General features: G+C 37.5%; 2 protein-coding genes across 3 annotated transcripts; one reads left to right on the top strand and one right to left on the bottom strand.

The window, feature by feature from the left end:
• Positions 1-13500: 13500 nt before the first annotated feature.
• On the bottom strand, positions 13501-85121 carry LOC145992161 (uncharacterized). Its single transcript, XM_083128441.1, has 4 exons — positions 84963-85121; positions 54377-54491; positions 35477-35600; positions 13501-15950 (listed from the first exon to the last, which is right to left on the bottom strand). The coding sequence occupies exons 1-4, from the start codon at positions 85000-85002 to the stop codon at positions 15156-15158; spliced, it is 1074 nt and encodes a 357-aa protein (XP_082984567.1). The 5' UTR covers positions 85003-85121; the 3' UTR covers positions 13501-15155.
• An 11181-nt stretch (positions 85122-96302) lies between these two features.
• Positions 96303-125548, top strand: LOC145992748 (uncharacterized). 2 transcript variants are annotated; one of them, XM_083129135.1, is made up of 8 exons: positions 96303-96410; positions 101903-102128; positions 109807-109907; positions 112068-112480; positions 115895-116021; positions 119132-119336; positions 121897-122086; positions 124257-125548. In XM_083129135.1, the coding sequence occupies exons 2-8, from the start codon at positions 101918-101920 to the stop codon at positions 125410-125412; spliced, it is 2403 nt and encodes an 800-aa protein (XP_082985261.1). In that variant the 5' UTR covers positions 96303-96410; positions 101903-101917; the 3' UTR covers positions 125413-125548. The 2 variants fall into 2 exon arrangements, with proteins under 2 accessions (XP_082985261.1, XP_082985262.1); XM_083129136.1 differs by lacking the exon at positions 96303-96410 and adding an exon at positions 96562-96700.
• Positions 125549-133201: the final 7653 nt, after the last annotated feature.

Here is a 133201-nt window from a genome sequence, read left to right as displayed (position 1 = left end):
GCATCCCCCCATCTAACCCCAAAGCTTGACCAAACATCCGCCAACTGACATTTTCTACGTGAAGCTGTAATTACACCATAGATTACACCTGTAAAGTGTTCCCCTGTGCTTTGCACCACGACATGAAGGTCTAATAATCGATCAGATTATATTATATATATTCGATTATAGATGGGAAAGAACTTCCGTTTTGGGCAATTTTCTAATGTATACAAGTGGAATACAGATCGTCACCGAGCTTATTTTCTTATAAAAGATCGGATACAAAATGAATCACTTGGAATTTTTGAGTGATATAGAGAAACAAAGGTACCTAGAAAAGATTGGCACTTTCCCGGATCCTTTGGATGAAGATTTACGGAAAAATCATACTATTTTCCAAGACAATGTTGATCTTTTACCAACAGTTCCATGTTAAGACTTGTTCAGGTTGAAATAAAGCTTGCATAAATTATAAACATTGAAACACTTCAATTTTATTACAACAGTAAAATGTATAATTTTAGACATTGTGTAGTCAAAACCACAGCCCCTTTAATTTTATCATATGGCTTAGAGATCAGAATTTTTTTTCAGAAATTTTTGTAGAGGGTAAAGGCCAGTAATAAATGTAGAATAGTAGAAATAATAATTATAATAATAATAATAATTACAACTGTTATACTGTTATAATTATTAATTACTAATTACTAAACTAATGAAATAAACAAATTTTATTCTAAATTTATTATTATTATTTATTTATTTATTTTATTCGAGTGCATATCCAGCACAACAGTTACAATACTTAAATGCACAGTTATTGTATTTCATTATTAACTTTTTCAAGTGTCGTTCAAGAAAAGACTTTAGAAGTTAGTAAAAAAATTACTAATAAAGTTTACATAGATTACATTAAATTATAAAATTATAATTTTTGGAATTCTGGATGATTATAAACAGTTTCAATTTTTTTATATATAGTCAACACATGTGCGACACGTAAAATATTTTCGGGCCTCCCCCATGGCGCAGTGGTAGCGTCGTCGCCTTGTAATCAAGGGGTCCCGGGTTTGATACCCGGTGGAGGCACATAGTGGTTAGGATTCCACTTTAAACTGTAGGTCCAGTCCCAATTAGCCTTACTGTGCATAAAGTGGACTTAAAACACCAAATCAATCAACGTAAAATATTTTCATTTGAATTTCTCCAGTGATGTAATGTCGACTATAGAGTCTACTCCCTCGTGTCTGTGTCCAGTCTTTTCGCTTTACTGCCTGAATTCACTGATTTCTCCGTATCGGATCTGTCTGAAAACTATTCATAGATACCCGAGAAAGTAATATTTGTTCCCAATCTCGTGTTGTAACAAAGTGCCACACAATGATTGTCGCCTCTTCTTAAGAACCGCCCCTACACCTTTGAACTCCATGTTATTCCAAATAATAAGAATTATAGAAATAATAATTTTTATTATTTACAAGCTCTCTACTGTGGAACACAAAATTTGTTTAGTTTGAATAGCTTTGATTGTTCAGAAACTGACTGCAGCAATTAAATCGTCAACCGGAAAACATACATAACACATATCTGAATCATCTGGGATGTGGATTGCTCTTCCTTAGGGATTCATTTTTCATGGTACAACTTGTTGCAAGGAATCTTTTCTGTTGATATCCCACAGTATGAACGCACTTAAAATTCCATTTGTGGGGCCCCTTCTGCTAGTGGAAGGTTCAGAAATATGAGTTGAAGTTGAAGTCTCCATTTCCCAGTTGAGCAAAAGTCTCAAAGACCTCCTTGCTTCCTTTGTGCCGTTGAACATGTTTGTAGCTGTCTTCTTAGTGCAAATTCCTACTTTACAATTCTGCTACTCTGCTTTCATGATTTTTTCTCTTCTCTTTCTTCTTCTCCTCTGTTACCTTCTTCCTTCAGTTTTTGTCATGTGCTTCGTTAAATATTCCTGAAGTTAAAAAAATGAAACCCTGCTAATAACTCGTATACACCGATAATTTGATTGCAATAATTGGCATTCAGACTACATCCAGGTTGGAGTTACGAACTTCACGTTTTAACCCATTAATGCCGAAACAGCATTTCAAGTATTTTTTTTCAAATTATTTTTTTGAAATGTCAGAGTTGAGGTCCAAATAAGATGAAAAAAGCATTTTTTTTTTTTGTTGAAACATTGTTTATTTGCCTTCATTACAGCCTGGCAGATTTCTCTGCCACCAGTCATTTAAGATACCAATTTCAACTACTTCTTAATTTTCTTTGTGATTATTTTGTTTTTATACTCGTACTTCACAACATTTTTATATGTATATTGTTACCTACAGCATAGCTTATTTTTAGGTAATGCATACAAACACTAAAACATACAATAGCTCCAAAAATGATCTTTATATAAATTTCTAAAAAAATTACATATTTTAGGGTGGGGGTGGGGGGCAACTGGAAGCGAAACGCGTGCTTTAAACAATGTCTTTGCTTAGTGCAGCTTGGTAAAAATAAACTGCCCTTGTGGCGCTGTAGTCGAATTTATCAACCCGCGCAGGGGAACCTTGGATCAGTCAGCTGTGCCTGCTCGTGCGTTGCAAAATTGTTGCGCTGTCAAAAGCTCGTTCTTGTTTCAGTGGAAAATGTTGGCTTTCATAATGAAAGCAAAAACTGTACATAGCGAAAGCAGAGACGAAATATTTAACGTTGTTGAATTTTTGGAAGGAAGTTAGCCACAAAGCGTGCAGCGACTACAGTAATAATACGGATACAGCGGAAGGGAAAGGGAAAGTTTGAAGTACGAAGAGGGCAGTGTGGAGTGGACTGAGTAAGTTCTGTTATTCTCTTTAATATTTATAATTATCTTGATTTCGCTTGCATCTGTCGGTCATTAGAAGTAAACAACTGCTAGATAGATTACAACTGATTTTCTGCATGTGGTCGTTGGATCTGTTAACTTGTTTGCAAGAGTGGCTCGAGATAAAATTTTGGTAAAAATTTACTGTCCTTCGGACACCTATATTTTTTTCGTTTCGTCAATTTTTGACATTCGTACTTACGTATCTGCTTCGCGGAACATTCCTGAAGGTGTAATAACGTTGTTTTGATGAAATTAATTGCAATTTTTTACATTACCAGTACTTCTTTCTCGTAGTCTTTCCGCTTGTCTCAGACCAGGCGCGGTTGGCCTTATAGCGCACAGGATCAGTGAACCCCCAGTAATATACGGCATTTACCTCGAGAATGGACAATAAACAATGCCTTTACCTTTTGACAATTTTTCGCTAAAATTTCTCCACAAGAAGTCATGTATTTGTGTCCGTAACACGGCAAATTCTTTTGCTGAGAAAGAGAAACCGCGAATCGGCCGCCCTCGTGCAGACCCTCAGCTGAACCCCCACAGGAGAGCTCTTGCCATAGGGAAGGTTCGGGCGGCAGGCAGAAGCTCGGGGTAGCTATATGGACAAAATATATGGCAAAGGATACTGAGGAACCTCGATCTCCAACCAACGGTCATGCGCAGTTCGTGCTCTCTCAGAAGCCGCCAAGGAAAGAAGCCGCAGCAGAAGCCAGAAGGCACCGTCCTCGCTGCGAGTGAGACCCAGCTGGTTCTACCTTCCAGTGTTGCCCTGTGAGGTTCAAGTTTGAAGCGCATTCGTTACATATTCAATCTTCTCTGTTGAATCATTTTTGTACCGAACTTCTTGGCATAATTGCAAAATTGTGGCAGAGAAGGATGAGTAGAAATGAATGAAAGCTGGAATTAGACACGATGAATTAAAATAAAAGAAATACATTACTAAAATAACTCGTGCATGCATTCAGACATTTTCCTTAAAGATGGAAACACTTCGGATATGTGAAAGTAAAAGAATGGTGCGATCTTAGACAAGAAAGAAAGACGTGACAAACCCTGTCGGTGTCAATGTTTCAAGTTTGTAAGTTTTCGAAGTGCTTGGATAGTTGTTGCAAAATATTGATGCTCCAAAGGATGTTACGCCATTTGATGCAGTGTGTTGCTGTCTGCGCAGGTAAGAAATGACCGCTAAAATGCATTCAATTAACGGAAACATACCCTCTCGTCTGTCGAAAGAAAATTAGAGATAAAGCGTGTGCTGGTCGACCAACTCCAAATTTGAAGATAGAAAAAAAAAAGCTGTAACATTCCAATGAAAGGTTCTCAGGTTTCTAGTACACATATGCCATTGGTTGCCATTTCCCTTTAATAATTGTAGGACCATTGTGATTAGTCGTTTTATAATTGCAGGCATGGACGTCCGGAAGGGGGAAAAGGGACCACACCCGCCTGGAAAATTAATGTCAACCTAAAACTATTTATTACACACATATAATATCATTTCAGTCACAGTAATTTATGATGATTATTATAAAGACGTTGCAGGGACTGAAGGAATGTTTTTTGAGAGAACAGTACTATTACAAGGAAAAATGTGCCTCGTTTGTCCCCCCTAGAAAAAATTATCTTGCTTCCCATCCCTGGAACAAATCCTGAGGACGTCCATGATGCTCATAAATCCCGAAATTTCTTTCATAGATACACAATTTATTGTACTTAGTTTTAGTCCTAAATTTAAACGCACACCTCTACTATGAAACCTCATTCTATGAAAAAATTATGTACCAATCTTTTAAGCCCCCCCCCCCATCCCTTTGTTTCCCGAAGAAAGTATATTTGCGGAAAATGAATGTGTGTCATATGACTTCGGTGAACCCCCAGGAAAATAATGCACGAGACGCGCCTGTCTCAGACACAATATGGCGCGTACATCTTCCTACATAATCGCGCGTCGTGCTTGTCTTCTGTGGATTTTCAATCATTATGCAGTGTTTCAACCTTCGGAACCCAAGAAATGCCCGTGAACAAAGCTCATCCGATCTATTTTTTTTTTTTTTTGAAAACTTTTTCGCGTTGTTTTACGAAGAAAATTATAATCTTTCGTGGCGCTATCCGTCCCGGAATAACTGGGAAATGTAAACTTAAAAAAAAAAAAAATCGTTTGAAATTTCCCACCTATTCCGGGCTCCGCCCCTAGGGTAACTGACCTACCGGCCCCAACCGCTAACGCGGCTATAGAGTCCCTGTTAAAGGCATGTTAGAAATTGACCAGGGTTATCTGGCCCCAACTTTTAAATTTGAAGAAATCCGTTTCCAGAAAACTTACCTGAATTTCACCACGCATCCACGACACGTCATATTAGGCATATACGCACAGCCCATTCCTTCTAACGAGTAGCTTACATTCACTGCCACATTTTTGACATTCCTTTCCTTTCTTCACGATCCCGTGTTCAATTAAATTAAAAAATCCACTGGATCTTCCACACCCGGTACGAACTTTACCACGCATCCACGACACGTCATGTTTCTAACTTTCGTTGCAGGAAATGATATTTTTACAGTACAGTTGCCGTTGTGCAAAATGAATATTTACTGTAATAGGAAAATGTGGCAGATTTGCTTAAGAAAATGTATTTTAATAATAATAAGAAGAAAAATAATGAAATATATGGAGATGTAGAGACACTTAGATGTTAGAATCTGCAAATATAAAAGGAAATCACTACATTGACTAGTTGTTAGGTATTTGAAGTTCGTTTCATGGTGGTTGTAGTCCGAAAACGCATTTTATTGTCCCTATAAATGCCTATTTTTAAGGTTAGCTGAATCGTACCTAAAAATGACTATTCTGCAATTTTTGCTACTTCAGCTTTTCTCGCTACCGATTTTATTCGAATTTATTTCCCTTTTCCTTTTCCATTCCTTAGATATATCTCACATTATTTCCTTTCCCCTGTTACTCCCAAACTTTCTTTCGTTCCATTCTTCAGACATAGGCGTAGCTAGAACTTTATATTTGGGTGTGCACAAAGAAACAAAATGAGGTCTTATACCTTGTTAATAGCATATTTTGCAACACAATCACTTGGCTCTTTAACTGCACTGATGTTTGTAAAGGAATATAAATTCACTAAATGACAGTGTTGAAAATATCTGAATATATGTAGTAGAAAAAATCAAATTGCATAGAAATTACACACACACAAAATGTTCATAAATGTTACAAACAAATACATCAAAATACACGTCATTTATAACAGAGACGTCTGTCTAAAGGTGCAATGTTCTTAAACTCATCAATAACTTCATTTATATCAATAGTCTAAGCTTTTTCCTGTTCCACAAATAGCAAGAGCAGGGCTTCCAATCTATCCTGCTTCTGAGTTGCTCTTAATTTAGTTTTAACTTGGGTAAGTTTGGAGAAAGCTCTCTCTCACACGTGCAGCTTGTGACAGGTATAGAAGAAGGGCGCTGCAGTACAGAGTAGAATGCAGTAAATATCTTCTTTCTCCAATGACATCAAAAAATCGAAAAACTATAGACACTCGTTTCACCAGCGATAATGCACACGTTTGTACCAAGTAATGACATTTTCAACTTCTTACAAACTGCCGATTATTTTCTCTCTTATTGAAATATCTGTTTTTAATTCTGTTTGATAAAGCAGCTCATTAGGGTGTGCCTACGCCTATGTCTTCAGATCAACCTCTTCATTGATTGAGTTCGTGTTTGAAGTCTATTTTATGCACAGTAAGGCTAATTGAGACTGGACCTACAGTTTACACTGGGATTCGACCCACCATGTGCCTCCACCGGGTATCGAACCCGGACCCCTTGATTACAAGGCGACGACGCTACCACTTCGCCATACGAGAGGCCCATTCAAATCAACCTCATAATTTATTTTCCAAACCACATTTTCTATGTTTCTCCATATTTCGTCTAATCTCTAATCTAACACGAAAGTGTTTGTGCCAACCCCGTGTCAGAGTGGTTGGCACAGCGCTCTATAATGTCAGAGATCCCGGGTTCGAATTCAGGCCTGGGCATATATATTCTTTGTGAGTGTCTCTCCATCAATTTCATCGTTGCGATTAGCCATAAATGAATGGCAGAAAAGCGTCGTTAGATTACAAAAATCAATCAATCAACCAATAAAAGTGCTATTTATATTTTATTAGGTGAATGAAACAGTATAAGTGTTTCATATTTTTGCTCTTTTACGTCCTTTTCTATTTTTTATCCACGTTTGGTTAATCGCGACGATGAGATGAGTGATAAATAGATGAAATCGACAAAGGGAAACTCACAAAGAACACCATGCCCTGACCATCAGTACTCGGAACTCGGGAACTTCGGTTGTGAGATCAATAGTATACCACTTAAGGCGCTCGTCAACCTGGCTGGTAGAAACTGTTTTATATATATTCGATTACGGTGCAAATATGGAACACGTCATTTACTAATACCGAAACGTTTTAATAATTACTAGTTTGCATCAAGAAACAGTTTATGCAATGTGCAGGTCAACATCGCAAAATAAAAGTAAACTTTACTTAAGTTTATAAATGAATACACACTTTGAACAGGATTTATAAGGACACAGTCAATTTTCAATATTTAAATATAATCTACAGACATGAATATTTTTTGTAGACAGCGTCTGTTTTAAAACTGATGACAGTTCTGGTGCATACACTATAAATTTGCAAAGAAATTAAAGTAGTACTGATAACGGTTGAGGACATTTTTTTTTCGGTTCTTTTCGGTGATGAAAAGAGGTGAGTTTGAGAATATGGCATGTTATATTGTTGTCAGCAATAACGAAGAAATAGACGACACACGTTCTTAGTTCGAGACATGGACGTTCTCAGGATGTTTTCCAGGGAGGGGTAAGGAAGGTATTCTTTCCAGGGGGTTGGCAAATAAGGCACATTTTCCCCAGTAATAGTTTTGTTCCCTCAAAAAACATTGCTTAAATTTGAATTTACCATGTTCGTGCAATAATTAACACATATTATTGTGGCTGAAATGAAATTATATGTGTGAAATATATAATTTTTGGTTGAATCTAATTTTCCAGGGGGGAGCCACGCATTCAGAAATAAATGTACAAATAAATATTACGGTACACCCGGTCTCCGGTCCTCGGACAAATTGCCACAGATTATGCGTATTTCGAGGCTTGAAATCGTTATATAAATATTTTATTTCTTGTGGGCTTTGGTTTTGTTGTCATAGTATCTTTCTTTACTATCTTTCACTCATTTTTCTGTATATCATTCTCAGGCCGTTGACTCTCTTCTACTTATATATTCTCTTTCCCTCTACATCTTCACTTGTTTGTTTAGCTCATTCTCTCCAGAGTTTTACGGTATCATTTCTTCTTCCTTCCTTTACCGTCCTCTCTTTTATTTTTGTAACTTCCTTATTCGATATCACTTCTTTTCTGTCACATTCTTTCTCTTTATGAATTATCACCCTCTTTCATACATTCTTTCTTCTCTGTCACTCACGTATTACTCTACACCATTTCTCTCTTTTCTTTATCCCTCTAACTTTTCTTCCTCAGTCAAACATCCTCTTTTCGCTTTTCTTTGTACTCCAACATTGACCTTTTCCATTCATTTATCTCTCTCTCTCTCTCTCTCTCTTTCATTCACTGTCTTTCTTTCCCATGTCTTTTCCCTCTCGATCTCCTTCCTCCTTTAAAGCTCACTCTTTGAGTATTTTGAATCCTATGTATGTCCTGTATATACTATGTTAAAATAATTGAAAATATTGAATGAAAAGAGCAGCCAATGTAGATGCAATGATGGAAATTATTTCGTGCGAATCACTCAGTACGAAGTAAGAAATGGTATTTAACATTGTAACAATACGTAGAAAAACCGGGTTTATAACAAATTATTCTTTACAATAATGTTCTCGTTGCTGATTCTATCATTGGAAATGTGTTTCACTGGATTGTTAATCCTATTAGTATTGCTTACCAATGGACCAATGACCAATCACGGCCATATTTACCAAGGGAGGTAAATGTGTTTGCTTCTCCAGATATGAACAGAAGATTGGCATAACGAGGTAAGTGGAAAACATACAATAACATAGGCTATATAAATCAAAATTTGTCGATATACCTTTAGGTAAGCAGAAAACACAAAGTCAACTTTAAAAATCATATGCAGCATGAAAATTTCCAATAATGTTATTTTAATTTTATTTGCTAGCATTTTGGAATGACATTCGAACTAAATATTTTAAGGAAGGAAGAAGTATCACGCAGTTCTAAAAGTAACACGTAGACCTTTTCACTTTCATTTTTCGCTCTTTTTCACTGCTATTTTAAAATTTCTTATTTTCTCTTTCTTCTTTTTCACCTTTGTTTTTATTTCTTCCTCTCTCTCTTCTTGCGGTTTAACATTATCTTTTTTCGTTCTCTTTCTCTCTCTCTCTCTCTCTCTCTATCTCTCTCTCTCATTCACTCTTTCTTTCCCTTCTCTCGTTCTCTTTCCTCCTTTAAAGCTAACTCTTTATTTGACTGCTGTGAATGTTGTCCTATGGAAGAAATTAATCGGCACATTCGCATGCTTATGGAAATCATCGAAACAGGCAGTTTCAGAGTAATAATTACATAATCGAGATCTATACTATATTGCTCGTGACAATAGTTGGACTATATTTAAGTATACTTACAACGATATACAAATATCGAAACTTAACATGTAGACTGTACACAAATAAGTAAAGTAGAAAGGGCGAGAAGGGAAGGGTTGAGGTGTGCTGGGGAGGGGGTAGGTATGTTCATATACTCGTGTCGAAGGGGGTAGACTATATGGACATTAAGTACCTACCAGGTCATTATATGATAGCTAGGATGGTGGGCGGCGTGGCGGGCGGGGGGGCCTGTATAAAGGTTAAAATTATTGAAAATGTTGAACAAATATTGTAGCCTATGTGGATGCAATGGTGGAGAATCATTACTTATATGTGATTGAATCAGTTCAATGGAAGAGTAGAGAAAAGTCTGAACAGAGTAAGAACTCGTACCACACAATGTCACAACACATGAAGGAAACCGAATATAACTGTGATAGTTGTTTACAAAAATATCTTCATGGCTGATTGATATTGTTTCCAACTTTGTTTTAAAAGGTGTGAAGTTTGGACAGGTGAGTTTAACTTCTTATTAAATTTAGTTTTGAATTCATGGAATCTACGACCTAATAATGATGACATTGTGTGCTTACAGTGACTAGATATTTTCATAATGCATTCATTGTCTTTAGTAATCGGTTTCAGACTGATTATGTCATAAGCGATTACTATTATCCTACATTGTCCATGACAATAGGTGATCAATATTTAAGTATAATACGTTTAATGATAAAGGTGGAAACCTAAACGTAGAACATACAAAACTGGGTAGAGTACACAGACGAGAATGAACTTTAGTAAACGTAAATCCGGGTGGGCAGGGAAGGGTTGAGGTGTGCCGGGGAGGGTATAGGTATGTTCATACACTCGTGTTGAGGGGGACAGACTGTATGGACATTAAGTACCTACCAGGTCATTATATGATAGTTAGGATGGTGCACGGCGTAGTGGCGGGCTGGGGGGGGGGGGCGCTGTAAAAATGTTAAAATTATTGAAAATGTTGAACAAATAGGGTAGCCTATATGGATGCAATGATGGAGAATTCTTTCATGTGATTCATGGAGATTCGAAAAGTCTGACGAAGTAAGAAATTTTATTTCATATTATGACAATACATAGAAAGAACCGGATTTATCCCTAATTCTTATTTAGAATATATATATATATATATATATATATATATATATATATATATATATATATATATATATATATATATCTTCATGGTTGACTTTTTCATTGGAATGTGTTTCACTGGATTGTTACTCTTATGAGTATTGCTTAGCAATTAAATAAATACATTGCCATGACAAAAATTGTTAAGAAGAGTGACGTTACTGCTCGTTTGTGCTATATTTTAGAATTATTTCATGTACGAAGTTCGGGCAGGTGATATTTGGTTTTATTGGGCCAGAATGAAACTTTCTTCGTATGAAGCAGCAAAAGGATAGTTTATCGTGTCGTCTTTCCACCGGACACGATACCTGGAAATCAAATTTAATGAATAGTCACCTCTGCTAGAGGTTGGAGGAATCCATTAACTCCCATGAACAAGAGATGTTTTTGCTCCTCTTTACGTCATGCGCATCCATTAGTGTTATTGATCATAAGTTATTGAATTAAATGTACATATTCTCAATACTTTTGTGTTAACAATACTTATTAAAAAGATAATTTGTACAGTGGGATCCTTGAGTATTACCGTACAAATTTCCCATCACCATGTTCGTGCACTTTATTTGACCCAACAAGAGCTTCAAGAATTAAAAGAAAAGTCAAAACAAGCTGTTGACAACTTCTGCATCAGCATACATAAAAATCTATCGCTTAAAACCACATAGGATGTAAAACAAAAAATAATGAGAATAGTCATGGACAATTTGCCGAGCAATACTAGTGGATCCCACTGTACAAGATATTTATTTCAGTGTTATATTGCGTGGGGTTTAAATTGGATTTTTTGTTTGAGTTGACATACCAGAGAAAATGTCATTTTCTTTAAATATATATATATAATGTGTAAATTAAGTTTTTTAAAAACAAAGTAGTTTTTGTTTAAGATTAAAACTTAAAGATTAATTTATTTGTAAAGCCCTATCCTTCTGAACGGGATTATTTTTTCTGTGAACCTCATTTGCGTTCTCTGGTAAAAGATCAACTTCTCGTACCATTGAAATTATTAAAAAGCAATCATAAGAGCCAAACTGGATTTCCCAGAAACCCATCAAATCCTCAGTATACTATAGATCTAGTCACTTGTTACAATTATTACACAAAAGTAAAAGAAATAAATATTACAATTGTGTCTTGTGTGTTTATTTGAATCTCCTCTTAACAACGAACTCGTATACTTAATTGTTCAAGACTACCCTTGTTTAAAATACAACGACAACAGTTCTCGCTGCACGATTCTTGAAAAGTAACGAATTACTTTTACAGTTAATTTCTGCTCTAAACTTTCTTGCAAACATATCAAAAGTGTTTACAAAACCAGTGTTAGTGTGCAATTTGAAGTTTTGGAATTTTGTACTCAAGAGTTCATTAAAAATTCATTATTTTTTAACTGATAAGAGTCAATTTCACAGTCTACTGCAAGACACAGTAAGCTTTGTTGTCATTAATGCGTCTAGTGTGAACAAAACGCAAATGTGAAAACTTATCTACAGCAGGGTTTATGCTCAATTACGGACATCTTTATGGACCAAAATAAAAATATTGCATCTTCCAGGATAGACAAAATTGTCGTCCAGTACCGACCAGTCGCTTCTTTATCAGATTGTACGGGTTAAATTATTAGCAACTAGTGGTGAAACGTTTTATATGACTATATGTCTGAAAAAAGAGATAAAATGGGCCTAAACTTAGCTACCCTTTCATATTTTGTACGCCATTCACTTTGGTTGGTACTGGACGAACGTCACATAATGACGATGCTGCATTGAGCACGGAAATTATTGCTGTTGCTATATATATCGGAACCTTATAGTCTATAGATAAAGCATACGTTGCATCAAAATCAACAATTCGATTAAAAAACGAGAAGCACGATCTTATATCTTTAGGCAACAATCAATAACAATGAACATCTTCACGGCCTTGTGGTGACAGGTAGACTAGTTGAACATTAGCGTAGTTCACGGCTGTAGCATTTTTCCGTGAGCGTGTGTAAAGTGATGTTAATCTAACGCTGGGTGCGAGAACTGGTGATGGTCGGTGCTGTTTGACCTCACCCTATATGCGAACATGTATTTAATGTGAATAATTACGTTCTGTTTTGAGTTTGGTTTTACTGTCACTGGCACTTCTGGGTTGTAACAATACCATTGGCTCTAAATTTAATCGTTACAAGCCAGAAGTGTCCGTGACTGTATATTTAGAGGTAGTTTCTCCGATTTCGTGCATTACCCAGGATTCGAGCTTAGGACCTCTTGGTTTGTTGTGCGTTACACTAACCACTCCTCTACTGTGGTTGGCCAATAAGAAAATCGATTTAACGAATATGGAATTTACATATGCAACAACGATTTAGATGACGTCGCGGGGAGATGCATTGGTTTCTAAAGAATAAAAGTCAAGGTATCTTAACATAGTGGCGTATTGAGAACTTAATTTCGAGAAGTATTTTTCATTAACAGTAGCAGAAGTTTGCAAGTTTCTCAGTATTAAATTAGTTAGAAGGAGGAGTCAGTCCAAACATAGAAATCTTGTTAAAGTAATTGTAATAGTTTTATACAATTTATTCCTCATATATTTTATATTTATTCCTAGATAGTTTTAATTGGAAAATACTATCCAGAACTGTTATTTCGTGCAAATTTACGAAGAAGAATTACAAGGATTTATCCGGAATTTACCATCTGGAAGGGTGTAAAACCGTATTTAGGGATGCAAGGGTAAATTTAGAGCTAAAATGACCATAAACTGGACATTTGTGGAAAAAATTAGGGGGATGTTGAGGTGTGTAGTGAATTATTGTATAATTATATAAACAAAAAAACACAAACTTGAAAAAACAAACAATTCCTTTATTAATACTTGAATCCAAATTGTTCACATTCACATAGTAACTTATATCTAAAAATATATTTGTTTCAATGATCAGATTTGATTCGAGGCAACACAAGGCATGAAATAAATAACATGGTATTATCTACTGTATTTAAATGATCACAACATTGTCATTAAGTTGCTGAAGAATGAAGAAATTCTGAGCACAATTGTCTCCTATGCCAACATAAACTATTTTGATTACCTTCAGTAAGACAGTTTAAATGCAAATAAAATCGCACTCGGGGTAAGCTTCCCGCATATCCAAACTAAAATCTATGTCCATTTCAATATTTATTTGTCATATTTCCATAATGCTGGCTGTATATTTCGTACGCAATGAGACAATAACTTTTCTTGAACAAAATACGGACTATCTAAATATAGCTATGCTAACCCAATTTTATATACTCGTAGATGTTATAGTAAACATTTTTATGTAAACATATATTAACTTTTTGGTACAAGATATAAAATATTTGTTGCGTAATGTTTAAAAAACATTACTTTCGAAGTCAGGTAAATTCTATTATCCCATTTGCAGAAATCATAAAGGTGGAAATAATTTTAATTTAACTTGTGATCTTCCCTTTTATGAACAATTTGTTTTACGACGTATGAAATGTGCGCTCTCCATATTTATGAATTAAAGCATGCTACTGTACATACAAACTGATTATTTGTTGGTACCCATATTCACATCAAAGATTTGATTCACAGTTCAATCAACATCGAATCCAGTCTTGAACAATTATGCACCAAATGTGTAAGGCACATCACAAGCATGTACACATTTGCACTGAGCATAAAATATGTTTCCCTTTCTCTATCAGTATATATAAGTATTAAAATAAATCTGGACACTTTTATGTAATGAACCTGTCAATAAATATTTCTAAAAATTTCGAGCCTGAGGTGGTGAAACTTGCAAAAACATTCAAACGTAGAAGCAACATGTTAAAGAAGTTACAAAGTTAGTCACTTCGGCGCTAGTTAACGTCTATAATTTCACCTTCAAATGTATCTGGCATTGTGACTTTAAAAACTGGCTTGATATCTACATAGAACATGGAAAGATTCAAACTTCCGTAACCTTAATATGGTAACGAAGGGACTTTACTCTCACTTAAGGTGGAAAACGGTGGTTTACTTTCTCTTGTGAGAAGGTCATCCTCTAAAAATAGGACTTTGGAACAACAAATTCAGCAACATTACACATGTAAAAGGTGTAATGCTCAGTTAAGGAAGCAAACAGAAAAGACAGGGACAATACTATCAAGTTAATTACATATTCATTTAGCAGGTAGATAAATGCATTGTCTTCCAGATGACTCATTAACAACATTCGATACATACTCTCATTCTTAAAAGGAAAATGCATCACTTAGGTACAACACAAGTATAAAGACTGACGCTTTGCAGTCATAATCTAAAAAGTGATCACAGAATTGCTCAATAGGAATACTTGTAACAGATCTTCCTTAGCAGTACACACTATTCAGTTGATCATAACTTCAAGTATATTCACACACATCTTTCTGGTCTATCAATGATGGCACAGCGCAAGATGTTAACATACTCATCACAATCTCTTTTTAAGAAATCGAGTCACCTAGGGCGCTATTGCTACACCATTCACCGTGACAGACGTTGGGCTCGAAATGGAGTTGACGGAAATGGGAGCTTGGGGAGGGGAGAGCTTTTTGCTCCTGAGAGGGGGAATAGGGTGGGGCTGTTTCTCCTCTTCTTTGTTGTTGTTGTTAGAATGTTTCAAAATGCCCTTGATAGCTTCTTTGGCATAATAATAATACAAATAAATAACAGCAAGAACAACTGAAGCAAAAACCAGGGCGCACGTCGCGATGATAAGGCCAAGGTAATAAAATACTTGGGCTTCCTCTTCTTGTAAGCTCTCTTCCTTGTTGTAAACGTCCTCGTCCGGTATTTCGTTGTCGCTCTCGTCGATGAACTCTGTCTCGTCGGAGAAGCCTTGTTCGTCAACGATCGACACGTCTGCGCATGCGCGGAACTCTTCCTGAGGTCCACAGCCTACCATCCCTGTGCCGTTTGGGCACATCCCCCAGTTGTTCCCAGCGATGTAACGCCACTGCAGAACACACTGGGAGCATGTTAGGTCCTTCGGCAGCCGGTATTTTATTTCAAAGATTCTGTTGCCCTCTCCTGGATAATATCTTGCTCCTTTGCTGTCTGCTCGTTCAAGTGTGTGAAGATCTAGGCATGCCTGGGTAGTTACTCTCTTCGGACTGTTGTTCGGACACAACCGGAACTCGAAGTAGCCCCTGTGGTTGGCTGTTAGTTCGATCCTTATATTGATTGCCGAGTTTCTCTTGTATCGACGGACAACTACTCCTAAACCGTATTTTCCACCAGCTTCATGTGGCCTGGGCTGCAAAAAGAGAAAAAATGTATTAATACAACTAATTTTTACTTAAAAAACCAGTGCCCAATGTTGAAATTCAAAGATGAGGGAGCGCTTGGTCGAGTTTGAGGATTAGTGGAGGGATGCTTTTGTAGTTCAACATTGAGACATTGAAGCAGCCGAGGGGTAGGGGGAATGCTTACGGTAATTATCGTAGTTGGTGAGTTGCTTTACATAAATACATTTCCTTTACTTTGGGCACTGATTAAAACATAACGCTGAAGCGTAGTAGTGTAATATTCAAACAACATTTAAGAATTCAAGATGCATAGCAAATAATACTTAAAATAGTAAATTTATACCATGTAAAATGTACCACCGGAAATCAAACGTGAGTCTCTCGCACAACAGAGGACGATCTTCTGATTGAATCCTTCATCTCAGTTCCTACAGGTAGTTACAGAATTCTGTATGAAGAAATTCCTTATCAAATGATCACACTGTATAAATTGATCCTTCAATATGCAGAAACGCACACATTCTACTACTTTCAACGGAATTACCTTGAAAGCAAAGGGTTTGTTTGGCCTTTTAAAATTATTCTCATCATGTGTGTTCGCTTGGGGGCAGGCGAGTATTTAAGAAACACAAAACAAGAAACCGAAAATGTATACATTTCGTGACCGGTAATCTAATATTTAAATGTCATGCCTTACAAACAAAGAAATGAAAGCGTTAGGCGTGCATGGACATATGTGAAGCGAAACGTGCTCTCATATCTATTCTGCATATATTATGCCGGCCTCTGTGGCGGAGCGGTTAGTACATCGCGCTACAACACCAGGGGTCCCGGGTTCGAATCTCCGCCTGGTCATGGATCTTTGTGGGTGTCTATTCATCAATTGCATCACGTCATCACTCATCCCCATCTTCGCAAATTAGCCAAAAGTGGCACAGAAAGCAAAGTAAAATAAAGCGAATCAGTCAATCTTCTGCGTATATATAACGTCCACCACTCTTTCAGGGAACCATCCAAAGGTTTTGTCCAGAATTTTCCATCTGGGGGTGTAAGTTCGTATTTAAGAGCGTAAGGATAAATTCAGAGCCTGGCCACAAATTGGGCCTTTGTGAAAAATTTTAGGTGGATGTTGAGAAAATTTGGGGAAGTTGGGGATATATATATCGTATATGCATAACTAAACTGACACCATGTAAATTTAACTCTTCATTTTGCTTCATTTGGCAACCATGGTTCACCCCAATTTCCACACCCAAACGGGTAGCTTGAAGTTAAAATTTTGGGTGAGTCAACCCTTGGCTATTTGCACTCGTCTCGTTGGTAAGGATAAGTTATAGGACAGGAACCATAAATTACCTATAAGAAATTAAAATGTATCTGATATATACTTTTAATAAAAACTGAAGCTGTAAAGTGGTAACGGAACGCGCGAGGAGTAATCGGCACTGGGTGACAAAATACAAAAACCCAGAAATTGCATGAGCGTCCGTAGCAATTTCATTTGTCACTGCAATTTGCATCAATTGTTATAAAAGGCTACAATTGCAAGTAAGACAGATCGTTGCACGAACGTGAAAACCTCAAACTGAAGCAGTTTTTCTCTCTCTCTCTCTCTCCTTTTTTAATATGCGAATACTCATGCAGATAGGATTGTCGTGGTTAGCGGGCTTCGATAGCTTGCATGTATCTTGTGTGTATGTGTGCGCGCTATGGGTATTCTTCGTAATTAGCCTATACGTCGAATCATCAGTCATCCCCTATCGTCGCGAATTGACAGAACAACGACGTAAAATAACGAAAATACAAATACAATGCAATATTGGCCATGCACGATTCTGATGTTTTCAATTGAGAAACCAAAATTTCCCATTTTAGAGACTCCTTGAATTCATTTTAATAACTTCGGTTATAAAACCATGGCATTTTACATTCCCCAGGCAGTGTGCCAATCTATTCTATTTCATCATATCACCAACACTGTTACTCTAACCCAGGGTTCGAATCCCGGTCAGGTCATGCGTGTTCTTTATAGTGTCCCTTCATGAATGCCATCGTATCGTCACTCATCCTCTTCGCAATTGGCCAAAAGTAGCAGAAATGTTAAGTAAAATAACCCAATCAAAGTCACTCTAACAAAGTTCATTCGCAGTTTATTCACAGTGAGGAAACAATGTCTGTCCCTCTGCCCACGAGCAAAATCAAAAACGAAAATTGTATTGTTTTAATTCTATTGAAGAAATAGATGTAAATCTGCAGTCACGCTACTTGCATCCAGTGAAGAACAAAGCCATCACATTTTACGGCCATTAAACATGAAAGCATTTAATAATGCATACAACAATGTACACATAACTTCATTGTAATATTTAAACCTTTCACAATGTGGGGAAAATAAGTAGGCTATAAACATTATGAAGATTCATGCTTCGGTCTATTTGCCAGCAATCACGGAAAAGTTTTTATCTCGTGGAATAACCTGTGTCGGTGGTACACTAGTGCCAGGTCCATACTGTTTTGTGGAACCATATTCTGTGTGATTTTTAAAATTTTCAAATAGACTTTCAGATATTCACAATTTGAAGAAAGTGAAAAATGAACATACTTTGCTAAATATAAAATCTTTTTAATCTAGCTTCCCGGATAGTGTATTAACAACGCTGTCAATTCCAGGTGGGGACAGAGTGTATAGTTTGAAATCCACTTCAATCTGTTGGTCAAATTCCGATTACCCTATCTGAACTTGACTCACACTTTCGTATCTCAATCTAGGAAAATCATATCCCTTAAAACATTTCCTCTTATGACGACATGTAAACATTATGTCAATGTATCTAATTTATGGATGCATATTTGTATTAGATTTTGACACCCCCCTGGAAAATTTTCTGCTGGCGTAGCGTTCATGTAAGAACCACTCAAAATATTGTGGTATGTTCATAAATGATCATGCATTCATGTAGTTAGTAACATACGCACACATTTCATTTCTTAAAATAAAACGTTATTAGTTTTTATTCTCACCTATAAAAAGGTGGTAGTATGGCGTACCGTTAGAAAAAAAAAGCACTGACAAGAACCATACAAAAACTTAATTCGACATTGTAAATTTGTGTACAGCAGAAAAAGTGTCATATTCGACACAGTTCAAGAGTGTGCCACTTATCTAAATAGATGTAAAATCGCATCGATATGAAAATATCACATTGAAATAGGCTACGTACAATTAATTCCGTTCACTGAGTGATAACCTCTGTATACTGTATGACAATTTTTACTGTCATTGTGATTGTCTGTAAGCAAGTATAAATCCCAGGAACTTTTGTGTGTTTTAAGTTTAACGATTCCACAAGAACGTTAATTTCCCTCGACTGTTCTTCATTCTGAGTTTTAAATTCCGACTAAATCGACGAGTTTCTCTATCCCACTTTCTAGCGCGCTATCTGTCGGTGCGATCGCAAACCAATTGCTTCAGACAATGCACGTAGCTGCACAGAGGCGCTGCGAACGCCTTGCATGCAATCAGCAATTCAATTGCCCAATCTCTCATTACCTCGAAGTCCCTCTTCCTGTTATTGTCTTCCTCGCTTGTCTACATGCATGCAAGTCTCCGGACAACACCCGCACCCATGGCTGCATCGTAAAGAGTCACGAACCACTTTTATTGCGCCCTAAATACATGAAATATACGGACAACGCTTAGAAAAACTCCTTTGCAAGTGTGTTGACTGCCAATACACATTGCCCAACAGGGGGAGGCTTCACCAATATCGTTTTAAACTTAACACGCTTCCCACATGGATTTCTTAAATAAAGGCCCGAATTTAGGGGCACACGGAACTCAATGCGTCAAATCAAGCTTGATGGACTTTTAATACATCAATTGACACACTCAGTGGCGTGGCGTCACTTTTTCAAAAGTGTTACCGGTCATCAGACGTACCATCACACCGTACCCCCCCCCAAAAAAAAAACAAAAAAAAAACATGCCTTTGATCTGGATTTTTGTTCATTTAGTTTTGTTTTTTCAATCCGCTCAATGCTTTATTTAGCCACAATCACTCCTAGAAAGAACTACCACTCATGAGAGAGTTACCGCGAAAATGCAGTGATATGTAGTCGAGCCTTGTCAACCATCTCTTGTTTCTTTGCAAAGAGGTGGAAAGGGGAAGAAGAACCACTCATTCGGGTCAGTTTGACGTTTCTGCGGTGAGCAGGCGACAGAATTCCCCTCCTCCAGCCGTGGAAGGGAGGTCCAGATGTTCGTTCTACTGTTGCCAACTTAGTTTTTTGGAGCAAGATTTGTCCAAATCACGAATCGCATCAAGTACTTATCTTTTCGTCTATTTCTTAAACGGTTTCAGTTGTAGTTAAGTCCAGCTTTGGCTTTGCAGTCTAGCTCTTGTTGCTTCAGAGAAATAGTATCCCCGTTTTAGGCGGGATTTGGCTCTTTTCTGGAAATCCAATGTGACAACACTTGCTGATCCAGTAGGCCGCAGCGGCAACAGGGCCCGTAAACAGGCATATGAATAACCCCGTAGCACACTTGCCTCCAAGTCTTTCCCAGCTGGTCCCTTGCTTTGGCGCCCTTTCCTCCTGTTGCCTCTTGAGGGTAGCGGAACGGCCTGCCTCTTCTCTTCGTCGGCTGCAGAAAAAATGTCCTCTGCAATATACACTCGACTGCAACGCTGTCGGTTAACTTATTTAACAATGGTGTTATTTTATTGAAAAAAAAACTTTAATTTCTTCACATTTTGCTGTTACCTGCGGTAACACCGGTTACATGCACGCCACGCCTCTGGATACACTTAAGTGTGCAATTTTGTTGTCTTTATCTTATCTTTTGTTCTTCCCAATTGATGCATGTTAGTGCATCACGCGAAACAGAATCTGATAAAAGTACCCTTTTATGCATTTCTGTGTGCATTTTGACACACCAAAAAGTGAATCATTTGCAGTTTATACACGTTAATGTGTTATTAGAGTCAACATGTGTGTTTCAATTGACGTTTTGAGTTCTGTTGCGGGCTGCAAAAACGCTGCTACTGGCGAAAATACTCTGAAAAGGGTCACAAAATAGATAATTGAGATATTTAAAATGTACGCTGCGCACATTGTCGATCTCGACCATAGTACACATGGAAAAGTATTAACTCTCTGACTGCATTTTCCTCCCAGTTCTGCCCCACCCCCGGTTACCCAATGATGAGGGACTTATGCAGGGACATCGACAGGAAAGTTTTTAACCTCACATTACCAACCCCGAGAGAGCGGGGTCTCGAAGTAGGACTTGGGATTTACTTTCATGCCTACCCAGCTATTGCAGGCCACCAATTTCAGAACGAGCTGTGTCAATGCTTGCATTATAGAAAACTAAGTATTCTTATTCCAAATTTTGTTCATGACGGATTTTCTAATAAACATTAGGTCGAAGTTCGTTCCTCGTCGAAAACATTCACTTTGAATTCTGCAGGATGAAGTTCCGATTTAGAAGGATCAGTCTACAGATTTTCATCATCTGCACATCACATATTTTAATTTTCCACTTTGACCTTGCACATTTTCAATAAATCCACGTCCGGACAAGCACGTTACTAATCTACTATGACCATTAAAATTGAAAAAGTGAAGTGCAGAGCAGGACTGCTAACTGATTTGATTACAAAATCGAGCCAATAAAAGTTGCAGCAGAGTGCGTTCAGATAGAAAAGTGAAAACTCAAGGACATTCTGGTGGTGAACTTTCCTGCGAAGTTCACCTCTACTGGTCGTGCACGCGGTACATGCTCTCGAAGGGTTCTCGTTGATTAGAAAGCTTTCGTGTGTTCACAGCTTTCGCCAAACAAGCCTAAACTTGTCACGTCTTCTCATTTCTACAAAGTCCCATGTCTGTCAGGTTAATTTCAGCTTTCGTTACCCATTGAAGGGAATTAGCCGACTAAATTAATGTGATGACATTTTTCTCTGAAAAGAAAGGAAGACTATCTTTCTGGTCTCCAAGTGATGGGATGGGCCACGCAATGGCTGGAAAACATTTATCCACATACCCATTCCACCCCGCCCTCCCACAAAATTCCAATTTATCAACCTGAATATACTATTAAACTTGTCTTACCCTTACCCCGCACCGCCGATGAAAAATTCTGGATAATTTCTTCTGCAAATATAGCTTCAACAGCCATTACAACAACCAGGGTATTTGATGGAGGAACAAAGGGAATTCTGTTTGTACCCCACCCTCCTTTCTGGATAATTCATGTCCCCTGTGGTTGAAAATCGTAATCCTTGGAGAATGCTACCTACATACATACATACATAATGTATACAATATTCCGATGATTCAAAAGTTACTTACCCACCATACCAGACTGACAAAAATATAATTTAATATTCACTTGATTACTGTGTCGTGTTGAGAAATAGTAACAAATATAGCTATAAGTAAACAGATACACACCTTAAAACTTATGTTTGCAATTCTATAATTGTATATTTGAACTTAATGTCGTTATAATTTAATAACATTGTTTTTAAAAGTAACAATGATTTATCTCTATGCTACTGAAAGCCACCCATGTCTCAACAACACTGGAGGTAACTTTTTACTGACATTTTCCTTAAAAATGAAAAACAGTAAATATCAAAGTATGAAAAATTAGAATACAACTGAGAATCAATAACACGTTAAGACTTATTAATACCCTTGTTAATAATTAATATAGCAGTGTTATATTTGTTGTTACCAAACTGTGCAACAATTTTTCTTCGTATTATTATTAAATTAAAACTCTTGTACAGGTCTGTAAATTTAATTGACAACTAGCCTTAAAGGCTCTAAGTTCATAGAATGGTTGTTTCATTTTGGATCGCTGCGCATGTGTGATATTTTCCATATAATTTCAACGGAAAATTAATTTCTAGGATTCTCGAATTTTTATTTGCACAAGTGTTCAAGCCCAGCATATCCAACGGAGAATGAGGTTTCCACTTGCTCTCGAGTTTCATTTTCAAATTAGGAGTTCTACTGTACATTTTAATAAAATATTTTGTATTGACAAATGTTGCAGTTGGAAGATCTGAGAAGATCAACATAAATTGGAGGGTTAGATTTGAAGCTCATCAACGACTGACTTGCTTTGGAACTACGTGAACACCTCTTCAAAGTTCATTACTCCACGTTCTTGCAGACAGGCTCTGAAGAAAAATGAATGCTCCCAGCTAGATGCTTCACGGTCGAGTACGTTCAAAGAAGAGATGAAAAGAGATAAGTCTGTGCGTTCCTAATTTCAAGCTTCATAGTGCACAAGGTGGAATTTAAATAGTTGAGCCACCTGGACATTCTTGTCTTAGAGAATTTTCATGGGGCGCAAATATTAGGCTCAACACATTGAATAAATTATTGAAAAAGATTTCCACGCTTCTAAACAATCCCGTTAATTAAATCCGAAACCCCACGATCACAAGGCGATATGCTATAAACAAGACCAACTGAAAGTGTCATCCTCTTAAAAATCAGAGGCCTACCCGGTGGAGGCACATAGTGGTTCGGATTCCACTTTAAACTGTAGGTCCAGTCCCGATTAACCTTACTGTTCATAAAGTAGACTTAAAACACCAACTCAAACCAAACCAAACTCTTAAAAATCATGAATAACAATAAGATGAGTTGAAGATATTAATGATTGATTGATTGAATTGCTTTATTTTACTTCGCTTTTTGTGCCACTTTTGGCTAATTTGCGAAGATGGAGATGAATGATGAAATTGATGAATGGACACTCACAAACATCCATGCCCAGGCCAAGATTCGAACCCGGGACCACTGGCGTCGTAGCGCGAGAAGATATTAATGAGAGGGAACTAAAAGCTATACCCCTGTATCGCACAAAGTCATAAATGCACATAGGGAGTGTGGAAGCACGGCTCCACACATTCAAGATCTCAGCCACACTGGAGGTGGTGTGATCAGCAGTTAGGTAATTTGTGATCCATTACATTATATGGGACCATGGCCCTTACCATGACTAAATTGAACACTTGTTCCTGAGAACTAAAACCTCCTTACCTAGGTTAAAAGTTGGTGTAAAGTGGCAGTCAACATATATAAGGACAAATTACAGAACACACAGCCCTACAGAGAGGATTATACTGGCTGTAGTCCAGACGCCAGAGCCTCGATAGCCTGCAACATTGTTGCACCACGTGGAAGTGAGGCTAACTTTTGCGTGCCTTCTACGGTTACCCCTTACACTCATCATCTCTAATGTAATTATATAGTGTAGGCCAGTGCCTAAGGGGGTTGATGGGTGTAATAACCACCCCGTTGGCCCAGTATTCCTTAAAGAAGAACAGGGCCTCCCCCATGGCGCAGTGGTAGCGTCTTTGCCTTGTAATCAAGGGGTCCCGGGTTCGATACCAGGTGGAGGCACAAGTGGTTCGGATCCCACTTTAAACTGTAGGTCCAGTCCCGATTAGCCTTACTGTGCATAAAGTGGACTTAAAACAGCAACTCAAACCAAACCTTAAAGAAGAACATCAAAATCAGGAAAAGATGGCAAAATGAGGGCTGACTACTAAAAAAAATATACACGTACAACCCTTTCGAAAATCCTGGGCACGCCATTGGAACGATGGAGCAGTATTCGTGATAGACATTAGTGGTAGCTTTTCCAAGATAGCGTATGCTTAGAAAGAGACTGCTCATATCTATCTCGAATGCTATCGATGGATTTAGTTCTTATTGGCCCTGCACATAAAAAGTTTGGAATTCCCTGGATTTAAAGCTGGTCGAGCCACTTTAGTCAGGAGTATTGTCGACAAAATTCCCACCATCACCCACTAAGTCATCCAACTCAACGTACAGTTTCACTAACAGTTGACCTGCCCAGCCTAAAACTGGATTAATGTGATAACGTGGGAGTGTAATTGAAAAGACAGACTACCATTTAATGAGGCGCGAGGTGAATAACAAAACACAATCGAGTGGCGAAACCATTTCATGTTTTCTCTCTCCCGTCACGTGGCGCTCTATTAGAGAAAGTTCTACATAGTCTCGTGCCACGATTATATAACATAGCTGAGCTACACTTTGGCCACATGTACGCGTAACACCTTATCAGCATCAGATTGGCAGTGATAATTAGTTTAGTTGTATAAGGTATCTTATTTTTATTATCAGTTACATCGCATCGATGGAAATGATAAGTGAAACAAACGAAGTTAAACAAAATCGCACATTTCTCGACTTGGATTCGCAGTAGAGATCAAATAAGAGGGGTCGCGCGCACACACACACACACACGCACGTACACACACACACACACAGAGAGAGAGAAAGATATTAATAGACATTTTATGCTCCCCACGGTAATATCAGAAAATAATACTCTGGTACGCTCCAATCCATCCTGATTTTCGTTGACTTCCATGGGCATTCATACATATATGAAAAATGTAATTTCCCTATAGGGGAAAAATAACGATATTTTACAATAAGTTCATTAGTATTTAGAGACCTCTAAAATGTTATTTTCCTACATCTAACTATTTCTGACTTATCGACAATTAACACGAACCACTAGGGACGTATAAAGTGGGTACCTGGAGGAAACTCTGGGGGGTAAAGGCGGCCAGGGGCGTGGTGCTGATCACATCACCCTCTGCTCGGCCGAAATCAAGAAAGTGTGGGGTCCTAATCCCACACCCCCTATACGCCTTCATGGCGTGGTGTAAAGCACAGGGGAGCACTTTACTTTTTTACTAGGGATGATAATTAAATAAAGGCTTAACATTGCTGTGAAATTAAGCACTAATTATGATGGTTTAAAATATTAAACCAGAAACCTTTCGAAACTCATAACATTTTAAATAAATGGTTATTTGTAAAACTTCTTCCTCAAATGTTCAATCAAAATTTTGTTATACAGATACGTGAGCGCTAAAATTGCAGGTCTTAAGTTTCACGTGCGTCGTGTGGTCGACTCACGATCTGGCGTCCAAAGCTTCTGGGCTCGAGACAGGGAAAGAGCATGAGTGTATGTGCGTCATCAATTTATTCTAACCCTCATCGTCGTGGGTAAGTAGAAAATCAGTGTTAAGTAAACAAATTCTTGATATTTTGAAAGAAATTGACGTTATCAATGATTATCGAAACTTTCTGCAGAAGTGTGTGTGTATGTAGAAGGTGGGTGAGAAGTAACCAGGCATTGAAAATTTGCTGTAGTTTTTGTAATATTTAAGCAATCTGAATGAAACTTTCTGTACATGTACAATGTACATCATGGAAATCAGTCATTGCTAATCAACCGAGCCTGTGGTCATATGACAGATCTTGTCTGTGGTCGGATAGTTGCATTTCTATACCCTTCACTGTACGCCCCCACCCGTGCACAGCAATCACTGAATACCATATCTCGTAGCGTTCCATAATCTGCGCTCGCTCCTGGACTGTCAAGTGGTTGTCCATCTTATTGAAAATATAGCAAAATATCAGCGTATTGTGAAATTCGTATGTTCAGATGTAATCCTATTTCATAATGTACATGTACAGAAGTTTCATTCAGATTGCTTAAATATTACAAAAACTACAGCAAATTTTAAATGTCTAGTTACTTTCCACCCACTCTGTATATGTCTGCATATATCACATATTTAATGTAAAGTTGGGGCATGACACTAACCAGAGGCGAAGATATAGTACAAGCAATGCAAGCACTGCTTGCATAATTCGAATATCATTTAATGTACTTAATGTTCTAACCGTATTTAGTTTCCATCGCACTCGATTTCGCGAAAAAATGCGGCCGCAAACTCCCCCAGCAGCTCTGTAGCAAGCACCAGCCTCAATGCTTGCAGCCGTTCTGCGGGAAAATAAGGCCTCCGAAGGAGTCACATGGCGAAGCGTGAAATTCTGGTGGAACCCGTCCACAAAGCTTCTACAAAAAGCTGTGCTTTCCGAGCTTGCGTGATTCCCGAAAATAGCCGAGTTCAACCGAAAGCAGAAGGATTCATCTATGGGTACGTTGCCAGCAAAAACTAGTAACGAATATTTGTCTTCATGAACACGTAAACAAGATCGCAAATATAATAATAATTGTTAGTCATAAAATAACTAAAAGAAGTTATTATCACTGTTCTAAATTCCATATATATCATATTATATTACAAATTATTTTAGATTTCGCGAAATGTAAAACGCGTAAAAAAAGTTGACATTGGGAGTTGGGGCAGTGGAATTTCTGCACCTCCGTGAAGAGTTTTCTCAGGGAGGGAGGGAAGATTGGACGGACCTTGGTCCTGCACCCTGCTTCCTGGTCGGTCCAGCTCAAATTACGCCAGAAGTGTTGACCGCTACCAGTGTTTGCAACTGCCAAATTATTTACGCAGTAATTCAAGTGAGCTCTTTCACAAATTTTACAATCAATAAATTGACTGCTTTTGAATAAAACTTGGGGTGAAAATAAAGCTATCTGAGAAAGAACTATCTACTGATATCTGTACATGGCATAGAAGTAAATCGTATACATTCTGCATATTATGAGCACAAGAATATGTTTTAATGATTGATTGATTGATTTGTTGTTTTAAGTCCACTTTATGCACAGTAAGGCTAATCGGGACTGGACCTACAGTTTAAAATGGGATCTGAAACACTTGTGCCTCCACCGGGTATCGAACCCGGAACCCCTTGATTACAAGGCGACGACACTACCACTGCGCCATCGGGGAGGCCCGAATATGTTTTAAGTTCTATTATTATGACGCAAGTGGTGTTCCCAGGGTCTTTTTACGGTCCCCATTTTGTCATCTTTTCCTTCCTTTGACGTTTTTTCTTAGATATACTGGGCCAAAAGGGGGTTATGTCTACCATCCACCCCCCCCCCTTCGCCCCGGGCACGCCATTGAATGACACTTTATTACTTAAATATTAATGTACATACTCGTTCTGCTGAAATGATTCTGATTCCTCCGCGTAATTTTTATCTCCAAACTGATATATCTTTCCTTTGTGACGGATAAAATTAAGGAAATAGGTTGGTATCACTTTCTGTTGTTTCAGAGATTTTCAAAGTGATCTTGTGTGGATGCTTGCATTTGCAGTTGTGGAAAGCGCGTGGGATAGTGTGAGTGTTTGTTGCTTCGTGTTTTGTGCTGTGAATTTATCGGAATGAACGCGTATTTAGGAACGGTTGATGTGAAGTGCGGGTGTATTATTGAGCAATTGAAAATTGCTTCGTTTAGCTCGAGAGAGATAAGTGTTAAAATGAAAATCGTGGAAGGGGGTCGACCAACACCAAGAGTTTGAAATTTATTGTGGTGAGTACATCGTCTATGCATGTGTTTCTTTGCTTTGAAATGAATTTTTTATTGTTTGTGTTTAACTTTTTATTTAGTGTTTAAGTTACTCCAATGCGGTTTTTAGGGTGCCCAAAAATACTAAATTACATCATGTAGCGTAAAATAAACAAATGATTCCCATTTTTTTTTTATCTAAATCGGTTTGGTCACCGTTTGACCATATTAAATAATAATGAACAAATAAAGGTACTAATAAGTAAGTAAGAAATTCCGTCTCCCTTTAGTCGTATGCGGAAAGTTCGCATATGCAAAACGTTTAATATCATATGAATAACGTTACCTGGATTTTTTTTAAAAAGTAAATGTGACGTTTGCAGATCATATGGTTTATTTTTAGTACAGTCACTTTATTACGATATTTTGACAAATCCAGCGACTGGGTAAATGAGGCTATAAACCTTGAATCTTTCCCCTCGGCATGTCGTTGTACTACATGTTTTGTTGTACTGAAACATTGCTTGCCTCCTTCGTAAGACTACGCTTCGCTACTGACACTAACACTTAAAAGCATTGCTTTTAGGTTGGTGTAGTTCGTTGTTTCAAATCAGTGACAGAACTTTTATACATATTTGATCCACCCTAACATAAACCGTAAACTTTCTTCCTTCTCATATTAATTGTTGCAGTAAATCTTGAAGCACAATCACCTTTCCAAGTGAGACAAAAAATTACAATGAGCTGTAAAATCACGAGCAACTCGTAACTAGTTCAGAACAGTACAGCACGATGTAGAGATTAAACAATTCGATTCACTGCCTAAAAAAATCAGATGAATGCCACATGCACGAACCATTTTTTCCGTGAGGTTCTCATGTTCTACAGACTGTTTGCAGTTCTCATAGATATCAACAAGGGGGAAAACGAGAAAAATGTAGTTCCTTTTCCACGAGTGCCAGAACAAAAATGTGCGCGGAGGGAACGCTTCTTCCCCCCCTGCATGCTGTCACGCGAGCGAGCTCAACACTGACCTACTCCCCGCCTCTTCAACGCACTACTTAACATTGGCCTCCTTCACCTCCGCCGGTTCTTGCAGCGTGTTTCGAAATCGGATGTAGTTTCCTACCATTGTCTACTCTTCTGACGGTACTTGTCTTGCATTTACTAAGGAGAATTTTCAAGATTCGTCATACATGTTATTCGTGTATAACACGAATAATGAAAAGCAACAGAACAGTATCGTCAGGGGAAGCTCAAAAGAAAAGTTTCACCGGGGCGAGGTGGATTTTTAGCGCCCCCTACTTCCCACCACACCTCAATAATAATAATAATGATAATAAAACATGGGCCCTCATATATTTTTGGTTTTAACGAGAAAAATGAATAGCCTTATTTTTAAATATCTTAAGTCAGTGGTTCCCAAAGTGTGTGTGCCTCGAATTGTTCCAATATTTATACTGAAATGACACTTACTTCCAAGTATGTGCTTATTTAGTACTTTTTTGCACATAAAATGCTTCTGAATTTGAAATATTCGTTTATTTCTTTAACTTAAGGCAAGCACCCTAACCGCACTGAGCGTTGCAAGTGTTAGATACGAGGCCTACATTCCGACTTCGGCGAAGCGGAAAAATCTTGAGGGACCGTGAAATTGAAAAGTTTGGGAACCTGAAGTGTTACCGTTAAAGAACACGTTTATTGTAGGTATTTGTTTATTTAATACCTGCATAATGATATCAAAATAACAGTCCCTTAACTTAAATTGCTTGATGATTTTGCAGCAGCAGTAACATACAATTATTTTTTTGTCTACTAAAGGTTGACGTCTCGGTTGGGGGGAGAAAGAAAGGAGAGAGAAAGTGAAGGAGAGCGAAAAAGCAAAGAGGAGAAAGAAAGATAAAGTGAAGGGGTGGGAAAGAAAGGAGAGAGAGAGAGAAAGCAAAGGGAGAGAAAGAAATGAGAGAGAAATAGCAAAGAGGGAGGAAGAAAGGAGAGAGAAAGTGAAGAAGGGGAGATGAAAAGCAAAGAGGACAAAAAGAGAAAGTGAAGAGGTGAGAAAAAAAGGAGAGAGAGAAAGTAAAGCTGGAGAAAGGCGACAGAGAGAGAAAAAGCAATGGGTGAGAAAAGGATATAAAAGAAAAGGGGAAGAAAGAAAAATAAAAGAGAGAGAGATAGCAAACGAGGAGAAAGAATAATGGAGAGAGAAGGCGATAGGGAAGAAAGAAAGAGAGAAGGAGATATTAGGTTCGAAATTTTTACTGTGCCACACACGTAAATTTGCCGTTGCGTAGAAACGAATTTTCGTTTCGTCTCCCTCTCTCTTAGCATAATGTGTTCTACCCTGCTCGAAAACCTTCGCTATTGTTGCCACATTGTCATTCCATTCCTGGACACACTCGCGCAAACATCACTGAAAACAATTGAATAGCGCTCCAGCTAGTGGTTCCCACCGTTCGGTAGGGACGCTAATGTGGCAATATAGCACGGCGTAGTGCTTGCTTCTTTTATGCAGTGCATGTTCATTGGCTAGCTAGTAACTAGTGTTGCCAACTGTAATAATGAAGCACTATTTCTGTCACGGAAGGGGAAAAGGCAGGTAAAGTGACGGTGAGTTTTGTTGGATTGGAAGCACCATATTTTTATTTTATACTAAGTATTTGACCGGTTTGACGTTGTGTGCGTGTATTGCGTGTGTGTATGTAAAAGTGTGTGTTTGCTAATGAACGTTAAATTCCATAATGCCTCCAGTTCTGTCGAAGTTGAAATCAAAAACCTTGCATAGCCAAGCTCGGGAAATTCTAAGCAACGTGCAGGAGTTCATGAAGGAGGAAGCCAGTCATGGTGTTAGCATCCCAATAAAGCATTTTGGCAAGAGAGCAGCGAACAGCAGCAACAAATTGTTCATATTTCATAATTTTGGAATTATTCAAAATAAATAAATTATGTCCAACATCATTTCAACTCTGGCTCCGGCACGTGTTCTTGTAGAAATTGCATAGAGGAGGCTGTCATTTTTGCTGCTTAATGCGATACATATTGTTTTCTGTGTTAAAATTGCCATGCTTTGATGGGTGACCAAGTTCATAGCAGGGCCGGCGGAAGGGGAGGGATAACCGTCCCATCGCCCAGAGCGGCAAAATTTGAAGAGAAGAAAAAAATAAGCCTATTGAAAACTGTGATCGAGCGAGATATTCTTTTGCGCTGAATAGTATTGAAATAGCATAAGAAGTCTCATTATTTATTTTATATTTTGATGTTTTAGTTAGGAATATATTGATTTTCAATTTTCCGTTGCTGCGTAATGACCGGGGGGGGGGGTCGAAATAGAGCGGCATCTGCCGCCACCTCCCAGGGAGGCAAAATGACTAGCGCCGGCCCTGGTTCATAACAAAAGAAAAATCCGCGCAGCTTATCGTCTAGTGGCAGTATATGTACTTGTTATTGTTGTGGAAGCCGGCATCCTTTGTAAATGTACAACAAAGGCAACCGACTGTCGCCGATATCAGAGAGGAAATAATAATACTGCTTCAGGAGGAGTGTTATGGTGCAATTGTAGCGGTTTAACACGTTGGCATGTTATTATCTGCCGTTGCAATTCCATACCAGTGTATACGGGTTTTGGGAGTGAAAAGTTAGAACGCCACCAGTGCATTAATGCAATGAAAAATAATATATATATTTTTTTATTTTGTTTGAAATCACTCAAATAAGGAATCGTATGAAGAAGTCTTCTTTGCAGCATTTTTGGTAATTTTACTTATGTGTTAGTTCATATTTTGCGAATTTTTAGTCCATATGTATGTAGCTACATACATAGTCACTTGTTAGTACATATTAATCCTAGTCCTGGTATAATGCATGACGTTTAAAACTCAACGTTAGATAGACCTGAATTCTCTAATTTTATTGTTGTACGTAACAGCTGTGCATCGGCGCACCGCAGCGATTTTTCTATCTGCTCCATTAGCAACACTGCTTCTTTAGTTCTGTCGCGCATTGCACGGCAGAATTATCTGCGCTGGACTCTACTTTAAGAATTCTACTAGACTTCAATTCGAGTTGAAAAGGTATCCCTCATATTCAATTAATTGTTTTGTAGTTAGCCGTCGTGGCTCCTCATCAGTTCTTTCTACAGTTTGGAATTATCACCACCACCAATTTCTGACCACTCTTTGATTCGAATTTTCCAGCCAGAGTTCTTGATGTCTGTGGTGCAACTAAAGACACCCAACAGAGCGTCAACCATACTTACAATACAACACCAGGAAAAGAAGAAATAATGTCGGGCGTTTCTTTTCCTTCTACGATTCCAATCTGCAACTAATTATCTTCTTCTGATGTTAAGATATTTTTAATTTGTAGCTTTCTTACAAATTCCAACACGCAAGGGGAAAAATGCTGTGGAACTGGAAGCTCTTTTTTAACGCTACACCGACGCAAAGCTCACGATACGAGAGGCACAGGAACACCTTGTTCATCATTGGCTTTTCCATGAACCGCATCAGCGTGTTGAGTGGTTGTCACCGAATGTTCTAGGTTCGATACAAGCTGAATGATGCCCTGATATTCGTTGTCGCAACATACAAGGGCGTCCGCAGGATTTTCTCTCGGGGCTGGGGCAGAGTAAGATTTCATATATTGCCCTTCAGTCAGAAATTTTATTATTATTGTTAGGCTATAAGTTATAAATCATAATATTCAAATTGAATTCAAAATACTTTGGCACTGCATACAAGTTCAGACTCCAGTCTACTATTTAGATAGAAACTTGATTCGCCTTGCTTCCTTTCCATCAACATCTATCAGTTTGTTGAAAAACAGTTCTTTGTCTTCTTGTACTTTTTCACAAAGCACGGGACCATTTAATCTACTGTCCTTCATGATACCTGTGATTCATGTTTTTAAAATTTGTTGTCCCGCACACCCCTAGTTACGACAGTCAACATGATTCTAATGTCTCTTGTGAAAACATTCTTTCGTTATTTTGTTGGACATGCCAGTTAATTGCTGTAAATTACAGAAAAAATATGATTTGCAATAAAATATAGCTACGAACCACCATTCGAATTACATGAACTTTTCCAGATATCTCGGGGGGGGGGGGGGTAAGTGAGAAGCGATTGTAAAATTCTATTCAGGATACACATCTCGTTGTTAGGGTTCGTGAGTACAGTGGCATCCCCAACGGGAGGGTTGGTGGGGGTTATACCACCTTTTGGTCCAGTATTTCTAAAATAATGTGAAAGGCAGGAAAATATGACATAATGAGGACTGACTACTTAAAAATGTTCACAAAATCCATCCCTTTCGAAAATCCTGGGCACGCCACTGTGCGAGTATGATTGTAACTAGCACTTTTTGTGCATCAAAATTAGTACGAAATATGCGCGCAATCTTGAAGAAATAACTTCCATTTTCATGTTTTTGAGACGGGAAAAGAAAGTCATCTCCTCACAGGAAAAGTTGAAGGTGGCAATTAGAGAAATTTGACTCGAGGAAATCACGAAATTCATAGAAAATTACTTCTCTAAACAAAGAAACTGTGGAATAATGAGGTGATGTTATGGAACTTCCCGGGAGCGTCGAGTACAGACACTCCCCCCGGTTGCTCGTTTAACAAGAAAGCCAGACAATGGCGCATTGTGGAACTAAACAGAAAGGTTGGGAAAAACCAGATCTAAGAACTTGTCGAATTCAGCTTTATGGTTTGGTTCAGAATTCAAGTAACGAACTTGTAACTTTTCCAAGAAAAGTCACAAAACTAAGGCAGTATCACAACACGGCTGCAAGTCCCAGTTTTCAAGCGGTGTCGTTATCACGGTATACTGGCGATTGTTGTGTTGCAACAAGTGTTCAAGAATGTTGTCTGCTAATTTTATGACAGTTGAATGAAAAACAATTTTAAAATGTTATCAACCAAAAGAGTCGTCGCCGGCTTATAGTATAACAAGAATACCACACAAGCAGGCACACACACAACTGGATACAATTGACAAAAAGATATAGACTGAGAATAGAAAGAATGGGACAGAGTGACAAAGAGTGAGTGAGTGAGAGGCAGAATCAGACCAACTATATTCTGAGATACACACCTGTTTAGATACAATAGCTCTCTTCGACCTTTTAACCATAAACAGAGTGTTATTCTATCTAAACAGTAAGAAATTCTATTGCCTGCAACTGGAATGCAGAAGTGGAGTTGGTATGTTGTAGACACACATTCATAGACACAACTGGAAGAAAGAAACTTAGTTTTCCCAAGACACAATCATAAATACGCCATTGCTAAATTCCATGTGCACACAATATTGCTTTTTTCTTGCCGTAAATAATACTTATGGAACTAAAGATACAAGAAAGTATTTTAAATAAAAAAGATCTACACATTTTCACAAATGAGTACACGCTTGTTGCTATTGTCATTTTAATGGAACTATTTAAGTTTTCAACTTAATCATTTAGTAAATTATAAGGCTATAAAAATCTGGAAATATGAAAAGATAAAAGGTCCAATCACAGCTACCAATTTATCGAGGGAACTAACTTGCCTTACTCCGTGTTAGGACAATTAGATATTATTCAATTAACGATTGTACGTTTTCGTTCAAGATAAACCAATCCTGGCATATATAAAAGAATTTATTCTAATAGCAATTCTTATAAGTAGAACACCTCAAGTCATGTTCCTAAAAAGTTACCGAAACAAATTTCCACACACCTTTTCACCATGTTATCAGCTAATTTAGCCAATGAAATCTACCGACATTCTTTCAGAATCATTAAAATACTGACATAAATGTTGATATTTCTGATATAAAAAACACACTCGAACAGTTGAAACAATACTCGTGTTATTTATAAATTACTATGGGGAGTGAGAATTTCATTTTGGTGAGTATCACATTCACTGAACTTCAATTTCAGACCTGGTTTTCTTCTCTTTATCCAATCTGAAAATTGACAGAATGGCTGGGAAAACTAGATTTATTGAAGATTAAAGTTATAGCATTTTACAATTGTAATGATTTACCTGCGACCTCCATTGAGTCATTTTCTAATAGTAAGGTGAGAAAGATAAGCAAGAAACTTACACACCATGATAGGATCTTCAGATTTATGATAAAAATTGTGGAGTGTTGTGTGTGTGTGTGTGTGTGAGAGAGAGAGAGAGAGAGAGAGAGGAAAAAGAGATCAGTTTAAAGACCGAAATGACACAGAAATGATCCGGATCAAGGCTCAATTACCTGAGGCATGTCCCACGCATCTCCACAGATCCCACACTTTCCGCCATTCTTGTTCCATTGCCGTGAGAAACCTCCACAGTAGAGTTCATGGTCGTTGTAATTAGGCGGCGTGTCAAAGCCGTACCTGGAGAAGAGAAAAAAATGCATTAAGGACACAATTTCCAACACATTTGAAGATACCTTCTTCCAAGATAACGCAGCTACAACGAAGCAGTGACCCAATGAACCTCAACATCTTTTTGAGCGACGTGCCCGTTGTAATGTTATCTCTGAGATATGTATGTATTGGACAAAATCAATTGTTTATTCGTATATTTGTGTCATACATCAGTTTTCTTATTTTTAAAACCTTGCTGTCCACATATCAAGTAACAGGAATTGAGAATTCAATTAATCAAATGAGTTTCAGACAAGATCTTTTCCTTATTTAAAAAAAGGTTCATGAAGCAAACTTAATGTTTTATTTTTAGTTCTGTATATTGTGCATGTACAACCCTATTCCATCAACTGAAAATGAAAAGTGCAAAATACCATTTTTAAGTGAAAACTCTGACTCAGGACCGGGGATTGCAGAATATGAAGGCATCAAGAAAACAATAATAAAAGTGTATATCGTGAGAATTGTGAATCAATGTTGTTAGCCACGAGAAAACGTAACATTATATTCACAAAAGATAGAACTTTCTTTCTCTTTTATTTCATTATTCAAGCTAGTCTCTTATAAATAACATGTAAAGAATAATATAGCAAACCGACACATAAAAGAGGATATAATTTAACTGAATCGAAAGGTGATGTAGATTAGGGACAGACAGTGGACACACCAATCGAGATTATTGAGTTACATTAATTTCTGTCATGTTTCGGATCGAGTAAAATTGTCTCAAATGATCTAATAATAATAATAATAATAATCAAAATGATAATAAATGCTACTACTACTAAAAATAATATCATTATTATTAATTCGAATAAAATTATTCTATATTTATTAGTTTGTAATGGTTATAAATCTATAATAATTATTATTACCTTATTGCCTCTAGTATTTAAGTTTTATCAAAGGCCTGATCCCCCTACAAACATTTCTGGCGACGTAGCTCAAAATTGTTTACATGTCATTTTTTTATTTTTTTTCTTCACACACATTTGCCTCCCCACTTTTTGCCACCGCACTATACTAAACCTTATCTACCAAGGGAAAGTAAACTGTCCTTGCCCCCCAGTTTTGACATCTTGCCCCCCAGGTTTTGTAACCCAATCGCAGCCACTGATTGGCATCATCAAAAGTTGCCACCCTAAAGCTTAACCAAGATGACCTGTGGCGCAGTCGCCCAATAATTTTCAACCGCAAGCAAGCAAGCTGATGGAGCATGGACGATGCAATCAGCAGTTTACCATGTAATCCTGCCCCTGCGTTGCCAAATTTGCGGCATTCTTCAACGCATCGTCGTCACCTTTAGTCAGTGCCCCTTCATCATGAAGAGGACAACCGTACACAGCGAATGTAGAGACGTAACATTTAACGTTATTGAAGATTTTGACAACAAAACGTTACACATTATCGCAACACACAGGGTTCGAAATCATTTAAGGCTGGTGGGGGGAGAAAGATCTTAATAAAAAAAAAAAACCTCCTCCACAGACATACATATAGATTATACGATATACATATTTATAATGTTATTAAAAGTAAAAATAAACTACTAAATTAAAAATATATTATTATTATTATTATTATTAATTACACAAGATAAATAAATGTGTTACTTTTATATATATATACGTGTGTATATATATATATAATCAGATATTATAAAGTAGCAAACTACTTCCTTTACTAACTGGTTAAAGATGTTAATAAATTATGAAATAGTTGAATTGGTTTTATTATGTGCAAGTTTTTATTTAGTTTTTGCTTTATGTTAATATAAATCAATTAGTATTATTGATATTATTGTTATACTTTTATTGTGCATATTGATGTAGATTTGTTAATGATCTCTTGAGAGAGAAAGGCATTGAACACTCACAACTACACTAATTTGTGTATGTTTTCGATATTATTCTTAGTACCGTGTATTTGAAATTAAATTAAATTACTTATCGTTTGTTTGTTGTATCAAAAACTCTCCCCCAGGAAATTTTGGTGGGGGGAAATCACCCCCGTACCCCCCAGGATTTCGCACCCTGGCAACACAGGCGCACTCGGTCACAAACGAAGAGGAAGCAAGAGGAGAAAAATGACTATCGACTTTTGTTAACCTCAGTTCTTCTCACCTTGGTTGAGCTGTAAACTCAACAATAGAATCCATCAATTTAATAAGAATCTTATATTTTAAGACATTTCAACTTTTGAAACATTCACGTGGTTTACCGTGCAGGAAAAAAAAATAATAAACATGATAACCTGCTACTTCCTTCCAATTTGAACACGCGAAGTCATGGTTGTTTTGTTGTAGGTCAGCAGACTCAGGGTCACAGTGTCATTGAATGCTTTCTCTGTGCACTTGTTTTTGACCTCCCTACAGCGTGTTCATTCGGATTTCTGGTTTCCACCTTCTTGCTTCTAGGACATCTTTCATATTGTTTCCGACCTCTTTTTAAAAATGGAAAAATATAGTGGCGATTGCTTTCTTTCAAGCAGCGTGGATGTACACAAAACAATGATCTATCGCAATGAAAGCTGTGTACACTATCGGAAGTGTGAATAAAATGTTTCTGGTTCAGATATGTAGCAGTCATGGAGCCCTGGGTTTGATTACAAGGTCCGCAAATGTACATACGAGGTTTTTAGGGCAAAGGTAGCATGAGGTTGTGCATATCACATCAATTTCACTGTGGCCGAGATCGAGAATGTGTGGTGCTTGAACTCCAAGGGTGTCCACAGGGTGGGAACAATGACGCGGATCGCACCATCAAAACTTTGGGGGGTGAGGGGATTTAAAACATTTGAAATAATATTAAGTCCCGCACTGTGGCTGCGCGGTCTAAACACGCCATGCATTGGGCGCAGGTTCCGAGTCTCCTGGGGGAAGAGTAACAACTTTTCTCCTGAGATTTCGGCCTGTGTATGGGACCGGTGGTCACCCACCATCGTGAGGTAATTGGGGATCTACGAACGAGCAGCGTAGCCCGGTCATGGAAACCTACAACAAGGACTGGGGATTTGTCATGTTGACCACACGTCACCCCCTAACTGGTTGGGGAGAGAGACCGGCAGACGGTAGGTAGGACCTGGACCTCACGGCCTGTTCCGCCACAGGTTACTTATTATAAAATAATATAAAATTAAACACACACAGACAAACACATATTGAAGAGGCTTTCTCGGACAATCAGCCAGGTGATTTCCGGATAGGCTTCCGAGCCGAGAGCTAACGTCACTCTCATCTTCAGAGATTGGCAGAGAAAACCTCTTCAATATTCGCCTTCAGGAAAGCTTCAAGAATTATTACATTATACATCAGGTGATCCGTTTGAGATGTCAGAAAAGTAAACGGTTGTGTAATAGGTTAATGTACGTATCTCTGAGCAGTTTGTTGTAATATATGCAGAACGGATGTAAGTTTCGAGTGAGTGGAGGTTTACAGACTTAAGCCGCGTGGTGCTAGCGTTCATGGTAGATAAAGATAGTGGTCACGCCACAACAGCGCACAATGTATCGTATGGGATGTGGAATTTTCGAGTGTTATATGCACACTAGTACAGCCACATGACTGAAGTCTGTAAACCTCCACTCACTCAAAACTTACATCCTTTCTGCATTGGACACAACGGTTTACTTTTCTGACATCTCAAACGGATCACCCGATATATATATATATATATACTATATATATATTCTAAATATGTAGGCAAAGTTCACACCTAGGCACCATGCTGCAATATTTGTTAAGAGAGGGAGCGGGATCAGAATATATTTCCTTTGTTAATCATGTACTTTATCTGATTCCAAAACACTTTTTGCTACAGTATGTAACATTGTTATTCGTACACATAGAATTTCCGAGCAAAAATGTCATATCTACTAGTAAATATAATAATTTTCATATCTACCTGGAAATTAATGTTAATGAAGGTTTCACCAACAAATGTCAATAAAAATGTATGTTCAAAGTGTATAAACAGAGCATATAATTTGTGTGAAAAGAGAAAAATACGCTGTTCCATGCAACATTATTATTCGTACAGGCAAGAGTTTCAATCTTCCTCGCATACAGACCGCTATTCGGGCGATTTCGTGCAGTTTGAACATGCAGGCGCGCTCCCCGTCAAGCGGAATGCTGGCGTAGGTATTGTTGTAGGCCTATCGTCTATCTATCTGCGTGTTCGAAATGGGCAAGGTGAAGGAACTTAGTTCCGATCTGAAGGATGTTATTATAAATTTGGCCCTTAGAGGTTATTCGTTAAGAAAAATTGGACAAACAGTCAATAAATCACACTCCACAGTTCAATACATAGTAAACAAATTTAGAGAGGAAGGTTCAACACAGAATGTGCAGAGAAAACCAAAAGAGAGACGGTTGAATAAACGTGATGAACGCTTTAAAAAGAGTGCGAGAAAACCCCAGACTAAGTGTTCCTCAGTTACGACCGTTAGTAGAAACTGTTGCTGGCAATATGATGTCCGATCAAACTGTCCGACTTGCCTTGTGGAAGCATGGATATCATGGCAGAATAATCACGAAAGAGGCCGTATGTAAATAAGGTGAATCGCTGGAATAGACTTTCATTCGCGAAAGAGCACATCCACAAGGACTAGGAATTTACGGATAGTGTCATATGGTCAGACGACGGTCAGATGGGATAAATAGGATTTGGAGAAAATCAAATAAAGACAATGATCACATTAACACAGTTCCAACAGTTAAACACGGTGGTGGGTTATTAATAATTTGGGGCTGTATGTCGTCCAAAGGTGTTGGTACCATCCAGTTTATTGATGGTATCATGGATGCATATGTCTATTTGGACATATTGAAGAACAATGTAAAGCAGTGTGCCCAAAAAATAGACATGCCGCCTACCTACAGATTCCAACAAGACAATGACAGTAAGAATAAGGCGCAAGTTAACATGAATTGGCTAATTTGGAATGTGCCCAAACTATTACAAACACCAGCTCAAAGTCCAGACTTAAATCCCATTGAGCATTTATGGGCAATTTTGAAGTGGCGAGTCCATAAAACAGGCGTCAAGTCCAAACAAGAGTTGAAAACTGTTGTGCAAGCCGAGTGGAATAAAATAAGCTCTGAAACATGTCGGAAACTGGTTAATACGCATCAAAGTATTAGAACTGTCAGTCAATTTGCTCTGAATATACTTTTTTTCTTTTCTATTATTAAGTGTACGAATAGAAAAGTTGTACAAAAAATGGCCTGTTTCTATTTCAGTTTCATTTAATTTACAGTATTATTGTCATTGGTTATACAGAATTTGGGTAAGATTTTATGTTCCTAATGATATTAGTTATTGAATTGTAAAGAAACAATTTCAAAAGAGTGTATTTCCTTTCAGATATTAAAGCATTTGAAAATCCGTGTGTACGAATAAGAATGTTACATACTGTATTAGTTGCATCATATTTAATCAGTTAGATGAAGTAAAGAAATAATTTAGGGGTGCAGATCAAGTAAAGTGTTCGATAAAGTTAAAGAAATAGACTGCATACTTTATAGAGGTTATGATATGATTGGGGGGGGGGGTGCGCCATTGAATTTGGGGAATGGGAACCCCTGTCTACCTCACATCTATGTACAGTCACCGACAATAGAAACGGGACACCTAGATCCTGAGATACTGTCTTCCCTGCAATGCGTTGTGTGTTTTGCCCACTTCAGCGGCGATCAGCCGACTTCAATAGCAACTTTTTAATAGAAAGTTCTGCTATTGCCGTAGAGTTAGGCAACAAACATAACGTATTGCAAGGAAGTCAGTATTTCAGTACCTGGGTGTGCCATTTTTATTGCCGGTGACTGTACCTTCACAGTACAGTTCAATGCATAAACCAAGTCCACTCAGTAGATTCAAAATGTTCTCTTCTCATTTTTCAGTCATTTGTATCTGTCATAAAATATGGAGCTCAGTTTTAGAATGTAATAGCTAAATAATCTATACTGCACTCAGAACTTTTCTCGTATCCTGCATTTTCAAAGTTGGTCTAATAAAAACCCGAACTAGGTTAAGTGATTTACATCCATTTCTTGCCGTACACATAGGCGCCGACTGCATGAGGCTTGGGGGGAGGGGGCTCGAGCCCCCCCCCCCCCAATGTTAACGATGTGGGGGCAGAGCCCCCAAATAATTTTGCTTTAGAGGATCTAATGTATTATTTTACTTCTCTTGTAAAGTTTACTCTGAATTGTGCCACATGAACTTAACTTTAAATACACATTTGAAATGTTCTAGACCATCAATTTGGGGGGCTGAGACCGCTAAACCATCAACTTTGGGGGGGCTATGACCAGAGACAGCAAAACACATGACTTATTACTATATACTCCCTCTGTCCCATAATTATTGTCCGGTATGCCAAAATGGTAACTTTTTATTTATGTTCTTTTGGATACTTGATCGGCCAATTTGTACTGATCCTTGAGTAATAACGTTGTATGACTCATTCCCGTGTTTCATTTTCTTCTTCTGTATACACAAGTGTCACAGTTTGAATATTGGACAAGTATTTTGTGACAACAAACAAAAGTGTACCGGACAATAATTATGGGACAGAGGGAGTACTAAGTATGTAATTATGAGTATTGTTAAAATTTTTACTAAAAGGAGTTTCAAAAGACGTTGTCCATGAACTAGGGTAGTGGATGGGACGTTCGGGCTACAAATGGCTCTAACATGACATTCAGAACGAGATCGTTGATATATTAGGGAGATCTGTTTTGCGCTCCGTGGTAGCAGATATTAAAAGTCGGGAATATTTTGCTATTATGGTTGACGGAACTTGTGACATATCCATCCGTGGACAATTAATATTCTGCATTAGAACTGTGAATAAAAAGTTTGATATTTTTGAGGAATTCGTGGGCTTTTATGAGATTCCGAACACTGAGGCCAAAACTTAAAAAAGGGAGAGAGTGAGTCATTCATTAATTTATTTCAGTGATCAGAGCCCCCCCAAATAATTTTGACAAGTCGGCGCCCCTGGCCGTACAGCATGGCCGCCACTTATCAGTTAGCAGAAAGCTAGTACCTAGCAGTGTGGAACACATCATTGTTCTAAACTTGAATGTCTTTGAACTCTGATAATACATGTTGTATGAAAATGAGGTCTAAAACCTCGTTGCAGTTTGTAAACTTATGACAATGTGAAATCTTCATACAATGAAGAGAAGGAAGTTATGGAACATCCGAGCTTCCTGTGAGATTCTTGAGACTTTATGTACAGGTATTATCCTTGACATGACTAACTTCTTGTTCTCAACATTAAGAAAAGATAAGATTATGAGGTGTAATCAGGTTTGAAAATGACTAATACGTCTCAAGAGAAAAGCCTCCCAAGCACACGAGTAACTTCAGATTCTTATCGCAATGTCGCTTGAACGTCTCGTATCAGTTTCGTCCCCGTTAGTAAGTGCTAGGAACAGAAGACTTAAATTTACTTGGCTGCCATGGAAGCTAGTTCTACAGAATATTATAACTTATTATTATATATACTTTATATACTTTATAATATATATTATAAAATTATAATGTCATAGATTAAATAAACTACGAGGAAACTGAATAAAGTTCAATAAGTACTTAAACAAATGTAAAACTTTACAATTTAGAAAAAAAATCATTACATCACTATTTGACATGTTCTCATAAAGCCATGCTCCGTGGCGGAGTGTTTAGCGTACTAAGATTCGCATCCTGAGTAAAGCCTGGATATTTCATTTGCATTTTCCTTCGCCACTCATAATTCATTCTCATAGTCACAAGCAACCTAGATATACAAAATAGACGGAAGATAATAAAAAAGAGACAGCAGTAGCGTACGCAGGATTTCATCAAGGGGGGAGTTATTTCTAAAACTGTTTTCCAAATTCACGTTATCATTGTTTTATTATACTTTAATTAAATAATAATAATCACAATTAATTAATAATACTTATAATTAATTAATTAGCTAAATTAATACTAATAATACTACTAATACCACTACTACTACTATTAAGTAGTAGAGATCTACATAAATATAGTATTTATGAAAACATTAGAACGAAATTACTTTCTAGTCATTCGAGTTTTATCAAATCCTGGGAGCATTTTTTTGTTTCTTTGTTACGAAATAATTGTCTGGTCAACGAGGTGAGACATTTCGAGGGTGAAGAAGATTCATAAATACAAGAAAATATATTAAAATAAATTGAAATAATCAAAGTATGGAACTCATCCAAGAAGCTGCGGTGATCTGGTCGGTAGAGCGTCTGACAAGTGACAATCACGCGGGAGATCCGGATTCGATTCCCGAAATTGGTTGGAATTTTTCCGGCTTCTTCCCTGCATAAATGTCCCCGATAATTCACATCTAGATTGTCTCCCTGTTCTTACCAATAAAACATTTTACAATAGTTAAGCTTATTGTCGTTTGAATGATTGTCTAGTCAACAAGGTGACACATTTTAAAGAGAGACATTCAAACGTGCTGCGGTAAACAATACATGGGAAGGCAAATTGGTGACTGTATTCTTGTCCGCCTAGCCTTTGTCTATACATTAGCCTCTTACAACGTACCAATAACTTTATTTAGTTAATTCTCATTGTTCACACACAAACAAATACATGTTCGTTGAACACTGGTGTACGTAGAGGGGTTGCCGATGGTGTTCCAGCCCCTACCGAAATTTTGAGAAAATCAGAATTTTCAAATAAAAATCCGTTAAGAACTTTAAAAAATCAAAATGTGTAAATGCGAAACCTCTTTTAAAGTAAATCCCGATTACCATTTATGTCTTTGAATACAATTTTAATAGACTGAAAAGCTCCAAAAATACGAAATATTTTATTATGCATCCTGCCCTCCAAAACGAAGCCATGTGATATCCACACTTACTATTCCAGCCCCTTCCGAAAAAAAATCCTGCGTACGGCAGTGTATTGAACATTGTTGCAACTGAGATACAAAACAACTTTTTTTTCTCTTTTAAATCATAGTCACCCTAACCTAACCTCATAAACTCGTGTTTATTTTCAAGGCATCACTCTGAAAGACACGTGTGTTTGGAATGCTGTGTTTTTCTCCATGCTGCATGGAAATAATAATTCAAATTATTATTATTATTAGTAATAGTAGTAGAAGTAGTAATAGTACTGTTATTGTCCCAGATCTTTGACAGTGAAAAAATGGCCATTTCATTTTTTTCCACAGCATTTTTCATAATATTTCACAAGCCCAAGGGGGGGGGGGGGGGGTTAAACCCCGTAACCCCCCCCTTGCGTACGCCACTGAGAGACAGTAAATATAACCAAATTGGATAGAAAGAGATTAATATAACAAGAAACAATATTCTCAATACTCCATACATTAAATGTATTTTACTGTTATCGAAAACAGTAAAAATCGCCTAAATGAATGCTTATTAGTGCAATACATTATATTTTTACTGGTATAGTATATTGTTATACTCTATATATATATATATATATATATATATATATATATATATATATATATATATATATATATATATATTTAATTCTATTCAACAATTCTATTCCATTCCAAACTACCTATTTAATAATTTAATATGTATGTTTTTCTTTTTGACCATACTGAATCGTCCCCAACCACTCTGTCGCAATTACTAAAAAAACATAAAGTTGTTTAAAGTTAATTATAGGTAATTCACATAAGAATGTATAAATACTAACAACTCATGTCTGTGCAATACGCACCAAAGGTTAGAATTATAATTTACTGAAATTAAAAGCAAGTCTGCACTGCATGTTGTATTCCCTTTAAATGATTTTTAGCAAGAAATCTCAAGTGCAATCAAGCAGACTGCACGAAAGCCGTGAAGCTTCTAAGCGTATCGATTAAGGCAAGGGTCAAGCACCTCGTTTAATTTGACACTCAAGTCAAGACACTGTACTGGGTATTGTTTCTGGGAAACAAAAAATGTTGCTTGATGACTATGGTTAGCTTCTATACTTTTGAATTACTTTATTAAAAACAAGTAATAGTTTGTTTGAAACACACAATTTTCGTGTATATGGTCTAATTCGTGAAACTCGTGATCAAACAGCCGGATGGTTAGCACATCGCGCTACGACGACAGGGGTCTCGGGTTCGAATCCCGGCCTGGGAATGGATGTTTGTGAGTGTCCATTCATCAATTTTATCATATCATCAGTCATTCCCATCTTCGCAAATTAGCCAAAAGTGGTACAAAATACAAAGTAAATTAAAGCCAATCAATCTTGATCTAACAAGATATTGCTTTCTTCTCACAAAACCATGCTCGCATTGAAACTGTTTGCTACACGGTTCAAAAACGCAAGTTCATAAATGTTTTATACTAAGAGTTGTGTATATTTGCACTCTACAGTATATTCCTACTTAAAAATGTCGAAATCTCCTTCCCCTCTCCGTCATAACTTCTGGAGGACACATACAAAGTTAGGGATCGCAAATTGCGAACCATTTGCCGGTAGCGTAGTGGTTAAAACTGCAGCTTTATAATCAAATGGCATCTGGTTCGATTTCTAGTATAGGCACATATCGGTGGTTTGGGTCTCAAACTGTAAGTCCATTCTAGATTGATGAATTAGCAATTTGCATTTTGTCCATTCCAGAAACTTTATGGTAATAAAGTTATTTAATGTAAGGATCCCGAACTGTTTCGGATGACGGAGTTAAGGCACAGGTCTTTTCTTCTTCCTAATTAAACATCTCTACATTAAAATTTTACAAATTGATTACCACATTTGGAAGGAAATCCGCCCATGAAGCTACTCTACTCTACAGCTACATGCATTAAATTCAGATAATCTTGTAACATCCAGTAAACATTCCTTGCCTGGAACTGCAAAGCAAGAAACATACAACTCATCGTGACATTCATACCCAAACTATACGAGATGATGAAAATAAACTTAAGAAGTCATCCTAAGAAAGTTCAGATTAGAAGGTTGTAGTCTATTATGGAGTACCAAGCACCAGCTTTCGCAAGTAGAGTGCGTTTACAAAAGTGAAAATTAAACTTCAAGGGATACACGTGCTAAACTTTCATTTCGACAAGCTTTTGTCACTGAGCTCCAATTCATTTCGTCTGAGAATTAGTCTTTCCCTTTCGTTCGCTCGAGCAATTATGATAACTTTTAACGCATTGCTGCTATCGGTTTAACAGCTGCATCCCGCATGTATTTCTAATGATAAGAATTATGCTCTTCAATGTAGTATAGTAGGCGTATAATAATAGCCGTGCTTTCTACACATTACGTCGAAATGAGGTATTATTTTACGGCAATTAACTTCTCTTGTTAACACCCTGGCGTATATGGTAGTTGAAAGAGTGTATTTCTGTGTTAAATGGTGGTGCTGTTGCAAGGTGGATTGTTTTTAGGAGGTAATGAAGAATTACCTATATATAATCCTTGGTAATGACGTGCCAAGAACTCCTTCCATGTTTAAACTAGAAACACGATGGAATGTTTTCAGAATAACCTTTTTTAAATCTTTATTCAAAACTTGCTTTGTTTGAATTATATTCGCGAAATTCATTGAACTTGAGATAATCGCCATATTTACGTCATGATTCCAAAAACATTAGGACATTAAGCTAATTCATTACTATCATAAAAACCTCTAAACGTTAGTTAACTAAACACCACCTCAAATTTAACTCTGCACAGAACAGTATCCTTTAAATATAGGCTACATGTAGGTCTAGGTTTTGACAACTTAAATCAAGATCTGACTAAAACTTTTCGGTAACAGTTCGTTATATCGGAGACACTTTTCTTCAAATTTACAGAATAAACTACTTACTGAAATCAGTTTCTGTAGCATTGTCGAAGTTCTTCGAGGTATTTTCTTTCACGGAAACTGAAAACTTCACCATAGAATGCTGAAGAACAAGAAATAATCACTTTTTATGTAAGGAACTTGCATTTTCTGTAAAGCGAGAACATTATGCCGTTGTTTCCATTATGTACCTGCAGATCGCGCGAGCGTCGAAAGTCACGCGGTCTCGCCAGTGTTTCCAAACGTGCCTTTTTTTTTACGAGATTTTTTTTAAAACTATGCTTACCTAACCTAACCTTGCCGGAAATGGTCCGTGGGGCTATCGTGAATGGTTTCTGGGTCTATCCGTCAATGGTTTCTGGGGCTATCCGTCAATGGTTCGTGGGGCTATCCGCCAATGTTTTTTTGGGGCTATCCGTGAATGTTTTTTTGGGGCTATCCGTCAATGGTTTGTGATGACATAATGAACACGAGAGTAGGTATATTTCGGTTAAGAAGATTGAAACACTGCATACCCACTCCAAATCGACAAAACACAAGCCATATTGTATGTTCCGCAACGGAAGAAAGGAACCAAAAGAATTACTCGTAAAATCGATGTTACTTTCGTGTAAAAAGCATAATGGCACCTTCAACTATGTTCCGCAATACACAATTCGTAAGTACGAACCATGAGAAACACAAAATATCCGATTGTAATGTGTCTCCGATATAACTTTTCAGTTAAACAAGTTGATTGAAGTTACAAGATTCGCAAAAATTATTTGGAACTTGCATTAATATTTTCCAAGAGACAAATATTTTTTTTTTTCCAGCAACGTTTCGTTTTTGTTCTTTCGTACTGTGATAAACGATTAGCAACTTTCCATCGTTGTTTTGGTTCCAACCATAACTCAGAACGCCATATTGAACAAACTGAAGAGGAAGTTCTGAAAATTTATACCACAAAGATGGTTTTTGATCAGAATAAAACACCTAATGGAGCAATAATAGAGTATGAGGAAGGAGCGAAGATGCCAATTGTATATATACAGACGAAGAACGAACATGGACAACCAGAATATCGAAAACTGTGTGCTGGTTGTATGGAGGTCTTGTGGACAAAATATAACCCAACCATAAAAAACGGTGTACTCTGCTTCAATATAAATTATGTGGCCATCAACAACCTAGCCATCTGTAGCGCATGACATGACTGGTAGTTTGCAAAATTAAAGTGTGGTGTTTTCCTCAAATTGATGGTAACACATAGACTCACATGGGGCATAGTTCTACTTTCTAGAGAGAATCTCCGTATTTCGTGAGATATCAGAGTTATATGTTGCTTATATCATTTGGACAATGTTAAAAGAAGAACGTTATAACCAAGTGAAATTTATTTATTTAACTTTTATTTCTTATATGACGTTAAAATGAAAAATACTGATTTATGATTTCATATAATGTTATATTCTTAAATATATTAACCCAGTTTTAATTTAAGTGAGGATTATAAATAGTGTTAACACTTTCAAATGCAATTATGTAGTTGTTAAATCGTTATAAAGCGTAAAGACTTGAATTTCTATTTGACCTCTTTCTAACTTACACTCGCTGCGTCCATTGAAGGTTTAGCGTTAGTTTGAGAGGCAGTTGGAGTGTTAGCCTTCTTTTAGACATAAATAATTTGAATTTGAATTTAAAATTTTGTGAGCTTCAGCACTTAGGCTATTTTGCTCCCATCACATTATACGGGGGCCAGCCCCTTACCATTACATATAACAACTCTAACGTTGCATAACTAAAAATCTTAAAATCTTCTGACTTCTGTTAAAAGCAAAGGCTGTAAACGGGCACTCAGCACACACAAATACAAAAACCAGGACAACATACACAAAATTATACTGGCCATAGTGCCAGTCGCCAGAGCCTCGTTAGTCTTTAGTCCAGGGTGCACTACGTGGAAGTGAGGTTGACTTTTTGGCGCCTACGTGGAAGGTACCCCTTAGACATAAATAAGAACGTCTATTCTATGTTAATTGGTAATTTATAATAAGTTTGTTTAAATCCATTCTATGCTCAAATCAGCTAATCGAAACTTGGCCTGTAGTTTAAATTAGAATCAGAACCACTGTAAAATGTGCCTCCACCGAACCAAGGTCCTCTTTATTAAAGGGCGAGAACTTAAGCCACTACACCGACATGGAGGCTCTATAGTTAAGTTTTATACGTCTTGATAGACCATAGTTTAATTTTAGATATCAAGAAAATGGAAGAGTAGCGATAACAGCCTTTTTTATGTTAATTGAAGACTTGTTTTAACTTTTGGAAATCTAGGGGAGGACGATTGCCCCTCCACTCTCCCCTTTCATTCATCAGTTACTAATTCCAGTACTTTAAAGAAAACAACACCAGTTATTAGAATGTTCGAGTATCTGTACCAGACGCAGACAAACAGTTAGTACAAAACGTAAATAAATATTAACATGCTTAATAATTATGCACAAACACTCCCGTGAGATTCAAAATGAGCCGAGGGTTATCAAAAAAAGATCGACAAAACTGAAACAAAATGGCTAAATTCGAAGTTAAGAAGGTTAGAGCATGTGAGGTGGTGGTCGAAGTAACTGGAAAAGTGAAAGTATTGGCGCCTTCAGAATCAATATTATATGTTTGCAATGAAATTGGTTTAGCAAAAAGAAAAAAAATCTTGTGTGCTTCACTTGTTATCAAACCATTTCAATTATAGTTACATCGAGTATATAATTATTACTCTATTTTGATGGCGTGGTATGCAAGGTACTGGGTAATGGCTACTAGTAACTGCAAGGGGAGTTTCGAAAATTAAAAAATCTGAAATATATAGATGTCTAGTGCTTGGATGCAATTAATATAAATGTAATATAATGTAAAGATATTACGATACATTAAAAATTTGCAGTATATTTATTAACACTGTACATTATAACATTATACAGCACTTTGTGGGGGTGCTCTATTATATTTCAAATACATGAATACTTTTTACACTGTTGTTCTATTGAACATACTATGAACGGTTCTCTCTATACCGTAATGATTGTACTCAATATAGTAACGCATAGTGGAAATACACATTAACTAGATTATAAATAAGGCCAAATACGGATCTTGAACTATTTGCAGAAGGTTAGTTTTGTCTTATAACCGAGGTTTGTTAAAATTAGTAAGAAAAAAAAATGTTGCAGAGGCTCTCGCGTGCTTGTGACAAAATGGATATATTTCTTGTTGCTCGGAGCAGTGAGTTCTAAGTTCTATTCTCGCCCAGTGCGGCTATATTAAATGAATTAGATATTTAACGTGCAGAAAGAGCGTTATCAAGGATTTCTTTTACGGCCGAGTCAAATTGATCCCCAACGTAGCAGACCAAACTGAGACAAGAATTGAAGCCGGTTCGCGTCTCTTTCGGCTTGTCCTACTTTCAGAGATCACAGTTACTCCTCAGCAGCGATGCCAACCCTAGCATAATGGTGCTAAACCTAGCATAATTTAACCGTCATTGGCACCTAGCACCCTGTCTTTGGCATAACAGCCAAATCTAGCATAATCAACAACCGCTCCGAGTCTGAGCGGTGGAAGTTTAATTCAAAGAAAAGAACTTCATCTCTTCCGCATCTTCCTGTCATAGAAGAGGGTGGAGGTGGAGGAGGCCCACCCTCTGTTTTATCCTTTCTCAGCACCGACGCAAGGGGTCAGCCATTTGTGGTGCCTTATTTTCCAGAGGGATATTTATGACAGGAAATCTTAGAAAGTTGGATTCGCAAATAAAGCTAATGTGCCGCCTTTCCTTGTCGGCAAATTTTGTGACAATGTATCAAGTCGAATCAATTTGTCTTCTGCTGGTGTTCGGTTCGGTCTGTATCTTGCCATTTTGGAAACCGTTCTGTGCCGTTGCCCGTTGCAAAAAAGGCATGTAGCTAATATTGTTTGTGTGTGTGCGATTTAAATTTTCATGTGTATTTTTTTAGCATGAGTTTAAGTGTAGCTGTGCTTCTTTTTTTCTGATTCTCTTTATTTGTGTTTGTAAATATATTTGGAAGAATTTCTAAACATGAATACCTATTAACACTCTTTGGTGCCCATCCCTGCCTGGAAACGAAACAATTTTAAGCCAGTGTGAGCAAGTCAAGATTTCGTGTACAGTGAGAGTGGCAGTTTTTTATTTGTCCTTCAATAATAATAATAATAATAATAATATTAAATGCTCTAGCACCATTGAGTACCGTTTTGGCATAATTTCACTGTTCAATCAGCACTTTTCGCAGCTGAGAGGTTGGCAACGCTGCTCCTCAGGCTACACGAAACGAGCCGACACTTTGAAGTGGCTCACGCGGTTGAAACGAAAACTTATTTTCGTCTGCAACCTTCAAGGTGAAGGGCAGAACGAGGTATTGGTGAAAAGAAGAGTCTATCGAGGACAGGAGGGCCTTCACCTGCAAGAAAGACTCCCAAAGCAGGCTGGTGGGTTCAGGTATTAACTTCTCCAAAGCTTTCTCCTTCTATAAAACAAGGAAAAGTTGCTGCAGCGAGAAGACAGATAACTCTGGACTGTTCATTTGCCACAAAGACAGTTCGTTGAAAGGTACAGTAAACGATGAAGATAATAACTAACTAACTCTCTAGCCTTCATAAACCCGAAGGTTTTTGGCTGCAGCAAAGCTACCATATTTTCAGAACGTGAAATCGGGACGTTTTTACTACTCTATTCCTATCGCCATGCATGACCACATACATGATACATATGTTATTAATTAATAAAATAAACAAATATTATTACGCACAATATGTAATGGAACAAGAACAAAATCATATTAGTACTGGAAATGAAGAAAACAGATTAGTATCCCGAAATTAGAATATGGAAATGTAAATGAAAATTTAGAGCAATATTTTTACAAACTGTTCGTGTAGTTTAATTCCAGATTTTATTCGATATGTTTGAACATATCGATATGTTGGATTTCTGTACAGTTGATTGAAGTTCAGAAGGTGCGTAGGGTGTTAATACATTCATAACAATTGCTTCTGTTCTAGTGCATGCACAAGAAAATTTTGGTTCAAGCGTACACTTAATCACTTTTGAAGTACAGTCCATAGGTTTGAAACTGTGGTTGTGTTATACAGTGTGATATGCGAAAGTTCCTTCCGTCGCAGCTAATTTAAGTTCTTTTTCACTAAAACTTTCACTTCTAAAATGCGTTGTCAAAGAGGTACTGGATGCCTTAGCACTCGCACCAGTGTTGTGTTTTAAACTGCTCAAATGAAGTTTTATGTCTGACCGACCCCCATGACTAATATTAAATGACGAAGAACACGCGTTGCAATGGACGTCAGAGTCAGAAATAGTATTTTTGATGAATGGATATTCCTTTTGCAGGTCACTGTCAAAAACACGCTTACGTCTTGGTGCCATAACTACTAACACATCAAACGTACACTTCACTAAGTCAACACCGATACTATACAATCAATATTTTCCTTACAAATTTCCTTTATGTCCTTCTCAACGTCATCCCTCCATCTTCGTCTTGGCCTTCCTACAGGTCTCTTACCATCAGGTTTCTCAACAAGAATCCTGTAAACTCTTCTCTCCTCTCCCATTACCTGTCTTCTGGTGAAGATAATAATAGGCAAATTATGAATCGCCCTTTAATTCTATTATTCTACAACCTGTATTGTTTTAAGGAATTGAATTCTGTTGGTACGAAGTGTCCTCACTTTATTGGAGTTTTTATTTCAATTCACATCTTGGAAAAAGGAACGAATGCAAATGATGATTGACAATTCGCCTACTTTTGCCGTTGGGTGTACTTTGAATCGGCATTGACACTTGAAGTATTAACTTATAAAAACTCTATCCAGAATTATCATTGTGGTAAGAATGTGAGCCCTTTCTAGTGTAAAAACAACTGCAATTGTTTTTAAAAATTTAGGAGGAGAGAAATTGGTGCTTATGAATAAATCACTGTTCTAGCATTTCTGGTCATGAAAAAATGGGGAGCATCTCAATTTTTAGATAGAAATGTGATTAATACTTGGTGTACCACTGTGCAAAATTATTTACGTGTTGGGAAAAATAACATTACAAAATAAAATAGTTTTCAAAATCTCACTGCAGTATGTCTATTTATACTTACCCCAGGGCTAAGATCGAGTAAGGGTGTTGTAGATGATAGTATACAATCTACTACAACACACTATTTTCATGTGATACGTTTCTAGGTTAACCACGGCAATGACTAGATGAAATAGACAGCGAGACAAAGGCAATGATACATCTATACTTTGACCAGGATTAGAACCTCTGATACTTACCTTCGTAGGGCGTTATGCTAACCATTCCACCCCTAAGACCAGCGCGAACGTTACTTAGAAACTGTTTAATTGGTAAAACAATATAATTTGTTGAAACTGGTCGCGTGCTGGATGCAATGCATTCCCTTCATTCGACCTATGACATATCATCCATGGATCGAGAAGTAGAGGGTAAGGGGGTTACGTCTTTGCCATTTAATCAAGGGGTCCTGGGTTCGATACTTGGTGGACGTACACTGTAAACTGTAGGTCGTGTCCCGATCAGCCTATCTGAGCCTAAAGTTGACTTAAAAATTCGTATATATTGTCAATATATGTAAGAGAAAATGAGGATTGGTTCCTCCTTGACTAATGTTAAGTAGTCAATCTCGAACTCTACATCTACGTAGCCAAAACCTTTCAATGAACTTAGGTGCAGAGAGTGACAATTAAAGTCATCCGCCTCACAAGGGTGAAGATCCTTAATTCGCAATTATGGCATTTACATAAAACGAAAAACCAAGTCGGCCAAACAGCCATTTGGAACATGGCTCATATTTTATTTTCAAGTCTTCTTACAAAATTTAAGACCACACCATCCTGAGCAAAGCTGTGCTTACCTCCACATGGTTCCTCTGGAAGGCGGTTCTATCAGTCGTCCATGCGAGTTGACTGTGCTAACGAACGCTAGTAGTAGGCACAAGGATCGAACATAATACGCCCATTCACAGATATCTGAAAAGAGAGAGGGAATGATTTACTATCATTTTGTTCCAATTTATAGTTTATAATATACCTTTATTCCTCATAACGTATCTAATTTTACAGGGGTGCACTCACGGACACCTTTGGGTTGTAACGATCCCATTGAAAGGTAATGGAATTGTCAGGGACGTCGTTAAGGAGAGTGGCCAGGGGACACTGGCTCCCCGCTCCCCAGGATTTTCATAAAGAGGTTTATGTGTTTATGTTGTTTGGTAGTCAGTCCTCATTTTGCCATTTTGCCATTTTTTTCTTCTTTAGGAATACTGGACCACGGGAGGGGGTTATGACCCTCACCAACACCCATTGTCTCCGAAACTTCCACGCACCACCTCAAGTAAAATTTTAGAAATTTCTAATTTTTATTGTTCCTAGGGTCTAGTTGGATACACTTGCTTAAGAATCCTGCATGTGTTCATACATTTTACATGTCCACTCAAACTTACTCTATTCAAGCTCCAAATAGTTATGCAATACGCAAATACTTCCATTATCATACACTATTCCAAATATACACCTCAGCACTATCCTCTAATATACCCAACTGTCCAATTTTTAAGCATATGTTACTCCCTGTTAAAAATTTAGGTATTCAAAGTCGTCATGCATTCTCATTACTGCACCAAGAAATTAGTGCCGAAGGAACCATTAGACGCAAAGAATCTTATCTTGAGCAGCATTTCTGCCACGAAAAGGATAGAAAATCCCGAATCTTAACCTGGAAGAGCTTTCTCTCAAGACTTCTAAGCTCCCATCTGGCAGGAAGCGGATACATGCGCGCATAGAGGAAATTACATTCGTTTTGTTGCATTTTTTTCTTACTTTCGTTTAATGAGAAACGGAAAGTGGCCTTCAACCTATGAAAGGAAAGGAAATGGGCTCAAGGGAACAGAAATTACCGCTTCTAGCACTAATTTCTTCGGCCATTTTGCTTTTCTTTTATACCGGTGCTTCAATCTACTGAAACTGTAAGGCTTGGAAATATTTCTCTTGTCTGTGTTGCATCTTGGTCTAACTTTTTTGGCGTTGTTCTTGTATTGCTTCGTTTCCATTGTACACCATGTCTTAGTCTGTGATAAATCTACATACCTGACAAATCACCCAGAATTTATAGATCTTTTCATCTCCCTTCTATGTTCCATCCACTTCTCATTCAACTTACTGTTGACAGTGGTATCCGAACATTCTCAGTTTATGTTACCTTATTGGCCTTATAGTCCGCTATCAATTGTGACAAACAGTATTTGCTTTTATGTGTTTTGTGTATACTTATGCGTAATTATGTGTGTTATTAATTCATATTTGTGTGTGAATGAGTGATCTGGCCAGAATCACATCTTAATTTGAGTTAGTTATTTTAAATTGTAAAGAGTTTTGTATTCTTGGATTTCTTCCATGGCTCTCAAGAGTTCAAAAGAATCAAAAGAATTTGAACTTTCAGCCCTCCTCCACTCGCCGAGGGAGTTGGTATAAATATGGCCTCTCTGACAGAGGACAGACACAGAGACAAAGTGTGTACAACTGATAGCCGGAGGAGTGTGAGATCTTACAGGCTTCAGTGGCCTCCCATGAGTTACAGAGCATCGCCACGGTTCCGCCGTGGGGCTCACGTTAGTGAAAATATATACATAATGTAAATTAAGGAACTTAATGAAAGAATCCGAGCCTAGCTTGTTTTGTAAATAAATGTGTAAAGCCCATTTCTGCGAGTTTTCAGCAATCACTCTGCAAAGAAATTCTTGTCTGTCAATCTATTCTTTGGTTCAGAGCCCTCTGGTCAGAAATTGAATAAGAACCCAGGACTAACGAGCCAATTTATTTGTTTATTTGTTGTTTTTTCTCCCTGCCAGAAGCGACCCGGAAAGGGTGGTGTGTTGCGCAACACAATTAACTAGTAAATGGGAACTGCGATCGCTTTCCGACGATTAAAAAGGCTACCTCTTTCTTGGGGTGGATTGGGTGGGGTCATAACCCTTTCTTTGGCCTAGTACTCCTAAAAAAAATAACGTCAAAAGCAGGAAAAGATGGCAGAATGAGGGCTGACTACTAACAAAAAAATATGTAACCCCACCCCTTCGAAAATCCTTCGCACACCACTGTCCACTGTCCACACTCAAAAACTTATAGATAGGAATATTAGGGCTGTTGTGTTTCAGTTCTAAATATGTTCAGAGCGGAATTTTCAGGAATTCTCCTGGTCCATTCGTGGCCAATTAGGGATATGTTTATGTCCTACATTCAAGTTCCATGGAACTAGGGAACGTCTTTCTTGCAATAAGTTCGTTCCTTATCAAATGGAAATCCCCTTTCAAGTTTACACCTCAGTCCCCACACAATTTCATTTTACGGTACAGACATTTCACCTTTGCGATGGTGTTTTAAAAATTCCCCGCGGTGTTTACTTTGGGAAACATCTTAAAACGTGAACATATCCAGTTCTTCTCCCGTCGATGTTTTTATCTGAATTAAACTACTTTTCTCATCACTCTATGGTATTATTAAACATTTAATTTTTAACACTCTTCTTGATCATCTCGACAGATATTGATACATATCGAAAATATACAGTCCCTCTCTCTCTATCAATTTCCCTTAGATGTCTGAGTCGTCATATTCATATCCTATCTCAACCCTTTCAAATCTCCTATTCCAATTTCCCACTCCCTAGATTGTCTGCTTTCCAAGTGCTACATTGTAGACAGAGAAATGTTATGGTTTGATACTATTGCTTAAAATTTTTGATGTTACATTTGCCATTCGCGAAAGTTGAAGCTGTTTGCCTACTTTTCTTTCTTAAAAGTAGGTTGGTTTTTCGCTAAGCTAGATTTGAATGTTGAACATGCAAATTGGATTTTCATTCCCTGCATCAAGGCGTCAACTGACTTGAAACAATTTTCCACTTCACCTGTTTCCAACCAAAGTTACGGTTGAATGGAGGTTAAAAATGTTTCAAACCAACCGCAATGTGGCGCTGTAATCGCTTACGTTCGTATCTTCTCTGCGCTCTTGTAATATCCTTGGCATGGCGAAAGTAAAGCGGCCAACTTGTGGAAAGCGCCAACTAACTGGAATACATACATGTCCGTCGGACACTGCTGTTCGACAATTCCGTGTGACATAGCTTGGAGGCAGTCACAAACCTGCACAAAACGAGTAGGCTATTTTGAGGTGTACTATTATATTAAGCTTTTCAAAGATAACCTAGTTTCAAGCGTTGAAACGATGAAAAATTAATGGCATAAATATTATTACAATACTATTTGCCTTCAGAAAATTAAGTTCTAGTGACGCGACGGACCCATCTGAATAAATTTGACCTTGACCTGTGGTACTCGGAAAAATATTAATAATTTTCATGTCCAGAGCAGATAGATGACTGAGTCATCGATAATGCACTGCTACAGATCAAAGTTTTGTGGAATAAAATGATCCGATATGCAACAGTTTACTGAAATACAAATTTTGTATTTGTATTTTGTTTATTTTATATCGCTTTTCTGCCACGTTTGGGTTATCAGGACTACAAGGATGAAATGGTGGTTAAATGAAATGACTGGAGGCTTCAAGGATGGATATACCAATAGTGTTCTCTCTTTTTTTATTGAATTAAGATGTACTAATTGTCAGGTCTTTGTATCCATAGAAATTTCATTCTGTGACGTAAAAGTTCTTAATTAGATAACTTGAAAACAAAAAAATATATATATTTAAGTCCACTTTGTACATTGATATGCGAATCGCTATTGAACCTGCAGTAGGAGCACACCGCTGAATTGATTCTCATTAAGAATCAAACCTTGACTCATTTGATTGGTTGATTTTTGTTATTTAGAGTCGTTTGTTTGCCACTTTTGGCTAATCGCGACGAGGATGAGTGATGAAATGATGAACGTTCACTCACAAAGAACACTCATGCACAGTCCGGGATTCGATCTCGGGATTCCTTACGTGGTAGCGCGCTGTGCTAACCATTTCGCCACAGTGGTCGGTTCATTTAACAACAAAACATTAACCACTAAGATGATAATAGAGGCTGAACTTTGTGTTATGTGCCATTTTACAATTACTTTCCTTTCAGCGGAATTCAAAGTTAAAAGCACTCTACATGTTGTTGCTATGTGACAATAGGCTATAGCTTATATTCATGTTTTTAGTTTAACTCAAAATGGTTACTACGTTTGCTCTTCCAGGCGAAGGTCACAGGTGTTGTAATGCTGTATTTCTGCTATTAAAAAAACAGCTTCATATGCTTATTTGCGGAAAACCATACTAGTTAACAACAATGTGCCTGCACATGAATGTGGTAGCCGGGACCAACGCCCACTAACCCCTCTCCTGGGCATGCTTCTGGTTTAGTTCGCAACATAATAGTGCCAGTGTTGCAGAATCAAGGCAAAAATAATGAGTCAGTCATTCTGTGAGTCAGTCTTCTAGGAATCCAAGGTGGAAGTATATTTGTCGTGACGAACAACCATAGCTATTTGTAACAATCTAGAGAAGATTATAACCGCTTCCTTTTGGGCCAGCTTTCCTAACAAACTTAAAATACACTGTTAGAAATTTCAGTAAAATTTACCATATTTTACCATTAAAATTTAACTCTGTTAATTTACAACAGCATGATGCAATCGTTTTTTTCTTAAATGTGAACGTTATCATGCATAAATATAGGTAATTAATTAATAGAGTGGCGACACCACAAACATAGTTTTAAAAATAATAAAATTACATTAATAAGGGTAATTATTTAATAGTCGTTAATACTTTAATAAAACGATCATGATCGTTTTTCACGGAACTTAGATAGCACATGAAATTGACGATCATACTAACTTGTTCACTTTTTTAGTGTGTATGAAAGGACTGTAAAATATACCCTTGCAACAACCCTTCGCTTATGATTATATCGCACTACGAAATTCCTGGGCTCAGCTGCTTGGAGAGACGATGAAAGTGGAATTTTGAAACCGGTCTTCAGTGTAGAACAATGAGATTGGCGGTGAAAGTGTTTCATGAAACTCGACTTGCGGATAATTCAGGGATGAAAATGAAGGTCACCGATAGTTCCCATTTCTTTCTTTCTTCGTATCCTAATATATACAACACGGACCAACTTGTGGATTACAGCGTCTTTGGACGACTACTTTTATTTCTTCTTTGGCTCAATGAAGTTGTATCAAATGATCCAGTTTTGAGGTCAAGGGAGATTTAGATGAGAAATGTGGATGTGGGTCAGATGATAGACTTGTTCAAGGTAGGTGGATAACAGGTGGGTTCATCAGACGTTTCGTGAGCTCGAGGACAGTTTGTTCAATTTTTTCATGACCTGAGATGTAATTCGCGATGAAAAGGGAACACGAATTTTAGATTTTGTGTAATGTAATATTATATTCGAAAAAGATAGAGCTTGAGATCAGTAGGTTTAATGTTCTCCAAGGTCGTCAGATTACACAAGGTCGAAAGGTAAACTGCAGTTGCGAAGATAAACTGAAGGAACGACGTGTTAAATGTCGAGAAAGGTAATTCTGACACTAAATCTTGTTAGACATTCTACCAAAGCCGACCTCTGTGGCGGAGTGGTTATCATCCTAATCCCGGCTCGAGCGTGGATATCTGTAGCAAGTGTTACTTTATTAATTTCATCATAACACCACACATCGTCGCGATTAGCCAAAGTGTCAGAAAATAGATGATAAATAACAAAAAACAAATATCCTCGCCACTCCCGAATCACTGTTGTCTAATTGTTCAGATAAATAATTTTCTAAAACAATTTTAATTATTTTCTAATGTCCTGCATTTATAATTTAAATGGTATTTCTGTGTGCGGCGTTCTACACCTCCTTCCCCACTGTGAACTAGTTCCTTGGGGGAAGATCAAAATGCTGTATACTAAGTAAAAATAAGTTACACACTACACCTTCTGCAACTACCTTCACGTAGTTCAATAGCCAGCCAGTACATTGTTTTCCCAATGCCAGGTGCCCTTCATTGTTTGTCTAATAGCAGGCTTATCACACAACTACAAGTTATTAATACAAAAATAATGTTACTATCGCTACATTTTTCTTCACACCTTATGTTTACATTTTAATCAACTTCTATAGCAACTGGGGCCTCCCAATTGTGTATTTGTAACGCTGTGGACTTTTAATCAAAGGGTCTTGGGTACGATCCTCGCTAGAGGCGCATTGCATCCACTTAAAATTGTGGATCCAGAGACCTGATTGAGGTGGAGTTAAAGCAAACTTTGACATTTGTTGTGAAGCAACTAAGAAGTTGAAAACATTTCTGTGTGAAAATATTGATTCTTCCACCTGCCCCATTTATTGTAAACTAGCTAATTACCCGGCGTTGCCCGGGTATTTATTTATCCCAATCTCGTATTAGACAGGAAAATAATTAATTCTAACTATAGTGTAGAATGTAACTAATTTTAAATGTGATCGTGAATGTCATCAATTAGCTTAGCGACTCCGAAAACTATGGATTCGACACTAATCTAGGTCATTTGTGGCATTTTATTTTTCACCCCCTCTCACCCCCTATGCCGATAGGTGATGAACTTGGAGTTGAACCGCATTGCGAATGTCACGAAAACTATGGATTCCATTCGCAACACAGCCTGAATGTTCGACAACCCGAGAAACACTATCGTTGTACGGATTGCATAGAGTCACGGATGTCTGTCTGTGCAGAATTTAATATCGGTGGTTCTCGATTGTTTTTGCATGTCACCCCTTCCCACCCCACCCCTAGGGGTGCCAGGGGTGTCTTACCCCCACAGTATTTATTTTCAGATTGCAAGAGATACGTATGTACCAAGTTTGGTTGAAATTGCTCCAGGCGTTCGAGAGTTATGCCGGAACAAACAAATATACACACCCACACACACACATCCATTTTTATATACGTATATAGAAGATTATGAAGAGATTACAAAAAAGAATCTTCGCAGTTTGTATTATCAACAATGTACTGAGAGTATTTCATAAAGAAAATCCTTAGAAAAATATTTGGACCTAAAGGAGATAAGAAGACAGGTGAGTGGAGAAAATTACATATAAATTAGAACTACATCATTTGTATTCATGTCCAGAAATTATTAGAATAATCAAATCAAGACGACTTAGGTAGGCAGGACATGCGGCACGAATGGAAGAGGAAAGAAGAGTTTACAGGATTTTTGTTGGCAAACGTGATGGTAAGTGACCTATAGGAAAGCCAAGACGAAGTTGGAGGGATACCGTTGAGATGGACCTAAAGGAAATCGGGAAGGATGGAAAGATTTAATTGATCTTGATCAGGAAAAGGACAGATAGAAGACTTGTGGTGCTGCAGCCATAAACCTTCGGGTTTAAGAAGGCTAAAGAGTTAGTTAGTTACTGCTTTGTGCCCGACAGCTCTGTCGTTAAAAAGTTAGGTCAATTGATTTGGAAACTGTGCGGCAGTGCTCGCATTTCAGCCTGGAAGAAAGTTCTTGTTCATCGGGTTTTATGTTGCAGGAGATACAAATAAAAAAATGCAAAAGAAGGTAAAAAACTAATGCAATGGATAACTGGAAGAATATCCGAGATTCACAGCATCTACGATACAAACTTCCATAAGATACCCGTCATCATTCACCCTGTCTTTCTAATTGTCCATCAACCTCGCTGTGCCAGGAGTCACGAAAAACCCTTCACTCTTTGTCTCGCTTCGGCGGTTTGCGAGTCACGATCACCCTTTCGCAATTGTTACCAGAATTCCATGAAGTCCCACAAGCCCTAACCGAACACCAGCGATTAACGTGGCGGTGCAGGAGATTGGAAAAGAAAGCGCAGTGAACCTGCTGAAGGTGGACATTACTTCAGTACGGGTTAAGTCGTCCAATGCCAACTCAGTCACCGCATAGAAAGGTAGCTGTCCAAGATTCATTAAATAAGGTTCGGTCATAACTTGCAAAAGTACGTTCATTGGCCTTCAAAAAAGAGCATATCACTTCGTGGCACGCTTACATCAATAACTCAATGTTTCGAAGCTATATCTGAATAAAGCTTCTGCTTATCGCTTTCCCGATCTGATGTTACTTTACGCCATAGTCTAAATATTTTGTTTATACAGTTATATTAATTGGATAAATCACATTCCGTAGCAGGTGCGTCGACAGAAATTTCTGCAGAGAGGATCGGGACATTGATAAAAGTTGAACAGTACATTAATAAGAATAACAATAATAATATTACCACGATTATAATTATAAGTGTTATTATACAATAGTAAATATTACAAACGAATAAAAATAAACAACAAATATTACTTGAAATTTATTGTATTATTATTATTATTATATAAATGTGGAGACTTTGCTACTTGATCCACTAGACGAGTGAATATCCGGGACAACTGTCTTCTTTTTTTATTCTCATTTCGTACAGTTGGTGTAACGAAATTCACAGTTATTGTATTTTGTTATTAACTTTTACATGTTACGTCAAGAAAGGGCTTAAAAGTAAGGAAGAAATTTTACTCAATGTTTATGTTGTGACGTCTCACCTAAAACTATAATTTTTGAAATTTTGAAAACTTGAAATGAACTATGCCAATTTTCGACGCACATGTGGAGCAGCTTGTTTTCAAGGTATTCTTTCACAAATGTTGTACTATTGAGATTTTCTATTATCGTGAAACATGGTTGTCAAGCATATTTAACAAAAGAATGCTCACAGATCAAGATAAAGCATGTTACAATATGAGCTGGAAGAGCGTGTGCGCGTGCCTACAAATCTTCATGTGTGTATGCGTGCGGTAAGAAAAGAATAAGGAAACTAATCGAACGCATTCTCTGTAAAACAAAGCTTTTTGTTCCAAAGAAAATGATGCCACAGCGCACGCTCTAGCTGGTTTAGAAATAACAATAGCAAGGGCAGTACATGTAACTGTCCACATGCATAATCAAGGACGGAGTGTCACCAAAAGTGTGCTGCTTATCAAAACAAGAAAATGTCACAAAACAACAGTAGGCTTTGTAAACTATCCGTTTCACTGAAACTGGATGTTTTCTTGCTTCTCACAATGGAAAAGGAAATTCATTTTAAATACGTAAAGATTTCTCTTTGCTATTAATATCTGTATATTCATACGTTTGCTAGTTCTACCATCACGCATAAACAAACGCACTGTAATGTTGTAGTTGATGTAATGTGAGAAGTGAAAACTGTGTATATTTTGTAAAAAGAACAAGAAACAATAAACAAACCAAATTTTCTACTTGAAAATATGAAACCTCAGTACTGCTCTACTAACATACAATTACTTATCTTACAAAAAAGACTGCAGCGCGATTTGTAAAATGGAATTGTTAGGACACGGATTTTAAAAGTGTTGAAAATGTGCAAAACTTTCATTTCTATGTTACAAAATATTTTTTTTAAGATCACAAAACGTTAAACCTAGATGAGAATTTTTGTGACAAATTATGTTTTATGCACTTGTAAGCAAGTATGCGATTTACGTAAATACGCGTATATTTATGCTTTATATATTGTCATGTTTAGGATTTGAAACTCCGTGACTAAATACACGGAGAAAAAAATATTTACTTACAAATCCGAGCTCTATACTAATGGATCCCTTTCTTCCCTTGATACATCTTGTTGACTTGAAGCATGAAAATGCTCACGTTTTTACTTCTCTGTAAATTTGAATAAAACAGTTTACGTATGAGAAAATTTGTTAACATTCTTACCAACTATCTCTTCCTATCATGTGTCCTAGGGTGAAACACACGTGTAACTGATAATTTGATTTGGTTTATTTTACTTAGCTTTTCTACCATTTTTGATTAATCGCTAATATAAGTGGAGTGATGATATTATGAAATTAATGAAGAGATAGTCAGAGCACCCATTCCCGGCATTCTAACCCGGTACCACTGGCGTTGTAGCTCGCTATGCTACCCACTACGCCACGGAGGTCAGCATTCAACCAACTAATTGTGTAAGAGAATTATGCGTTGGTAAGAAAAAGGAGAGATGAAGAGGAAAGGCTGAGAGAAACAGAGGGAAACAATGAGAAATAATCAGAGAGAGAGAGAGAGAGAGAGAGAGAGAGAGAGAGAGAGAGAGAGAATGTAGAATGAGAAAAGACCAGAAAGAGAGAGAAGAAAAGACGGTTGAGAGAGGGAAATAGAGAGATAGGAACTCAGAAAAAAACAGGAAGAATAGTGAGTAAGGCAGAGAAAGAAGCAGTAAGAAAGGAAGAAAGAAAAAGATCAATGACCCTGAGTCGAAAAAAGTGATAAAAATCAGCCTGCAATAAGTTGAATCCTCAAATGCTTTCTTTGTCCTCGTGGTACGTCTTTACTGCGCTGGCCATAGAGCAATACTCTTACTGGAGGGAGATCCAGTTCCGTCTATCTCATCTCTGCATGAAGTACACAAACTCTACCAAACTTTTTGCCTGTGCCGTGTGTTAACGCCCAAAGACAAATTCCTGTCTTCCGGGACTTCAGTTTTTACAGTTCAGCATTCATACAACTTGTTACGACAGTTGCAGGAAGTGGCAGTGCCAAAGCATAATCTTATCTACTTGTGTGCATTTACAGGCAGTGCAACGCTGGTTGCACAACTGCTATGTTTCTTCAACTGCACGTGCATCCATGACGTTAAGAAAAGCATAAACGTCACGAGGTTTTGGTGTAGGAGGATTGTATCATAGGGCAGTAGACCTACGTTTGAAAAAAACCGGTTTCTTCGTTTTGCATGCGGTTTTGGCGAAGAGTGTGTCACTGACCTTGTTGGTTCTTGTATCGCAGGAAGCACGCGCGTGTGGTAATATGCTCTGTTCGGTTTGCAAGACCTACATACGGAAGAAACTATCTGCGGTTAACATATTTGGTTATTACTTTGTGGAGCATTGCTGCGTGCGTGGAACAAGAATCCGAAAAGTTGCTTAACTTTCTTTTAACGGTTTTGTTTAGTATAGAACGGGGGCTTCAAAAGCTTTTTCTAACTTACCAAAAGACTTCCTGAAACTCGCTTCTTACCTGAACTGTTAGTCTTCTAGAAATTGTGTTTTCTATAAACGTGCATCAAACCCGCGGCCCTCGCTGTATATTTATCCATACATGCATAAATAAACTACTTTTAATCCAACCTTGTGTTAATTAACAAACTAAATGTTTAAGATCGCATGAGATGTGATTAGTGCAATATCGAATTGTAATACTACAAATTCTTGATGAATAACGAAGAAATTAACAATGATTTTTCAGTGCTGGAGGAGGGGGAGAATTTCTCGGTTGGAAACGACATTTTGAAATGTAAAGCCCGATAAAATAAATTCAGAGGGGCGGGTAAGTTTCTTCTCCCAGTGCGGACGCCAGAAAAGGCTGGTGAAGGGAAGAACGGTTGACCGGTATGCTTCCCGCTGCCGACCTCACCAAGCAATAAAAACGAAATAAATTAATGCTCTCTTAGCTCAAATGTCCATTTTAATGGTGTCTAGAAGTACATTAAACCTGACCGAGTCCCCACTTATTTTGATTTGCCCGTCATTGCTTGCACCCCCACTGCAAAGTAGCCTAAATACAAATTATAATCTCCTTTCAGGTATGGTTCAAGAAAATATCTGATGGCGTCATATAGTGGAGGCCTTTCTGATAATAATTTGGAAACATGAATCATCTTTGCAAAGCCCTAACTGCAATAAAAGAAATACAGGAACAGTCTTGTATTTCACCTTGGTTTAAGTCATTAAGTGTAAGTTAAAGGTGTTGTAAGACATTACACAACTTATTGATACATTGATTATTACAGGGTGCGAAATCCTGAGGGGGACAGGGGGGATTTCCCCCCACCAACAATATTGACCTCAAAAATCACCCACCAAAAATTTCCCGGGGGGGGGGGAGAGTTTTTCTTGTAACAACCAAATATAAACAATTAGTATTCACTATTTATGTACTTTACTAAATATAATATCGAAAAAAACACAAAAAAGTGAGTGCATAATGCTTTCTCTCTTTTTCAAGAGATTATTACTCTGTCAATAAAGGAAGAATGCATTCAAACATAATTATAAGTTATAATAGTTTTGTATTAATACAAAAACTAAAAAAAAGCTTGTACATAACAAAACTATTTCGTAATTCGTAAAATACGAAATGAATGCTTATGAATAACCACAAGATCGCCTTCTTGAATTAATATATGCCACCATGAAGGATTTTTGTAGCAAGTTATTATAACGCAAAACAATGTGTCGCATTCGCATGGCGTATGGTGGTATTCCTACATCTTTTTTCACTGTGATTACAAACATGCAATAACATTATTATAGACGGAGAAAGTAAAAATGTTTCTGAAATATCATTTAACGAGAAGCATCAACATCAGATTTCTCTTCCGTCATTTTTACATAAAAAATAATAATTTATTGCAAAGAACGATGATGTTCAATGCTTTTCAATTGCACGCCTTTTGGCACAAAAAATGATTGTTTTCATCGTCCAGTGATCATGGAAAAGAATCAACACTTGTTAAAGCTTTCTCTTGCTTGGAACAACGAATTTCCAATGGCCAAACCGGTAGGGAATCGAAGAGCAAAGATATAATCTATCATTTATCTACAGACCCGGAACACGTCTTGAAGAGCCAAACGTAAAAAACATGATCGGAGATGTCTCCGTGACAGTGACATCTAGCGTTGTTTCTTGTAAACACTGAAATTCAGAAGAAATCAAGCTATTTCCACCTGAATCAGGAAGGGATTTTTCTGTTGTAAATACCAATTCTAAGTTTTCGTTCAGGGTCATTGTTGTGCGATTGTTCACAGGAACATGTTACGCTCTATGGTCTTCAAAGTATTGTTGATGAAACAAATAACGCAACTGTAGCATTTGGAGCTGCTAAAAATCCACACGTAATAAACGAACACATTCAGATTAACGTAAACTAAAGCATAACCCGTGGATCTCACTTTACATATGTGAGTATGTATGAATTATTATATGATGTCTATATTTACTGCATAAAAAGTACATCAATAAATATTTATATATATATAAAGGAATTAATTTGCTATCAGATTTATAAAGTAGCAAGTAATTCCTTCACCAACTCGTTAAAAATACCAATAAATTACAATGTAGTTGAAATTGTTTTATTAGTATATATTTTTTTAAGTTCTTGCGTTATAATTAATATAAAGAAATTAGATTTCATATTTATCTTACATTCTTGTTTCATTGTGCACATACTGTTATTGGTGTAGAACTGCTAATAATCTCTTGAGGGGGAGAGAGAGAGAAAGCATACAACACCCCCCCCCCCAGAAAAACACAGAGACGGACATTATCCTTCTTTCTTTTCAAAACTAAGTACCGTACTTATCTTTGTTGATATAGCAAGAACCCTCCCAAAGAAAATTTTGATGGGGAGTTTTTTAGGATAAAGTTGTTGTGGGGGGAAATCCCGCTTGCGGTTTAACATTTCCTTCCTTTGGCCAGAGGTCCCTAACAATCCATTTTCTCTCGAAGTTCAGAAATAAAATACATCGAGTATTAGTAAATAATTAAATCTAAATCATTAGTATTATTTAATCAATTTTATTTCAACGGCTTCACCGCTCTGCAAGAAATTATGACGACGTCAGGACATCGAAAGATATAATATAATCCAAGATTATATTACTTTAAGTGAGATACGAGTGAACGCTTGACTAATATTCAGTTGGATGAACGTAAGTATTGCCTATGGCTATTTTCAAGTATTTTTCTCTTGCATCCTACGTACTTTCAAAAAGGTAAAGGTAAAGTCCTCCCCTGTGCATAGCACCACGCCATGAAGGCGTATAGGGGGTGTGGGGGTAACGCCCCACACTTTCTTGATCCGGTCGTGAGTGGGGGTGATGTGATCAGCATCACGCCCCTGACCGCCTTTACCCCCCAGGGTTTCCCCCAGGTTTCAAGGAATTGATTTTAACATATGCTGGTGTAAAGGGCTTTGTTTCCCTTCTTGAAGCTCTCGTTAAGGTGAAATTAAGAGAAAATATCATGGTATGGACATCTGCTTGGTAATACAGTAGCCGATCTCCGTGGCGCAATGGTTAGCATAACACGCTATGGCGCCAGGGGTCCTGGGTTCGATTCCCGGCCAGGCATGGCTGTTCTTTGTGAGTATCCCTTCATCGGTTTCATCATATCACTAATTCTTATCTTCGCGATTAGCCAAAAGTAGTAGAGAAGGGAAGTAAAATAAACAAAAAATAATGCGAATTCAAACAGTTTCAACAAATTGCCTGTAAATATATTTCCATCCGACTGTACGAACTGATACTAGAGGCTGAGTAATGTCTAGGAGAATACACAGATTTGCTGAAATCACGTGACCTTGAAAATGGAGGCATGCCTACCGACTCAAGCATGTTGACGCACGCGACACGCCCACGCCATGAGCAAACTCAACCGCAGTGTCAGCGGCAGATCGGTCATTAGCCGATTGAGCTAATCAACACACGTAGTACTTGAAGCAAGCCTAACTAGCCAATCACCTTCCGTATTTGGCAAACTTGCTTTTCAGAGGCCGCATGAATAGTAATGAGAATGGTGATCGACTCGGTGTTGGGAAAATGACGATTTACATATTAAAGTGACTGCATATCTCGTTCCAATCCTAGAACCGATCGTACGGTTTCAATAAAGATTGAATAATGACTAAATTAAGTTTGTTTAACAGTTATCAAACTATAAAATTTGACAGAGTTAAAACAACACTCTTGCACTGTGAGAGAAATATACATTGGGTCAGCAAAAATTGACAAGGTTCATACAAATGAGGTAAAAGCAGTCCCAGCTAACTGTGGAGCAAGGACGCGCATTGAGTCAGAGAACCGAGGGAAATCTATTGGCCAGAGCGAAGAAGTAGACACTGATGGGAAGGCTGGTAACTTCGGTCGCTTTCCCCCCTCCATGCAATCCCGTTCCTCTCACTGTTCATTGGTGGAGCCGTCTCCCGTCACTACTTGCGCAGACACTTGTTTTCGTTTGCCTGCTCCACAGTTAGCTGGAACGGAGTATAAATGCTCAAGAAGGTAGTTACGAGAGAATATTGCTACAAGGGGAAGGATATGATTTTATCTCGGTAGCTAGTGACGTATTTTACCAGTGGCGTCGCCATTGGGTGAGCGAGATGGGCTCCTGCCCACCTTTCACCCCACTCAAATTACCTTGGTGAGAAGCACGCGTACAGAGAGTGATAAAGACAGATAGACATAAATAAAGAGGGTCAGAGTGATGGAGAAGTACAAAGATAGATTGACCTTCCCAAGGTAGGAAAAGATACTCGACCCTGTATCGTCACCTCCATGGTGAATCCTGGCCTGGGCATGTGTCCATTCATCAATTTCATCACTCATCCCCATCTTTGCAAATTAGCCAAAAGTGACACAAAAAGCGAAGTAAAATAAAGCAAATCAATCGACTCTGTATCCCCAAAGGTAGGAAAAATACCGTCTACAATATGGCGAGGATTACCCTTGCACATAGCACCATGAAGGCACATTTACGGGACGTGGGGGAAGACCCAATAAATTCTCGCTCCAGGCCATCTTGGAGGTGATGTGATCAGCACCACGCTCCGGTAGCCTCCCCCCCCCCCAGGTACCCATTTGGTTGAGGCTGGGTGAGTCTCACAGCCACTTTATGCGGGGATAAGGCCGGAAAAATGCCAACCTTAGATGATGAACTCCGGGAATCGAACCCGGGTCTCCTACGTGGCAGTCAGACGCCCTACAGACTTTTTTTTTATATAAAGGAATACCTCTATGCGGTAGTATTCCCCGTTATTCACACATTTTTCTCGACTTTCACTCATATCAATTTGACTATTTTCTCGGTTTTTCTAATTACAAACAAACACAAACATCCATATTCTACCCGGGATTCGAACCCGGGACTCTGGCTTCGTAGCGCGCTGCGCTAACCACTCCGCCACGGAGGTAGACTTCGAGGCCACGGCGACTAGTCTTTCCCAGAATTAAAAATCCAGAAGATTCTGAACTCGCAATTCACGACCCCTTAATTAATTTGAATTCATGCACTGTCAAAATTCTCAGCGCATGGAGTGACAACTCACTGAAAACATTTTCTAGAAATGAATATAATTCATACACGGCTATACATCTACTTGTACAGTAGGAATATGAAAGCTATACCTTGCATATTTATAGATACACTGTATATTACTGTAGAAAAGATTGCGGTAATGTTATTTATCATAGAAATGAGGGAATTGAATGAAAGTAATTTGTCAGTCAATTACAGTTAGCCTGTTGTTGTTGTTTTTTTGTTTACAATCAGTAGCCAAATTGTCTTCCCTTATTGTTGTCTTGTGATCATTTCTAAACTTCCCATTGCAAAAAATAGAGTGAATAAACATTGTGGTGGACAATATTTACTTACATATTAACATCTTAGCTGTCGGCAAAAAGTGGGTTTCTTCACGTACTGTAACAGTTAAATTATCGACATCTTTGATAGTCTTTCAAAGCAAAATTATAAATTATACGTATATTATTGGCACATTATTTCACTTTAAGGGTCAATAAGATTCTCTGAATGGTGTAAGCGATGGAAACTGTCCATAAACCCTTCGAAATGCTCTTACATAATAATTTCATTGAAAAAAAAAACATTCTTGAAGGTAATTATACACTCACCGACCTCCCTCTAGCAAAAGAAGCACAACACCGAGATCTAGGTATCCTTATAGATTCTAAACTAACTTTCGATAATCACATATCAACCATCACAAAAAAGGCAATGCGTATGCTAGGCTTACTTTACAGATTCACAGAAATCCATAACCCGAAAGCACTTACCATTTACTTCAAAACATTTGTGTCCCCCATTTTAGAATACTGTTCACCCATCTGGAACATGGTTGCCCCTTCTCACACCTCAAAGATCGACAGTGTTCTCAGCTTTTTCCTCTGCATTGTTCGATATAGAGTGCCTGCCCTGAGACACCTGTCTAAGAGAGTTCTGCTTGAAAACTTAAACATAAATACTACAGAATCACGTAGATACGTTGCAGATATGAAATTACTACATAAGATAATTAATGGAAACCTAAGATGCAGCATCCCACTCCACGAACTCTCCCTCAGAGTGCCCAGACATAAAACACGGAGCAAGGAGACTTTCCACACTGCAACTCCCAGACTCTCACTCATACAACGTTCATTATTTCATAGGCTACCGAAACAATTCAACATCATCTCAAACCAAGTAGATATATTCACTTCATATTCGTCTTTTAATACCAACTTGAAAAAAGATTGTACGTAAGTAATGCATTTGTGAAAATAATCTGTTTACCTGGATACTGTCTTGGCTTGTTTATATTTATATTTTGTTTATTTTATTTTATCTTGTTTTGTGTGTGTTTTTTTTAACACTAGTGGACTGTTGTACTGTTGTTTCTTTCCAGTTTAAAATGGCTTCTGCTGTACTGAAAATTTCAATAAATAAATAAATATTAAAACTGACTGTGCAAACAACCGGAAATAAAATATTTTAAACCCCAGAAGGCTTTCCAGGGGCTGGAAAATTGTATGGAATTCCGGGAGACCCCCGGGATATCTGGAACAAAAGAGTTCATACCCGAAATATCATGTGTTACTATTTATCATTGTGTAGAAGGTCAACACAACTCACGCATAATCAATGTTAATTTATTGGTAAGATGCTGATAGTGTTGTTGATATGGACGTAAGGCAACTCGTGTAAACAACTACATTCGAAAACAAAGAAACGTAATTGCTTCGTTCTGTTGTCACGAATTTGTCCTTCGCCTCGTAGCGTAACAGAATATAATAACGACGGACCTGGGTCAGGCGACAACCTATGAATAAAACGTTTTTGTTTCTCGGAATGGCGTCCAGCGCCCTAGGTGAGTCACGGTACGGATTTACATAACCATATGACACTGAAATACAGTTCCACGTGAATTTCGTTCTCAGCTTCTCGTTACGTAAGCGTGTGGGAACTTCTCAGGGAAGCGACAGCTCAAGCAGAACCCCCAACCGGCTGCGGAAGTGAAGCCATTTTGTGAATGCCGTTCCTGGACAAAACCACGACGTCATTTGTTAATATTCCTTATCAGTCTCGTCTGGTATGCAAACTATCTGTTTTACCCTTTTTCCTAAAAATATAATGCACTGATTTAAAAATTATTCACTAAATTGCACTGTTTATTAGTATTTTTGTTATTTTACGCTGCTTTCCCGCCACTTTTGGCTAATCGTGACGATGGGAATGAGTGATGGGACAATCACAAAGACATTCATGCTGGCGAGACTAAAGTCGACCATTTAGCGTAGACAATTAATTTATTTACATTGACACTTTCGGCAAATGTCTCGAAAAATATTAATATACCCGGAATTTATATTCCGTAAAAAAGCTACAATTCTTCATCATTTTACCGTATTACTCAAAGAGAATGATGATTTAAAAAGTAAGAAGCAAAGTGATATCTACAGTTTGGACCATCCGTACCCATACTCGAATCAATCGTGGAGGCAGAATAGCGCAGTGGTAGCGTCCCGGGTTCGATACTCGGTGGGGGGCACATAGTGGTTCAGATCCAACTTTAATATGTAGGTCCAGTCCCGATTAGCCTTATTGTGCACAAAGTAGACTTAAAACATCAAATCAATCAATCAAAATCAATATTGTGCTAAGGAAACACGGTTTCGGATTCTACTTTAAATTGTAGGTCCAATCCCGATTAACCACGCCTTAAAAACCTTAGGGGTGGACTTAAAACAATCTTCTTGATTAGGAAAAAATTAAAAGATCTGCAACAATTTGAGAGCAAAAATAAATATTTTGTTCGTTAAACATGGAAATTAAGCACTGGGACTTCCACGATGGCAACGCACATTAATTTATAATAAACAAACGCAGGGACACTACATTTACAAATTCAATAAATACTCTTTGGGAAAAGAAGCAGGGTCTATTGGAAAAATTCCATCACTGCCGCCGCCTGGAAAAATGATGTGTCAATCCCTAGAAGTTATGTAAACCTGTAAACAGGCTTACACCGACTTGTAGATATACGTGTACAGTGGGATCCATGAGTATTACCGTGCAAGTTGTCCATGACTATTTTCATTAATTTTTCTCTTACATCCCATGTGTTTTTAAGCAATGGATTTTTATGTATGCTGGTGCAGAAGTTGTCAATAGCTTATTTTGATTTATTCTTAATTCTTGGAGCTCTTATTGGGACAAATAAAGTACACGAACATGGTGATGGACAATTTGGACGGTAATACTCTTGGATCCCACTGACTACTGAGCGCAGCTTCCATTTTAACCTTACTCATATGTGATCATTTCAATTAATTTTATTTTAGTTAGTTCTCGGTCTGAGGAAGACTCTGCTGATATAGGTGGAAACGTCACGTGTAAAGTGGTTTTTAGTGTCTTGTTCTATTGTACCTTGGTTAGGAACTGTAGTGTCTTTTGACATGGATAAATGGCTTCATGGTGTTACCATTTCATTTAAACATTTAAAATACAAGTATATACCGATAACAGTGGAACTTTTGCTTCGTCAAATCTCAGCTTTCTGTGATATCTGCACGTCCTGTTAGCGGCAATTGAGTGACTAATGTAATAAATGACGTCAATAGGCTAATATCCTTCCTCCTTCCGTATATTTCACTCCCGCAGTTTTACAGATGAAATAAGTATTTTCCCTCTAATTTTTAACACAACTCGTATCGCGATCTTTCCGGTTCCCATACGTAACACTTCCGGGGATTATCGAAGGAAAGAGGTGATCACACTGTCAACAACCTTCTCCCTCGCGGAAAATACATTTACTTCCTCACTGCGTAAGGACAACTGCTTATTTTTTTCCGCTACTCGCAGCGAAGCAAATCGTGGCCCAATTCCGTGAGCTCATACAACACGCTCCATTTCGCCTTCGAAGCACAACGAAGCATTCGACTGCTCCGACACTGATTGCCACGCGAGGAAAGAAACTGTTTATGTTCATTTTTGTTTATCTGTTGAATAAACTGGGTTTTGATTAAGTTTAGAACGACCAACTCGCTTAAAACTGTGCTTCAAACAAGGGTCTACTGCCATGGGCGCCCGCAAGGGGGAGTTAATGTAATTCGAATGGTGAAATTGTGAGAGATGTTTTATAACAAAAAGTATTGTTTTCTGTGACTTACAGGCCGTAACTTACAGCAACTATTATTATTTGAAATAGAGTTACATTTAAGATAGTCTATTTTATGCTGATTATTAACTATAAAAGCAGCTTCTTTCCTACATGAATTAATGTTAAATATACAGTTATTCAAATTGTATATAGATATGCAGAATATAAAAATTACAAATGTATGTAATTTAAAAAAACATAAGTAATGGTAGTAGTAATAGTAATATAATAATAATATTAACAAAATATAAACAATAATAGCAGTAATAATAATAAAAGTTTCTGTGACTGGCCCTCCTGAGAAAAATCCTGCGTGGGCCTTTGTCTACTGCCACGCTCATTATAGTACGTGTGGCAGATTTAGGAACTAACTTCAAGGACAAAAAACCAGTATGTTTCCTGTATTGCTCTATTTTATTTGTCTTTCCTAACTCTGGCGCAAGACGCCCTTTCCATAATTTTAACTGAAGATGTTATAGTTCGTGATGCTCCACATTAATATTTAGACCATAATCTCCGCAACAAAATCTTTATCTAAATGCACTCACAGTTTCTAAATATATGCAACAATCTTGCGTCTTTCTTAAAATTAGCGAGTGCGTTTTTTTGGTTTCGAGTTATTTTTATGCCGCCTTCTACTCAATAGTGCCTAATAACGACTTATTTACATATTATAGAACTTAATTTTTAAAACTTACATTTAATGCTCCGTGTCGATTAGAACTTTCAATCAAAGCAGATGTTTTCCCTGTTTCATGCCTTCAGTTGGAGCTCTCCGATATTTATTTTAAAGTCCAGTTTCTGCACCTATTGGGCTAATCGGGACTGGGCCTACAGTTTAAAGTGGGATCCGAACCACTGCATAATGTACCTCCACCGGGTGTCGAACCACGAACCCCTTGAGTACAAGGCGTTGGAGTTCTTTTGGTACATTCAACGCATTTTCACTGTCAGAAAAACGTAAATGTCTTAGTTTCTAATCTTGACAAAATCAAACTTATTTCTATCGAAAACCTATTTCTCTATTTTCTTGACGTGAAACTGTTGGAACACTTGTTAAAATTTTGGTAGAGGCAAGATTAACAGGACCGGTTACTGGCTAGTCAACAGCGTAAATTATCTGTTTAAATTTATTTATATTTCTCCAATAATTTAACATTTTTTTAACAGGAGAGAGACACCACCTCATAAAAACGCAAGAGATGTATCGAATAGTGTTATTTGGAACGTACTGGTATCTCACAAGAGGGGGATATCGCGAATTTTAAATCAGAATGGTTAAACATCATTTTGAAGAAACAGTTTTTGATATGGGCCACCGTTGTTCAATGATAGACTCAAAACTGATTTCTCAGAATGTTGAAATTCGTACAAATTCATCTTTGCACGAATCTCTCCGAAAGTCAGGTTCCCTGGAATGAATGCACACGTGCCACAAGTTAAAATCCGTGCTGAGAAATCGAAGAGAGACTCACAGAAAGCTGCAAACAGTAGCAGTTTTATCGGGCAGGCTATAGTGTTGCAACATTGGCGCGGAATTCCTTCACTTTTCTCCGTCAAGAATTCTGCTTACATTCCAGTATCTTCATTGCCTCCTATCAGGAGCGTGATTCTCTTTACTTGAAGCAGAATGTGAACAGCAACAAATACAGGGTGGCCCAAAAGTCAGTTTCCCCTAGGAGAGAACAAAATTATGATACTTGCTTCCGTTAGTTCCTACCACTAGATGCTCGCAATTCAGCAGTCTCTACACATATAACGCCAATGCTTAACACCGTTTGCCCGGTGGAACTCTTAACAACACTGAATTTAATTCTTACAATTACATATACAGTTTCTCTCAGGGGAAACTGAGTTTTAGGCCACCCTGTAGATAATCCTGAACTAGAGAATGAGTTTTAGAGAGTAACGTATCCAGACATTTAATAATTGATAGATGTGTCCTATTTCAGCTATTAAACAGCCTAAAATTAACCTGTCTTCCCGAAACAATTCTTATTTATTGTATATTCATTACATATAAATAATAGAAAAGAAACATCAATGAGGGCATGCAAGTAAAACAAAAACAGAAGCCAGGCAACTTGAAATTTTCCGGTAATTTCTATGTACATGAAAAGTTGATTTACCGACGGTAAACCAGGTAACATGGGAGAATACGCCGCTGCTTTTCACATATCTGCCTTTGTTGTCTAGATATCTATGATGCAAAACAAGCTTACAGACACGAAAGTATTGAGAATATCTAGATTAAACATCGAGAGCAAACCACACTAAAATTCAGATGAATGCTCTGGAAGGAATTCTATGCAGATGTAATTTTTCAGATTTTGAAATATCATAGCTGCTTTTTGAAAGGAAAGGAACCTTCGAAAACTGTTTGGCAGGCGTCGGCCTACGGTCCAGCGCGACCCTCGCCAGGAAGTTCCCAGGTTCGAATCCTGAGGTGGGCATGGTTGTCCCTCATCAATTTAATCTAATCATCACTCATCCTCTTTGTTGTGATCACCCAAAAGGCAGGGGCGGGGGGTGGGGGTTGATTTGCCACTAGGCCTTGGTCCAGGGGGCCGCACGAAAATGAAACACTCAAGAATCTATAAGAGTATTGTTTTATCGATAATTTTAATGGATACTTTTTAATTAGGCATACCTGTATTTTAAAGTTTACAAGTGTTTATTAATACAGAGCGTGCCATTAGTGGAAGTGTAATACTATGAAAATAACATAACAATAACAACAATGCCGGCAGGCTACAAGTCAAAGCCTAGGGGGCCATATTTTATATACCCTCCCTGCCAAAAGTGGCAAAAAAAAGTGTAAAATAACAAAGTACAAATATACTTCAACTTGGATAGTTACACAAATACACACACATATAGACAAATATATTAATTTGTCAAATTTTATTCAGATTTTTCAATAATGTAAGGTAGAGTGCCATTCTTACAACCCAAATTCAACTGGACCAAACACACCATAGGCTATTATATTTACAGATACAGCCATACGAGAATTGGTCATATTTCGCAAATATACTGTACATCGTCGGTCCATACATAGGGAGCGAGAGGGGAAGAAGGAATGGTACCGAAACATCCTTACAAAGTCGAGATAAGACCGAGACACATAAGTAAGTCTCGTCTCGACAGTAATTCATATTTCGTTTTAGCATATTTAGCGTTCCCTTTCAATCTCCTTCACATAATCGTGACGATTAATGGTGATGCAATAGATGAAGAAATCGAATAATATACCCACGCCATTGCCTGGACTCAAACCTAGGACCTTCGGAGGTGAGATCGTGTGTCAGTCACAGTGCTTCGCCACCTACATTGTAGAACTAAAAGCGTAGAGGAAGGGGGAAGAGTGGAGGGCCAGAACAGAAAAATGCATATTTATGCCTATTAGATAAGTAGCAAGACGGATATAAATAATCGAACATGTGCAATAATTAACAATTTACACTCTGTAATTATTCTCCCTCTGTAGAGATCGACAATAAAAATTTGGAACATTACAACACCTAAGTATATTTCTAAAGCGTCTATCATTTAAATGAAGTTTGTTGTAGTCACGGACACTTCTGGGTTGAAAACCAATGGGGCTGTCTCAAATCCTGAAGTATTCGTAACTGCATAAGCGCACGCAGGAATTGTCTATGGAGGTGGGTTCAATCAAATGAAAAATATGACTCTGCCAGTTAGGTGGATCTTCGTACATTCGTGTTACTGAATGGTTAACGTGCAGTATGCAGTCGGTGAACAACGTTGCTAGGAACATGCCTCTCGTAAAAAATAATAATAATAATAATTAAAAAATGACCTGGTTCTTATTCTCAGACAACTTTGGTGGTGGATGAATTCAAAGTCCTCCAAAAGGTGCAACGATTGATAAATGCTGCTGTGCGTTCTAAACAATAATTCCTTTTATTTGAAAATAATACAAGAAATTTTTCAATATAAAATTGTGAAAAAAGTAATTCGCTGCATAACATGATGGCCCAAAGGGGGGTCTGACCCCATAACATCCCCCTTCGGTGCTGGCACGTATCCAGAAATTCTTTTCGGGGGGGGGGTTAAACATCATTTTTTTAACAGGAGTATAGATAGAACCTCGCAAAGTTTAAGGTTGATGGCTGCGATTCATTTCCAAAACGGTTGGATGGGGGTGGGGGGGGGGGCAAGAAAAGATTACTTTCTGTTGGTAGACAAAGGTTAGCATTAAAAAGACATAGTGCGGGGCCAAAAATGGATAGCAACTGTGTCCTAAATCTGCCACTGTTTAAGCTGCTGTTTTTTCTTCTTTCAGAACGTGATATCGGGACATTTTTTATCATAATTTGGGTTCACGAAAGGTAAATGCACTGACGATGCATTACGCCTGCTATCGTCTACAACACAAAACACTCCAAACAAGTACATGGTTGGAATCATGGTGGACATCGCCGGGGCATTTGACAACTTGTGGTGGCCCAGCCTTTTTCAAACACTTAAAAATATGAACTGCCCAGGTACACTCTTCCTACTTCTGAAAAGTTATTTCTCTAACAGAAAAGTTAGCATCAAATATCCGGATCTACAAATGAGTAAGATCACGTCAAAAGGTTGTCCTCAGGGTTCCATTCTGGGACCCGAGCTTTGGAATATTAACTTGGAGCCTGCGCTTATGAAACTACAAGACCATCCAGACATAGACCAGATCATAGCTTATGCGGATGACATTATCATGCTCACTTCCGGTAACTCAAGAAGGGAAATCGAAGATAAAGCATCTACTGCAATCAATATGCTATCCAATTGGTGTGATCATGCTAAACTCAAAATAGCTTCGGAAAAGACTCATTATATTATCCTTAAGGGGAAGTTACAAAGAAACCCTCAAATCAAACTCAGAGAAAGAAATTTAAAAAGAGTAAGAGAAGCTAAATACCTTGGTATTACTCTTCAAGAGAAGATGTTTTTTAACAGACACATAGCCCTGGCAACAACCCAGGCCGAAACAACTATAAACAGTCTAGCCACATTGAGTTCAGCAAACTACAACCTTCCACTATCACACATAAAAACATATCTCATTACCATATATAATTCTATTATTTCCTATGGCTCGCCCCTGTGGGCCATGGAAACCAGTAAACAGTACATTAAAAACAGATTGAGATCTTCACAACGCAAAGTGATACTTCGCCTAACGGGTGCATTCAGAACAACCTCAACCCTGGCTCTTCTCATGATTGCGGGCCTACAGCCTATTGAAATCGTTATTAAAACTAGAGCATCAAAGTATTACTTTAGAAATGGACAAGAGGACGAAATCTATAAACTAATTGGAATACGCCCTGCCACGGTACCAGAAATTTACAACCACTTGTTTAGCGTCTGGCAACAGGAATGGACACAAGCTACGCAAGGAAGGAGACTTCACAGCTTCCTTCCAAACATAAAAGAACGACTTTCGATGGACCATTTCCATCCCACGAGAGGTCTCATACATTTCCTAACGGGACACGGTCCCTACGGTCAACACCTAAATAAGCACAACCTCAGACAGACTGATAAATGCCTGAAATGTAAAACCGAGACGGACACACCGGAACATAAAGCCTTCTTTTGCCAGACATCAAACAAACAAATCGAAGATTTAAGACAAAAGCTACCAAACTTCAACACGTACCAGTTAATAAGAAATCCCGAGCACTTTACGTCACTAAACGACTTAACAAACCTGGTGTCGAAAGAGGAACATTCCCTCTTCAAATCCGGCATCACTCACCTCCCCATTCAACCCCTACCTCCGGAATGTAATATACCCCCCAGAAGATCACAAAGAATCCACCTTCGACAAACTCAACAACAGGACATCCCTCCTTAGGACTAAGATCACCAAGAGGATAATGAAGCAGAACCTCCCACAGGAACATCAAGAAGGAGACACTAATACAGAAGACAGTGATATGCCAAAACGAAAAAAGGTTACGCCTCCCCGGAGAAAGGCAAAGGATAACACTGCAAGGACTCGACCTAGGAACCAACCGAATTTAACCCAGATTCTTCATTTTCGTTTCTTTCTTAAATTGTAATCTTACATCCCCTTCTTTATTCTCGTTACTAAACACACTGCAAACTTATCTCACTGATTCTTGACAATTCTCTATATTTCCACTACCGAACGTACTAATGTACCCGATACTTCCCAGGAAATCCCTCCCTACTCCTTCCCTTCCTGATGATGTCCCGGGTACCAACCGTCGTACCGATGTTCATCCCAGTCCGACCAACTCTTGCTGGTCTCCCGCAAGTCTCCTTGCATCAGGTACCACTCGTTCTTTCATATCTCTTCCTACTATTAATACGTACATCTCAAAGCCAATAATACTCTCACTATCTCAAACATAACATACTAGAACATAGACCCTGCTAACATTCATAGAATCGTGTTAATGTCCATTCCTCATCTCATCCATCAACACTAATGCACACGACACACAATAAAACTTATCCTAAGAAAACATTACCCACCCAATTACACACTTATGTAATTTCGTATCTGTGATCATAAATAATATTAATGTTAAACACTTATTTACTTCCTACTATTTCTAACCTTTATCTTAATCTTCTTACCTTGTAGAATGATGTGAAACCAACTTTGTTCAGGAAAACCGAACAAATTTGGTTCTTCACACTGGGACATTCTTGCCAATGTCACAGTGAATTATTGTAATTAAAAAAATAATGGAAATCAAGGATGAATCAAAGAAAAGCGGGGGAATCCGTAAAAAATTCACGGAACTGACGCCCTGGGTTAATTTTCAGGTACCAGGGCATAAGCACATACCTCCGAAAGTAGCTTGACTACTTTTATCCGTATCATAAAAATAATAATCGTTCTAAAAAAAAAAAAAAAAAATCACTCGACTCCTCTGTTGAAATGTACGAACGTTGTGTTTGTGCCGAAACGATCTCAGTATGTGTATGTGTCCGTTTCACGAAGCTGTTATGCAATGGACAATCCATTCGAATGTTTTGATTTGATTTATTTTATTTTACTTCGCGTATTGTGCTTCTTGGCTAATTTGCGAAGATGGGGATGAGTGATGAAATTGATGAATGGACATTCACAAACAACCATTCCCGAGCGGGATTCGAACCCGGGACCCTTGGCGTCGCAGCGCGATGTGCTAACCACTCAGCCACAGGGTCCGGCCCATTCGAATGTGTTCTCCCATATTTGGATATGATCCTTTATGGTGTTGTCGCCTGCCTTCCAAACGTAACCTTAACAAAAATCCTAATTTTCCATCCTTGTGACTTGGATCTTCAAGTTTTAGGAAGAATTCAGACCGAAGGCACACACACGTCGTTTGCAATGAGTGATCCAATCAACAGAAACTTTTCACACCGTAGCGGCACGACAGGCTACACAAGCCTGTGTTCGATTTGTGAAATCCTAAAGCGATACGTATAGCTTGTAGCTTCGGTGTGAAACCTGGTGTCATTGTCACCTTGAAACGGCAGCTCGTGTTGACCACAGAAGAAAAATATCTTGTCAACCGGTGGGAATGTCCCTTAGTTTTATTGTCTCCTTTTTCTGGGCTTGTTAATTAAACAGGCAACATCTTACGGTTGGTCATACACAAGAGATGTGCTATGCAGAAATTTTAGCGGAAAATGCAGGCTCCACCAGGCATAACGTGCCATTGCTCTACAGCGACAGCAAAAGATCAAGTGAAGCCAAGGGTGACTCGGTAGCTCAGTTGGTAGAACAAACAATGGCACGGTATATGCCAGAAACCTTGGTCTTGGCTGAGCTTGCTTTTCCCGCTAAAATGTTCACATATGCAACATCTTCTTTCTTTCTCTTCTCGACATTCATAAGATTTTCGGCCTTCATGGCTTCCCCTTTGTGGTAGATAGTGTTTGAGTGTTTTTCCAAAACAGTTGACTTAAAAGTCCTTTTTTTAGCCCACGAAACTCTCGGACTGCAAACAGGAAACTTGGTCCGGTCACTAATAAATCGTCACTCAAAACTTAGATTTTCAGTAGATCTGTGCAGCTTATTTCCTTTTTTTTTTAAACAAATGAAGCTTCAATGCACATTACTGCTGAAATATTTACTTTAGAGACCTTCGATCTCTTCGGCTCATGACCCGAAATTAGCACTACACTCTCGGCAATGTCTTCAGCTTTGGATCCAAACTTGTAATAGTGGTAGACTTCAGCACTTTCCACCAAATGTGTCACTAGTTTTCCTCCCCCTCATCTCTACATCTTATAAAACTGTCAATGGACACTGACTGATCACTAATCGACTGTCACACTTACTCCTGAAGTTTTATTGAATGATTCTGTTGTACAGACCAACCGTGAAATTGAATCCGCGTATTTATATCCATATTATATTCTGGAATGTTCTGCGCATAAAATGTTTTGTAGTTCGACTCCACCTCCTATTCAAGAACGTTCCCTCTCGAGCTTTTCAGAGAATTAGTAATCCAACGAATCGCCCGACTCATGGCGCTGCCTAACAGTGCTTTGTTGTGCAACTTCCAAATGCTGACAAATTTTCAAATAATGCTCAAGTTCGTTGCGAAAACACCGAAAGAGCAAGAAAATTTACATACAATATTATCAATAACAGGGTTATCCCTCAGGGTTCTAGAACGTTCTCCGCTTCTCCTCGATAATTGTGTCTCTCTTTAAATTATAATCACAATATTTTATTTCACACACACAAGCCAAAAACCTCATTTTATCTAGTGTAAATCGAAAAATTTCGGAGGGGGCTCGAGCCCCCTGAGCCCCCCTCTGGATACGTGCCTGCTTCGATGCGCTCATGCGTAACTGTACTTAAAAATATAATGTTCGAGATATGTACATCTCCAATTGGGAGAAATGAAAATTATTTTTCAGACGACTCTTCTTCGGTTGTCCTGAACTGCGATCATTCTTCGATCTTTCCCTTCTTTCTCTCTGACTTTCTTCTTCTTCTGTTCACTATCTGTCTCTCCTCTTTGTTCTCTATCTTCCCCCTGTTTATCTTTCCTTCTCTTACACTGTGTTCTCTTATCTTTCTATTCCCAATCTTTTTCTTTCCATTATATCCATATGTTTATCTTCTTTTCTTTGTTTCGCTGTCGTTTCTCTTTTCTCCAATATTCCTTTACAATGGCCTCATACCATCTTCCTCTCCCGCTCTGTCATCCACCTGCTTTTCTATCTTTTTTCTTTACTCACTCAATGCTCGTCTTTCCTTGTCTCTCTACTTAACCTGTTCTGCTCGCTCATCAACTCGCTCTCTCTGTCTGTCGTCAGTTTAACTTTTCTCTCTACGCATGCCTTCTTTAATTTAGTCTTCTCTATCGCTGTTTGTGCAGTATTTCATCCCCCTTTCTCTCGTTCCTTTTCCTGTTAGATTCTGTTTTGTGTTTAACCATTTCTTAAACGCAAAACCAGGTGCAAATTGAAAGGAGTACTGGACGCAGTTTCCTGAAAAGCTGGATTTTGTTCCACGAATATAGAGTTAAGCTCTTCCCTTCATCAGCGTTGTTTACAAAAATAACAAGACCCCTTAGATGGGTCATACAACCAGTGGCGTGCCCAGGGGCGGCTGGTGGGAGTCATAACCCCCAACTTTGGCTCTTATTCATAAAAAAAGGCAGGAAAAAATGGCAAAATGAGGACTGACAACTAAAAAAAGAGTATACGTAACTCTCTATCACACTGTTCCATGATTCTCAGCTATTGAGCATTATCTTCTCTCTTATGATGTACAAACTGACAAGCATAAACTCAATGACGTTCTTGCAGAGTTGTAAGAATACTTTCTTTTTAAATCGTGTCATTGTTACACTTCACTTTACGGTAATGCTTTCACTAAATTTACTATATGATCAATATCAAACTCACTCCCCCACCGTCAAAATTTATTAGAAGTCGACCGACGTTTATGAATGTTCAAATACGTGATGCTAAAAAAGAAACTAATTAATTTAGCACTTTCAGAAAATTTCATCTCTTATGCGAATTGTTCGATGTGCTTCAAATCCAACGATATCAACCGGTGATCTCTGCTCCTAAATATGGAAATGAAATCGGTCGATTTTCAAGTACTTCCGAGGTACCGTTACGAGCCACACATTTCAAGGTAAACGTTCGACCCGACAGGTAACGGTATCAGCGCTGGGTGACACTGTTTAAGATTGAAACTTCGACTTACCTCTTTTGCGGGTACTGTGGTTCATATCCTCGCTAGCCATTGGTGCCGAAGACGTCACAAACCGCACTTGTACGCACACCAAAACACGCCTCGCGCAGGAGCTAGCGCACAAGAGAAGCGTTTCTTTACAACTGGAACAGAATTCGCCTTGCCGCGTGCTCCAGGAGAAAGCAAGGGAAGTAGGGGAAACGTGTAGGGGAAGGTGTAAAGGAACGGGTTCGAGAAAATGTAGGGGAGGGGGAGTTTTTCCACGGAATATGGGACAGTTCCTTTGAAGTTTAACCTTGTTTCCTTGCACCTCTGTCTGCCTATTATTATCAGCGGGGACAAAGGGAACTTGACTCATGAGAACATTTTAACAGTGCTGACGTGAAAATCACTTTGTAGGTGAAAGATCGCGCTCCCACATGCTTTCCTTTGCTTGACTTGAAAGAGAGGAATGTATTTTGCGTGAATTAAACCATACAGTCAGGCACGAACCTAGAAATTATTGGGGAGTGGAGGGGGGTTCGAACTAAGTGCCTCAGAAATAATAATAATATAAAGTTTATAATGAATTCATAATAATATGTAAATTAATTAATATTATTATTGCAATAGGGATTGTATTAGTAAATGATCACAATCAAATCTTTGCCTTCGTGTATGTTCGGCGGCAGGGTGCGAAATCCTGGGGGGACGGGGGGATTTCCCCTCACCAAAAATCTTGGCCTCATAAATTTCCGCAACGAACAAAAAGTCAGAAATTACTTTTAATTTCAAATATACTTTACTAAGAATAATATCGAAAACACACACAAATTAGTGTTGTTTTGAGTGTTCAATGCTTTTCTCTCTCAAGAGATCTAATCAATATCTATATCAATATGCACAATAAAAGTCAAGTAAGAATGCAAGACAGTAATAATTATGAAATCTAATTGATTTACATTAACATCAAGCAAAAACTAATTAAAAACTTACATATAATAAAACCACTTCATCTATTTTATAATTTATTAACATCTTTAATCAGTTAGTAAAGGAATAAGTTTGCCAGTTTATAATATCTATAATAATATTTATATATAATATATATAAAAGTAACAAATGGATTTCTTTATTTGTAATTAATAATTATAACTATATTTTTAATTTAGTATTGTTTTACTTTTAATAACATTATAAATATGTGTATCGTTTAATTTATACATATGTTTGTGTGGAGAGGGGGTTGTAGATTAAGATCTTTCTCCCCCCTCCAGTCTTCAATGATTTCGCACCCTGTCGCCGGAAATAACTGAGGACAAACAGTGGTAAACGTTGTAAGTGCCAAAAGCAGCGAAAGTGTTAGGAAATCGCATCGTTCCGCACATCAGCCCGTAAGAACGTGCACACTAGTGACCTCTTTACACACCCTTTGAACTACTTCCAGGTCTACCAGCCACATTTCACGTTTACCACATTATAAAGCATGGCACATTGCACAGTTTAACGTGGAAAACGGTGTTTGAATTATTGTGGCACTTACAGCGTTTACCAATTTTAGTCTTCAAATAATCATCGATTGCACAAGAAACGCTAAACAAGTATATTTTGATTATTTAATTTTACAGCTTTAGACTTACGAGAGAGGTCCGGACCTCCGTGGTTTGCTTTGAACTAAGCTCTACAACTTAAATCTTAATCGACATTTTATGTACGTCCTTGAATATTTTCTTCTTGTGCCGTGTCATGGTTTGTGACCTTTACATCCTAGAGATTTTGAAATAATGAATCCACGAAAATTAATGAATCCATTAAAAATAATGTAGGTTATATTTAAAGATTACATACTTTGCATTTCCGATCTTTAAAAAGATACTATTACTAAATACCACTATGTTGGGAAACAAACATTTCCAGCAGTGTGTTATCAGAATATAAGCCTACAAGTAAAAAAAGAATAAAAGTTAAGAATAATAACTGAAATAAACAATACTGCGGACAGTACGTTCTCAGTTCAAAAAATTGTAATTTAATCATATTCAATTCTACTGGGGAAAAAATAACATCGTTATAAATTATGTATTACAAATTATTCGAAGTAAAATTTACAAAATAAAAACTACTGATATCCTAGAAAGCAAATAAATAGAATTTAACTTTTCTTGCTTTCAATGAAGCAAAATCGTCAATATATCAAAATGGACCATTTTTGCAATTTCTTTTTCACAGCCCCGATGTTTTGGCGCCCTAGGCAAGATTGTGGGTATATCTAGAATAAACCAACTCAAAACGTAACTTTTAAAACTAACTATAATTTCAACGGTATTACATTTCAAAAACACAACTACAAGAGAGTTACTTTTTAAATGTGACTTTCCAAAGTCTTGGTACCTCTCTCTCACACACACACACGGGAGTATGAATGAATGGAAGTGAAAATTGTGGGTGTGTCAACACTTAGGCTATTTGCACCCTTCACATCATACGGGGCCAAACCCCTTACCATAACTATACTAAAAACACATGTCTCTGAGGACGACAGTCTCCTTCTGAAGTTAAAAAATGAGGCAGTAAAGGGAAACTCAGCACATAAAGAACGTAACACAGGACGAACACAGAATCCTACACAGAATTATCTACTGGTTCAGACGCCAGAGCTTCGTTAGCGTGCAACATTGCAGTTTGCGGAATGTATTACGTGGAAGTAAGGTTGACATTTGGGTGCTGATGGAGAAGTCACCCTTTGCACCTCAGAGAGAGAAGGAGAATGTATGCAAGATATAGTGACGTGCCAAACGGGAAGGGGGGTCATAATCCCCCCTTTGGCCCGGTATTCCTAAAACAAAAAAAAAGAAACATGAAAGGCAGGGAAAGATGGATGGCAAAACGAGGGTTGACTACTAAAAACAGTATACGTAACTCTCCTCTTTCGAAAATCCTGGGTACGTACGTCACTGGCAAGATAGATTGAAAAGAGACAGGGGGAGGGAGGGAGGGAAATGAAGAGAGAGGGGGAGGGGAGGGAGAGGAAAGGGAGAGAGAGAGAGAAAGAAAGATGGAACTATAGCCATATATAAGAGGTTCAATTTTCCCTAGCTCAAAGATACTAATATTTTAATACCTCTTGTCATTATTGTTGTTGTTAGTTCAATAGTGCCGATCTCTGTGGCGTAGTTCAGCGCGCTACGACGCCAGGTGTTCTGGGTTCGAATCCTACCTGCGCATGACCGTCCTTGGTGAGTTCTTTTATTTTATTTTTGTTTTAAGTCCACTTTTATGCACAGATAGACTAATCGGCGCTGGACCTACAGTTTAAAGTGGAATCCGAACCACTGTGCAATGTGCCTCCACCGGGTATCGAACCTGGACCCCTTGATTACAAGGCGACGATATTACCACTACGCCATCGGAGAGGCCCTGTTCTTGGTGAGTATCTCTTCATCAATTTCATCATATCATCACTCATTCTCTTTGCAATTAGCCAGAAATGACAGAAAAGTTCAGTAAAATAAACCAAATCAAACAACGAGATCTATGTCCACTCGGCATTAAGAAGTACTGTGCAAATTAAGCTACTAAACCGTGGGCCCCTTTTGAACATTTCATTATTACTTCACTTTTGTGTTCTTCATTATCCGATTACAAAAATAATGCAAAATATTTACTAACCAATTAGAGAGGTTGGGCCAGATAAACCCTCCTCTTATTTACGTCTGAATGGGGGCAATTCACCATCTCCTAAGCTGCATACATTGCATCAGAATAAGGGCCTCCACGATAACGTCGTCGCCTTGTAATTAAGGGGTCTTATGTTCGATAGCCGGTGGAGGTGCATGGTCGTTCAGATTCCATTTTAAACTGTAGGTCCAGTTTCGATTAGCCTATATCCGTCGTGCACAATGTGGACTTAAAACACAAACTCATACAAACAAACAAGCATACATCTGAATTAGCACAGTCTTACACTTTCAACATATTATCTTCAACCTATGCTCCTGTCACGATAGAAGTGCCTTGTCAGCATCGACAGCTAGTTGATTGTACCACTGCAGATAATTTGTTGTGAGTCTCTCGTTCATTTATCTAGGATGTAAAATTTTCTTACTCTCTTAGTCACTAAAACTTTTACATTAGTCACAAGAACACACCTCACCGAATCCAGTCATACAGAAATCTTTGGAATTGTGCTTGTAAGATGACTTTGGTTCTAATTCCATAATACATTTCTTTCTCCATCAGAACTGTGGACTACACAGCAGTTAGACTATATTATTTTCCACGTAATGCTGAACACTGGCGGTTTCAGGATTCGTGAACAAGGGGTACGATAAGCAAAACAGCGCCCCCCCCCTACTTATACAGAATGAAAATCGATTACACAGTTTCACACTGTCTTTTACATATTACAATACCTTTACCAATTGACGTGACTAATGTACAATCTACTGCAAAAGCGAAGCAAGTGCAAAATCAAACCTATTTTTGCTTAAGTGCGTAACCTATTTTTGTTCATATTGAATTTCAATAAATTAAAAATTTTCTGCTTTTCCGTTGACCCATTGATAACTTTGTACGTACAATAAAATTTTCTTGTGGATTTCTCTTCTAACTAATTTTTTCTAGCAATTTTATATGACGATTATTTTATAACTTTAATAATACAGTATAATTAACGTAAGAACTTTCTAAAATATACAGCACTAGTAAAAAGAATCCCGTATTATACAGGCATATTTCTATATACTTCTAACGAATATTTAAATAATATAATTAATGCCTCTATATTGTTAATGTATTTTGTATTTGTTATAATAAAACCTAGTGCATGATACGAGGTATTACACACAATATTTTTTCAATGTGTGTTCCGAAAGGCGAAAGTTAACTTATGATCGAGCATTGATTTCTGTCCTCCTTTCCAAAATATTACCATCCACCTTACACTCTAAGCAGACGAAATCTACCTTTCTCTTGTGGCGCCGGTGCTGTAAGTTTTATTAAATTTTCCTCTATTTGTACCGAAATGTCTGTGCATGTTACAAATACTAAGGTTAACAGTTGAGTTTACAAAAGAAGCCTACGAGGGCCGTACGATCTGAATCTATCGATGCAATGCAAAATATTAACATTTCTGCACAAGTTTTGTTCAACAAACATCATCAATAATTCCTCGAGTCAATCATGTGTCATGGTGGTTCTTATTTTTGATTTCACCAGTCAACTTCGAGAAACTTCTCTCTTCTGGCTGTCGAAATTGGCATGTACAAATATGATCTAATGATTGACTTTACTGTTGAATAAAGAACAGCTGTCGCTGCAGATCTGAAACACTCCACCAATAAGGGAATGGTCCTAGCTTCAGAAAACTACGCATCGTTTCTCAACAAGGCAATTTCACCTTCAAGAAGAGAATAGTCTACGTCGCAAAACTCAGCCACCTCTCTCATCTTCTCCTCAGACGGCGATTCTTGCGGCAACAATTCCTGGAAAGCCTGTAGACTAAAACGGCATCTTTGGGAGAAGCGCTCCTTCATACCAGCGAGGACTCAATCCAGCACATCAAAGTATGCAGCTCGTGATTCCTCTTCCCTTGCACTGATATTTTCTGTTGAGGGGTTGTCATCGTAGCGTACATTGAACTGGCGTTTGCGTTTTGAAGTAAGAAGAATTCCATGTTTTTCGCATTCAGCCATGGAACTTTCATATACTGTCTTAAAGTGATCAACTGATCTAAGGTTTTAGATGGTGTTTTCCAGAGCTTCAACACCTTCTAGAGCACTGTCCATATCCGTGTCAAGTCGTTGGAACGAGACATTAAGTGTATTGATGACATTCAGGACGGGTCTCAAAAGACGAATCCACAGAATGAAGTCAAATGACTGGATGGTGAAGAGCAGTCCTGTAGCCTGAGCAGAAACCTTAGCATCTTCTGAGTTGTCTTGAAGATCCTCAAGGCCTTGAATCACCAGAGGAATTTTTTTTATGTTATGATGTTCACCGCTTCTGACCGACAGGACCATCTTGTATCGCTGAGTCCTTAACTTCAAGTCGACTGAATTCTGAATGTCTTCAAATACTGCATGTCTTTGAGCTGAGCATTCAATGAAGACATACAAAGCCTCCAGGGTACCAAACAGTGAAAAGGCCTCGCGCACGCATTTCATGCTATCTAATAATACTACGAGATTTAGACATTGCGCGTAGCAATGAACGGTGAGAACATCTCTTCCACAGAAATCACTCACTTTCGCCTGTAACCCGTTCCAACGGTCCAGCATATTTGCTGCTCCATCGTAACACTGCGCGAAGACTTTTCAATTTGACAACTCCATCACTTCCAATGACATCCCCAAGAGATCCAGTAAGTACTCCGCTTTGGTCGACTTCGCTCTTTTCAGCGCAATCAGGATTTCATGAACTTGTAAGTCCTCCTGACACCAGCGAATGAATATTCTACCTGTTCATGTTTTGAAAGTCCGTTCTTTCGTCCATCATGACAGAAACATGTTTAGTTTCGTTGAGCGATGCACGCATTTTGTCAGTCATTATGTCGTGGATTGATTTGATGTAATTTTGGATGGTTTTCCGTTATCAGCGCCTTCTTCCCTATGCCGCCCCAACACAGGATCGAACGTACGTATCCGGCTACGATCTGCCTTCATGTCGTCCCGGCGTCCGTGAAACAACAGGGGGTACGACCGTACCATCGTAACCCCCCCTGCAGCCGCCGGTGATGAGGAAGTTCCTCATTTCTATGTTATTTTTCAAGAGCAATTTGCATTGGTATGGATACCCTGTGCGGTGGACGTTGCATAGTGCTTCGGACCTCACTTTAAACTGTAGGTCCAGTTCCAATTAGCCTATCTGTGGAGAAAATTATTGTGAGGGCCAGGGCCCCACGGGCGTATAAGTTGGCGCCTTTATATATATTTGAATTATCCTACTTTAATGCTTGTTACCATCCTAGGAGTTTGTTTAGATTGCACTCAGTGGTGTGTCCAAGTTTCAAGGAGAGGTTGAAGGGGGTCAGAAACCCCGATTTCGCCCGGAATTCCTTATAAAAAAGAATGCGAAATGTAGGAAAAGATGGTAAAATACAGGAGTGTCGACTAAAAATAAAATATTACTATCCTGCGCACGACATACCTGAAACAATGAGCAATCAAGGGGTGCCTGGCTCGATACCCGGTGGAGGTATACCTTGTAGGCATAGGCGTAGCTAGAACTTTATATTTGGGTGTGCACAAAGAAACAAAATGAGGTCTTGTACCTTTTTAATAGCATATTTTGCAACACAATCGCTTGGCTCTTTAACTGCACTGATGTTTGTAAAGGAATATAAATTCACTAAATGACAGTGTTGAAAATTTCTGAATATATGTAGTAGAAAAAAAATCAAATTGCATAGAAATTACACACACACACAATGTTCATAAATGTTACAAACAAATACATCAAAATACACGTCATCTATAACAAGAGACGTCTGTCAAAATGTACAATGTTCTTAAACTCATCTCATTTACATCAATAGACTAAGCTTTTTCCTGTTCCACAAATAGCAAGAGCAGGACTTCCAATCTATCCTACTTCTGAGTTGCTCTTAATTTAGTTTTAACTTGGGTAAGCTTGGAGAAAGCTCTCTCACACGTGCAGCTTGTGACAGGTATAGAAGAAAGGCGCTGGCTGTAGTACAGAGTAGAATGTAGTAAATATATTTTTTCTCCAATGACATCAAAATATCGAAAAACTATAGACACTCGTTTCATCAGCGTTAATGCACACGTTTATATCAAGTAATGACATTTTCAACTTCTTACAAACTGCCGCTTATTTTCTCTCTTATTGAAATATCTGTCTTTAATTCTCTTTGATAAAGCAGTCCATTAGGGTGTGCCTAGGCACACCCCGTAGCTACGCCTATGATTGTAGGCTTAGAACCATCTATGTTAGTACCTATATTAGCCTATCCGAGCATAACGTGGATTTAAAGCAAACTTTCACAAAACTTAGGCTCGTACAAAAGTTAAAGTTGTATAACAAAATATTACCATTCAAAAGGACTATTCGGGATGGATGTTATGAGTGCGATGAACCTAATTATTTTTTCGTTAATTCCAACTTTCAAGACAGGACAAATTCACCATTTTGAAATATTTCAACACGACCACGACTTCTACACGATATTCCGATTTCCCCACCAAGAAGTTTCAAACGTTCATAGTGCAGAAACCATCGAGGGAAATGGTAGCAAATGTTGACCTGCTACGTCACACAGTTTTATGGCCTGTCCTGGATGCAAAGTTGAGAAGTAGCGACGTTCCAGCCGAAAACAATTGAAAATCGCATTGCGTTGCCTTGTGGCGTCTGCAGCGAAAATGGCAGGGCGTGTTGGGCTGTTGAATACGGTGTCACTATTAATGGATTATGAATCGATGTGATGACATATATATGGATGCTATTTCAAATTAAAGTATGTGGTTAATCTCGAAGTAAAACATGAGTAGATCTAGATCTGTGTCTACTGTCTATAGAGATACCATTGGGGGAAATGTTATATTCCTAATTTGAGAGCTTTGGTTACAACAATTCTCTGTGGTTACGATTTTATTTCTCCAAAATAATACGTAATAACCATGGAGGAGTGACATTGAGTGTAGAAAGGTTGTGGCCAGTTTTATTTAAGGATATATGTGTTTAAATTAAAGATTATTTTCGTATAGGAGTGCAAGTTTGACACTTTATGCACAGTAGGCTAATTTGGACTGGGCCTACAGTTTAAAGTGGAATCCGAACCACCATGTGCCTACACCGGGTATCGAACCCGAAACGCTTTTTGTGTGTGTGTGACCTTATTGGTTGTAAACCTTTGTTAAAACACTTATAACATACGCATACGCTACACTATAAGTGAAAGAAAGATTAGTTTCGAGAATGTGCTTTGAAATGGGATCATTATTCCTCAATAGTTTCATGCCATTGTTAATAGGTCGGCACCCGTGGTGGTGTGGTTCCCGGCCTGGGAATGAATGCTTGTGAGTGTCCTTTCATCAATTTCATCATATCATCATTCATTTCCATTTTCGCAAATTTGTCAAAAGTGGCACGAAAATGAAGTAAAATAAAACAAATCAATAAATCAACCATTGTTAATAGGACAATAATAAATACGATTTAAGAACAATAGTTTCATTTGAATTTTGTTTTTTATCGTCGCTTTTCTGCTACTTTTGGCTAATCGTGAAGATGAGGATGATTGATTATATGATGAAATTGATGAAAGGACACTCACAAAGAACACCCAGGCTGGGATTTCAAACCCGTGACCCTGGCGTTGTAGCCACGGATGTTGGCTTACGAACAGAAATGTTGAAGAGTGAGAATAAGTTGCAAAATGTGTGCAAGATTGTATAACGGTGTTCTCACGTTGTTTTCACGCAATAATGTTTGATATAGTTTAAATTATCAATTGCTGATTGTGCTTTCGTAGCTGCGAAAAGAATGTAAATTAAAGCAATATAAATAAAAACGTACGAATTGACGTTTATACATGAATATGCTACATTTTTTAGTTGTCTTTATGATTAACTCTGCATGATCATCGTTTAAGTTATTGTAATACCATCCTCCTTCCAATGGATTTTCATATATCACACGGTGCATTTCTTGATATCACGCTCCCTTGAAAAGTATGTATTTCACCCAGGAAATGGCCTCGATACTTGATGCCAATTTTTCTTGCAAAAGAAGGGACATGAAGAAGGGACATTCACAAATAATATCCCGGAGTGGTTAAACATCGCGATACGACCATAGAATAGTTAACTATTCTATGATACGACGCCGGGTCCCGGGTTCGAATCCCGGCCTGGGCATGCTGTTCGTTGTGACTGTTCCTTCACCATATCATCACTCATCCTCATCTTCGCGATTAGCCAAAAGTGGCAAAAATGCACAGTAAAATAAATCAAATCAATCAAATAACATCCATGCCTATACCGGACCTCGAACCCGAAACTTACGTAGCGAGATAAAAAATGGTCTCCACCTCAAGCTGAACACATGTTTGCAAGAACATGCTCATCCGATTTAGCCAAAAAAACAACTTAATGTTGTGAACAGTATTTGGGTTCATTACTTTTTTAACTGCGTTATTTTGTTGGTATTTTTAAATATACTTCAGTTGAAGCCAGTGCATAATTATCCGTTGACAGATCACTCATTCTCCGAGAATATAGTGGCGAAAAAGTTATTACTATTTAAGGCTATTGGATGCGCGACCTAAAGGTGCGCTTGGGCTACATAATCGAACTTACAAGTACATTTTACTCCACGCATCTTTTAGTTCCGCCGCGCCATGTTGCAACTAACAGAAGACAACAGACTTGCAGACGACAGTTGACCGCAGGTAGCGAGAGAATTTTATGTTGAGTGAAGCCGCGGTCGCTCCTTCTCAACAACCAGGTAGCAAGCGCCTCCAGGGTTCTTGCTACTCAACAATGTTGGGTTGCTGAGTGGTCCTGGAGGCGCCCAATGTTGACTTTTCGGGACCCAGCACTGCCCAGCACACGCCTACCGAATGGCAACACTGGCTAAGATTTTTCGATGTTGTTTTATTACACTAAAAAAAATACCGTGCCTCAACTCGTTGGACTAAAAATAAATAACAGTCCATCTATGTAAATGAATAGCTTTCCTTAATATCGCATAACTATAAATATAACAAACTTATGTTAATGGATATGTGCTACCACCCTCTTCCAATGAAGAATGAGGCAGAGTGCAAAATACTTGGAAACACTGATTACAGGGAGAGTTGGGAAACAGTGTTGCCACATGAAGGGAAATTTCCCTTTTACAGGAAAATTCGGACTGAAGTTTTAGCCAAAATGGAATTTCGATTAAAAATATCACAATTTCAGGGAAATTTTAAGACTTCTGACTTAATATTATTACAGTTTATGTCAAATTCCAGTTTCATATTCACATTTTAATTTTTTCTGATCCTTCTTATTTCTGCTTCCTTGAATATAAACCTGTATCTATTTATATTTCTTTTAAGTTTATTGTACGTCGCTTTTCTGTATCTTTGGATAATTGTAACTATTAGAATTAACGATTTAATGGTTACCTGGAACCTCTGACCAGAAAGCGATGAAGCTTAGATGTATGTAAAAAAATTGTGCAACATTTTTTTGTTCATACGATCATGGACCAACGGAAATTTTACTATTACTACCACTGCTAATAATAATAATAATAATAATTATATTTGTTTAGGTGAAGGGGAAAAATGGTCCAAAAAGGGAATTTTGCCCCTTGGAAAGGGAAATTGTGCCCTCAGGTTGTGGCAACACTGTTGGGAATGTGGGATTTCTTCATGCGTTGATTTTGTTTATTATCCGATTATGCGTGTACTTAGATTGTATTTTGCTCGATGCCGCAAGTGGTCCCAATGTTTAAAATATTAAACTGACATATGTAAGTGGATATTTGTGCTTTTATCTTTCCAATCGTGCAGACATGCGGCCTGTAGCTGAGCCAGGTTGAGGTGCTTTGATGAGTGTTTTGTTTGTCTTTGTATACATTCATTGCATTATTGTTAAGCGCATTACATCACATGTGTCCACAAATAATCAATCATAGTGTGTATATGATACAGAGCCCGAAGAAAAGTACGATCAGCTGTTTGATGGACAGCATATTTCAAGGGAACGCTGAATTAACGGATAGTAATTGCAAATTGAGTAGCATAGCAGTTTACGAACATTGTACGTTTATTTATGTTTATACCACGTATAGCTATATAAGAGCGGTACCATAGAGTAATTTAAGGTACCTTACCTCGTCTGTGGTGATACGTTTGAAGCGTGTAGGTAAAAAAAACGAGTTGCCGCTTATGGTTATCATAATTTCCCTTCCATTTGTAACAATTTTTCTTGTATTACCGGCAGTTCTTTTATTTGGAATCTTGGAGAATGTGGTAACTTGTTTCTACTTTATAGTAATGTATGAAAGTAGAATGAAGAATTATGGCTTCATACATATACAATTTTAGGCACAAGTTTCGATTGTTTAATTCCGAACTAATCATGGTACACATGTATTGTATACATGGGTAACACTTTACTATACCGGAGACGGATTTCTTCAAATTTACAGGAGAAAGTACTTACGCAAATCATTTTCTGTAGCGTTGTTGATGTTCGGGAATGTAGTTTTGATCCATTTTAATGCGAATGCATGTGGTTTTCTACGAAATCAATTTCCGACGCGCTATTGCTGCTGCCGCCATTTGCTTTCTGCACGAGAGCACAATACGCTCTTGTATTGTCCGTATATGCTAAATTGAACGAAAGGAGTTCTAATGGAACCTAACCTAACAGGCCTAACCTAACCTAGTAGGCATACCTCGTCCCCGTGATGGTTCGTGGGGCTATCGTGAATTTTTGGGGTAACGTCAATGGTTTTTGGGGCTACCCGTGGATGGTTTGTGGGAAACAAGGAACAACAGTAAGTACTCGTTAATGTAAGAAATAGACATTATTTTCGTTAGAAATTCATTATTTCACCTAAAGAAATGTTCCGCAATGCAGAATACTACGTTAGCAATGTAAATTGCGAAATAAATCATTGATAGGTGTCTCTGGTATAGTAAAGTAGTACCCTTTCCTTTCCGCATATTCCCATGTGATGGCTATGTGAGCAGCCATTTGTTTACTGTTGTCTTGGACATGGGCTGCTGCTGCATCTACTTCATGTGCATGAGGTGCGATATATATTACGTCCCTAAATGCTTTCATTGTTAAGGTTAGGCAGGGCAGGTTTAGGGTTCTTAGCATTAATGAAACATCCTCTCCCGTCCCCCTTTTTTTGTTGGTTAGGTGGGTGGCTTGTAGCATTAATTAAATAAAATAAATTAAAGGATAGATTTGGGTGCCATAGCAAAACAATTCTCTGGATGGAAAGTTTTATCGCTAATATAAAAATCTCAACGAAAGTAGGATGTTCAGTGTCCTCTGGCATTCAACAAGGCTATATACTTGACCCAAAATTATTCAACCTATTTATTGACGATATCACACTAATAAATTCAGATTTATCGATTACTCTATATGCAGATGACTGCCTTCTCGTTCATGGTGGAGAAACGTACCAGCATGTAAAGGAGAAAATGGAAAACTCATTCCCCAAAGTACTAAATTGGTATAACATCAACAACCTGAAGCTTAATGTTTCAAAGACGAAGGTCATGGTGCGTCACACTGGTAAGTGAATCCTGGCTAACACGATAGATATTACCCTTAATGGTGCCAGAGTACCTTTGAGCAGTCGTTTAAAGTATCTCGGAATCATTATCGACCCACAGCTAAATTTTAACATCCAAATAAATAACTATATTCGTAAAATCTATCACCTTATTTATGTATTTCAAAAAATTCGTAAATATCTCAATAGAAATCTTAGTAGTCATTTCTACCTCTCCTTTATTTGTCCCGTATTCGAGTATGGTGCTAGTTTAATTTTTGGCGGTAACTTAACTCATTTGAAGAAACTTGAAACTATCCAAGACAATTGCTTAAGAATCATTCACATGCACCCCCAACAATTGCGCAAGTTTTACAACATACCCACAGTCACTTTGAGAATACATTACATCTACCTGAACAAAAGCAGATTTGGTCAGAAATCCTTCTCGTACCTAGCAGCGGTAACCTGGAATTCACTCCCGATGAAGGTCAAACTCAGTACCAGCAACACACAGTTCTGTCATCTTCTATGTTCACATGCCTATAAATTCTAGAGAGTTTAAAGAAAAATATTGGCTCGAAAGAGATTGTGGTAATCAAGGTGTACTCAACAAGCTTTTTAATCAACTCGGGTATGTACATGAGATTCATAGGATTCATTCATAAATAAATATTTTGTTTAAGTAAATCTGTCAAACATTTAATACTCTGGTAATAAAAGGATTTTAATTATTGGCATTTGTCGTGTACAAATTTCCTCGCTTTGGATAAATACCTAAATATTAATGAACACAAATGCACATCATCTCTGTTATTTTTTTCTTTTATGGGCCAGAAAACAAAAACAACTACAGACAAAAAACATCCCCTTGCCCGACTCGCAGATTATCTTCACATGACCAAACTTTCACTGTGATTGGCTTTTCCACAGAATATAGCAAAGAAAGCCAGTTGCAATTAGAACACAGTCTAGTCTTCAAAACCAGTCTAGCAGCAAGCCTGGTAGCCATCATTAGCAACCAAGTAGCCTGTCCAGTGCCAACTAGGGCATTCCTACTGGAAATCCAGTTGCATGTGATTTGGTCTTAATACTTAATGAAGCTTGTAACTGTGCTAATTATTTTCTCCAAGCTTATAACTTACTTTCACATTTCCAGTTTTGTTAAGCACTTTCTAATACTATAAAAGTTGCAGAGACTCATTAAACATTTGGAACTGCAACCTAATTTTACATTACAAAACACATTCCCAGTATTCTGCATCCGAATAGTAGGATTCTAAAGAATACTGGCTTGTACGTAAAGACTCATCTAGTCAAAAGATGGTAGAAAATAAGGGTAGGCAATATGAAAATATTTCATATTAAATATGTTCATGTATTGAAGTTATAAGTCTATAAATTAGTGTTACATATTGTTTAGTATTTTTTTAAGTGTGACTGCCTGGCATTTTAATGTAGAGATGAAACTTTTGGAAGTGTTTGCACACTTTTTGTGTGTTGAATAAGTTACATACATGCAAAGAAAATAAAGTGTATGTGTATATGTTAGGCAACCAGCGCTAACTGACTGAATTTACTAGATCACCATGTAACATGCTACTTGCACTATAGTTCATCTTGTGTCGGAGTCAACATGTGAAACTATAATTATGTTTGCAACATGATTAGCTGAAGATCAATCAATAATTTTAATTCCACTTGCACATGCATCAGTGATTTCTAGAGCTAAGAAGTTGATAAAAATCATATTTTTTCTGGGTCTTGAAGACCGTGCTAAACCTGACAGTAGCCTGTTTCCCTCCAGTTAGAACCAGGTGTTTTTTGGCTTTTTGTTCATTTTATGTCATTTGTTAGCATACCCTACACATTTAAATGTCCTAATATGGTCTTTTGCAGCAAGTACGCCATTAGTCGAAAATATGGTCAATGCTTAATGACCATATTTTGATAATGGATTAAATAATCAATTGTTAACTTTATTATTTCTTAAGCAAACTTTTTATGGTGACGCCTACTTGGAGATTCCCTTGCTGGTCATTGTTATTGCTTTCATCTGTGGTTTTAAACTAAAATTAGTCACGAGTCACGTGCCCAAGGTGGGGATGGTGGGGTTTATACCCCCACCCCTTTGGCCCAGTATTCCTCACAAAAATAATTTCAAAAGTAGAAAAATCTGACAAAATGAGGGCTGACTACCAAGAAAAGGTATACATAACCCCTCCCTTTCAAAAATCCTGGGCACGCCACTGGTCACAACATAACAAAATTATAATCTGATGTATGCAAAACACAACTGTATTTTCATATGCTGACAGACTAGTGTATTGTGCTAGGTCTACTTTGAAAGGTGGTGAACGACATACAGAAAAACCTTGTCGGGTGTTTTATGTAACCGTGAAGTAAAATTAAAGAGGTAGTTTAAGGCTCGACTGGACCTTTGGCAGCCGTTAGGACGATTTTTTCCTCCATTCGAGACACCTCTTTTGATATTCCAAAATATGAAAAAATTACATACGCTTAGTATTCCTTCTAGAGCACTGACGTGAATTTTCGTGTGGTTTGCTTTCACTGTTATCTAGATATTCTCAATAGTTGAATAGACTTAGAATGTAAGTAGTCGCGATTAAAATTATCTGATATGCCATCTGGTGAGATTTTCAGGAACTAGTCCACGTAGGACACTTCGCCGTGTTGAAGCCATTCAAAGCATGAGCAACATGCGAAAAAGGAACGTATACTGTTCAGTTTTTTGCTCTAAATCGTTTTGTGGTTCAGGACAAGTGAAAAGCTTACATGCGTTTTCTACCCCGTGGAATCAACAAAAAGAAATGTTTAAATAAATCAGGGAAAACAGAACTGATTGACAAGATTGGCATAACTGAAATGCGGGAAGGAAATTACGAAGAATGTACGAGTCTGTTCACTTTATTTTCCGAAATAATCTTTCGGAAAGATGATTTTATTGCAATGAAAGTAAGTTTTTTCAAGTCATTTCTGAGATCCCCAGTTAGGCAGTTACAACCGAGGTTCAGTGCAGATGAAACAGCACCGCTTTGAAAAACCAGTGCGTATACATTAGTTTGGTGTCCGTTTTCAGTGTTATTTTTATTATCATAATTAAATGCTTTGCTCTCAGCACAGCTTCACCTTCGTTATAGTTCCTGAAATTCACATCGCATTCGCAATATATATATGTAACGCATATTTTAAATGTTTCTTCCATACCAGCAATGACAACACGCTGCTATTACATACTACTACTAAATGTAAACAAAGATCTATCCTACGTAGAGTGGCCATATTGGTGGTAATTTTAATCGCGAATTGATAATATCTAGACAACAGTGAAAGCAAACCACACGAAAATTCACGTCAATGCTCTAGAAGAAATTCTAAGCATTTTTCATATTTTGGAATATCAAAGACTATTTTTGAATGGAGAGGAAATTTTGAAAATATTCGCCCTTACGGATGCGAAAGAGCCAGTCGAGCCTTAAACCACCAAGCACTCTCTTATACTTTATGAAATAATCACTTTCATTTCAAGAGCGAAAGTTATTTTTAGGTCATTTTTTAATAATTTTATGGTCACTCTATAGGGCATTCCTACTGGAATCAACTTCCAAGCTCTAGTAATTTCCGTTGCGTAAGTTCACATATAAAAATGAGATTTCTCCAGCACCAATGGTAGTAAAATTATGTACTTTTTATTTTCTTTCCAGATAATACAGGTAAACATGTCATCTACTTTACAAGACATGGATGATCACAAAAGGGGGAAGAGAAGGGAGAATGAGAAGTCCTGTTTAGAGCCTGCAAGCATAGAGAAGTACACCCAGATGGTGGACAATTTGACACGAATGCAGGAGCTCTTTGAGCAAATGGCAAGGGTGAACACCAAATTGCGTGAAGATCTGAAGGAAATCAAATCTCTCCCCAGTCATCAAAGTATGTATTTATATCTTCCTTATTTTTTTCAAGTTGAAGATTAGAAACTTCATTTTTCTATTTTATTATTTTGTGATTCTTATAACATTTTTTTATTTCTATTAAACTATCTTGTGTGTATATCTTTTTATTTGGTGTATATTAAGAACATCTTTTTATTTGCTGTATATTACCAAGAACCAAATAAAACGCTTGCACACAATTAACAATTTGAGATTTCGTCCAAGGTTTGATTTTTACAAGAATTAAAGAATACAAAAAATTAGTGTGGAACCAAGTTTGACGTTTGGCGAGGCAAAGTTGCAATTTTGAAGATCACAGAAATTATTAATTTGTGCACATTTCTATATAAACAAATGCTGTTGATTCACGTAAGTATGAGAGCTGGGGAAACTATTTTTTTGCAAGGGTACAGGAGCGGCCCAAAAATTCAAAATATACTAATGGATTAGGACACTTCATGGAATTGAACAATGTATGAACAAATCAGGTCATCTGTACCAGAGATTAGTAGGAAAGTGCAAGAAAGAAATTCTGTTCTACATGCAGGTGTTAAGTCACAATTCTACATTGTCAGTACAAAAACGTAAGAGACACAAACAAAGCACAACATGAACCCTCAAAGTAGACCTCCCCAGAGCATCCACAACATGCTGTCAACAATGAGGGCGGCATTATACATTGTGCCTGCCATTAATTAGTGTTAAAGAAGAAGAAGAAAGTTTCATTTTAAATGAAAATGGCATGAGAAATGCGCCTGTCTCCCCTAAATAGACCGAAGTGAATGAAAAATGTATGTAGTGGTGGTAAATTCCTACAACCGTGCAAAGTTTTATTGAAATCAGACTGATACTTCTTGAGTAAAAATAATAATACAAAGTGTTGCCAGCTTCGGGACAATGTCCGGAATTTAGCTTGTAGCGTCGGTCCTATGGATGAACCAAATTTGGAGGGAAGCACGACAAAAGACCACTCTATGAGGATATGGCATGCACATGCTGCAACTTTAAAAAAATTGAATGGAAATTTTGCATAATTACGGGAAATTTCGAACATTGGACCTTTGCCCCCCCTTCTTTCCCCCTGGAACCTTAATTGTCGGATGTTACTTAGAATGTTGCTTTTCTCATTCTTACATTTAAAATGTAAATTGTTTAAAAAATGCTGTGGTTGATAAGTTATACCATAGTAACAAAATGGAAACACGGGACTTTTTCAACTGGTGCTTGTTAATAATAGTAACAATGGGTGTATTGTTTTGTAATTCGAGTATATAATACCTTTAGATGTATCTAATGAACAAATAAGAGAGAACTGAAATGTAATGTATAGTTTTCAAGAAATGGCACGTTAAAGGCTGCCATGTTGTAACATTGGTTGGGGCATAATTCGACAATTGGGCCTTTATCTCTGCATCCCCCATGAATCTTTATTGTCAAACAGTGTTTAAAATGTTGCTTTTTACTCATTATTGCTTGTAGAATTTAAATTTATCAAAAATATGTAGTAGTTTTGAAGTTATAGCCACTTTAAAAATCCATCCCATAATAATGTGGTAACGAAGGCAAAGAAAGTGAAAAGAAGGAGTTTTTCAAACTTCGCTTCTTAATGGTAGTAACTATGGTTATGTTGTTTTGTAATTCAAATATGTCATATCTTCATATGTATACTAACGATATAAAAAAAGACAACTGAAATATCATGTGTAGTTTTCAAGAAATGGTGTATTAATTGCTGCCACACGTGGTTGATTGAAATATTGATCATCTGTCCTCAACGTTTAAACATGGGGGTTGAAATTTCGATCATCTGGACAATTGATGTTAAACTCCATTTTTAACCTTGACAGTTGCAGTGGGAAGCTGGTGGAATTAGGCATTTTGAGAGTTTTACTTTTAGGTAAGATGAACATGCTATGGACTTTACCTTGAGGCCAACTGCATCCGACATGACATGATGAGATGAGTCATTCTTGTTGCAAATCATCTCAAGTTTTACCATAGTCACTTATGGGAGGCCATACACGGGACGAAACATTTGACACGAGTCACCTTGTAACAGGTTGCGATGGTTTGTGGAAAAACAACCAAGGCCCGTGGAATTTGGTCATGCGTGGAACGGCTCGTGACAAGATGATCTGTGCATGTGCCAATCTATTCACTTTAAACAGACTGGAAATGGGGGCAACTCGAAGCCAGCAATTAATTGTAGTAATTGAATCTTACATTAAATGGTTAATATTGTATCAGGGTGGCGACAGACCTGGAAAACCTGGAAAACCGGGAAAAGTCAGGGAATTTGAGGTGTCAAAAAAAGTCAGGGAAATGTCAGGGAATTTCGTCTTCATTGACTTTTTTAATTTTTTTATTTAAAGATATCGTTATGGAACTCTGCACGGGAACAGAAAATTGTTATAACTCGGGCACTATGGGAGCAATCTACTTCGGATAAGTTTTGTTTTGCAGCTAAAACATAAGCGCATGCAACCGTGTACAATTCAGAACGCCGGACCGAGGAAGGGGGTTTGGGGGGCGCGACCCCCGAATTTCAATTGAAAAATAAAAAATCTGAAGTTTGCCCCCTCTTCTCCCACTATTTTGGGAAGAAGGCACGAACTTTAGTATTCTTTTCAAAGAATGGACATTTATCAAGAGAATGAAACATGTTTCATGTTCTTGGGTGCCATACAAGTAGAATAATAAGCCAAAATGTGATTTTTTTTTTTTTTTTTTTTTTACGAAAAATATGTAACTTGCATTTTTGGAGGAAAATTGTTATAAATCGGCCACTATAGGAGCAATCTACTTCAGATAAGTTCTGTTTTTCAGATAAAACATCAGTGCATGTAACCGTGTACAATTCAGAACGCCGGACCAAGGAAGGGGGCCTGGGGGCACGACCCCCGAATTTCAATGGAAAAAACAAAAATTTGGAGTTTGCCCCTACTTCCCCCGCTATTTTGGGTAGAGGGCAAACTTTATTATTCTTTTCAAAGAATGGACATTTCTCAAGAGAACGTAACATGTTTCATGTTCTTGGGTACCATACAAGTTGAATAATAAACCAAAATGTGATTTTTTTTTACGAAAAATATGTAATTTGCATTTTTGGAGGTAAATTGTTATAACTCGGGCACTATCGGAGCAATCTACTTCGGATAAGTTTTGTTTTGCAGCTAAAACATCATAGCATGCAACCGTGTACAATTCAGAACACCTGACCGAGGAAGGGGGTTTGGGGGAGACCAACCCCAAATTTCAATGAAAAAAACACAAAAATCTGAAGTTTTGCTTTTTTGGGGATAAAGCGCAAATCTTAGTATTCTCTTCAAAGAATGGACGTTTCCAAAGAGATTGAAACATATTTCATGTTCCTGGGTGCCATGCAAATTGAATAATGAGCCAAAATGGGAAACTGTTCGGAAATGTGGCATGGATATGTTGTGGAGAGGGGGAGAAGGGGAGGTTGGCCTTCAGTATGAATTTCTCAGGCTTGCTCCAGACCTGTGTCAGAGTTTCCACCCAAACATAAGAGTATGAACGTCCAAAAAGCACATTCATTTCGTAATCAGCACCATTATACCATATGATATCATCAGGCCAGTACGACCTTACTCTGATGATACCATATGCTATCATTGGGGTAGTAAAGGTTAAGCCTCTAAATATTACGTGGGAAATACTTTGAATTATCATTTTTTCTTGTCCATATGGGAGTAGTAAGGGGGCTTGTCACGTAGTAAGGCATTTTGTTGGGAAAAATGTAGGAACATGGAAACAAATAGGTTCGATTGATACATACGGTTTTTGTTGAATATCGCCACCTGACAAAGTATCTCACTACAACATGCAACAGAAATTGCATGGACTGCAAATATGCTGCTGGAATTTTATTACTCTACTGGCTCACTTCACCTTATTTATAATGTAGCAGTGCTTATGTAGGTCTTCTTTCATCATCCTGACGTATTACTGGTTTTGCACAAGTTAACATACGTTTACTATGACATTGCACTATTCTTAGATATCAAGAAGAATTCAACCAAACGGGATATATATTGAATACTATCACGAAAAAGTGAAATACAAACTGCATTGGTGAACGTTATAAAAATTGGCAAGAGCATGCTCCCAACCTCAAATTTACTGTAACACTAGTATTGCATTGAAATTAACGCCGCTCTCTGTCCTGTCTGTTTAAACTCATGAGAGATGGTCATTAATCTCTCACAGGGTAAGGGTAATATCCAATATTATGAAACAAAATACTAATAATAAAAATATGTAAATATTTTAATATCATATTTACTCGATTCATTCAGTCATAAAAGCAAATCACTTTCTTCAAGGATTGACTTTTCTCTGCCAGCCCTGCTAAATTTTCACTTTCCATCTACTGATTTATTTGAAGGGTGGCCAGAAAGTAATTTCCAATTAGTAGGGACATTGATTTTTCGCAAACGCCAAAACCGTGAAAAATGGTAATTGCTGCGAAGTTATGTTTAGGAATGTGCAGTGCTGTCTGGATACATTTTTCGCCCATTAGAAATATCGAATTAATGCGAATTTGGCATAAAATGCGAATTGTTGGCATTTTTAACGATTTTTTTTTAAAGAAATGTCCAAAAAAAAATGAAAAATTCCATGAGATCCAACATTCTTGTATTTTTCTAGGCCATGTTTGTGTACATAGAACATGCAAGTTTTCCAACATTTTACTCAAGAGTAAATTGTAGAGTTATACGAACATATAATAATTCCGACAGACACATTAAATCATGTATTTCCCACGATTTTTTCAACTTCTACCAAAACCATTTGCATCACAGAGCAAAGCGGCAGGGTTCTAACAGGAGATCGAGTGCGTATCTACCATCACACGGGAGCCATATATTCGTATTTGTCACACAAGATATGTTTTGAATTACCAAGCTAAGTGCGCACCATCGGCATTTGCCGAGCGAGTAATAATGGAGATCAGTCGTTAGGGCGTCTGACTACTATGCGAGAGACCCGGGATCGATCCCCTGCGGGGGAGAACCGGGATGATTTCCACCTATTCAAACTGCTCCAGCGCCCACCCAGCATCATATGTAGCTGGTACCTTGAGGAAACTTTGAGGGATAAAGGTAGCCAGGAGCGTGGTGCTGATCACATCACCCCCACCTTCAGCCATGATCAAGAAAGTGTTGGACCCTAACTCCACACCCCTATACACCTTTATGGAAAAGTGCAGGGGAGCACTTTACTTTTACTTCCTCAAAAATCTGTTCCAACATATCAAACTGTCATGAAAATACGTAGACCATGTGACCTACAATTTAAAATAATAGTTTAAAAGCACAATGAAGTATTAAGTTTCGGTATATTTCGCAGATAAATGTTCTAAAACAAAAACGCGAATTTTGGGAAACGTAACACTAACAAGTCAAAAAAAGATAATGCCAATTTTTGGTGCTATAATATATCGGTATCTGTCACGTGAGATTGATTGATTTTAATTTTTTGGTGCGTCGCCACTTATGGTCATTATGCACCCGTCTGTATATACAGGGAAAATTCCATTATCTAAAATCCTTACCTTAAAATTAAAAAAAATGGGGTATGGAAAATATCTTTCCCAAAATAACTTACAAGATATCAAACTCTCACGAAGAGGCGTAAGGCATGTGACTTACAATTTGAAACAGGAGTTTAAAAACACCGTGAAGGTATAATTTCGGATTTTTGACAGGAAATGCGCTAAAATGAAAATGTGAATTTTGGGAAAAATAACACCGTATAGTAAAAAATAAAAAATAAGAAAATACACCAATTTAAAAAAAAATAACAAAATGTTAAGTCCCTACTGATTAGGCATAAATAAAACAAGAATATCAGTAGTAATTTATTGCATTAGTAACAGTGAGTCCTAACTTAATTTTCGGCATAATCACCACCGTTGTTCTGGCATTTGTCGTAGCATGTCACTAAATTTTGTATGCCCATGGTATATGTGTCTGACAAACAAAGACTGCAACTATCTCTACCGCAGTGTAGCTGTCAAATCCTTGCCCTGGCAGAAACCTCTTCAGTTAAACCAGGAGATGAAAGTCGGTACATTAAAGGTCAGGGCTGTACAGGGAGTGGTCCAAGATCTCTCACCTGAAGTGATGCAAAGGGCCTGTGTTGTGCTGTATGGGGTTGTGCACATTCGATTGGCCTTCCGTGAATTGTCTGCACCATCGTCTGACCATACTATCATTCACGACATCCGGTCTGCACACCTCACACAATTGCTGGTGGCTCTGTGCCAAATTCTGAGCGTGCAATGTAGGCTACATCGAAATCGGTGGGAGACTGTATGAGAGCTGCAATCTTTAACCTAGAACTGTCCTAAAACGGTTGCATTGCAAATGTACCAGATTACAGCTAAATGCCACTTTTTCCTGCCTGCATGTGTGTGTGTCGCTCTCCGACCATTAGTGCTGCGTATAGGCACCATTGGAGCTTTTTTCATGATGCTCCTCGTATATGAACTTTCAGAAGCTTTTATTATTAGTGTTTTAATGTGTGGTTAGCTAAATCAGGTACCTATACAATGCAATTCTATAAATTCCTTGCGTTAAATTTCTAATACCTACATACCCTTTTCGGCAGCATTAATGGTATAACTGCATGTTGTCAATTTCACAGTACTTCACTTGGATATACTGTACTGAAGCAGAAAACCCATTGATAATGTAAGGAAATATGACACTTTATTTTGTTCGATTCAATTGTTTCAGTTATATGCAAGAGTCAAGTTGTTTGCTTTACAGAGAAGAGAAAAGTAGCTTTATGCATTGAAAAATGAGTCCGCACTCATGGTTCTTGCAAGCACAGGGTTCCAAACCTCAGTGGAAATATCAACATATAATAGCGAGAATGTATAAGGAGACTGATAAATTACAAATTGTATTTCTTAATCATTCACTCTTCACTCTTATCTCATTTAGTCGTAACTTTAAAAATAATCAAGTATTTTATTTTAAACTTACTGCATATGACAAAATTCCTTCCCTAGCTTGTGAATTGTAATAATTTTCCAAATTCACTATTTTGCAGTTTGAATTCAAATCATAGAGAATAGAGGAATTAAGTCAATTTCATTGAAGATAATATTGGTGCTTAACAAATCCATGCCTGGATCTGTATGAGTTTATTATTTCAATTTACAAAAACATCGATTTAGTTTAGTTTGTAATTGTCAGGGAAAAATGTAAATTTTGTCCTGGAAAACCTGGAAAAGTCAGGGAATTTCATTTTTGCTTGTTTGTAGCCACCCTGTGTATTTTCTAACCAATTATTTGCTAGAAATATATTCAATTCACAACATACAACCTAATACATTGATTCTGCTGTAAACTTTTATACTTATAATGTTTCGTGATCTGCTTCCCAAATTATAAATGACGAACTTCTGTGTACGTGGACGAAACCTGCTATCAGATTTTAGCAAATTGAATCATCTTGCCCCATAGTGTCGGATCCAGTGTGCAGCTGGCCTAACAGAAATGTAACAGACAAATAAAGAGTCACTTTATGCCCAAAGATTAATTGGGATGGTACAATCTCTCAGGTCTCCCAATACAAGCCATTTGTGTGTTGATAAAAGTATGATTCTTTCCATTATAACTTTTCCATGATTTGCTTTTAAGGAGGAGGTTATTCCGTTGATGTACAATCAGTCCGATCTGAATCTCCTTTCCCTCAGCTGAAGAGAAGTGGTACAGCTATGAAGGTCTCTGACAGGAAGCAGGTGAGTGTAAAATACTTCTTTCATACATGTTTCGGGGATTGGCATTTACACAGCTATTGGCGAAGATTAGGGATGGCCAAATTCGGATAAAATTTTATCTGGATATCAGATAATTTTCTATCTGGATATTCTGATAATTTGGATTATCCAAAATGTTCATATTCGGAATGTGTGCATTGTCTGGACAGTTTTATTGTTTGTCCATTTTACAGGCTATCCACATATTCTTTTATTCATCATGTTCGTATTTCACTGTGTGGATTTTCTACAAATCCTTCATCACATCTGTACTATCTGGATATCTGAATTATCCAGATTATCCATTGCATCCGGAACAAGTATTGGGTACAGTAGAGCGTCGATTATCCGAAGTAATTGGGGGACATGGGTGTTCGGAAAACTGGTTTGTTCGGATAATCGAACTGTACATGTTTATTTGCCAAAAAGAAGTACTGTACAGTAAATTTATTCATAAAAACAGGCATCTCTTTAAGTATGTATTACAAAGTAACGTACAAAGGCAACTTTAGTAGGAATATATAGTATGTGGTACAGTTTATTAAACAAAAATATGTACATATTACATACGCATTTTGCATGAACAATACACACAGTACACAAAATTAACGTTTAAAAAAATCCTTTATTTTGGTCTGTCTAAGCAAGCCTACACGCTTACGAGCAGCTAAGTCACGTACTTTTTTCATTACAGATATCTGAAAGTGAGCGAGTACACAGTTCGGTTAAGCGGTCGTTCGGTTGACCGACGTTCGGATAATCGACGCTCTACTGTATTTTGAAATCTGGAAATCCGTTAACCAAATATTGTGGCCATCCCTAGTGTAAAGATGGTAATAGGCAAATTGTCCATCACTGGTTATTCCACAGTCAAGTACATTTTGACAAATTAGAATCACTTTGTTCCTAGTGGTGGTGTTATATTCATAGGACCACCAAAGTTTTACACTAAAAGTGACAGTGTGGTAGTACCCATTCATGCAATAATAAATTTGTTCTGTGTTCCTGTATTTAAATTTTATATGTTGTAAACGCAGCATGAAATAATAAACATTAAAATTGCAAGTCCATGGTTTTGCTACATAAAATGACAGAATGAAGCATGTGTGTAGACTAGTCAACATTTACAAGAATGGTGCTATTGACTAAATTGCACCATCACAGAGAAAATCGGCATGTTACCAATACAGTTTGCTTCATGTTGATTAGATGAATACTGTTACCAAACTCCGAAACACTTTTTAATTTTTTAATATGGTGCTGTGTCCCTGCCTTCGTGGAAGTACCCATTGAATGTTATTTTTTTTCTGCAATGTGAGGATCAAGAATGCAAGCAAAATCACTAGTAAGCAAAGGACAACCTATTTAAATTTCATTTCTGTACCCTTAAATACTGATGCTGTTAAACACGTTTTCATTTCGAAATTTAAACTTCCATAAAGTTTTACATAAAAATTAATATCTTGTAATCTATGAATGGTAGAGTTACAAACAATACCTTGTTTTGTTCAGTTCAGATTAGGCTATACGCCTATGGACTCCTTTAGTTGCTTCGGTCCCTCTTTCTACAATATGGTGATAATTAATGCCTTTGAAAAAAAAGCCTTTGTTAACTTGCCTATCTGTAGTAATGGCAGAGGCATGAAAATTCATGAAAAAAATATAAATAAAAGTATGGATTTTATCAAGGACACCCATAAACACACGAAATGTACCTAGAATCAAATTACGGTTCACTAATTACCGTGTAGAAATCAAAACATTCATTTGGTTTATTTTACTTTACTTTGTTTTTCTGTCACTTTTCGCCAATCGCAAAGATGAGGATGAGTGAGGATATGATGAAATTGATGAAGGAACATTCACAAACACCCATATCCAGGCCAGGATTTTAAACTAGGACCCCTGACTTTGTAGCACGCTGTGCTAACCACTCTTCCACAGAGGCTGGCAGTTATCAAAACATTTGTCTCCAAATATTATATGGGTAACACTGTGTTCAACATATCACATACTACATGACAACACTGCTTGGTCAAAAAATGGACCATCCTGGCATTAACGAAAATATCTAGTGGTCAATTTTTGTATCAACTCTGCGTTTAAGCATTACGGTAAAATTAAAAATATTATCTCTTTCAGAGAAAACAAAGTAATGGAGAATTGCAAAGTGAGTCAACCTACAAGTTAGCATGCCGGTCAGAGATGTCCGATATAAGTATTGGGGTCCAAGGAATAGACTATGGAACAATCATTCCAAAGATTGAAATTCCTGATTTTGAAGTACCTGTGGAACTAGATGGACAAAAACAAATCACGAGACTGCTGTATAAGGAGACCAAAAGTGACGAAGTTATTGACGTAATAACCATCTCAGATAACGAGGATTGTGGTAGTGCAGCTGAAAAGACTGACAAAACGTTTCGAGGAAAGACGAGTGAAATTGTTGGTGATGAAGATCGTTTGGACGGGACGAGTGACAGTGGTGTCAGCAGCACACAAGGTGATGGTTCAACTGAAGAGACGACTGGGAATGGAGGGAAAAAGGCGAGCAAGTAAGGCTTTTCTACTTTTTATCGTGCATGTTTCTCTCTTGTCTAGTATAAGAATATCATTTTCACACATCTGCCAATGTGTTTACTCTTATATGTTGCTATTAATATAAAGAAGTAAACAAGCTATTGTGTACAGCTAGGGGTAGAAAAACATGAAATGTGAAATAACGTGCTGTAATGTTAGTTTTTCATGTTTTTGAGAGGTGTGAGGTGCATTTTCCTACCACGTTTTGTCACGAAAGTGTACAAAATGAACTGCAAAATGCGAAATAATGTCTCAAACATGAAATTTAGATTTTATTTACGGACGCGACACTTGTAAAGTCAGAATTATTCTGTATTCTGTGAGTTATGCAAATCACGGAAAATTGATTAATTCTACTGCAAATATTTGAGAAGCAAACATGAACTGCTTTACACAGGAATAAACTTATTACTCTGATAACTACATAAATGTTCTATCAGAAGGGAAATGTGTAGTTTTTAAATAAAACTTAGGGTTTTATTCACAATTTTAACTCCGATATGCCATTTTTATACTACTTTTGGTACCGACATGTGGCCAGTTTTTGCACCGAAATAGTTAACTTATGGAAACTCCATTACCTTTTTTTTTTTTAAGTAATATTAACGAACACAATACATGTTTTGTATCACATGTATCATTACATGCCATTATAAATTTTTGCACTGTTGCAAGCCGAATTATAAACTCTGCAGCAAAATGTTAAGAATCGACCATATATTAGAATGTACTGCACAGTTATTTATGGTATTACCGATAGATCAAGAACTAATTACTCCTAATCCAATCTTATGTTAATTAATAAATTAGATTTTTTAAGGTCCATTTCAAAATGTGTAGCTTTATCTTACTTGGATTAATGGCTGCAATAACCCATATTTGCACAAAAGAAATCTGGAAAAGGGGCTGGTGCCTGAATTATTTTTTAGTTTTCTCTGTTCGTGTATGCAGTATGACAGATCATCTTAAGTCGTTGAGTTTTAGTAAATAGTTTTATAAAAATTAATTTTGTACGAACTCAATCACGATGTATAAATAATAATTTTTTTGCCATGTGTAGAAAAGCTAAATTGACGATTACATTGTATAAAAGAGGAGGGAGGAAGGCGTATTCTGTGTTATCTTTGATGGAAGGCATTTTTTTAAGTTTGCTTATGCATGTCAAACATCCCCTTTTTTTGTGAGGGGTTAACTTTTTTTTTGTTGCATGTCTACTAATAAAAGCATGAAAATCACACACTTCGATGAATTTGCGTAATATGATAAGAGCCTGAAAGGTAAAAATCTAAGTGAGGAAGTGATCCCTACACTTCTCAATCTGCAAGCAGTGTAATGAGAATAGAAGGGTGGTCATAACAGCATGCTGGTAAAATTATCAATAACAAATTTACATATTTTTTAAACTAAAAATGCTAGACTAACGGGATTTTGATTTGCTTTTCAAGAACTCGTTTCAGTAGATCTCCACATATGCACCTTTTGTGGCCTGACAAATATCATGATGGTACTCTATCTTTTGCCAGGTGTTAGCAGCATTTGTGGTGTAACTGTTTCACAAGCGTTGATCATTCTCTGTTGAGGGCCATATATACCTAGTTTTTGTGTGTTCGGGAATTTTTCTGCGGGGTATGTTGGATGCCTTCATAACTATGAAAAACAGAAACACTTTAATGAAAGACTGAAATTCATCAAACCAAAAACAGCATTGACCTTTCTGTTGCACTGTGGAAGTCACTATTTTAGTTCATATGTTTAGTCACATGCCACATGCTCACCATACATAGCACTTATTTTCTTTCATGGGTAATAGTAAAACTTGGAGAGTTCCTTCAAAAAAAAAGAGAAAAATTCTAGCATTATTCATTCAGCAGTTATTTTTTCGAAATTCTACTGGAGTTATTTTAAATTGTAATGTTTTAATTTTAATCGTAGATTATATTAAATTGTAGTGTACTTGTAGGTTATTTTTTACACTGGTTATGTATTTGCTCACACAATTTTTACCTAAGATAAAACCCATTCTTTATTTCATCACTAATATGATTGAATTCAGTGGCTAATAGGTAAATATGATTGAATTCATTGGCTAATAAGTAAATACAATGAATTGGACGATTTTAAATACCCCACAAGATGTACAATATATATATATATACAGAATATTGACCGTAGCGTCTCTACGGTCAGTGTTGCCAGAGACAGTTGAAAGGAAACACGAAATACTTTAGCCAGTGTTTACTGTAAGGTGGGTGGGTAGTTTCGGGGAGGAGAGGAAAGAGTTACTGGTTGGCTAGGTTGAGTCCGGGGGGTATAGTGGCGTGCATGCCTGCTATATAGGCCCTTTCCCATCGCCTGCGGAAAGATGTGTCAGAGCGGGGGGGTAAAAGGTGGATGATGCTACGGTCAGTATTCTGTGCCTCTACTCACAGTGTCGTCGATCTTTTATCTACCTTCTTGAAAATGCGACTCAGATCGCGAAATATTGAATTATTTCTATTCGTGTGGTAAGTGTTTACTGTCTCCTTCATTATTTGTATTTATCCGCCCTTCTGGCACCATTTCTAACCCTATTCCTGTATATATATATATATATATATATAAAACATTCATAATTTATGATGGATGCAGTAAACATGGTTTAAAATTACTTGCGTGAAATTTAGAGATTTGGACAATTTAATAGTTAAATCATCTCTGCTCCAGATGCCGTACTCTTAGTGAATGAAGAGGATCTTCGAAATTAATAGGGTTTAACTATTAAATTGTGCAATGCGGAAATAAGAAATTTCTAAATTTCACTAAGTAAATACATAATTTAGACAAAATGAACTACTTTGTTGATTGAAGAAGGAATAACAAAAGAAAATACAATCTTTACATTTTGAATTTAATTTAATTTATTCCCGGATTTTACATTTTCCTGCAGTCTTCGTGGTTTCAACACAGCAAAACGTTATAAAATTTTCCTCGATTTTACATTTTCCCGCATTTCACGTTTCTTCGGCTTGATCCCCCTGAAAAATGTAAAATCGAGGTTTCACTGTCCTAAGATGACCTCCATTTCATTTGTTGCACAGACATGTAACTATCTTTGTTTTTGTAATATGCTTTTACATCGAATGCATGCTGTGCCCCATTTCACAACTCCATTACAACTGAATGGTAAAGTAGGGGCTGCAAGATGGTAGTAGTGATGTGTTACCTCCACCAAATTTTAACCATTTTAATGAGGGCACGTTTAGTTCTTGGCATGATTTTTTATTACTATTGCTTTAGTAACAGTGCAGTTTTAGGATAACTAGAAAAAGAAATGGTTGCATTTGTTTATCTTGATTGTAATGAATTTTCATTATTGGTATTATATTTATTATTTACCTTCTCATTGATAGATTAAGGAAACCTGAGCACAGTTGTCTGAAGGATAACTACGAGTTACTTTTAAATCAATTACCAATTAGTAATTTACAAAATACAACTTCAGCAAACATTGTTGATGCTGCTTTACAGTATATTCAGGTAGGTGCAAGGAAACTTTCTTATTGAACACAGTATGATGGTGAATAAAATGAAGTAAAAATGTCCTGTTATAGAACATATGTTTTGCTATTTAATGATTGAACTTTTGTAGTGTTAAAGTTAATGGTAAGGTTTCAACTATGAAGCATGTATTATTTGAATTAACTAACAGATAGTTTTTGAAGATTGCAACTTGATCAAAGACTAAGGCCATGTCCAAAAGGTACAAGATCATACTTGAAGCGAGCATACTTCGAGAATGGTCTCGTAGTTAGTCTTGAAGTCTTGGCCTTGAAGCGGAAAACTTTTGAATTGCACTTCGACTGCAGCACCAAATATGATCAGTAAGTAGATAAAACTAAGAACACATTTTTCCCCACGTTATAAACACTTGTTTTTGTCCACAGTAATTGCATAGCATTTTAAAAAGTTCTTATAGTTACATTTTCACACTTAAGAAGAACTACAACCAACATCTGACTAATTTTCAACTTTCATTATTTTCAACAAATGAACATCAAGTATTCAAGCCTGCAACCTTGCATGCTCCATGTTGGGGGTCTCTGTTGCTTGTTTACTTGGTGCTTTCGAACTGGACTAGGTGACATCACTTCCAACAACACCATATATCAAGACTGCTTTTTGGACCTTTTGGACAGTGCCTGAATGTGGGACTTTTCTGCGCCATGGCTATATCAGTTGAACTGCCAACTTAACTTGCGGCCCCCACCCCAGTTTTAGGGTGTCTTGTCCTCTTCACAATAAAATATTAATTAATTCAGATCTACTCCTTCTTCCTTTGTAATCACACCTTCATTAAACTTTTTTTGGTACTATTTCTTCACTTTTCTGCCTTTCTAAGTTATTTTCAATAGTTGAGGATTAAACCTTATAATAAGGCTTGGTACATATGCTGTATGTACAAACATATGCACAGATATTTCCAACAAAACATGGTATAGTATATCATATGTACCAAGAATCGTCTTTTACTTTTGGAACATAATGTATGATAATGCTCAGAGATACATGTTTTTATTTCTACATGTGTCTTGAAGTGTGTCATTAGTAATTAGTCAATAGTAATTCTCACTCTCAGTGTATGTGTGTGTTTGGTGGTGGGGGGATGGCAAGTTAGATAAGTTCATGAATGAAAGAAGAAATAAATGTTGATCAATATGTTCAATCCAAAAATGCCAAATATTCTGATTAGTGAAAACATTTAACTTAAATATGGAAGGTTTTTCATAAGAATTACACGAGAGTCAAAATACATTTGTTAATGGTATTTTTAATAAAGTTCATGTAGCGCAAAAATCAAATTTAGAGTTGCTTGTAACTGTCACATGAAGAGAAATACATAAGCTAGAAAACATGATATGTATTTTAGCAGGATTGAAATATCAGCAGCGTGCATTCGGGGTACGCAAGGTACGCAATGCGTACCCACAACACAGTAAGAAAAAAATATTTTTTTTTTCGCCTTCCCCGAACATGAAAATTCAACAATTATCGCTCCGAAAGCAGTTCCACTGCAAGAAATTCCGATTTCCGCACGAACAGGCTGCTGCCTGTCTCGCGTAGCCTAGCCTATCCTTCCTGAAGGCAGTCCCGAATGATCCCGATTGTGACTTTGGCAGCCACCCGATACGCGTTCTGCCGATTTCCGCAGAAAGACGCTGTTTCTTCTGCTTGGTACCTTAGAAATTCAGAAGGTAACCCCATTGGCTCAGATCAGCCCCGACCACGTGTTTGGGTCTGCCAGCCCTTACCCTCCCTCTCACTTCTTTCCCGGTTCTAAGCATCAAGGGTATCCAAGATTTTGACAGTGTATGCAGTGTTGACAGTAGTCAACATTTTTTTTTTTTAGTTCCATAGCATGGGTGTTGATTGTTGACCCGATGATATGAATGAATGATAAAAGAAAACATAATAAAACACAATGCTTACAATGGGATTCAAATGAGCCAGACATTGCATAGTGATGTAATTGGATGTTATATTGTGTCTATCATAATTTATTTTAGCTTTTGAAGTGTTCTGGGATGTATGCTGATGTATTTTCTATTTGTCCTTAATTATCTCCCTTCTACAAAATACTTTGTAAACAGGCAACTCCGATTCATTCGTCCACAAGAACGTGAGGTTTTCAGGCATAGAGGACCGAACACACCGTACCTTGGGAGGTTGACTTTTGCTTTCTTCTGTCGTGTGAAATTTGCAGCGAGTATTTCGTTCATATTATTTACATTACAGGATCTCTATTGTTTGTCGGCGCAGTGAAGTGATAAAATAGGGGGACCGGGCATTCTGGAGAAGAGATTTTCGGCATTTACGAAAAAATTGTAAACAATCTGAAATGGAAGGTCTGTTCCTGATTTGGAAGAATTGTTTCAGTGAAGGATGGTAACCAGTATATTAGGCATTTTGAGAAGAAGAAAAAAATATCTCTACAGAATGGTTGACTGAGTAGAAAAACAGTGAAACTTTATTTTTGGCTTTATTCGTTGGTTTCCTCTGCGAAAGGTGTTGTGAAATAGTAGAGGATACTGAGATTTATCAAATTTATCACGTGAAATTTGAAACGACGGAAAATGATTGTGCCATTTCCTTCCCGTTCAATGTTCATCGCACTGCATGAAGGAGATAATCGAAGTTGAATTGTTGGACTCTACGTAGCTACTATCAGAATATATTTGCGAATATAAAATATCATACATATATTTTACCTCGTTACATTTGGATATTGATACAAGGATGAGAAATTTCCCATTATAAAATTGTAGAAGGAAGTTATTTTCTGAATAACATAATGACACGGGAAAGGGGGGGGGGTTCAGGCCCCTATAATCCATTTTGGTTGACCCATGCTGCGTACCCTAGTCTAAATGTCACCGCACGCCACTGTGAAATGTATATGCACTTGTGCAAAACCATACCCCATGCCCTAAATGACGAATACTGTCTACACACATGAAAATAATGGTCGTAGCTGGCAATGATAATGATAATTCTTAATTAGTGTATCGGAATGTGAATAATATTGCCATAGAGAGAATATGTTGATTATAATTATGTACTTTTTACTAATAATATTATTATTATTCTAGAGCCTCCAACAAGATGAGGAAAATCTTAGATATACAGTTGAGAGTTTGAAATTGGATAAAGCTGTATCGGAAAGGACTCTTCTGATAATGAAGAAAGGCATCTTGGAACAGTTTTGTAGACTGTCGAAAAGAGACTCTCAAAGGCCAAAGTTGAATTATGGTACAGATAATGTGAACCCTGTCAGTCCTGTTGCAAGCATGTCAGGTGAGTTTTTGTTCCTTATAGGCCCAAAATATATTTAAATTTGATGTGTAGATTCTCATTGTATTATCTGACTTACCAGCCTGGGATCTGCTACTTCAAAGTATGTATCCTGCAGATTGTCCTCATGGTGCAGTGTCAGCTAAAACAATTGACATTCAAGGCAGAGAATGTTAGTGACTAGAACCACGATAAATAATAGGTTCCTCACCCACTTCTTCGGTTCCCTCTCTTCCTGCATACAATTATGGAGGAAACCTTGCCATCAGAACTATCAGTGGCGTACATAAACTAGTCTTCCAAGTTCTTTAAATTATTTACTTAAATTTTTATTCAGAAGCTTGTTTTAATAATTTGCATAGTGTATAATGAACAATTACCTGTAAAAGCTAAATATGTAAAAATATGTGAATAAATTTAGTTTCCCGGCAGTAAATGTGGTAACATGGAGAATACGCCACTGTTTTTTTATGTCCTTTCCATATTTTTTGTTTCTTTTTTTTGTGCTAGGTGACTTGGAACGTCCAAGATTAAATTCTAGTTTACTTGGGTAATAAAATTCATACATACTTCAATTGAATAACTCAATATACTGACCAAGGCAGACATTTATTTTATTATAAAACATAAACTAAACGTAACGTTTGAACCTTCTAGCAAGGTCTTCTTCAGACTCTGCACCAAGTACAAATTTAACAAGGTAGAAAACAGGAGGATATATATACACAAACATTACTCCCCTCCAGACTATTAGAAAGTTGTTCTGGAACATTCTAGCAGGTGGCTTTCCCTTGCCAACTGTACTTTCTCCTTAAAGTGAAAGTGGTTGGACTATTTATCTCAGGCTCTTTTTCCTTCATTCTTCTTCCTTCTTCTCTCCTCTTTCTCTCTTGCCCTTTCCACTCTTTCTAACACCTTCTTTCATTCTTTGTTTATCTTCAGTCCCCCATTCCAGTTCATTGTGTCTTCTTCACCACATTTACTTTCAGGTGAAAGTACAGTTGACAAGGGAAAGCCACCTGCTAGAATGTTTCAGAACAACTTTCTAATAGTCTGGAGGGAAGTAATGTTTTGTATATATATCTTCCTGTTGTGTACCTTGTTAAATTTGAAGAAGACCTTGCTAAGGTTGAAACGACGTTTAGTTTTATGTTTTATAATAAAATAAATTTCTGCCATGGTCAGCATATTGAGTTTTTCATATCATGGAAACAAGGCTTAATGGTGTTATAATACTTCAATTGTGATATAAATTTCTTGCTCTCTCCATGGTTGCCAGATATATCTAAACCTAGACCTCCACAGAAGTACAGGTCTTGAGTCCCAGTATGTGCATGAATATTTCTTTTGAGTGTTCCCGCATTAGTTTCATTTAACCTCCATTCATCCTCATCCTTGTGGTTGCCCTAAATAGGCTGAAAATTAATGTAAAAAGGAAAAAAATATTCAAGTTCTTCGTAAAATATTTATCATTTTCTTTATTATTGAGCAGTGTTGGTGTATTGTCAGCTTTAGCAAAATTTCTTATCACTAAATTCATAATCCCTATTAACCGTATTTACGCATGTATAGTGCGCATGCTTGTATAATGCGCACCCTGGTTTTTGATGGGTAAAAGTGACAGAAAATTATATCTTATATATAATGTGCAGAACAATCCAGTTTCAAGAAATTACTTTCTTAGTTGTAGGTAAAGCTGTGCTATACTGATCAAGAGTGAATGTCGTCATACCTATTCAAGTGCTCATTCCTTTTTTTTTTTCAAAATATATACTTTTTCTTTCCGTGACTAATATAAAATTTTTACGAGGCACATTCAGGACCTTCCAAATAGCAGTTAGCACCACAAGATTTCTTCCATTAAGGAATTTACGCACTCCATGTATGTCATATTATTTTGCCAGTAATACATTTTAATTTTTATTATCCTTTTTCCTTATGTTTTCTTTCATCCAAAGTACCATAAAAATCAGAACATTTCTTCAGGTTTTGATGAACTTATTTCAACTGCATTTCACATTAGTGTCGTTACCTTGTATGGAATACTGTTTCCATATTCAGAAACTGCAGGATTCAAGCTTTACAATGATATATAACATGATAGGGTTCGGTAAACATGAAAAATCAATGCGTCTCTCCCAAAATCATGGAACGACCTTGTATGGTTTCATGTTGGCTGTCTGAATTATTCCGTGCATAATACACACCACAGTTTTTGGGGGCAAAAATTTTGGATAAAAGTGTGCATTATGCACGAGTAAATACAGTATATATGAGCAAAGTGATTAGGAGGCTAATCGGGACTGGATCTACAGGTTAAAGTGGGATCCGAACCACTATGTGCTTCCACTGAGGATTGAACCAGGCCCCTTGATTACATTGTGACGTTAAAACTACACCACTGAGGGGCCATCTTTGCAAAGGTGTAGTATGTATTGATGTTGATGTAATATTAACGACAGTTATCTTTGCTACAATTCACATAGGATGTTTGGCATTACTTATATAAGAATGTATTTTGTATGTATAAATACAGTGTAACCTGCATTATTTTTATTTCCAGGAACTGGAAGGACTGGGAGAAGGCATCATAAAGCAAAGCAATCATGTTCCAAGACGAATGCCCAAGGAATGAAGATGGAACTGATTCCATACAAGCAGGAACGGGTTCCATATAAGGAGGAAAAGCACAATGAGGATGCTAAGACTGAGGTCATGTGCCGTATTAATGCACAGGATTCCATTCACATATGGTAATGTACCTAAGTAAACACATGGTGTTAAATGATTATACAACAGCTAAGCCAATACTGATGTCGATGTATCAGTATCGACCAATATCAGTTGGAATTTTTTATCAATACTTTCCCGGCATTTTGGTCTTTCATGGGCTTTGGAAAAATGCTAAGTGACACTTTTGCAGTCTAATCTTCATAGAAATTTTGCAAAATTATAAGTTTACACTATTATTCTGTGAAAACTCAGATTTTTATGATAACATTGCATATTTCAAAGCAAAATTCTTGGTACATTGGTGTATATAATTTGAGTGGAATACTTCCGAACTAATATTAATCAATATTTTGAACAACTTGTAATTATTACAATTTTCAAGCATTAGTATTGGTATCTGTATCGGTGGGAATCAGTGAGTGTATCAATATCGGTTCAAAGTGGTTCCAGCTCAGCTCTAGCCAGTACAATATTGGTTCAAATTTAAATCTTTGAAACTTATATGAGTGCAAATACCCTGTAAAATCTATATTTCTTGTAAATTCTAAACCAAAAATTGTATGGCAAAGGTATTTTTTATTCTTTTTTTTGTAACTTTGGGGTAAAAACAATAATAGAACAAATGATGTGAAACTGATTATTAGATATTCACAAATAAACACCCATAATAGGTAAGAACCTGAGTTCAGGATAATTGTGGTGAGATTGCAAATAAACCACTCAGGCAGTTGGTGGACTTCCCTTATTAGTGAGAAATTCTGCCATTTTATTTTTGTTTTTATAAATATTAATATACCCTGAATTCGTGAAGTAAATGTCTAAATATGCATTCTTTTCCTAAGGCTAAGTTCTAAATTATTTTTTTAAGGAGGTGCATGAGCCATTCAAATCCTTCAAGGAACATTTGTAATTTTCTGTCAACCTCTGAGATGGAATCGTTAGCACAGCATAGTAAGATCCACACCAGGGGTCCCAGGTTCAAATCCCAGCCTAGCCATGGGTGTTCTTTGTGAGTGTCCCTTCATCAATTTTGCCAGCCTCCATGTTGATTGATTGATTTGGTGTTTTAAGTCCACTTTATGTACAGTAAGGCTAATCGTGACTGGCTGGACCTACAGTTTAAAGTGGTATTCGAACCACTATGTGCCTCCACCGGGTTCGAACCTGGGACCCCTTGATTACAAAGCAATGATGCTACCACTGTGCCATCGGGGAGACCCCAACCTCCTGTTGGTGGTTAGCACAGCATGCTATGATGCCAGGGAATCTGCATTCAAATCCTGGCTTGGACATGGGTGTTCTTTATGAATGTCCCTTCATCAATTCCAGCATATCATCACTCATCATCATCTTCACTATTAGCCCAAAGTGGCAGGCAAGTGACATAAAATAAACAAGATCAAATCTTTGTCAATTTTGTCACTCATCCTCATTGCTGCGATTAGCCAAAAGTGGCAGAAAAGTGATGCTGAATGACAAAAATCAAAATGAACAATTTGTAGTTTTATATAAGACGTAAGCGAGTTACTAAAGTTATATCCACGAATCTTACTTGTAAACTTACTCAAATTAAATTGGCAGATCCATCAACGAGCGTATACAACAGCACTTAACGGATGCAAAAAAAATCCCAACCCACTACCGGACTAGCAAGGCACCTCAAGTTTAGCAAACACAGGATCCAAAAAGTTTCAGTTAGACATACATTGCACACCCTAATTGACTCAAAAATCAAAGAGACACATGCAATTATGCACTTTCCGCATGAGCTGAACATCAATAGTGGTCAGGCACTTCATGTTTGGCTCCCGCTATTACAACAACTCAAACCCATCACGCGCAGCAGATGAAATGGCTACACCAGCTCCACTAGCGGTAAGCGAGGAAACAACAGGAACCGGAAGTCAACCCAACAGTAAAGCATCAAGTTCCCAAGTGGATGATGGCAGAGGCCACCGAAATTAATAGAACATTTACAAGTAAGTTTCGCGGATATAACTTTAGTAGCTCGCTTACGTCTTTTATTATCAAGCGCATTGTTTATTCCCCTTATCATGAATGTAATTTTATATTGGATCTGTAGGCTACTGATACATAATTGCAATCGACATAACTCCCCCCCCCCCCACACACACACACAAACAAGTATGGAAAAACTTTGTCTTAACCTTTCTTTATCTATCATTACAGGCAAACCAACAAAGAGAAGTATGTTCCAGATCTCAAAAAAGATAGCAGTGAAAATTACAATAAGCCATGCAAATCTGAAGTAATGTCTAATTCGGACAGTGATTTTGAAGAATCTCATTTTACACAGAAGAAGCGTCATTGCGCCAGTAAGGCTTCCAATATTAGACCTGAGACAAACTCTCACAAAGCTGAAATTGAGGACGTGAGAATGCCAGTAGTTATTTTGAGAGCAGGACATATACCTCCGAATCCTAAGCAGTGTAATGTTTGTGACAGGAAGTTTCCTACTGTATTATCCTGTGTATTTCATACAAGGGAACACTGTACAACTTTGGATGGGAGTATCAGTGAGGTGAGAAGTCTTCCAGTTGAGAAGATAACAGAGAGGCAAGAGAGTAAGGATGAAATTCACAAGTGCAATGTCTGCGGAAAGGAATTTTCTTGTTTATTTCTTCTCAGTATCCATAATAAGGACCATCTTAAAGTGGAATTGTACGATTGTAAAGAAATGTGTACAACAATGCCAACTGTGGGACGTTCTGCATTAAACATACAGAAAAAGGATGTTAAATTCAACGTGAAGATGCCACCAAATTGTACAAAGCATAAATTGAGATATGATGCAACAAAGAAAGATGGGTCAAATATGGTTGTACGAAATTCATCCACTGTCAACAGTACAAAACAGAGTAGAAAAATCCCATCCAACACTTGTAAGTCACCAAGACCTAGTCCTCAAAGAACCGTAACGAAACAAAAAACAGTTGGGTTATCACCCAAAAGGAACTATTCAAAACCTGGAACTTCTACTGAAAGTTCACCCAAAGTGCAGGCCAGGAAGAATCGAGGTACAGACAACAAGAACAAACTTTCCAAATCTTCTAGCTTCACATCAAAGCAAATCGAAACCGTGCACAACCAGCAAAAACAAGTTGAAGTTAGCAAGTCTCGTAGTGAATTGTTCAGGGAGAACACTGTCAAGATACAACCCAATGCTACCATTGCCAAAAAGTCTATAAAGGTCGTGGCAAGAGATGATGGTAGCAGACATGAAAATTCTAGCATGAAACCTGGCATTTTGTGTAAAATGTGTGATCTTTATTTTACTTCTAATGAGGAATTTATGAAACATGCATCGTTTCATTTGTTTTTGTAGTCATTCCTGTGTATGTGTGGGAGGGAGTGGGTTGTTTTTATGTAACAAACATTTTAATTATGTAATTTCCCTTAGAAATGCTCGACGAATATATTTTAAAATACTTATCAATAAATGTTTTTTAGTTTCTTTAATCTGTTTCGATATTTTTTGTCGCATTCCCCTGTTAACATAATGTGGATTTTAATTTGGATGGATAGCCTGATATGAACAATCTGTTAATGATACTTCAGTCAATTATTGACTTGGCTGTTGGTAGGGCTCTGGAAAAGTAAGTTTCTTCTTCCCTTTTAGTTACCCTACTTGGAAACTGAAATCATATTTCACTTTTACCATTAACTATTTACTATCAACCAGCTTCTTACTTGGAAATATTTTACACACAAATGACATATTTTATTTTTGTTCATTAATTCTTTCACTACCATGGCTGCGGATATGTGTTCTTGCTTATTTGCTATGTACCATTGCCGCATATAACATTCCTTTTATTCTTTTTTCTTTTATCTCTCTCTCTCTCTCTCTCTCTCTCACTCTCACTCTCACTCTCTCTCTCTCACTCTCCCTCCCTCTCTCTCTCTCTCTCTCTCTCTCTCTCTCTCTCTCTCTCTCTCTCTCTCTCTCTCTCTCTCTCTCTCTCTCTCTCTCTCACTCACTCACAGAGCAGTTGCTGGTTACTACTTGTAACTAATGAAACTGATCTGTTGTGAAGTTATCAAAGTAAAGAAATTACAAACTTCATTTGTCAATAGTTCTTTTTTTGAAAAAAATAGCACAGGCATTTGACGCAAAAAGGGATACTTTGTCTGCAGAACAATTTTCTTAGTGAAGGGCATAGAAGAAATTTCATTTGAAGAATTGGAAAGTGATTTTTGTGGTGTGACATGCATTTTATCAGAAAGCAGTGACAGACAGGTCAGATTCTAAGTGTCCTCATACTGAGAATATTTTCAAGTTCATGCAAAAAGACAAATTCATGATTAAGGTTGTGCGAATTACTCACAAGATTAATATATACATAATATTGATTTACGTTTTGCAAGTATCGAGGTAACTCCTGCGACGTTTCGGGATGCAACTGCTCCCTTCCTCAGGATGCTCACGTTTAGGTTATGTATAAATCATAACCACGTCGAACTCTCCATAGGTTCAGGATATAGGATTGGTATTGGAGTATTGCAGCACACGCAGACCGTGCCTATTCACAGTTTTAAAGTTTTAACATTCCGAGGAGCAGTTTCTAATTGGGAAAACGGCGTGATAGTTTGACGTGCACCTGTAATGAGTTTTAGATTTTTATTGTTTTTTAACCATACATCTTTTACCAATCCTATATCCTGAACCTATGGAGAGTTCAACATGGTTATGATTTATACATAACCTAAATGTGAGCAGCCTGAGGAAGGGTGCAGTTGCATCCCGAAACGTCGCAGGAGTTAACATAAGTCAATATATATATTGGACGCAAAAAGACTTTCCCATATTTCAAGATTTCAATAGCACAGTTGAGTAATTAATTACAGAAGCTTTGACGTGCATCCTGGAAACAATAAAGCTGATTTCTTTATTTGCATGTTCACCCAAGAAATGGCTACTAAGGTGGTCACTGACACGAACAGGTATGCATTTCAACAGTCGGGTGGTGAAGTGTCGACATATTCATCTATTACACATGAAAAACTCACGATTGATGAAAGATCATGTTTCTTTAATCTTTTCTGATTCTCTGCAATAAGAAATTGTCTAGTGATTTCGTACAAAGTTTAGAAACTGACTTCTTAATTCATTCTGGAAGAGGAGCCGTGGTGGCCTAGTAAGTAGGGCATCTGACTTGCATTTGGGAAGCCCAGGTTCGATTCCCGGCATGGGTGATCTAAGGTCAGAATTTTCCCTGCAGAAAGCATCTCTGGGGCTCACCCAGCCTCAAATCAATGGGTACCTGGGGGGTAAAGCTTGCCAGAGCATGGTGCTGATCACATCACCTCCAAAATGGCTGAGATTGAGAATATGTGCAGCACTACCTCCACATCCCCAAAATGTGCATTCATGGCACTGCTATCTGCACAGGGAACTTTACCTTATATTCTGAGAGAAGAAAAGTTTATTCTTCTAGTGCTTCTAGTAATACTACAGGCTCTAACCGTCCTCTCGCACTTTTAACTGCTTGGATCGGTCGATTCTGTGCTCTGGGGCATATACGTATACGTGGATCGACCTTCTGTACAAGAAAGACGTGAAAACTAAAACCATCTTGAGTATCCTTTTGTCCTGCTACTCTTACATTCTGCTGGTCTTGCTTTCCTTTACTTCCATGTTTGCCCCCGTAAAATTGATTTCTGTCCAAGGTTGGGGGCAAATGTGCCTGCCCCCCTGTGGTTGTGCCACTGCTACCCCCTTCCCCTGTAGTTGTTTTGAACTTTCATCGGCTTGAAAATAAGTAATTTTCTTTAAGGGTATAATATAATTTAATAACGGCTATAAGATTCCTCTATCCTTACATTTCTAGGTGAAAATATAATAATATAGGGGCGTGGACGTCTGGAAGTAGGGCAGGGCAAGGATGGCTATGTCTCCCCCTTAGAAAACAAGTGTCAACCTAAAAGTACATTTTCACATGTATAATTTGATTTCAGTCATAATAATTTACATTAATTATTATAATGGGGATGCAGGAATGCGATAATTTCAAATTCAAGTGGTGTATTTTGAGGGGGCAACACTATTATCGGTGTAATAAATCCATGGTAAAATACTTGCTTTTCCCTCCGTGGGAAAAATCTGCGAATGTCCATGATTAGAGGGGGTAATTGCCCCTCTCCCCCCCTTCGTGCACCTGCCTATGTGTGGATGATGACATCAAAGTCAGATTTCTGTCTAAATGGAAGCCTCAACAGGGACATTGTTGTACACATTTCTTCACAATCTTATAGTTGCTACCTAAGTTGACCTCCTTTTCTGCATATGTGCAAACACACACACACAAACAAATTAATAGATTGTATTGTTTGACAATTGTCACCACTTATCACTGTAAACAATCAAGAAATAATATTGCCAGATTTATAAAGTACATTACTAAGATGGTCTGGAAGTGTACCTTGTTATGGAAAGGGTTAATTTCGAGTGCTGAATAATTTGATTCATTTCAATATCATGAACACTTATGTATTGGTATGTAAGTTATTTAGAATTACTAGAAAGTCCGGGAAAGTTTGGCAAATTGAATATGGAGACAGGCTACTTGGAATGGGTCAACCACAGAATTCCGGTATTTCAGGTGTTGGCATTCAAGGAAAGTAGGAAGTTAGAATTTTACTTTAGTCTGTGCCTGTCATAATTATTCATAAAAAGCTTGTCTAAATTAATAAAACAACAATGTTAAAGTGCAGTGATGTAATGCATTTTCTGTGCCCTACCCCTTGCAAGTAAAGTATTTGGACCCCTTTGTGGAAAATAATTACTGAAAATAACAACACATTAATGATGCCAGAAAGGTGGATGGACGTACAATAATTACAGAACAGTTCTTTACCTCTCTCGTTCCTGCGTCTACAATGGACAACCCAGATATGCTTCACCTTGCCTCCCCATTTTGTCATCAAATTATATATCAGGATAGTAGCTTCTGGAAACTAAAACTGGAAATGACAATTGGAAATATTACATTTTATTCACCGCGGTGGCAGAGCCAGGATTATTTCATGGAGAGGAAGGCTACATGGAGCAAATAATTAGTCTATGATCTTTTGATTTTTTTGCTTGATACATTAAAGGAAAACAATTAGGTCACAAACATACATTATACGTACACAGACATTCAAAAAATTACTCTTGAGAATTGTTTAAAGGATATTAAAAACTTTGTGAATTTGAGGGCCTGGTGCTTCAGCACAGAAAGCCCAAGAAAGATTCAATGGAAAGTTCATTCACCATATACAGAGCATTCCCTGACATTCGCTACGAGACTCGGCAACAAGCAGCCTGGCGTCAGTGCTTGTCTTTCCCGGTGAACGGGGTTCGCGACAGTCGCATGCTACAGTCTGTTTTTTTTTCACTCTCCCTGCCTTCGCTCTCTTTCCCTTTCTGTTGACGTTGCAGACTGACGCCAATATAATCCTCCCTTGGAAGTTGTGTTGTGTCGTGTCTGTGTGTTGAAGATTGTGGCTTAATATGGCACCACAAAAGTTTACATTACAACAAAGGATTTATCTTGTCGAGTGTTACCTCGGAAAGAGGAATTGTGGAGATGTGCGACAACGTTTTGCAACGAAATTTCCTGGTGTTCCCGTTCCACATAGGACCACTATATTAAACCTCGTAAAAAAGTTTAGAGTAACAGGTCAGTTCTGAATAAAAGTGGAAAGAAAAATTGGGAAATCTAAAAAAAATAAAGTGTACAAAGACAATTCGCACACCATCCGTGAGTTAAAAGAGAGTATTGTACAAGAAATCGGGAGAATTACAGTAGAGGAACTTGCACGTGTAAATGCCAATTTCCTTCGGAGATGCCAGGAATGTGTTGCAGCAGAGGGACATCATTTTCAACATCTTCTGTAGTCAAGGTTAGTACACAATATGAAAACTGTAATTTTAATAGCTGACTCTAGCGACTGTCGCTGACCCGTTCACCGGGAAAGATAAGCGCTGATGCCGGGCCGCTTGCCGCCGAGTCTCGTAGCGAATGTCAGGGAATGCTCTGTATATATCAAAGCAAACCTACAATTTCAATACCATGGGTTGAACTGGACCTCTAGATTGTGTGTGTTCACCAAGCATTACAAAGGTCAATTGGAATGTACTACATAGAAAGAAGTATAGAAGAGACATTTAAACCCACGATTGGTAAAAAAAAGTCTTCATGAATTAAGTAATGATAATGGTATAAGATTGATTACTTTTGCAACCTCAAAGAATTTAATTGCGAAAAGTACCACTTTTAAGCATAAAGATATTCATAAATATACCTGGTCTCCAGATGGTAAAACTCATAATCAGATAGATCATATTCTCATTGATAAGAGAAGGCATACTAGTATAATTGACGTTCCTACACACAGAGGTACTGACTGTGCCAGTGACCATTATTTAGTAATTATTAAATTAAGAGAAAGACTCTCAGTGATAAATCATAAGCAACAAAATCTAAAAGTTCTAAAATTTGATACAGGAAAGTTTAGTGATGAAAGAATTAAGAAAGATTACCAAATTAAACTGTCAAATAGATTTGATGTTTTGCAGGATTTAAATGATGATGAAAATATAAATGAAACAGACGTAAATAAGAATTGGGAGCACATACGTAATGCAATAGAATCAGCAGCTAAAGAAAGTATAGGATACCATAAACCGAGAAAAAGTAAGCCATGGTTTGATAATGAATGTCATAATCTAATAGAAATAAGAAATCAGGCTGGACTTAGGTGGTTAAATAACTGATGATACAAATCTAAACAATTATAATAGAATAAAGCGAAAAGTTAACCGCACGTTTAAAAGTAAAAAAAGAGATTACTTGAAAAGCAAAATTAACGGAATTGAAACAAACAGCAAAAATAAAAATATCAGAGATTTATATAAAGATGTAAATGAGTTTAGAAAGGGGTGGCAACCTAAAGTAAACTTGATAAAAGATAAAGACAGTGATTTTCTAGCTGACCCAAGCGATATTCTAAATAGATGGAAGAACTACTTTAATGACCTTTTAAATGTCCATGTAGGAGATAAATCAGAAGTGAATGAAGTACACACAGCAGAACCTTTAGTTCCAGAACCTAACTTGACCGAAGTTAAAGATGCTATTAAAAGGCTAAAGAATAACAAAGAACCTGGCATTGATTTAATACCAGCTGAGTTAATTAAATATGGTGGAAATTCTTTAATATGTCAAATTCATAAATTAATTTATTTAATATGGAATAAAGAAGAAATCACTCAACAGTGGAAAGAATCCATAATTGTTCCTGTGTTTAAAAAAGGTGATAAAATGAACTGCAATAATTACTGTGGAATTTCTCTACTCTCAACAACATACAAAATATTATCTAACATTCTTTTAACAAGACTAACACCATATGCTAATGAAATTATAGGTGATTATCAATGTGGATTTAAACGTAACAGATCAACTACAGATCAAATTTTTCACATCAGACAGACATGAAAAAAAGTGGGAATATAATCAAAATGTCCATCAGCTATTCATTGATTTCAAAAAAAGCATATGATTCGGTCAAAAGAGATAAATTATATAATATATTAGTAGAGTTTGGAATACCTAAGAAGCTTGTTAGTATGATAAAAATATGCACCAGTGAAACAGAAAGTAAAATTCGTGTGGGTATTAATATGTCTGACAAATTTACAATTCATGATTGGTTAAAACAAGGAGATGCATTATCTCCATTGCTCTTTAATTTTGCCTTAGAATATGTTGTTAGGAAGGTAAAAGAAACTAAAGAAGGACTAAAATTAAATGGTGTGACTCAGTTGTTAGCATATGCAGATGATGTAGACTTACTGGGGGATGATGTGAATACAATTAAGAATAATGCTAAAATATTTTTCAAAACTGCTAAAGAGATAGGTTTGGAAGTTAACAAAGAGAAAACTAAATATATGCTTACAGGCTGAAACCAAGTGTTAGGTAATAATCAAAATCTAATTATTGATAACAACTCGTTTGAACCAGTTTCCAAATTCAAATACTTAGGAGTAATATTAACAAATGAAAATTATATTAAAGAGGAAATAAAAAGTAGGCTTAACTCAGGAAATGCATGTTACTTCTCTCTTCATAAACTTTTGTCTTCTCGTTTAATATCTAAGAAACTAAAAGTTAAAATATACAAAACAGTAATTTTGCCTGTAGTATTATATGGATGTAAAACTTGGTCCCTTACATTGAAAGAGGAACATAAATTGAGAGTATTTGAAAATAAGATCCTTAGGAAAATCTTTGGACCTAAAAGGGATGAGGAGACAGGTGAGTGGAGAAGGTTACATAATTTAGAACTACATAATTTGTATTCAAAAGGTAAAAGGTAAAGTGCTCCCCTGTGCATAGCACCACGCCATGCAGGCGTATAGGGGGTGTGGGTAATGCCCCACACTTTCTTGATCCAGTCGTGAGTGGGGGTGATGTGATCAGCATCATGCCCCTGACTGCCTTTACCCCCCAGGGTTTCCCCCAGGTACCCATGTTATTCGACGCTGGGTGGGTGCCGGGGCCGCTTCCATCGTTAGAAAAGTTTCCGGATTTGAACCGGCCAGGGATCGAACCCGGGACCTTTAGCATGGTAGTCAGACGCGTTACCGACTGAGCCACCGTGGCCACTATATAATTTGTATTCATGTCCAGATATTATTAGAATGATTAAATCAAGAAGACTTAGGTGGGCAGGCCATGTGGCACGAATGGGAGAGGAAAGAGGAGTTTACAGGATTCTTGTTGGAAAACCTGATGGTAAGAGACCTGTAGGAAGGCCAAGACGAAGATGGAGGGACAACGTTGAGATGGACCTAAGGGAAATTGGTAGGGATGGAAAAGAGTATATAGATCTTGCTCAAGATAGGGAAAGATGGAAGGCCTGTGTTGCTGCAGCCATGAACCTTCGGGTTTAAGAAGGCTAGAGAATTAGTTAGTTAGTTAGTTAGAAAGAAGTAGGATCATGACGGGACTCAATTCACTGAAAAGATGACTGGAAGAATTTGATGCTGAAAAAGTTTCCACACAGATACAAAATTTACTTTTATTAGCGGAACCTTGGTATTATAATTATAATGATCAGTG

This window comes from Lepisma saccharinum, chromosome 9 (assembly GCF_977018435.1).
Source record: "Lepisma saccharinum chromosome 9, izLepSacc3.1, whole genome shotgun sequence".
In the NCBI taxonomy this organism is placed as follows: Eukaryota; Metazoa; Arthropoda; class Insecta; order Zygentoma; family Lepismatidae; genus Lepisma; species Lepisma saccharinum.
The sequence above is the reverse complement of the archived record's forward strand: the minus strand, read 5'-3'. Positions and strand labels throughout refer to the sequence as shown.

Bases quoted from the DNA above. Each gene is read 5' to 3' on its own strand.
- LOC145992161 (XM_083128441.1), bottom strand. From the start codon at position 85,002: ATGGCTAGCGAGGATATGAACCACAGTACCCGCAAAAGAG. The intron at 54,492-84,962 runs GTAAGTCGAAGT...CTCTCTTTTCAG, and splicing joins CCACAGTACCCGCAAAAGAG to ATATCTGTGAATGGGCGTAT. The intron at 35,601-54,376 runs GTAAGCACAGCT...TCTCTTCTCCAG, and splicing joins TCCAGAGGAACCATGTGGAG to GTACGGCTTTGACACGCCGC.
- LOC145992748 (XM_083129135.1), top strand. From the start codon at position 101,918: ATGTCATCTACTTTACAAGACATGGATGATCACAAAAGGGGGAAGAGA. The intron at 102,129-109,806 runs GTATGTATTTAT...TTTGCTTTTAAG, and splicing joins ATCTCTCCCCAGTCATCAAA to GAGGAGGTTATTCCGTTGAT. The intron at 112,481-115,894 runs GTAAGGCTTTTC...TCTCATTGATAG, and splicing joins GGAGGGAAAAAGGCGAGCAA to ATTAAGGAAACCTGAGCACA.